The 144,179-nt window shown below is 39.5% G+C and overlaps 2 protein-coding genes and 1 non-coding gene across 5 annotated transcripts; all 3 read left to right on the top strand.

Annotated features, from left to right (window-relative positions):
* The first annotated feature begins 49,466 nt into the window (after positions 1–49,466).
* On the top strand, positions 49,467–67,014 carry CCDC28A (coiled-coil domain containing 28A). 3 transcript variants are annotated; one of them, XM_068551544.1, is made up of 6 exons: positions 49,467–49,708; positions 51,578–51,777; positions 54,995–55,158; positions 59,682–59,836; positions 61,610–61,632; positions 63,972–64,121. In XM_068551544.1, exons 2-6 carry the CDS (start codon positions 51,620–51,622, stop codon positions 64,039–64,041), a joined length of 570 nt encoding a protein of 189 aa, XP_068407645.1. In that variant the 5' UTR covers positions 49,467–49,708; positions 51,578–51,619; the 3' UTR covers positions 64,042–64,121. The 3 variants fall into 3 exon arrangements, with proteins under 3 accessions (XP_068407645.1, XP_068407646.1, XP_068407647.1); XM_068551545.1 differs by lacking the exon at positions 63,972–64,121 and adding an exon at positions 66,449–67,014 and having other exon boundaries at positions 49,477–49,708; XM_068551546.1 differs by lacking the exon at positions 49,467–49,708 and adding an exon at positions 49,825–49,905 and having other exon boundaries at positions 63,972–64,125.
* Positions 67,015–81,837: 14,823 nt separating this feature from the next.
* ECT2L (epithelial cell transforming 2 like) lies at positions 81,838–142,394 on the top strand. The gene is given in 23 exon segments (XM_068550820.1): positions 81,838–81,904; positions 83,059–83,171; positions 100,785–100,835; positions 100,837–100,939; positions 104,438–104,690; positions 105,498–105,666; positions 106,411–106,444; positions 106,447–106,558; positions 108,187–108,315; positions 113,647–113,705; positions 113,707–113,740; positions 115,312–115,494; positions 117,013–117,116; positions 124,689–124,775; positions 127,021–127,235; positions 128,209–128,356; positions 130,048–130,121; positions 130,220–130,317; positions 130,320–130,375; positions 131,071–131,130; positions 132,469–132,557; positions 140,741–140,913; positions 142,267–142,394. Coding segments are annotated over 23 exon segments (2,538 nt in total). The 5' UTR covers position 81,838.
* On the top strand, positions 119,525–119,631 carry LOC137769739 (U6 spliceosomal RNA). Its single transcript, XR_011075056.1, has one exon. It is a non-coding gene; the product is annotated as a U6 spliceosomal RNA (small nuclear RNA).
* Positions 142,395–144,179: the final 1,785 nt, after the last annotated feature.

The raw sequence follows: 144,179 nt of genomic DNA, 5'->3' as shown, positions 1-144,179 counted from the left end.
AAGGAGAAAGCTGACAATATCAGAAAGTGTCCTGATGCTGGAGTTACAACAGTGACTTCTCCTTTAAAAGTTACTGAAATTTTCTGGGCTTCCCTGGTGGCGCAGTGGTTAAGAATCCGCCTGCCACTGCAGGGAACACAGGTTCGAGCCCTGGGAGGATCCCACATGCCGCGGAGCAACTAAGCTGGTGCATCACAACTACTGAGCCTGCGCTCTAGAGCCCATGAGCCACAGCTACTGAAGCCTGTCCACCTAGAGCCCGTGCTCTGCAACAAGAGAAGCCACCACAATGAGAAGCTCACCCATCACAGCGAAGAGTAGCCCCTCTCGCCACAACTAGAGAAAGCCCGCACGCAGCAACGAAGACCCATCGCAGCCAAAAATAAATAAATTTATAAAAAAAAAGTTACTGATATTTTCGAGGCACCTACCATGTGCTGGACATTATGCCAAGGACTGTACAGGCATTATCTCATTTAAATAACTACAAACAGGACTACAAACAGGTTTTAGTAGTACTGTCATTTTACAGATAAGGAAATAGATTTGGTGCATAGCTAGTGCATGAAGGAGAGACTCTGGATTTATATTCAGCCTGATTCAAGAGCTTGGATTTGAAAACTTTATACCAATGTTTCCCAAAGTCTGAAACAGAATCTCTGGCAATCTGTGATAGGATTTTACTTGGTGCACGGATGCTTCATTAAATATTGAGACAGTCATGTTCTTTTGAAGGTCTTTCAATCCTTCCGTTCCTATCAAGGAGAAAGGCTCAGTTTGGTGTTGAATTGTCAACACCTCTCTAACGCTTGCTGGTCTCCTTTTGTAAACAATGAGACCAAGCCACAGGCTCAGCCTTCGGCAGGCAGTGGTATCTAGTTGGAAGTTAACAAGTATTTTCATAGTATTTGTTTTCATATATTTTATATTTATGGAATGTGATATGGGTTTTTCATCATGTAGTAAAACAAACTTTTCCTTTTCAGTAAATTTATTTAAATAGTGAGCATATTTAAAGAAAATATTAAGTAAATGTGGTGATCAGCTTATGGCCAGTCTATCTCCCTAGGTATCCCATCAAACACAATAGGTAGTGCTGTGAAGGTATTTTGTAGATTTGACTAAAGTCCATAATCACTTGATTTTAAGTGAGGGAGATTATCCTGGAGTATCTGAGTGGGCTCAATGTAATCACAAGGGTCCTTAAAGGGAAAGAAGGAGGCAAGAGAGTCAGAGAAGATGTGAGGACAGAAGCAGAGGTCAGAGTGACGCAGCCGCAAGCCAAGGAATGTGGGCAGCTGGTAGAAGGAGAAAAAGGCAAGGGAATGGATTCCCCCCTAGAGCTTCCCTAAAATGCAGCCCTGTGTACACCCTGATCTTAGCACAGTGAAACTGCTTTTGGACTTATGACCTCCAGAACTGTAAGAAGAGTAAATCTGTGTTGTTTTAAGCCACTAAGTTAGTGGTACTTTGTTACAGTGGCAACAGGAAACTAACACATTAGCCTATGACGTTTGCTAGGCCACAAATGACACAGTAAGCCAGATGGTACTAAGTTACAATACCTATCTAGAAACCAAGGGTCAGACTGCTTATTAAACAGTTTAGAGAGAACAGTGCTCTTTTCCCTAAATTTTGAAATGTTAGTTTATGCCTGTTAAAGGTTATTGGTGCATAGTAGGTGCTCAGTGGACATCCAGGGAGTGGATGGATGATGAAAGGTGAGTGAGAAGGAGAGAAATATTTCCCGGTGAACATGCTGTGGGACTTGCTCTCCTCTGCAAGAGCTGTGTCTGCCAAGTGAGGTTGGCCATTTGCCTCAACAAGAAAAGTAAAAAGGCGCCTGGGTCACCATTAGGAAGCAGTCTTAGGACTAAAGGTTTGCTGCCTGTAAATCAACTGCTCCACAGATATCAACTTCCAGGATTTTGACACTATGCTCTTTTTGTGTTGTGAATTTCTTAACCATCTTTAGGTCTGATCACCCAGTGGCTATAACCCTCTGATACAGCATTTGCCTAGAAATTGCTCTCCTTCCTGATTTATGACTTCTCATTTAACCTAAACTTCTCATTTTATCCTAATCTCCGTTTCATTATCTAGCTGCTGGTTTCCTTCTTGTGGACCTTCAATCATTATTTGAACCTTATGGCATTACTCACGTATGAAGTTTAACCCATCTCAAGCATTGACTTCTGGTTTTGCTACATCTTTTTCCTGGGCTTCAACTTCAGAACCAAAGATTTTTCATTTTTTGTTTTTATATAGTATAGACTCAAATTATTTTAATAGTATTTTAAAATAATAGATGCAAATGGGTTTTTTAATTTCATAGTACAAAAAAGTATTGAACCCATCTTGAACCCCAGTTCCCTTGTGAAAGAGAGACAGAGATAGAATTATTCTTCCAGAGAAGTCTGATGCATATGCAAGGCTATATATCTCTATCTGTACTCTTTAACAGCAGTAGCATTCTGTACACTGTTCTCTGTTCTCCACCTTGCTTTTTTTTTAAACTTAAAAGCATATAATAATAATAATAATAATAATTAATAATAATTCTTAGGGTTGCTGTAAGGATTAATCAGTTAATCCTTTGTTCATCCCTGGGCACTAAATAAAACTTTGTTAAATAAAATACATACTCTCTTTAATAACAAAATTTCTAAGACTCTAAAGGATGTTATTTAAAATCAACATACTCCATCATTAATTTTTATTATTTCATATTCTTTTAAAATAATATGTAATAAACATATTTTACACTCCTATAATCAATATAAACTTGCAATCTTGATTGTTTTTTAAAAAATGATTTATGTAGAGCTTGTCATTAATGACTCAGCCTGTAAACTTGTAACTTCATATGTTCTAAAATGCATATAAGTCATAGTTTGTGTAATCTGTCCTCTGATGTTGAGCATTTGTGATACTTATAAACTTTTGCTATAATATATAGCACTACTAAAATAAAAGAAGCTTAAAATGAAGAGGGGGGTCTTAGAAGTCACATTTCCTTAATACAGGTATATCCTATGACAGTCCATATAGCCCAGCTTCCACTGAACACACCTAGTGAAACACACTGCTTCACAGAAGAGCCCATTCCGTTTTTCCATTTGGAACTGTTCTAGTACAAAGTTCTGTATCTTTAACCCCATATCTTGCTCTTATCCAGGCCTAATTCTATCCCATCTTGCATTTCCCCTCTGGCCTCTATATCTGAGGTCAAGACTCATCCTGTGCCCTAACCTATAGGCACCAATGATCCAGCAACAACATGAACTCTTAAAATAAAATTTCCAGTTTTAATGGAACATCCCTTTAAAAGGTTTATAACTTGCTTAGTTTTGATGCTTTTATATTTCTATAAAATGTCAAACAATTAAATTTACTGGCTGAGCAAATGTAAAACAAAGCTATATATTTACTTCTGATAGGTACCATGGGCAAACTGGATAAAAATGTTGCTCAGTATACATTTTCAAATTACATTCACTTATTAGACAAGTACTGAGTAATGCAATTGGCAAACTAATCGTTGTCACTAAGTGAGCTATATCAACCCTTTAGACTGAATTTCTGACATAGTCAGATTAACAAACCATCTGCTAAACAAAGTTCCATAGAGACCTGGAAGCTGTCCACTGATGACTCAGATAAGAACAAATGTGTTACACAGTCACTATAACACACCAGAAAATTGTGAAAACTAGACATTGTTACTGTTTTTCTGATGTTCTTTGTACAAGAACTTTTAACCTTGGAGATTCCAAAGAAGTTTAAATGAACACTGAAATAGCAATTGAACAATTCCAAATTTCAAGAAGGGAATGGAGAAAAGCTGTAAATAATTTCATAAAGCTTTCCTAGGATTTAAAAGGAAAATTTATCTTGGGACAATATAGGCACAATTATAATAAAATGGTGATTGGGAACTGGATGCACTGAATGTGAGATCCCATGGCTAGATGAGAGACTCCATGAGGCCCCACAACTGGTGTTATCTCTGGGACAGCCCTTTCACCCAGCAACAGAGCCTGGCCCATTGTAGGCAGTAAAACAAACAAACAAACAAAATTCCAATTTAAAAATAAGACATTATTATGCTGAAAGATATAAATGTCAACATGAATAAACAGATACTCCACATTCAAGCCTGTAATAAATTATTAACTAATCCTGAGAACAAAGACTAAATCATTTTAACCACAAAGTTCCTATTTTATTGAGACATACAAATGCTGAAAGAATTCATCACCAGCAGACCCATGCTTTAAGAAATATTAAAGGCAAAAGAAAATAGATACCAGATGGAAATATGGATCTAAAAAAGGAATAAAGAGCACTGGAAATAGTAGCTATGTGGGTAAATTATATGATTTTTTTCTCTCATTTAAATATTTTTAAATGCTAATTGAATGTTTAAACAAACATAACAGTGTATTATAGACTTAATAACATGTATACTTAAAATGTATGACAGAAATAAATTTAAACATTGCTAGGGGAAAAAGGTCATTTTTTCATCATAAAATGATGCCATCATAAATGCTTATGCTCTTAATAAGAGAGTTTCAAAATACATGAAACAAAAACTGATAGAACTACATGGAGTAATAGATAAATCTACAGTTATAGTCAGAGATTTCTACTCCCTCTCTCAATAATTAATAATACAAGTAGACAGAAAATTAAGGAAGATATAGAATGGGACAGCACTATCAATTTGATTTAACTGACATTTATAGAATTCTTCAACCGCAGCAGAAAACATAATTTTTTCAGTTGCACATAGAGCATTTACTTAAACAAACCATATTTGTGGCCACAAAAAAGTGTCAATAAATTTTAAAGGATTCAAGTCATAAAAAGTATGTTCTCTGACCACAATAGAATTAAATTAGAAATAAATAGCAGGAAGATCTCTGGAAAATCCTCAAATATTTGGAATAAAAATAACATACTTTTAAATAATCCATAGGTCAAAGAAGAAATCAAAAGGGAAACTTGAAAGTATTTGAAACTGAATGAAAATTAAAACACAATTTAGTGGGAAACTTATAGCACTAAACGCTTACATTAGAAAAAAGAAAAGGTACCAAATCACTGATCCAGCTTCCACCTTAAGGAATTAGAAAAAAGAAAACAAATGAAAACCAGAGTAAGCAGAAGAAAGGAAATAATTAAGATCACAGAGGAAAGAAAGAAATAGAAAACATGAAAACAATAGAGAATATCAATGAAATTCATATACAAAAGTCAATTGTATTTCTGTATATTGGCAATGATCAATTGGATATTGAAATTTAAAAAAAACAATTTACAACAGTGTCAAAAACGTATAAAATACTTTGGGATATATCTTACAAAATATGTGCAAGACTTCTATACTAAAAGCACTATATTGTACATCTGTAATTTATATAATATTGTACAGCAGCTATACTTCAACTTTTAAAGATACACCATTAAACACAAACATATTAAAAAAAAAATGCTAGACAAAAAAATAATAATCTAGTTAAGTAGGCCTCTGTAAAAATAGAACCAAAAATATCAGGACAGCAAAAAGATTTGCTTAAAACCAATCTGTTAAAAAACAAACAAACAAACAAAAACCCTACAAAACACTGCTGAGAGAAGTTAAAGTAAAATAAATGGAGAGATATCTCATCATGGGTCAGAACACTTTACATTGTTAAGATGCCAATTCTCCAAAAATGGAGCTATGAATTCAATGCAGTCCCAATCAAAATTCCAGCAAGTGATACATGCTACAACATGAATGACTCTTGTGCACATTATGCTAAATGAAAGAAGATAGACACAAAAAGGCAAAATATTGTATGATTTCATTTACATGAAATGTCCGTAAGAGGCAAATCCACGGAAACAGAAAACAGATTAGTGGTTACTAGGCGCTGGTGGGAGAGTAATGGGGAGTGATTGCTAATGGATACAAGCTTTCTTTTGGAGGTGATAGAAATGTTCTGGAATTAAATAGTGGTGATGGTTGCACAACTTATACACTTTAGAATGGCTAAAATGGTTCATTTTATGTGATATGAATTTTATCTCAATTTTAAAAAATCTACTTATAATAAAATCCCAGCAGGCATTTTTACAGTAATTGACAAATTGATTCTAAAATTCATATGGAAATGCAAAGGACTTGACATAGCCAAAACAACTTTAAAAAAATAGAACAAAGTTAGAGGGCTAACTCTACCTAATTTCAATGCTTACTATAAAGGTACAGTATTCAAGACAGTGTAGTACTGAAGTATAGACATATAAAGGAATAGAACAGAATAGAGAGTACAGAAATAGATCCACACATAAACGGACAACTGCTTTTCAACAAAGATGCAAAGGCAATTTAGTGAAGAAAGGATTGTCTTTTCAACAAATGGTTGGAATAACCACCTGGAATAATCAGATATCCACATACAATAATAATAATAATAATAAACTTCCATCCATACCTTGCACCGTATACAAAAATTAACTCAAAATTGACCATTGGCCTAAATGTAAAACCTAAAACTACAAAGCTTTCAGAACATAACAGGACAAAATCTTTCTGACCTTGGGTTAGGCAAAGATTTCTTACATACAACACTAAAATGACAACTCATAAAAGAAAAATATTAACAAATTGGACTTAAAATTTAAACTTCTGCTCTTTGAAGGATACCGTTAAGAGAATTAAAAGACAAGCCATGGATGGGAGAAAATATTTGCAAAGCATGTATCTAATAAAGGACTTGTATCTGAATATAAAGAACTTCCAAAGAAAGAAGTTGCCCTGTAGATGAGGACTGAAATTGAGAAGCAAAGGGACTTCCCTGGTGGCACAGTGGTTAAGAATCTGCCTGCCAATGCAGGGGACACAGGGTTCAAGCCCTGGTCTGGGAGGATCCCACATGCCACGGAGCAACGAAGCCCATGTGTCACAACTACTGAGCCTGCGCTCTAGAGCCCGCGAGCCACAACTACTGAGCCCACATGTCACAACTACTGAAGCCCACGTGCCTAGAGGCCGTGCTCTGCAACAAGAGAAACCACCACAATGGGAAGCCGCGCACCACAATGAAGAGTGGCCCCCACTCGCCGCAACTAGAGAAAGCCCACGCACAGCAATGAAGACCCAACGCAGCCAAAAATTAATTTAATTAATTAAAAAAAAACAAACTGAGAAGCAAAATGCATCCTGGCAGTGTTCTGGCCTCAAACGCCCGTTGCCCTGAGATACAATGAGACTGGGGCCTTCCCCACAGTTTGGTTACATGAGTCAATAAGTTACCCTTTCTGTCTAAGTGGGTTTGAGTAAGTTTCTTATTCCTTGCAACCAAAAATGCATCTTTAATATGAGTCATTTAGAGGAATGGAAGTATGAGAGAGAGGAATCGGAAAAAGGAACATAAGAATGATGTTCTGTAAGAACAACTGTCGAGAAACAAAAGATTCAGCGTGATCGCAAGGAACTGGTGGTATACGGCCATGTACTTGGCTATGAGTTCATATTTTACCACCTATCAAAAATTTTAGGGACTTCCCTGGTGGCGCAGTGGTTAAGAATCTGCCTGCCAATGCAGGGAACACGGGTTCAAGCCCTGGTCTGGGAAGATCCCGCATGCTGCGGAGCAACTAAGCCCGTGCGCCACAACTACTGAGCCCGTGTGCCACAGCTGCTGAAGCCTGCGCACCTAGAGTCCGAGCTCCGCAACAAGAGAAGCCACTGCAGTGAGAAGCCCGTGCACCGCAACAAGGAGGAGCCCGCGCTCACTGCAACTAGAGAAAGCCCGCGCGCAGCAATGAAGACCCAACGCAGCCAAAAATAAATAAATTAATTAATTAAAAAAAATTTTTAAAGCACACATATTTCAACTCAAGAAATCAACTGCTAGATATCTATCCTAGAGAAATACGGGGACATATGCACAAGGAGAAATGTATAACGATATTCACCACAACTTCACTGTAATAATCAACAATTACAAACAACTAAATTGTCCCTCAGAAGAATATTAAACAATCCATTGTAGATCCACATCATGGAATACCTGGTAGCAGCTTAAAAGAATAAGATGGATCCACAATGTACTAACATGGAAAAGAGCTCAGAGACAAGTTGTTATGTGACACGAGCAAATGGCATTCTTTAGCACATTTCAGTTTTTAAAAATAAAACGTACAGAGCAAACCTCTACATTTCTATACGTGGACATGCATGTAGGTAAATGTATAGAAGAGAACTGGAAGGTTTCACTGCCAACTGATAACTGAATTCACCTCTAGCGAAGGGATGGAGATTGGGAGGAGTTAAAAGGAGACTTTTAGTTTAGTTTTTTTTTAATAATTCCAGTTTTGTTTAAAAGTATTTATCAGTTTGCCTGTTTTGTTTGAAGTTTTTACACATAAGTAAATTCACTATAACTTGTCTAACTAAAAAAATGAGAGAGTATGAATAATTTTTACTAAGCATAAATAGTGTATTAGCTATTATGTAAAACAGGTAAGGTCCCTACCAAATGGAAAGGGCTAAAGGTACACAATTTTAGGGTCAATATATGAGGGCCCTATGTACATAACTTCCAATAATAAAATGAACAAATAGTACTGCGAAAGATAATTTTTTTAAAAGGTCAATTAGGATAGGATATAAGGAACATAAAATGTTTTATATTTATGAATAGAATATCCAACTTTCTAATGAATTGTTTTTAAGACGTTCACCTACAGGTTTCTTGTTGGAAACTGCATTTTCCCATGGGAGAACGTTTACCGTTTCTAGTTAAGTCACAAAACCTATTGTATCAGTGTTCTTTGATAGGAAGCATCAGAAATACTCTGGAAATGAAGGGGAAAATTTATTGAACACCAGGGAGAGGCTCACAGAATCTAAGGATCCATGAAACTTCAGTCCTCACGAAGAACAAGAACCAAGGCGGCTCTCAGATCTAGGCTACTAATGGACAGCTCAGCCATCTTCCCTGGAAATCAGAATCTTAAATCACATGTTACAAAGACACAAAAGCAATGGCAAGCCCTCAAGTCTGTCTGTTCCAGCCTCCTAGATACCCAACAAGGCCCATTCAGGTCTTGAGAATTTTGAGGTTCTGAAGATTTTCTGAACTGACATTGCAGCTGTTACTTACCAAACATATGACTTTGAACAAGTTATTTAACCATCACTATCTTCATCTGTAAACACAGGGATAAAACTGTACCTAGCTCCTAGAGTTTTTGAGAGGATTAAGTCATATAATGCATCAAAAATTATTAACCTAGAGTATGTATTAAATTAACATTGGCTATTATTATTTCCTATTTATAAACAGAAATATTATCAAAATGTTGTGTTCACAATAGTGGATGTATGAAGTATTCTTCTCTCTTTTTACAAAGTTTCTCTAATGAGAGTGTTTTATTCTAATTGTAAAAAGAAACATTTTTTAATCTGAGTTGCAATAATCTAATGATTAGATTATGATTACAGTAGGATCACAGTAGGATCAGCTATTCAAATTAGATATTTTTATGATCAATAAACATTTAGATGTCTTTAGTAGAGTTTAAGAACTACAGTGTGAAATTTTACCCATGGAAATTAACAAATATTTTTGCCTCCAAAGAAAAAGATAATACAGTTCTTTAACTGGAACTGTCTTAGTTCAACAGACTCAAATGAATTTCTTGTTCATTTGTATATCTCATTGTTTGGCTCTTTTTTCGCATCTTCATTATTCGTGATGGTTCTGTCTTGGTCTTGAACAAATAAACACCAGAATATTTAAAAATACTGAACTGTCTGTCCTGGCAAGAAATACATCCCAAATGACTGAAACCAAAAGGTCACAAGATGTTTCCCTTCATTTTGTCATTTGATCTTAGATATGCTGCTCTCAAAACACAAGCTACAGTAAGTAGCTATTTAGAGACAAGACAGCCCAAATCTATCATTTAAAAGAGGAAGTAAGTGGTGAGGACACTGCATTCTTAAACTAGAACTTCTGAACTGAAAACTTTTTGTTTGCTTAAAATAATTCCACTTGACAAGGAATCAGTGAGAGAACAATCCCAATCAGTGGTGGCAGATATTGTAAGCTGGCTCCCTGACCACCCATTTCACCAGCTTTCCATCCAGCCTCCTCTGCTAGGATGCAGGTTGTAAAGAGAGATACTTGCTTCCCTATACTCGGCCGATAGAAGTTGGGTGGCCCTGTGATCCAGTTCTGGTCAATGCAGTGTAAACAGAAGTCTCTGCCTGAGGTTTCTAAAAAAGTTTTTTTAAAGACTGGACTGGCAACTTCCTTTACACTTTTGCCCTTCCTTTTTTTTTTTTTTTTTGGCTGTGTTGGGTCTTCGTTTCTGTGCAAGGGCTTTCTCTGGTTGCGGCGAGCGGGGGCCACTCTTCATCGCGGTGCGTGGGCCTCTCACTATCGCGGCCTCTCTTGTTGCGGAGCACAGGCTCCAGACGCGCAGGCTCAGCAGTTGTGGCTCACGGGCCCAGTTGCTCCGCGGCATGTGGGATCTTCCCAGACCAGGGCTCGAACCCGTGTCCCCTGCATTGGCAGGCGGATTCTCAACCACTGCGCCACCAGGGAAGCCCTGCCCTTCCTTCTTCCTTCTTCCTCCTTCCTCCTTCTTCCCACTTGTAACTAACATGATGCCTGAAGTGAAGCTATCTTTCAACCATGAAAATGAGAGCCACATGAAGGCACTGCTAAGGCACCATCCCCGCTCTGGAAGCTTGCCCCCAGATATCTCGTTGCTTGAGGCAAGTACATCTCTTACATGTTTAAGCCTCTCTTTCCTGCATTTTCAGCTGCTTGCAGGCAAACACATTTACACCTGATAAAAGTAATACACCAAGGAAAATAGATTACCCTCTGACATTAGTAACTTATTTTTCCTGAGACTATAAAGGACCTAAGAAAGATGTTTTATCAAACTGCACTAGGAATGCCTAAAAAACTTGATTTACGTGATGTGCAATGTGAATTTTGCATTCCTGAGCTTATTAGCAGAATCAACTAAGTGAAAAAAAAAAAGTTAACATTTAAAAAATTTTCATTTTCATGGAGAATTAATATATAAAGAGAATATCAGTGAAAGTATGGCATGTGAATATACAATACAATCAGTCTTTGCAGCTATAGTCTCCTAAAGAAATTAAAAACATTCTTCACTATTAAGTTGAAATATCACAACATAATTACATTACGTTTTTCATTCTGGGGCTGCGGTGGGGTAGGTGAAGTAAGTAAATTGGAGCAACTCTCAGAACCAGATAGAGTTACAAAATAGAGCTTGACCACTCCCTTCCCCAAGCCTCTACCCATGAGATGATGTGAATTTTGGAGACAGCTCTTGGTTATCTGTCTAATTTCTGTAATCAAAATGACATAATTAAACTGGAGAAAATTTCTGCTATCTAGCTTAGGTCAATCTCCTCAAAAGGAAAGAGACTTAGGAGCTATAGGCAAGGTATAGCTGCCATGAAAGTCTCAGGGTCCACCTGTAGGGTGAACACTCGAAGACCTCTGGAGACCTACCAGATTAGAGTTCTCATCCCCCTGGGATTAAGTTTGGGATTGGTCATCACATGTATAATTTAGAGCAGAGAGTTCCATTGGAGTCAGTCAGGGGCAACCTGGAGGGAAAAAATAAACAGAGGAAAAAAAGATCTTGCAAGTCCACCACCCACTCCCTACACCATCTCGCATTTGAGCCAGAACTGCTGTGCTTTACGCACTTCTATTTAAGGGGATTTGGAGTAAGTTTTCATTTGCAGCAAGTTTATATTGCTTTAAAAAAAACAATAATTGGGTTAAGATATATCCTAATGCCAGTTACAAATGCAAATATATTACTTGGGAGAGGTAACATTAATTCATCAGCATCCTCATACACATTAAAATTTAGCTGAGCTAGTGAATTAGAGCAGTGGAGGAGTCTGGAACTATTCATTTGATTCTCAGGTTGCTAATTCTTCAATTACATTAATTAAAAACTAGTTCAATCCATGAACCTATAGTCACATCCCAACAAGTGTTTCATCAATTAGTCACTTAATACTTTCACAAACGTGGGCAAGTTAACTTCTCTAGTCTGTTACAATGGAGCTACCACCTCACCAGGTATTATGAAGATGTGTGAAGAACATAGAAGCACAGAAAACCTCTGATCTCAGGTATCCTGAGCACCTAGTCCTGTCAACTTCTGGAGAAGCGGAATAATAATCAGATATTTTTCCAAATTCTGCCTTTAGCTCTGTTGAAGTCTTCTAGACCTCTCCCAACTCTTACTGCTATACTTAGAACAGCTATTTTAAGGAAAATATTTTTTTTATTCCCAAATCTAAGCCCTTAGCCAGTTTTCATTGCCATCCTGTCTCATCATCGCATAGGGCCTCCAGAGAAATAGGACACAGCTCTTTCGAGGGAAATGCAGACTTGTTACTCCTCTGACTAGAGTTTCTGCCTGAGATTTATCTCGTACTCTGCGAGTTGGGCCAGACAAGATAGAAACCACAAATATGTCTTCCCCTTAGGCCCAGAGCAGAACCAGACCAGCTTTTCTCATAAGCGCGGAGCTCTTTGAGTGAAGTCACGGACCGGGAAGAAAGCAAACGCCCTTAAAGTTCTGCAGGGGGAGAGGGAAGATGACTCAGTACAGGAGAAAGAGTATGTGGTTGCCTTTGTTCCTCCAGAATGGCAGCCCCATCGTGTTCCTCCCATCTTTGATGTGTCCTTTAATGCCAGCCAGAGCCTGATATTAGACTGGGGGGTGAAGGACCTCTGGTCAACAAGCCCTTTTTTTAAAAAATTTTTTAATTTTATTTAGTTATTTATTTTTGGCTGTGTTGGGTCTTCGTTTCTGTGCGAGGGCTTCCTCTAGTTGCGGCAAGCGGGGGCCACTCTTCATCGCGGTGCGCGGGCCTCTCACCATCGCGGCCTCTCTTGTTGCGGAGCACAGGCTCCAGACGCGCAGGCTCAGTAGTTGTGGCTCACGGGCCTAGTTGCTCCGCGGCATGTGAGATCTTCCCAGACCAGGGCTCGAACCCGTGTCCCCTGCATTGGCAGGCAGACTCTCAACCACTGCGCCACCAGGGAAGCCCAACAAGCCCTTTTAAGGCCAGCTCTAGTCTCAGCTCCCTGAGACCCACAGTCCAGGTTCATCCTTCCCTCCTAAGGAAGTCTTATAATGCTTACTATTCTTACCCATAGCTCTCATTTGGCAGCTTTTATTTTTATGTAAACAGCTTTTCTCCTTCGGTAGATTATAAATTCTTTGAGGACAGGATGGAAAGATTAGTAGCAGATTGCAAAGACAACAAACACTAGATAAATGCTGATAATTGATAATCAAGGAAAGAATCCTTTAATTTGGGAAAAGTATTTGATGAAAGAGATACCTCCTGCCGGGATTAGAAGGAATTTGGAAGCCTTCTTCTAAATCAAGAAATGTCAAAATAGAATGTCTGGAGGCTTCACCAGAGTAGGAAAGTGAGTCTAGAAGCACAAGGAAAACAAGGCACCACCAGAGGAAGAAGTGGCTTTGGAGCTGAGGGGTAAGGCCAGCAGTGCAGACACAGCAGGGACAACCACAAGCAGAAATTCCAGCCAGGAGGAATCAACGTGTCAACTCAAGCCCAAGACTGGGGAGCGTCCAGTGGGTAGATTCACATTTGAACCATTCCTTGGGGCCTCTTATGTGGCACTGGGGAATACCCGCTGCAAGACTTTGAACCACTGTGATTTGTCTATTGCAAAACATATGTACATACTTGTTCGTTTATCTCTAAATAAAACTTGGTTTTACTACACTGCAATTATTGAACTTGCAAATGGAGTTCATGCCAGTTTACTACACTATCAAATGGACAGTTTTCTCCGGTTTTAGCTCGTGCCAAAGAACATGATTTTGGAGTCAAAAAACCCTGACATTTAAACTTCTGAACCTAGTTTCCTCTTTTCTGAAACAAGAATATTTCTCATCTCAACAAGTCTTTGCTTCTAGCACCTTACCAGGCATATAGTAGACACTTCATGAATATTAGTTTCCTTCCTTTCTTTATGCCTTAAGTATATCTGGCAAGATGATTATAACTAGAGACATTAGCGCATGTTTAAGCTATAATAAATGTTTCCTGTAAGAAAGCAAAGGAAATAGCCTGAACTCTCAGAATCATTCGGAAAAAAAACCCAAGAAGGTATTTAATTACTTCGGTCTTGCTCTTTTCTTAAGTAGATGACCTATTATAAAAAGCAAACTGTCTTTCAATTAAGTTCATTTTGTTTTATGATGTGTTCAGTTTTCATAAAATCAACTCCAGGAATTAATTTACTTTCTTCTAAGAGGAAATAATCTTTCAAGGAGCACTTATTCTTTTTACTACCTTTCTCATGCATTATGATCCTTTTATATCATGCACAGTTTTAATTTTAAATGCTTTTTTAAAGCAATTTAAAATGGTATTTTCACTGGCTGATATTTACACACTTGAAAATTAGTAGATTTTGCCCTGTATTGGTACATATTTCTAAATATCCATTTAGATATTCTTCTAAGGACTCTTAGCACGTCAAAGGGGTATGCAAATAATTTTTAAAACAAACCTGAGAAAAACCACAACCAACAATTTGTACTAGTCCTGAAAAGAGCAAACACAAACTTATCACCTTTCTACATAGAACATTATAAACACCTTTTTGGTACAGTTAACAGATGGATGAAGTTGGAGGATATTAATTATATATACATTAAAAAAGAAAATGTCTATTCATGTACAAGTTACTACCTAGTGATCAGTAACAATCAGTAAGTAAGAAAGCAAGGTACTTCAAGTAACAAATATTTATCAAGCACACCTTACATGCCCAGCACTATGCTAGGTCCTACAAACCTGGCTGTGAATAAGACCCCTTGTTGTCTTACTAGTTACACTGTATATTTAAGGATACATCAAAAAAATAGAATCATATACATTTTTTACTGCATTAAAACACAAAATTAAATCTTAATATATTCTAAAATATTAATTTTATCATAAAAATAAATCAACAAAGAAGCCAGAAGGTTGAGCCAAAATGGAAACTCAGCTGTAACAGCTACTGGATTTATAGCCATTAAGCTATCTGGAAACTATTCTCTTCCTTTAAAATCCAAAATAGCTATAGAAAGCCCTCTCACTCCCACAGGGCATATTAGCAATAGAAATTGAGATCAGAGGGTTGGAGGAGCAGAGACAGAGTTCATACAAAGCGAAGCCGTATGTACTAGACTGGATTATTGTTCACAATTCTTCCCTCCATCCTTCAGCCATGTAAACCTACAGCACACTAGAGTGGATGGGTGTATTTCCGTACTTCACTGATGTTACACCATGTAACTTGCTCTGGTCAATGGGATGTCAGTGAACATGACATGCACAAAGGACCTACATGTCCTTGCCTTCTTTGACTCAGTCTTTAGCACTCTGTGACTGCCATGAAGAGGCCTGCACCAGCTAGCTGCTGCCCATCAGTACGGGCCCCAGAGTAAGATACGCAGGCAGTCCTACACTTGACCTAAAGCCAAGAGCCAAGACAAGCCAACCTGCAGCCTAAAGCAGAGCTACCCCTGCAAACCTGCAGGCCTGTGAGCAAAAACAGAAATGCTTCCTGTTATAAGCCACAGTGTTTCTGAGATCTTTGCAGGACTTTTGGAGCAATAATACACCATTCCTGGTTAAAACAAGTAGCACAAGTACAGATTATAGTACTCCAACTGAAAAGTAATACGAGGACTTCATGCAATTGTAGACAAAGAGGTTCTAACAAATTGTGCAATTAGTTTAAAACCCCTAACAGAAGTAATAGACCACACCAATGAAGGGAATCATGGGACACAAGTGGGAGTCAATGGAAGGTACAGAAAAAGGGCCACAAACAAATGAAGCAGGTCTAGACATCACAGGCTTGCTTAATTACCAACAGTTGGCATGTCCCAATGGCTGACACAATCACCACAGCTGAATTTGTTTCTTGTTAAAAACACAAAGCTTTATTTTCCATTCATGGTTGAACAATATTTTCACAGATCAAAGACTTTGGCTTAAGTAATTTAATAAAATGAAAGCTTAATTTGATATCAATATAATTTGAAAGGCAAGCACAATGATGTTCTTCTTTGTCTTAGCAGAAGAGGAAACTAAAGAGGCTGACTTACTGTGTAAATTGTACATCTGTACCCAGACGAGACTGAATGCTGTCACAGCAGGCTCTGTGAATGAAAGTTTTGCAATAGTTCAAATAGAGAAAAGCAATGAAGAAATGATTCATTGCACAGCACACACCTTCTGTGTAGGACACAAAGGCACGCAAAACTCCAAACAACCCACAACATATTAGCCAATGCCATATTCACATTGGGAAGTGAAATTTAGTTTCAGTAAAACAACGTCTATAGCATTGTTGATTTGAACTTTTCTGGTTTGGTAATTAAGTTGGCATCTAGTTTAAAATTTTGTTTTTGTTTTGTAGTTCTAATAAATGTCAAGGTGAAAGATTTTGCCTCAGTTAGTATCCTGTTGTTGTGACACAGAACCCAAACTCAAACTCACTTAAATAGGAAAGAAAAATTTATTTATTCATGTAGCCTTGGGGTTGTTTAGTGTCATGAGTAGCTTGATCCAGGGGCTCCAAAAATGTAATCAAAATTCAGTTTCTCTTAAGTTTCTTGGCTCAGCCTTCTGCTGTGTCAGCTTCATTCTTAAGATTCATGTGGTAGCCTCTGGCATCTCCAGGCTTACAGTCATGTCCTTATTGCTACAAGTTTCTGTGGAAAGAGAAAGTAGACCCCATACAACTGTAGTATTCACTCTGGTCGAACCAGTCACTATACCGAAGGCCATATCTCCTGTAGCACAACGTGAAGCAGACAGATAGTTTTCAATGAGAAGGGGAGGTGGGAAAAAGGTTCCCCAAATGACAGTAGGGTCCCATTAGCAAAATGAGGGGTGACTTTGGGTGGACAAAGAACCCAAAGTTCTATAGCAGGAGTTGGCAAACTATGTATGGCCCATGTGCCAAGTATGTCCCATTGCCTGCTTTTATACAGCCACTGGCAAAGAATGGTTTCTATATTTTTAAATAGTTGGAGGAAAAAAATCAAAAGAAGAATATTTCATGACGTGAAAATTATATGAGATTCAAATTTCGTTGTCCCCAAATATTGGGAGACACCACACTCATTCATTTTATGTACTGTCTACAGCTATCTTCATGCTACAATAGTCAGGATAGAAATGATATGGCCCACAAAACCTAAAATATTTACTATCTTAGTCTTTAAGAAAAATTTTGCCAACTCTTGCTCTATAGGTTTATACCCATAGCTTTACTTTAATACATTGTAAGGTGGCATTATTGTTAAAATGACTGAAGTCAAGACTAGGGTTTTCAGCTGTATATGTCCTTTTAAAGTAGATCAGGCTCAAATTTGAGAACTTTAGTTTCATTTATAGGATACTGAATAGCAACAGCGTAATACCAATCGGGATTTCAGTTGAATAGAGGACATTGCAATGGACGTTGCCCAGAAAATGAGGATTCTGATAATGACAAGTAAATTCTGAAATGCTCCTGTGACATCACCTCCAGACGTTTGTCTGATTGGACATAGGCAGTGCTGCGTGGGAGAGTTGAATCACATCAACTGAGACATTTTGTCCATCAGGGAAGACGAGTACCGATGCTTGGTGGCCAAGCATTAAATTGTTTTAGACATGCCAGTTACATGTCTCCTGTGTCCAGTGTCATTTCAAAGGAAATCACCCTTTTCACAGCCCTACTGATGACCCTGCTCTAAACACTTCACCCAGGGGTGGCCAATCCATAGCCCAGCCAATGGCCTAGGACTATTAAAAGCCCTCAGAGATGAGCTGGGGTATTAGTTTCCTGTAATTGCCATAACAAATTACTACAAACTGGATGACTTAAAACAGAAATGTATTCTCTCACAATTCTAGAGGCCAGAAGTCTGAAATCAAGGTGTTGGCAGGGTTGGTTCCTTCTGGAGGCTCCAAGGGAGAACCCATTCCATGCCTCTCTCCTGGCTTCACATGGCTGACAATTCTTGGCATTCCTTTGGCTTTTGGCTACCCTCTAATCTCTGCCTCCATCTTCACATGGCCTTTACCCTCTCTGTGACTCTATTTCTTATCCTTCTTTGTCTCTCATAAGGACACTCATGATTGGATTTAGGGTTCACCTTATTCTAGGATGATCTCATCTTGATATCCATGCCTTAATTACATCTGCAAAAACCCTTATTCCAAATAAGGTCACATTCTGAGGTTCTGAGTGGACATGAATTTGGGAGGACGCTATTCAGCCCACTACAGCTGGGTCAAATAAAATCAGGAATTTGAATATAGATGGGAGAATATAGATGAGGCAACTAATATTGGAAGTTGAAGTTTCAACGATGTCCCAGAAGGAACCAAGGGCAAACCAAACTTATGAGCAAGCTGAAGGCACTAAAATTCAGAAATTATAGATACAGAAAAAGCTATGAGGAAGAGAAAGTGTATAAAATTGACTGTAAGGAAGCCAGGTGGTAGCAGAAAGAGACGCAAAAAGACAGCAAGAGAAGCAGAGATCAAGATTATTAGAGTCATATTAATACCAGGGCACTCATAACCCTGTGTGACCACACATAACTATCCCTGTACTGCCTTGGATATGTTCCAGATTCTGAAGATATCTACTGGTCTTAAGTTCCTTTGAGATTCTATCTCTCTTTTTGCCAATTATATTTTTATAATAATCACCATTACTAAACTTTGCCGAAATATGTCCCTTTTACTTATAACCTAAAGAGCTTAATACCTTGAGTATATTTAAGATAACTGCTGAGTAAAATTTATGTGGTACATGTTCACAGTGAGGTCCCAGTAACTCTAATTAATCTTTTTGCTTTATTTATAAAAATTCCTGAGTTAAAGAACTCCAGGTAATTATAAAAGATATCTGAGTCAGATATACCCAGCTGATAATTGCAGTCAAAACATGATTGTCAGCAGTCATCATGGCATGTGGATTGGCCAACTTTTACTAGGTAAGCTGCAGTAACAACCCCCAAATCACAGTGGCTTAAACAATAAAAGATTATATCTCATTCACATTGCTTATCAGCCATGGGTTGATGGCAATTCTTCTTCTGCCACATGTTTCTTCTTTAACATTCTCATAGTAGAGGGAATACAGAGGGTTGGCAAAAAACACAATAATAATCAACACTTCTATTTAGACATAATGTAAGTCATATCTGCTCACATTGAATTTCAGGGAATTTGAACTTGGAATAGAGAACTTTCGGTTCAGTCTGGTTGCCATATTGAGTAGGGAACACATAAACACAAAAGACAGGGATGGTCATTTCCCACTCACCCAGCATTTGTGAATCAAACAAAGCTATACTGCTGGGAGCTGGAAATGAAGGAGATGTACAGAGAAAAGCAGATATGGAGAGAGTACCTAATGAGATTTTGAGTACTTGATTTCAGATACATTTGATACCAGCTGCATTGTTACTCTTGGGTCCCATAAAGTATATCAACATATGCACTGGAAACCTTTTGTGTACATCTCCCTTTCTCACATCTGATTGAGATACAACTGATTTCACACAGGCTTCCACTCTTTCTTTTACAGCATCTCACCTCGAAAGTGGACCACACACTCTTGATTCCTGTGCGGGGTTTCTCTGGACCAGTGGTATAGGACAATGTGGTAGCTCATTGGTACTGACACAACACACCCAGAAGCACAAACCAGCTGTTGGAGGAAATGCTTCTCATCTTCTCCCTTTGACAGAGGTCTGCAGAAGTTCTCGGCAGGAACAAGCACCAATCAGTCTCCTAATAATGCAGCCCGGTGTTGCCTTCCTCTCCTTCCCTAGTTCAATTTCCTTGGTCCCTCCTTTCTGCTTCCTTGAATCACAGCCCAAATAAACTATTTGCATGTAACCCTAGACCCAGGCTCTGCTTTGGGAGAAACCCAGAATAAACAAGTTGATACCAGAAGTAGCCACAGAAAGAAAACCCTCAAGACAAAATTCTAGGGCTTCCTGGTGGCACAGTGGTTGACAATCTGCCTGCCAGTGCAGGGGACATGGGTTCGAGCCCTGGTCTGGGAAGATCCCACATGCCGCAGAGCAACTAAGCCCATGTGCCACAACTACTAAGCCTGCACTCTAGAGCCCACGAGCCACAACTACTGAAGCCCGCGCGCCTAAAGCCCGTGCTCCGCAACAACAGAAGCCACCGCGATGAGAAGCCCACGCACCGCAACAAAGAGTAGCCCCCTCTCGCCACAACTAGAGAAAGCCCGCGCGCAGCAATGAAGACCCAATGCAGCCAAAAATAAATAAATAAATAAATTTATTTTTTTAAAAAGACAGGATTCTAAACCTGGATCACCCACTGGTCATGCAGCAAAAAGAACCCCATTGTTGGTAGTATGTGAGATGGTTATAATCTCTGATAACAATGGCTTCGCAAATCGCAATCGCCCATGTTGGACTGAAATGTGGTGGCAGTAGAAGGCATAGCACGGTTATGTGGTAATTTGGGACTGGAACAGATGGCAATAGTAATTACAAGAATTATAGAATGGTTTGGCTTCTGTTAACTGCTTTTAAAGTCTTGATAAAAGAAAACATATTCATGTCATTCAACTATAACGCAAAGCCCACTATAAAAATAAAAAGTCTTCCAGGGCTTCCCTGGTGGCGCAGTGGTTGAGAATCTGCCTGCCAATGCAGGGGACACGGGTTCAAGCCCTGGTCTGGGAAGATCCCACATGCCGTGGAGCAGCTGGGCCCATGAGCCACAATTACTGAGCCTGCGCGTCTGGAGCCTGTGCTCCGCAACAAGAGAGGCCGCGATAGTGAGAGGCCCGCGCACCGCGATGAAGATTGGACCCCGCTTACCACAACTAGAGCAAGCCCTCACACAGAAACGAAGACCCAACACAGCCATAAAAAAAAAAAAAAGTCTTCCATGTCAGTGTCTTTTCCATAATTGGTTCTGGATCCACTGGATATCCCTATGGAAAAAGTGAACTTTGACCTCTACTTCACACAATATCCCCAAAGTAATTCTAGGTAGATCATGGACCTAAATGTAAATATTAAAACAATAAAGCTTTTAAGTGCAGGGAACTCAACCCAATACTCTTTAATGACCTATATGGGAAATGAATCTAAAAAAATAGTTGATATATGTATATGTATAACTGATTCACTTTGCTGTACACCTGAAACTAATACAACATTGTAAAACAACTATACTCCAATAAAAATTTTAAAAATTAAAAAAAAAACAATAAAGCTTTTAGAAGAAAATAGAGAACATATTCATGACCTTGGGGTTAAACAGAACATACACAGCACTAACTATAAGAAAAGATAGATAGGACTTCCCTGGTGGTGCAGTGGTTAAGAATCCACCTGCCAATGTAGGGTACACGGGTTCGATTCCTTGTCCGGGAAGATCCCACATGCCGCGGAGCAACTAAGCCTGTGCGCCACAACTACTGAGCCTTCGCTCTAGAGCCCACGAGCCACAACTACTGAATCCGTGTGCCACAACTACTGAAGGCCGCATGACTAGAGCCCATGCTCCACAACAAGAGAAGCCACCGCAATGAGAAGCCCATGCATCGCACCAAAGAGTAGCCCCCGCTCGCCGCAACTAGAGAAAGCCCACACACAGCAACGAAGACCGAACACAGCCAAAAATAAATAAATAAATTAAAAAAAAAAAAAAAAAGATAGATAAATTGGACTTCATTAAAATTAAGAACTTCTGTTCATCGAAAGACACCATTAAGAGAGTTAAAAGGCAAGCCAAGGACTTGGAGCATGTATTCAACGAAGTACTTAGATTCAGAACACATAAAGAATTCTTACAAATCAATAAGAAAAAAAGAAACTCATATAGCTGGATTTTTGAAAACTGCCTCCATGTGGTATATACACAGTGGAATACCACTCAGCCATAAAAAAGAATGAAATAATGCCATTTGCAGCAACATGGATGGACCTAGAGATTATCATGCTAAATTTAAAAAGTCAGAAAGAGAAAGACAAACACCACATGATATCATTTATATGTGGAATCTGAAATATGACACAAATGAACTTATGTACAAAACGGAAACAGACTCACAGACATAGAAAATAAACTTTTGGTTACCACAGGGGAAGGCGGGTGGGGGAAGGCATAAATTAGGAGTTTGGGATTAGCAGATACAAACTACTACATATAAAATAGATAAACAACAAGGTCCTGCTGTATAGTACAGGGAATTAGATTAAATATCCTATAATAAACCATAATGGAAAAGAGTATGAAAAAGAATATGTATATTTATGTATAACCAAATCACTCTGCTGTACACCAGAAACTACAGAAACTAACACAACATTGTAAATCAACTATACTTCAATTACAAAAACAAAAAAGAACTGCCTCCAAAACCCTTTTCACAAGGAGGATAAACAATGGTAAAATGCATATGGAAAGATGATTTAATTTCACTATTCATCAAGGAAATGCACATTAAACCTATAATTTGATACTACTACACTCCCACAAGAATGACTTAAATGAAAAGAACTGTCAGGACAACGTAAATACCTGCTGAGGATGTGGAGCAAATGGAATTTGTTGCTGGTAGGGGAGTTTAAATCAGTACAACAACTTTGGGAAACTGCTTGGCAGTATTTAACTAAAGTTATATGTACATATGGTCAATAACTGAGCAATTCTACTCTGGGAAAATTCTACTTCCCAAAGAAATAAGTGTTTATGTTCACCATGAGTCACATGAAAGAATGTGCATAGCAGTTTTATCATAATAGCACAAACTGGAAATAACCCAAATGTCCATTAATAGGGGAACGGATGAATGAACTATGGTAACGATGGAATGCCAAACAGCAATGAACAAGAGCTACTGCTTCACACGACAACATAATATGTTCACAGACATAATGATGAGCAAGAGTACAAACCACAAACCCATTTTTACAAAGTTAAAGAATAGGAAAGGGCTTCCCTGGTGGCGCAGTGGTTGAGAGTCCGCCTGCCAATGCAGCGGACATGGTCCGGGAAGATCCCACATGCCGCGGAGCAACTACGCCCGTGCGCCACAACTACTGAGCCTGCGCTCTAGAGCCCGTGAGCCACAACTACTGAAGCCCGCGCACCTAGAGCCCGTGCTCCACAACAAGAGAAGCCACCGCAATGAGAAGCCCGTGCACCACAACAAAGAGCAGCCCCTGCTCACCGCAATTACAGAAAGCCCGCGCGCAGCAACGAAGACCCAACACAGCCAAAAATAAATAAATAAATTTATCAAAAAAAAATTACTCTAAAAAGAATAGGAAAAATGCTTTTTTTTTTGGCCATGCTGCACAGCTTGCGGGATCTTAGTTCCCCAACCAGGGATCGAACCCGGGCCCATGGCAGTGGAAGCGCAGAGTCCCAACCGCTGGACCACCAGGGAATTCCCAGGAAAAATGCATTTATGATGAAAGAAATCAAATAGTGACGCCTTTCTGGGGAAAATGTTGATCGGGTGGGGATATGAAGAAGCCTTCTGGAGTGTTGGAAATGGTTTGTATGTTGATTGGGTAGCAGTTATAAGCATGTATACAAATGTAAGCATACACTAAGCTCTACATTTAACATGTATTTACTTTGCTATATGTAAATTATACCTTTATAAAAAAAGGAAATAAAAAGAGAAAGGGGAAAAATAAATAAAATGACCCTCATTTCCTATAGCTGTAGGGCAATATATGCTTAAAAAATTAGGCCTCAGACTTAACTGTAAGAGTGGCAAAACTGCAAAGGAGAGTGAAGACACAACCTCACAAAGTCTTCCGTGCCAAAGTCAGGGCCCTGCTAGGGAAAGCTGTATCATGACATCCGGGATAGTGACATTTGGGTGGATACATCAGAATATCTTGAATCCCCAAATGTCCATGAAACTTCTGCCAGAAGCACCAATCCTTTCCCCCTTACTAGAGAGAGAAATTCACAATGGCTGGAAGCCTTACAAAATCCTCACCTGAGTCAGTCGCTTTGTAAGACAATGTTTTTTCTGTTTAAGAGATGCCACTACAACCCTCACCGCCTCAGGAATAACAAGGGTTTACTGGGCAAAAACATTTCCCACTCTGGGAGGAAATAGCTTATACAATCAAAACAATCACAGGACCAGAATAATAAATGCTGGCAAGAAGTGAAAGAGCACGTGTGGGAGTGTATCCCGAGAGTGCTCAATCGATCGGGGTAGTGGTAAGGGGCAAAGAATATAAATCTGCACAGTGGAGAACTTGCTGACACTGGAGCCCTCTCCTATGACCTGGGGTTACGCCTCCTAGGAAGGAAATCTGGAGTTATCCTAACATGCTGCTGAGATGGGCTCTTGAAGTGTGGCCATCTAGATGTCTTACTGTAAGCAAGGTTGAGATGCCAGAACTACTTTGGCAGAATATTAAGGGGTCATAAAGGTCAGGGAGGTGAAAATGTTAAGATAGATTTATCACACTTCTTACATATGATCTGAGAACGCACTGTCTGACCATATTCCCCGGGAAGCCCTAGAGGACACTGGCTTCACTAAGGGAATGAGAAATGCATCAAGCAGTTTGAATTGGGATCTTGGAGAAACTCAATGACACATATCCTCTATGTGTTGAAGAGCTGCTGCCTTGAAACCAGCGTTTAATAGAGGTGATAAGATTCTAGAACGGCAGAGGCCTAGGAATGGCACCTGACAGAGTCAATATGGACATAACTACCGTAATTGACAGCAAGGCTGGAATGGCAAACACAGTGTCTTTACAGAAAGCTGTGGTAATGGTTACAGATTATGACCTTGCTAGGAGCAAGACAGAGGGATGGATACCCAATCAAGGCGTTACTTATTTGCCTTGGAAAATGAAAAACAAAATAACAAAATAACTGCTGAGAAGACTGACATCAGCTGCAAAATAGAAAAATATTGTGGTCTCTCATTGAGTTTTAAGCCAGTTCATAGACCAGATCCCATGATTAAAGGCGGGTATGGGTCTCCTTGAGGAAGGACTTTATAATACCTCCTCAAGTCTGCACCAAAAAAATTCTTCCAATCTTTCTTTAAAACCTCTTGCAGCCATTTAAAACAGAAACTTTACACTGGAGAAAAGAATCTTCCTAGACTTTTTTTTTAATAGATTTTTTTGATGTGGACCATTTTTTTAAAAAGTCTTTACTGAATTTGTTACAGTATTGCTTCTGTTTTATGTTTTGGTTTTTTGGCCGTGAGGCATGTGGGATCTTAGCTCCCCGACCAGGGATTGAATCCACAACCCCTGCACTGGAAGGTGAAGTCTCAACCACTGGACCATCAGGGAAGTCCCTCTTCCTAGACTTTTTTGAGGACTGTTACATAATAGGGCCTGAACTGACACTGAAACAATCAAACCCAAGATGCCATCATAGACCTCTGGGTAGAGTAAGGACTTATGGATGCCAGGTGATATCTTTGATGCCTGGCACTAGTCCATTGTTACTGTGACCCCCAAAACTCTGCAGAATAGAATAGAATCCTAAAGATAGGAAATAATCTATTCTGTGGTTATTTCCCTAGTTCCCAGGTGTGAAATTTGAATGGACATACTTATCATTTGGCAGAACTTTCACATTCTGTGAACTACTATGTAAAAATTATCATGGTAAGAAGGGCTATAAAGACATCCTTGAAAATGTCCCCCCACTATAGTCAGTCTAAGTGCCAAGATAGTAAACCAAACACATCCCAAGAGGAATTTCAAGAATTCACACAGCTCTCAAATATTTAGAGGATGCAGTGTGTTGGTTTCCCTGTTTAATTCACCTGTATGACCACTGCAAAAACCAGATAGATCATGTGGCTTAACGGTGATATTTTAAACTTAACCACTTGCTAGCTCCAACTGAAACTGATAAGCTGGATGTAGTATGTTTAATAGAAATGATCAACACAAGCTCTAGCATACAGTATATAGTTCTTGCCCCACAATAGAGAGGATCCAAAAAATTTGCCTTTACATGAGGACAGCAGTATATTTTACTGTCCTGACTCAGGGCTTTTAAACTCTTCTGCTTTCTTCATAATATTGTCCTCAAAATTCTTGATCATTTTGATATTCTCCGGAAAATCAAGCTGGTCCACTATGACATCATGCTAAGTAGAATAGAAAGTGACAAGTGAATAGAAAGTGACAAGTACTCTGGATGCCGTAGTAAGAACCCTGCATGCCAGAGGGTGAGAGATAAACACTACCAAGATTCACAGGCCTGCTACTTCAGTGAAACTTTCAGAGGGCCAGTAGCCTGGGATGTCACAGACAGACCACCTAAGGAACAGGACAAGTTGTTGTCCTTGTACCACCACCACCAAGGGGCACAGGGGTTGGGGGGCCTCTTTAGATTTTGGAGGCAGTATATACTAAACTTGGGAATACTGCCCCAACCCATTTATCAAGCAGTTCAGAGGGCTGCCAGCCAGTGGGGCCTGGAGAAAGAGAACATGCATCTGCAATTTTAAGCCACTCAAATCATATGCTAACCGAGAACCAATGATGTTAGAAGTATCCTTGATATTTAAGGATTTAAGGATGTTAAGGATCACTGGAGAACCTCGATAGGAGAGTTGCAACCCAGACCCTAGGATTCTGGTGGAAAGTCATGTCTTTGGCAGCAGAGAACTACTTGTCATTTGAAAAGCAGCTCCTGGTGTACAGTTAGGCCCCAGTAGAGACTGATTTCCTGTCATGAGACATCAAGTGACTGTGTGACCAGAGCTACCTACCCATCATGAATTAGAGATTAGAAGATCCACTAAACCATAAATTCAGATGGGTGTAGCGGTAACCCATCATAAAAGGTAAGTGGTATACACAGGATAAGGTCCCGCATGTCCCCGGGGCTCAAGTAAATTACATAAACAGGTAGTCCAAGCTCCCATATCTCCTACTTTTATTGTACCAATGCCTCACTTTGCACCTATAACCAAATGATGGAGGAAGATAAAACGCAGGCTTGGTCGTCAGACAGTTTCACTCAGTATGTTGGTGTGAGCCAAAAACAGAATGTGGACACACACAACTCCACATAGGAATGGCCCAAAAAGATGCAGGCAGGTAAAGGGAAATCCTCCCAAAGGAAGAGCTAATATATGCTAAATATAGAAATCTAGCGTTTTCTTTCATTAGGTATGTAAACAACAAACCACACTAACGTTGGTAGTATCTGTGACATTGGGATGAACAGAAATCATGTTTTCATTTTTCATTATTATTTATGGCTAGTTATTAGTTATCATATATTTAATTCATTAACAAAGAAGCATACCTTTTGCAATCCCATGTATTTTGTCTTATGCATTTAAAAACATATTTTGAGATGAGTCTACTGGTTTCACCAGCCTGCTACAGAGGTCACAGCACAAAAATGGTTGAGAACACTGTCCTAAAGACATTCACCCAGTGGTGTCTATTGGCATACACAGGGATAGTCAAGCCAACACCATTTAGCACAGATGGGAGCTGGTAGCAAGCTATGTCTTCATCATCAGAAGGGATAAGTTAAATGCTGTAGTTTTATTCAATGGACTACTAAAGCTACATATACTAAAACATGAATTCATCTTAAAATCACAGCTTGAGTGAAAATGAAAAGGGACACAGCAAGATCTATAGCAGAGTATAATTTAGGAAAATTTAAAACAGTTGCACATAAAATAACACTATATATATTTCTCTATCTATATAATTAAACAATGTATACATATTCAAGGACATATATTAATGACATCACACTTTGGCGCAGGAGCCCAGGGCCAGGGGTAGGTAGAACAATAAGACTGGAGACAAAGGATAATGGAAAACAGAAAAAATAAATAATAGCTAACACATGAGAAGAGCCTTAAATGAAACAGTGATAAAGGTGTGCCATGAACCAAGGAGTCTGTACAGTTTCTTCCCCCTGGTTCAAGGTCAAACAAACAAGCAGAAAAACCCCACCATGAACAAAATGCAAAGAAAAGCTAGGGAAAATAATCATTAAAAAAATAAGGCAAAGAGCTAATGTCTTTAATATATAAGAAGCTTTTATCAATCAATAAGGAAAATAGACAGATTTTTTAAATGGACAAAAAAAATCAAATTAGGCAATTAAAAATGACTCACAAATATACAAAAAGGAAATATTTAAACTCACAAATAATGCAAGGTAAAATATCCAGTATTGTCAAGGGAGGGGGAAATCTAACCTTTCAAACACTGCTAGTGGGGAAGAGAAAGGTGGTACAAATTTTCTGAAGGGAAATTTGGCATACGTTTAAAATTCCACGAAAATTTGCTCTAAAAACCTGCAAATCCTTGGCATAGCATTTTCACAGTTAGAAATGTATCTTAAGGAAATAATGAAAGTGCATGCATATTTAGTTACAAAGATGTTTACTGTGGCATTGTTTCTCACAACTGAAATGTGAAAAAAAGGTGATTAGATATCGGCAAAGTAAATTATAATATCTTCATAGGATGATGTCACTGAAGTAGCATCAGTAAGATGGGAATACATTTTAAAAACAGCATAGAAGAAAAACACATAAAATCTATGTAGTATGAACCATCTTGTGATTTAATATTTATATAGCATTTTTCATCATAAAAAGTTTCACATTCATGAAAATAATTTGGAAAACAAAGGTCAAAGAACATAACAATCACCCAAAATTTCACCAACCAGATATATTCACTGTTCATACTTTGATGTATGTTATGTTATGGATAAGAATCCAGTGTAAAGAAATGGAATAAAAACATATTCTTTGGGAACCCAAATGTCAAATTCAATTTCAAATCCAAACATTGACAAGTGAGTAAATCCTGTATGTAAATAGGGTGAATTATGCTATTCCTACCTGAACTTTGAAAAGAGCTAATAACTCAGAAAAGTTAGAGATGCCAACCGGGTATATTTTCCAAATTCTGATCAGGAAACAAATCTGACTGGAAAGAGGTAGGAAAAATGAATAAGGAGCCACCTATAACTAACATTTTTTTTGAACTTTTACCTAAACACCACAGGCCTGAGGTGTGAAGAATTTTATGATAAACTGCTGGGTTTGCACAAGTTAAAATTCAAAGCTTGGGTTCTGGAAACTGGCTGCCTAGGGATGAATCACTGCTCCACTACTTACAAACTCTGTGTAGTTGGGCAACTTAAGGTCTCTGTCCCTCAGTTTCCTCAGAATGGGGGTGATAACCGGCCCCACTTATGGGGCTGTAAGGTGAAATGAGATAATACAATATATGTAAAGCACTTAGAACTGTACCTGGCTCTTAACAAGCACACTGTAAGTATTAACTACCGGCTTCGCAAGCATCAGTGAAGCTATGGAAGTACATTTTTTAAACAGCAATCTGAAGCCCTTCACATCATGTGCATTGAATAAATGACTCACTAGGAAGCTGCACAAGTTACATCCTCCCCTTTCAGTTCGTTCAGGAGAGCTGTTTCATACCAGCATAAATACTTATGGCCCCATCAGAACTAGTAAAGCCGAGAATGATTGTCCTGTGAAAAAAGCCTGTGTGTGTAGATATGACATCTAAAAATCAGTACAGGGTTTCTTAGTGGGTTAACTCTCCCCTCTCTTTCCTGAATTCTCAGTATCGGATTATGACACTGGGCTCAAGACCCTGTTATAATGTTGGCCTATAAAGATATTTGAAGCTTGGTACCCATCTTCTCAGAACTTAAAATCACTTAAGAGGATGATGTCAAAATACCTAAAAAGATAACTAAGTAATCCTAGTAATTAGTTTTCTATTGTTGCTGTAACATATTACCACAAACTTAGTCGTTTAAACAATACAGATTTATCATCTTACAGTCTGGGAGGTCAGAAGTCTGCAACAGATCTTACCGGACTCAAATAAAGGTGTCAGCAGGGCTGCGATCCTCCTAGACGCTCTTGTGGGAGTATCTGTGTCCTTGCCTTTTCCAGCTTCTAGAAGCTACCCACATTCCTTGGCTCATGGCATCCTTCAGAGCCAGCAATGTCAGGCTGAGCCCTCACACTGCATCTTTCTCATTCCCTCTTCTGCCTCTTCCACTTTTAAAGGACTCATGATTACAGCGGGCCCATCTGGCTAATCCAGGATAATCTGCCTACTTTGAGATCTCCTGATTTACAACTTTAGTTCCACCTGCAATCTTAATTCTTCTTTACCGTGTAACCTAACATACTCGTAGGTCCTGGGGATTAGGATGTGGACATCGTTGGGAGGCCATTATTCTGCGTTCTGCGCCCAGTAAATGACAATGACCAAGTGAGGTGAAGAAATGGTACATGATAGGATTTTGGCAGGAGGTTAAAGTCACTGCAGCTGAGGACAGTCAGTGAAAGCTTCAAGAAAAAGGCAGATCTATCCTGATCATTAAAGCACAGTTTTAAAAGTGGAGTGGGAGGGGTCCAGATGAAAGAAGGAATAAGAACAAAGTCTGGAAAATGTAAGAAATGAAATGGAACCAGAGTACAAAGGATAGAATACTTTGGGTAAAGGAAGGTTCACAAAAGGGGAAAGCACAGGGGCTGGGAACCACCATGAGAAGGGCTGAGGAGTTTCATCTTTATCCTTTGTCAAAGCAAACTGACCCCAGAGTGCTTTTTAACGTTACAGTGTCTTCACCGATGACCATCAGCAGTTAAATGCTTTTTAATGTAATAACATCTCAATGTAATACCATCAGAAAATCAGTAGTTACAGTTTCTGCCCAAATTAAAATAGGTGGCCAAAAATGTCCCCTCAGATGAATGATAAGAAATGATCAAAATTGGATTTTTTTCCCATTTTTAACAGATCCACTTATAGAATCAAAACAGTTTATTAAAAACAAATGATACCTAATGTTAAATATCTCTCATGTTATATTTTTACTACACAAAATAACACACAAAAATCTTTTTAAATGTGAAAGGGGCTCTTTTTTTTCCCCATAATGTGGCTGCTTGATGCTAAAGGTAATGTTGCAGGTCAGGTTCTCGTATCAGGTGCTGCATCACGTCTGCTCCTTCATTTTTGTTTTCACAAAACAAAATGACATTTCACAAGGTGCATCATAGCAAAGCAAGCACTGCATATGCTATAATATATGAAATAGGCTCTTCCAAAAATCACTGTATATTTTCAATAGTTCACCTCCAGATTGTTAATTTCAGTTTTTTACTTTTTTGGAAAATGTATTATGTATACTGATTAAAAAAAATTTGTAACTGCACAAAAGGTCAAGAGTGAAAGCCAGTTTCCCTACCTCCTACCCTTGAGCCATATTACTCGCCTCCCCAGAGACAACCACTGCTTGCAATGACTCACGTCCTCGTACAGAGTATCTTTACACCCAAATGGTAGTGAGACAGGAGGGAAGGGGGCAGGGCACAACCTTAAAAGAATGACATAGCCTTTGAGGATACAACACATACTCCTTAGAACTGATTAGGGCCCAGACGGTGGAAGATTCGACTTCCAGGGGACCTTGAGCATCATACGCTCACTGTAATACATTAGCATATGCTAAATGACACGCCTCATCTATGAAATGAGGCTAAATACCTTCAGAAGACGTAAGAAGACTGTGAACATGAAATGACAAGATATGTGTAAAAAGCTGAGAATGGTGCCGGGCATTATCGTGAGTGCTCAGTAACCGAGTGCCCCGTGGGTTAGAGCAGCGGTCTTCCAAGTGGGCTCAGGCTTAACTGGTTCTAGGCACCTGCCAACCCTCCACCCCACCAATGTCATTCCTCAGAATCGCCAGGAATCCTCCTGCCTCAAGTTCACTTGCAGCCTCCTGTGCCTCCCACGCTCTCCCCAGATGTCGGCACAGCTCCCTCCCTCGCTCTTAGCTTCCTGACCACCCAAGACCTCCCCCTGGTCCCTCCTTGTCCTCTGCTTTGTTTTTCTCCACAACACATCTCACCATTCCCCGTCCCCACCTCCCACCCCCGCAATAAAATGTGAGCTCTGTGAGAGCAGATATTTTTTGTTTTGTTCACTGATGTGTACCCAACACCCTGAACAGCACTGGCATACTGCAGGAGCTCAATAAATATTTACTGAATCAATGAACGACTATTTCCCAATATATCCATTCCATTTAGGCACACTGAGACATGAATATTATAATTCTTGCTGTTACAATGTTGCCGTGAACATTTTTTTGTCTATTTCCTTGTGCACATGTGCTTCTACTTAGAAATACTGGATCATGAGTTAAGCACATCTTTACTAGATATTGCCAATCAACTCTCCAGGGTGGTACTTACTCATATTCCCACCTGCAGTGTACGAGAATTCTGTTTCACATTCTTCACAACGCTTGACATTATCAGACTCTTTAGTTTTCTGCCAATCTGAGTACGAAATGGTATTTTTAGTTTTAATTTGCATTCACTCGATCACTAGTGAATTTGAGCATCTTTTCATGTGTTTATTGATCATTTTGATTTTCTCCTTTGTGAATTACTGTTCATGCCTTTTGCTCACTTTATTATACATTCTTTTTATTTTATTTATTTATTTAATTTTGGCCGCGTTGGGTCTTTGTTGCTGAGCGCAGGCTTTCTCTAGTTGTGGCGAGAGGGGGCTACTCTTCGTTGCGGTGCGTGGGCTTCTCATTGTGGTGGCTTCTCTTGTTGCAGAGCACGGGCTCTAGGCACGTGGGTTTCAGTAGTTGTGGCTCGCGGGCTCTAGAGTGCAGGCTCAGTAGTTGTGGCTCAGGGGCTTAGTTGCTCCGCGGCATGTGGGATCTTCCCGGACCAGGGCTCAAACCCGTGTCCCCTGCATTGGCAGGCGGATTCTTAACCACTGCGTCACCAGGTAAGTCCTTTAATATATTCTTGATACCAATCTTTTGTCACTTAAATGTACAGCATGTAACTTCTCCAGTCTCTATTGTCTTTTAACTTTTTAAAAGTGATTTTTGATGTACAGAAGTTGGCATTCCATTTCTTAAAGGCAAATTATTCCACATTAATAATTTCTTAAAGGTGTTTAGAGTTTTTCTTTTTTTTTTTTTAAGATTTATTTATTTATTATTTATTTATTTTTGGCTGTGTCCGGTCTTAGCTGCAGCACGTGGGATCTTTGTTGAGGCAGGCGGGGATCTTTTGTTGTGGTGCAAGGGCTTATCTCTAGTTGTGGCATGCAGGTTTTCTCTCTCTAGTTGTGGCGTGCAGGCTCCAGGGCGCGTGGGCTCTGTAGTTGTGGTGCATGGGCTCCAGAGCTCATGGGCTCTGTAGTTTGCAGCACGCGGGCTCTAGTTGAGGTGCGCGAGCTGAGTAGTTGTGGCACGCAGGCTTAGTTATCCCGTGGCATGTGGGATCTTAGTTCCCTGACCAGGGATTGAACCCGCATCCCCTGCATTGCAAGACAGATTCTCTGCCACTGGACCACCAGGGAAGTCCCTAGAGTTTTTCTTACATACATGGAAGTAAAAACACATTTTTGAATTCTTCTTTCCCACAGGCATCTATTTTTCAGCAAGATCTATTACTATCTTTTAGAATACCAGTGTTCCATGGCACAGATTTGGGGAGATGCTTCTCTAAGAAAGAGGGAAGGACAGGAGGATTTTGAGCAAGATAGAGGCATGATGGGAACATAGTTTAGGAAGAGAGGATACTACTTATTGTTCTCTCATTGTTTCACGTGGGAAAGTTTGCCTCTGCCATCTGAAGTTCAAAGAGTTGTTCAGAAAATCTTGACTGACTTAAACAATGGCTAAATTTATCATTCCATCTGAAAGTCTTGTTTTATGAAAACATTTGAGTAGGCTGACATCATTCTGCATGTTACTCTGTCAAGGAGATTCATAGGCCTTGTGGAACTTCTTTTCTGAAATACTTTACTGGGAATTCTATATACCTAACTTCATATTTGAAAGGTTTAATGTAGCTCTAATATTCTGCTTATTCTAAAAGATTTAACCTTCTGGAATTGAAGTGATGGGATGCAGTCAGATATATTCATTTTAGTTTACCTAAATGCCTGATGATTATCATTTGATCATTAAATGCCTAAACTCCAGCGTGACTGAGGAGACTTTGAGCCCCAAGTTCCTTTCCTCAGATTGTCAAGGAAACATTCTAGAGTCCTTATCAGGTTTGATCCTTTAAAGATAGAAACAGTAAGAGGCTACTTCTTGTAACTCAATTCCGATACCCCTCTTTCTCAATTACAGTCTCAGGTAGACAACGTTGATAATTTAAATGATGTTTAAAGTCTTCATTGTTTCCTATCTCCTATTCTTTTGACTTCTATTCATCTTAACACATTACTAAATTTTAGATTAGGAGTTAATAGTAAGGTTGTCTAGGCACTGTTAGGTGAATAATAAATATAACTTGTAGCAACAAAAACTATGCCATTAAAACATAAACTAATCTAACTTGAATAGAGACTATTACTTTTTCAAATACCATAATTATTAATAATGCTTCAGTGAAAAAAATCACTGAATAATTTTTAAGTAATCAAACCAAGACAATTAGTATGAGAAATTACTAAGGACATGAGAGAAAAAACTAAAGACATAATTTTAAAGCATTTATCCCACATGCCGCGGAGCAACTAAGCCCGTGCACCACAACTACTGAGCCCTCATGCCACAACTACTGAAGCCCGCGCGCCTAGAGCCTGTGCTCCGCAACAAGAGAAGCCACCACAGTGAGAAGCCCACGCACCGCAAGGAAGAGTGGCCCCCGCTTGCTGCAACTAGAGAAAAGCCCATGCGCAGCAACGAAGACCCAAAGGGGCCAAAAATTAAAAAAAAAAAAAATTACGTAATACTACAGCACTTCTTACTCCAGGAACTTGTCTGGGTTTATGAATTTCTCTTATCATGCCCTAATGATGATGGCTCTCTTTTTTATCCTATCTTACAACGTGGGGCCCCGTCTTTGTCAACCTAGATTATAAGAATAGTAAGGGAACTCCCATAACTCAAAAGAGGTTAAGTGACAACTGGGAGGGATGGTGAAGCGGCCTGTAAGGAACATATGGAAATTCTTAGATGTGAGGGATACTCCAACTAGCAGCACCTTGAGGAAATCTCCCACTGAAAATTTTAATAATCTTAGGAGAGTGATGAATCACCATTAGACCTTGAAAACATTTTTCCTTTTTTCAGACCCTACTGAGTCAATCTTGCAAAACTAGAAAACAAAACTAAAAATATTGATGTTTACTATGAAAATACAGATTCCTTTTCTTTTTGTATAGCGTTCCCTTCCAGTAACAAATTGAAACAATGACATTTATCATTATGGTTACATAATACATTTATAAGTGACAGCAAGATTTAGGAAGAACTAAGTATGGGGAAGGGGAGAAAGTCAAGGTTTTATAAGAAAAGGTATAAATAAAATACTGGAGAAGTGTGTAGAAAAAAAGAAGAAGAAAATTTTTGGCAGCTCTTACTGTTAAGTAAGGCCACAAATATAAGATGGTATTGACTGAAAGTTTTTCTTTTTGATCTCGAAATCACAAATATACCTAATTGTTTTAAAAAGCTGTGATATGTAATGCTTTAATAGCATTACAGCTTAAAGGAACTATCAGGTGATACTCCTTTTCAGAGTTGGTAAAATAAATCCCCAGCCATCATGCTTGTTATAAATCATAAATATATCTAATTGTTTTAAAAAGCTGTGATATGTAATGCTTTAATAGCATTACAGCTTAAAGGAACTATCAGGTGATACTCCTTTTCAGAGTTGGTAAAATAAATCCCCAGCCATCATGCTTGAGGAAAATGGCAAGATCCTGTTTACCCTCTTTTGGTGTAGTGTAGATTTCTCTCCTTCCTGGTCTGAAGCTCACACTATTAGAGCCACACCTTTCAATTACATAATGCACACAGGTCATTGGCTCAGAGGATACAACTGCACCCAGGGATGGTGAAAACCCTTTCTCTCCTTAGCATGGATTCTCTTGTCAGATCACATCCCCTATTTTTTTCAGGCAGTAACTCAGACTCTGGATATTGGAAAATGAATAAGATATAGTCTTTTTCCTTTAGGAGCTCATTGTCTGGCAGAAGATAATACACAAATATAATGCAACATGATACATTTTCTACTACAATTGACAGAGGTTGAAAATAATAATAAGAAATAAATATTCTAATATAATAAGTAATAAAGGTTGAAAAGAATAATAATCAGCATTAGCTAGAATGTGAGGAAACAGAGCACTGAAACATGATTGCTAGAAGCTCAAATTAATAATAAGTTTTCTGGAGGGCACTTCAGTATTATGTATCAAAAGCATTTTAAACAACCAACAAAAAGTGAATACAATTTACCTCAGCAGCTCTACAGCTCAGGACTTAACCTAAGGAAATCCTCAGACAAGTTTGCAAAGATGTCTGAACAAATATATAGAGTAGCATTTGTTGCAATAGTGAAAACACTACAGTGTCCAGAAGAGGTGGTTGCTGGGTAAGCGACTTCTGCTGCACCCATACAACAGAATATTATTATCACCATTAAGAAGGCTATAGATTTATATGTAGCGAGTAGAAAATATGCATTTGATACATTTTTTGAGTGAAAAATAGGTTATAAAGCATAATGCAGATATGATGAAAATGGCATATATCCTCCGTGGTCTTCTTCCCCAAACCTATAACCCCAGTCTAATCATGAGAAAAACACTAGACAAATTCCAATAGTGAGGCATCCTACAATATCACTGACCAGTACTTCAAAACTGTCAAGGTCATCCAAACAAGAAAAGTCTGAGAAACTCACAACCAAGAGGAGCCTAAAGAGAAACGAGAAATGAGAGTAATGTGGGGTCCTGGATGGGATCCTACAACAGGAAAGGAAGGACACTAGGTTAAAACTAAAGAAATCTGAATAATCTCTGGACTTTAGTTAATAATAATGTATCAACACTGGCTCATTAACTGTAATAAATGTATCACACTAATACAAGTTGTTAACTATGTAGGAGGTGGATATGAGAACTCTATACTAATGTTGCAATTTTCTGTAAATCTTGAAATATTCTAAAAAATATATTAATAAGAGTCATACATAAACTATTTTAAAAGGTATATATATTTACAATATATATGCATAGGGAAAAGTGTGGAAGGATATACAGGAAAAAGTTAATTATTTTCCAGTCAGGTTTACTGAGGTATAGTTTATATGTACTTTTTTAGTGTACAGTTTTATTAGTTTCGATAAATACATACAGTCGTGTAACTATCACCACAATCAAGGTATAGAACATTTCCATCAGCCCTAATGCCCTTTGTAGCTCAGCCCCTGGCAACCACTGTTTTCTTTCCCTACAGTTTTTGCCTTTTCCAGAATGCCAAATAAATGGAATCATACAGTATGTAGTCTTTTGATTAAAATTGTCCTTTTTCCCCAGAATGTGGGACTATGGATAATAATTACCTTATTCTTGTTATCTTGCTTATCTATAGTTTTGACTTTTCTATAATAGACATTACTTTTGCAATTAAGAAAAATAAAAGTAAAAAGTAATCGTAATGGGTATTACACTAATAAGTGAGGCAATAAAATAATTGGAGTACATATGAGGAAATTTTTGCCTAAGATATTTACATTGCAGGATTATTTTACTAAAGAGTTAATTTTGAGTAGCAACAAAGTTGAGAGGTGGGCTCTAGGATTGGCTAGAGCTAGGTAAATATCCCCGCTGTGCTACTGACTAGTCGTGTGACTTTGGGTAGGCTGTTTAATATCTTTTATCCTCAACATCCTTATTTAAAAAATACGGTAAAGGGCTTCCCTGGTGGCGCAGTGGTTGAGAGTCTGCCTGCCAATGCAGGGGACACGGGTTCGAGCCATGGTCTGGGAAGATCCCACATGCCGCGGAGCAACTAGGCCCGTGAGCCACAACTACTGAGCCTGCGCGTCTGGAGCCTGTGCTCCGCAACAGGAGAGGCCGCGATAGTGAGAGGCACGTGCACCGCGATGAAGAGTGGCCCCCGCTTGCCGCAACTAGAGAAAGCCCTCGCGCAGAAACGAAGACCCAACACAGCCATAAATAATAAAATAAATAAATAAATAAATAGCATTCCCTTTAATAAAAAAAAAAAAAAAATAGGGTTAAAACAGTATCTGTCTCATAAGGTTGTTAAAAGGATTAGATGAGACTGCATGTAAATTTGTGCATAATACATTCTAAAGTTATTTGTATTGTTTGGCTACTGTCATTCTCACAATGATATTATCACTATCACTGTTGTGCTCTTGAGAGGTATTCAGATATGGAAAGGCGTTCCAGGCCAAGGGAACAGAATGTGCAAGAGCAGAGTTATGGAAGTGCCTCCAAGGACAGAGAATGGCAGGCAGGGACAGAGGGAAGGGGTGTGGATATCCTAGAGCCAGGTCAAGAAGGCCCTGCTCGCCCCGGCCGGGGGTCTGTTCCTTATCCTTAGGTCTGTAGACAGAAGCTGTCTTGTTTAGCCACATGTATACGTGTGTGTGTGTGTCTATGAGTATATATATGTTATCATATATATCTTATATGTATTATATATATATTTTAAATAGTTTTTCTTATAGTAGCTTCACCTTTTATGCCAGGTTAGTCACTCCTTTCCCCCCTCTTGCTCCTTTCCCCCCTCCCTCCCCATGCTCCCAAAGCATTCCATTGCTCTCTCTGTTACTGCACTATATATAAAGTGGCACTGTAATCACTTGTTTACAATCCTGCATCTCCAGGTAGACAGGAGCTCCTGCAGACTCTGTCTCCTGACTCACACTGTATTCCAAAGAGGTAGAAAATCCTTAATAAATCTTTAGTGAGTGAATAGCTACACTTCCCCGAGAGGAAGCAATCCAGATATGTTTCTATAAGGAGAAAAAGGAGAAACCAAGAACTGAATGATTAGAAGGAGAAAGGGGATGAAAGGAAAGACAGACCTAAAGCTCTGGCAGATACAGTGGTGGGGGTCTCTCCAGGCAAGATCACCTGACAGTTTTGACTAGAATAACCTGGGTAGCTATCATATTAATCAATCTTAATATACTAGTATATCTAGAAAGTGCAAGCTCTGCATATGTCAATATGGAACAAAATCTAAGATACATTGTTAAGTGAAAAGAGAAAGTGGCAGAACAATGTGCATATCCTAAGCATGTGTGAATACACGTATGTATATATACACATACATTCATATACTGTCCACATGTGAGATGAGACCACTAACCAGGCTGTCTGGAAGAGAGAGTTCCTTTTCATCATAAAACTTTTATTACCTTTTATTAGAATATCACATACATGTATGGCTACACTCAAAATTTATTTTTAAAAGGATCTATAAAGTAAAATTTTAGATTATATTTCTAAGTGAACTTTTAAAAAAGGAAGCCATATACAAGCAAGGGAAAAAGGTCTGGAATGATTTATATGAAAATGTGAATGGCATAGCCATTGTCTGGTATTTCTAATTTTCTCTTTCTTTAGCCTTTTCTGTCTTGATTTCCTAATTTTGCCAGTTCCTCTTTTCCCAAGGCTCAGTCCTTAGGAGTTTTCTCTCTCTGTGTTTGCTTGGTGATCTCATCAGGTCTCACGGCTGTAGATACTAGCTATGTGCTGAACAAATGTATACATCCAGGCTAGATCAGGGCTCCAGACTTAAGCACACAATCGTTTACTCAGCATCTCCACCTGAATGCCTGAAACATCATCTTGAATACAACATATCTCAAAATGAACTTCCTGCCCTCCCTGGCTTCCAACACACAAGTCTTGCCATCTTAGTCTATGGCAAATCCTTCCTTGCAGTTGCTCAGACCAAAAACTTGGGAGTGATTCTTGACTCATCTTCCCACACCCCGTATCCAATCTCTCACCAAACCTTGTTACTTTTACCTTCAAAATGGATCTAGGTTTTGACCACTTCTAACCTCCTTCCCAGCGGCCATCCTGGTCCAGGCACCATCCTCTCTCACGTGGATCACCTCAATGGTCTCCAAATTGGTCTCCCTGCTCCTCCCCTCTACTCCCACAGTCTATTCCCAACAGCAGCCTGAGCTAGTGATCTATCAAAACGGAGGCTTGATCATGTTACTTCTCTGCTCAGAACTCTCCAGATGCTTCCATTTCTCAAAGGGAAAAACACCTAAACCCTAAAAATGGCCCACCAGGCCCCACATAATCTGCCACTTCTTCCCACCCTCCCACCCACACAGCCTTAGCTCTCCCACCTCACCACTCCTTGCCCTTTCCCGTGCTCAACCCTCTCAAGCCAGCTTGACCCCCTTACTGGTCTTTACACACCAAGCATGCTCCCACCTTCTGCCACTGCACTGGTCCTTCCTCTGCTCTTACCCCAGATGTTCCCATGACTCACCAGCTCCCTTTCTTCAAGTCTTTGCTCACAACTCACCTGCTCAATTCGGCCTTCCAGTACACAGCTCCCTATCTAAAACTGCAACGGCCACCCACAACCCTATTCCCCTTTCCCAAGTCTATTTTCCCCATAATACTTATCCTTTCTATTCTACAGAAGTGATTTCATTATTATGGTTATTCGTACAATCTGCCGTGCTTACATTTGAATACCAGCTCCATGAGAATGGGGAGTTTTGTCTGTACTGTTCACTGAACCTAGAAAAATATTTGACACCTAGTAGATGCTCAGTAAACACATGTTGAATGCATAGGCTTGTATTATTTGTGTAATAAGGAATAGTTTAAAAATAAAAGTTACTATAACGAATGAAGGCTACAAGTGTCTACTTATTCATAATCTGAAAGCTTTTTGGAATGTTTATAAACAGTATATTTTGCTTTAGAAAACCTTTCCATTTTTGCTATCTTAGGAAAAAAAATATTTCTGGGTTTCATTTATTTTTTTCCTATTTATCAGGACTGAAGTAGAAAAAGGCTTTATTTTATTTTCACTATAGGGGAGAAAAAATAATCCATTTTATTTCAGTGGTTGCATTTTCTACTGAAGGCAATACTGCAAAGGAAAGAGCAATAGTCATTAGGATTAAATGACAGGGTTTAATCCTATCCCCACCTCTGTACTCACACTCACATGCTTTTGAACAAGGACCTTAACCCCTCTGAGCCTCCTTTTCCACATCTGTAAAATGGGAATGATACCTACCTCATAGAGTTATGAAGATTAAATGGGGTGAGAGCTAATATTTGCTGGGTGCTTACATCACAAGGTGAGTAATATCATGCCTGTTTTCCCAGCTTAGGAAACAGAGGCCAAAGGTTATCCAACTAGCCAGGTAGCAAGGTCAGAAGGCTGTTCCCCAAAGAGTAAGTCCAGGATTCTCTTCCCTCCACCCTCCTACCTCTTATCTCTTTGGGAGAGGGTCAAGGATGGACAGAGTGCCTAAGACGACTAAGTGGGGTTTGGAGTTTGACTCTTCCTTCAGCACGTGAGAGACTGTACCTTGAGCAATGGCCTTCAGGAAATGCACCACTGCCACAACTGGGTCATGCATGAACTACCTCAGGTTATCACAAATCTGAGCGAGTTAGATAGAACTAGCAACAATTTGGGGCAATATCTCTTCCACTTCCCATTTCCTTTTCCTGTAGTTAATTAACAAAGTCAAATTCTTCTCCTTTTGATTTTTCTTTTCAGGTCTCAACTCAGTTATTTCCACCCCAGAAATTTCTTTCTCATACCTACACGCATGTGCCCCTTAATCTTCTTCCACCTTTTATTAACTCTTATCCAGTTACCTCAGGTAAATCTTTCTTCCTCTTTCTGACATTCTTTGTTGCATCTATAAACTCCAAAACAGCTCCATTCTGGTTGGTAAGCACAAAAGGAGCACTCAAAATACACCTAAATTAAGGAAAAGACCAGCCCTTCACTTTGAACTGTTCTAGGCTCAGTGAACAATATGGTGTACTACCCTAGACAGTGGATCAGACGTCCCCTTCGGAATCTTCTCCCACAATTCACTGAACTCTGTATTTACACCAACGCAGCTGTGATGTACAGGGCTTAATGCAGCTGTGGGCGGGCCCACATCCCAGTTCTACTACTTGGTAGCTGCGTGACTTCGGGCAGCTATTTAACCCTTGCCCCGCTTTTGTGGGATCATAACAAAATCTACCTCCTAGGGTTACTATGAGGATTAAATGGGTTAATTCATTTAAATCACTTAGAATGACTTCTGGGACAGAGCAAGAGCCAAAGAGTTACTGAGATTTCCTCAAACACGAATATTCAATGTTTTAAAACCTTTTTTCTTTCTTACTCTTTAAAATACTATTATTATAACCACCTTTTAAAAAACTGTTTTTAATTTAAAATACAGTGGTTCAGTCACATAATTAAATACACTTTTACTAGGTAACCTGAAGAGCTACCATTCATAATATTGTTTCTATGGAAAGCTTTGTTTTGTTTTTTTAAAATATTTATTTATTTACTTTTGGCTGCATCGGGTCTTAGTTGTGGCACACAGGCTCCAGAGCACGTGGGTTCTATAGTTGCGGCGTGCAGGCTTAGTTGCCCCAGGCATGTGGGATCTTAGTTCCCCGACCAGTGATTGAACCCATCCTTGCATTGGAAGGTGGATTCTTAATCACTGGACCACCAGGGAAGTCCCGGGAAAGCTTATTTTAAATTCAGAAATATTTATAAATGACATTATGAAGCACATTTTATCTAGAAGATAGGGAATGCTTATATTAAAAATGCAAATGGGGGCTTCCCTGGTGGCGCAGTGGTTGAGAATCTGCCTGCCAATGCAGGGGATATGGGTTCGAGCCCTGGTCTGGGAAGATCCCACATGCCACGGAGCAGCTGGGCCCGTGAGCCACAACTACTGAGCCTGCGCGTCTGGAGCCTGTGCTCCGCAGCAAGAGAGGCCGCGATAGTGAGAGGCCCGCGCACCGCGATGAAGAGTGGCCCCCGCTTGCCGCAACTAGAGAAAGCCCTCGCACAGAAACTAAGACCCAACACAGCAAAAATAAATAAATTAATTAATTAATTAAAAAAAAATGCAAATGTACATAGAACTATAACATATGATTGAATTTACCAGAAAATTCTTTACTTTCTTGAAATAGGATTTATTTCATAAGCAATTCACCTATTTCTGTTGTCATAGCTGCTATGGATCAGGTACCTCTGAAAAGTATAAATCAGAGGTGACGGGGTCTAGAATCTCATTCATGGTTTGGCTTTTATAAAACACTGTGTTTGTATAAAATCACCACTTTAGGCTATACCATCTGCACTTGCTTGAGAGGTCAGTTTCCTGAAGATAAGTTACTCAGCTGGGGAACTCTGATCTGCATGGGTAGAGTACAAAGAACGGTAAAGTTAGACTTACAGCGAGGAAGCCGACCCTACCAAGCTACTTCCTTTTCATCTCTCCAAATAAGGAAACAGCACTGGGCCCTGCAGACGTGGGAGAGTTCTGCTTATTTTGTAATTAACGACGACAACAAAATGTCGTTGGTAAGATGGCAAGATTTAGCAAAGCAAAATATAGGATGACTAGTTAGATTTGATTTTCAGATAAACAAGTACTTTTTTAGTCCCCAGTATTGCAGTACTTTATATGAATAAAGTATTCTTTATCTAGAATTCAAGTTTAACTGACCATCCTGTATTTAATCTGGTCACCTTGTTTGTTGGTAGATGAATTCTTTCTAGACATATTACTGGCCCCCCCCACACACATTTCCATACTTTAAAGAGATACATGTGTTTTGTAAGCAAAGTACACCAATTTGTATTTACCTTCAAAGTTTTGGAAGGTGCTTGAATTAGAGAATGACCAGTAATTCTCATTTGTGTTGAAACTGGAGAAGAAATCTATAATCTCATGTAAGTACATTTTATTTCTTATTTTTGCTCAGTGCAATTACAGAAATAAGCTACAGAATTGTTTAATTCATTTATGGTAATTTTTTTTCCCCCCTCAAAAGTTAAATGCAATCTGGTCTCAAACAATTTAATATGAGATAATACTGCCACCTGGAGGCCAGAGGTAGGTATGACTAAGAATCCTTGTAATTTCTAATCTGTGAATTAGTCATCTGAGTTATGGTGACACCTGATTAAATTAATAATGCCATTCTGCTACTTGCCATCATATAAGTCTAGTTTTCTCCTGATTTATTCACTCATTTTATGAACATTTTCTAGGTTTTTATTGTATGACAGACACTATGCTAGACCTTGGGAATATAAAGCTGTGTAAGATATAGTTCCTTCCTTCAGGTAGCTAACAGACTAGTGGGAGAGACCAGCAGATTACCAGGTGTCATCCCAGGTACCCTTGCCCTTTAAGGTTAAAATGAAATTAATATAAACGTCCAATCTTCAGATGGTGGAAAATTCATGTCTCTCCCTCTTTCTAAGATTGTAGGGGAAACTGTGGCTTATAATTTTCTCGTTCACCTTGGACTTAGCTCCTGCTTCATCTGACATAGTTTAGTTTATGGATTACTTTACTATTCCATACATATTGCCCTTGTTCTCCAAATCTTCTAAAGATGTAGACTAGAAAACTTTTCCTTTGATTTCCATGACTAATTTACACAAAGCCTTGAGTTTGTAGAGGATTTATTTTGATGTTTGGAAGCATGGAGAACGTGTGTGTGTGTGTGTGTGTGTGTGTGTAATTATAGCCACCCTAACAATTACAGTTGGATAACAGCCCTCATTGCTCTTCTTCTTCCCGCCATTTTGTCCCTCCGTTCTCCCTCTGCTCCCCACTTTTTTGCTATGAGCAACATTTCCCAACCCACACCCTCTGCCACAGAGAACGATTTCCCCCACTTTATCATACAGAACAATTCGCCTTTGTCAACCTCATATCCCCAAACTCAGCCTCCCGTTCACCTGTACGTATCCAATTCTCATTACTGTTATTACGACACACATGGGCCATCTACCTAGAGTCTCATTCCTTTTCCTGCCCCAATGTAAAGATTGATTTCCCCATTGATAGGAATTATGGCAACTCAAAAGACAGAGTGGTAGCAGCTTAGGTTTTAAGTAGCATTTCAAAATTTCTTCGTTAAATAGAGATGTAAATAGTGTTATGGGAGCCATTCCTACTCTTTCCTCCCTCCCACCCTCCCTCCCTCTTCCCTCCCTCCTGCCTCCTTCCTCCTTCCTTCCTTCCCTCCTTCTTGTACTGCTATTCTGTAAGCTACCCCAACAGGTATTTCTTAGCAATCTTGTGATGCTCCACGACAATACTGCTACTTAACTAAAACTCAACAAAAAGAAATAAAACTGATGGAAGGGTTGTCATGCAGTGTAGCTAATTTGCTGGTCCCGGTATCCTTTGTTTTTTGGTTAAGCCTACAGTAAGCCTTCTTCCAAAGGTGGAGTGTCCCTATGACAAGAACTTAGAGAAGGGATGAATTGTCCTCCTATCTTGCTGACAGCCATCCCCTAATCCTGTTAACTACTCCTGCCCTTAAAAAGGAAGTGTGAATACGAAATTATATTAAAACATTAACTTTGTAGAATCATAAACCGAAACTATACCAAATATGAAGTTTTTTAAATAATCACCCGGGCAACAATTTCCCTAAGCTTCAGGATTAGTTCCTTCATGAGATCCCTTGGTATGAAGGCTTGGGAAACAAAACACAAATTGCCCAGCTAAAAAAAAGGGCACTTGCCTGGGGATTAGTGACATCATCTGATTGGCATTTTGACTGGGCCTACATCTATGGACTTTGGGGTTTAAAGAAGAATTATGTGAAACACTTTACTTTCAGAAATAAAATCAAAGAACTTCATTCATTCATAACACATACATTTATTGAGCACCTCCCTTATGTCATGCTCTATGTAATGCACAATACAATGTGCTTAAGATACAAAAATCAAATAAAAAATAATATCTGCCCTCAAGGAACTTAAAGCCTATTGAGGGAGACAGATTAATCAAAGACCATATATGTGAGAATTCTGTAAATGTCTAAGTCTGTAACTTTTCAGGTCAGTTGTTTACCCCCTTGTTTGCATTTCCAAAGCAGTCAGCAGTAAAATACTTACAATTTTAAGGATCCCTGTGTTTATTTTGGGACCCTTCACTAATGCTTAAGATGTATATCTTAGAATAGACCAGAAATCCACACCACCACACTGACTGGCATTCTTTCAGTTCCATGAGTATGGCAAGCTCATTTCTGCTTTAAGGCTTGTTTACTAGCTGTTTCCTGAGTCAGGCATGCAAAGAAGCATTGATTCTGATCTATCTTGGCCTAGGCATTCTAGTATAGGAGGAAAAGGAGATGTAGGAACCCTTGGAAATGATAGATAGGTTTCCAAGTTAAAAAATCAAAACCCAAAATCTCTTCCCTAAAAGAACCACAAGGGACAACAGGGCGTGACACTTTTCCAGGCACTGAGGTAGAATAGCCATTTGCTTTGGGTTGAGATACCTTTCATCTCCTTTAGAGTGTAACCTCCAGGGGAAAGACATTGCCAGTTTGCAGCTCAACAAATGAAGATGTACAACAGTGGCTTCCAAACCCATTCATCACCTAAGGACGGTACAGAAAAATATTCCTGATTTAATAAAATGTAAAAAAATATTATGACACTTAGGATGCTATTGGAAATTTGAACACTGACTGCATATTTGAAAATATTAAGCAATTAGTGTTGTGTTAGGAATAATAGTGATATTATGGTAACGTTTTTAAAAGTCTTTTAGAGATCCATACTGAAATATTATGGATTCAGTGATATCTTGGATTTGCTTCAATGTAAATATTACTGGACAGGAGAAAATGTCAGGGGAGGGGTATAAGTGAAACAAGATTGGCCATGAGTCAACAGCTAGATGATGGATACTCAGGGGTTCATTATATCATTCTGTCTTCTTCAGTATATGTTTGAAACTTTCCATAAGAAATAATATTTTTGAAAATATGCTAGTCTTTTTTTTTTTTTTTTTTTGGCCGTACTGTGTAGCATGTGGTATCTTCCCCGACCAGGGATCCAACCTGTGCCCCCTGCAGTGTAAGCGCAGATTCTTAACCACTGGACTGCCAGGGAAGTCCTGAAAATATGCTACATAGAGTACATTAGTGGGGGGTGAGGGGAGTGGTCTTGTTGATCACAGCTCCTATCCTGGAAATACATATTGTCTTTAGGAAGAAAGTATCTGATTAATTTACACAAGGTGTGCATTTAACAATCCAAAGCAGGGATCTCTGCAGTATAAAGGAAAATCTAGTAAGCCTCAAAGAACAAGATTTCTTTCAAGAACTCTAGATTTCAAATAAAAGTACCTCTATGACTCTATCTCATTACTGTATTATGTTGCAAATGCAAATACCACAGGGCTCAGAGGGATACTAACCGCATTGTGTCTTAGAGAAAAATAGAGATCACCTGAACTGATCTAAAGGAGGCAACTGCTCTTGGGCTTGAACTACTGTTGCCAGTCTACAGTGCAGATCTAGTGTGGTCAGATCTTCCCATTTATTACTGGGATGCCAAATGGATGAGTTGACATCATTTTAAATTCCTTTGCTTTTAACTGTTAGTAACCAACTTGAAAAAAAAAAAAAAAAAGCCTGTGAACCACCAGTTTGCAAGTTCTGCTTATTCAGATGAGACAATTCAGGGATGAGTTAAGAGACACTGCGAAGAGATATTGAGAAGATTGCCCCCTACAGCATTGTTTGTAACGGTGAAAAATGGGAAACAACCTAAACGTCCATCACTATGGGAATTCTCAGATAGTTTGTGGCAAGCCTATTTGACAGAATACTATGTAATTAAGACAAATGAAGTCTAGCCATCTGTATCAATGTGGATAAGTCTCAGAAACATAGAACTGGGTGAGAAGTCAAGTTGTAGATCAATACACAAAATATAAAGCATTCATGTAAAACTTCAAAAGCCCGAAGTCATTCGATATATTGTTTACAAATACATAGTAATAGTGAAAGTATATGAACCTAGATTAGCAAGATGCGTATCAAATTTAAGACCGTAGTTACCCCTCAGAAGGGAAGTAGAGTGGCACTGAGAAAAGGTAGCACCCGCTTTATCTGTAATGGTATATTTCTTCATTTAAAAATGTAAAATGGGGGCTTCCCTGGTGGCACAGTGGTTGAGAATCTGCCTGCCAATGCAGGGGACACGGGTTCGGGCCCTGGTCTGGGAGGATCCCACGTGACGCGGAGCGACTGGGCCCGTGAGCCACAACTACTGAGCCTGCGCATCTGGAGCCTGTGCTCCGCAACAAGAGAGGCCGCGACAGTGAGAGGCCCGCGCACCGCGATGAAGAGTGGCCCCCGCTTGCCCCAACTAGGGAAAGCCCTCGCACAGAAACGAAGACCCAACACAGCCAAAAATAAAGAAATAAATTAATTAATTAATTTAAAAAATATATATATAAAATGATAAAACGTAACATCCGTTAATTCTGGATAGTGGGTGCATGAATGTTTACTGTTTTTCTTTTTAAAACATTTCAGAATTTCAAAAAATGGAGGGGGGTGGCGGTAGAACATCCCATATTAGAAACCAGGATAATTGCATTCGCCTGTGCTCTGTCTCTCGGGCATTGATACGACCTCTAGATACGGTTTCCTTATTAGCAAACGAAGGAGAAGTACGTGGTGCTTTCTAGTCTCTTCAATCTAAAGGTCTATGAACCTAAAATCTCCCACCCCCAACGGGGAAGGCTATCCAGATGAGGGAATACAACATGGATTCTCCCCTCATTTAGGAGAGTTCGATCTCTCTCAATCCTCAACTCCTTCTCCAGAGGGAGTAAAGGTAGGGAGGAACTGTCTTGGCGACAGAGAGACGCAGCATTTCTGAGTGTCAGCTTCCTCATTTCTAAAAGGAGGTTCTAACACCTAATTCATAGATTGCAGTGAGGTTTAGAGATGACGTCTGTCAAGTGCCTGAACAGTAGCTACTTATAGCAACAGTAATAGCATTTCATTCAGGGGCTCAGCCTCGGGGTTGCTAAACAGAATCACGTTTTTTTACGCTGCCTTACAAGCCAACGTTGGTTTACCTTGCGAAGTCCAGGCGAGGCATTGGAAACAATCCGGAACAGTTGCTATGGCGACACTCTGGTTCCGCCTCCACGCTTGCTCGAACAGCATGCTGGGAATTGTAGTGCGTGGGAGATGACACTCACGGAGGGGGCGGGACAGCTTCCGGAAAAGGTACTACATTTCCGGTTTTTGCCACCGCCTCCCCTCCTTACCCTCCCAGCTTCTGGGCCACTGAGCCCCAAATAAAAGCCCACCTCTGGATCCTCCTTTCCATGCCCGTCGAACTTACAGTGAATGCAGGACAGGGGAAGCAATGCGGTGCCAGGGCCGGAGACGGGAGCCGCACAGGTGGAACAGGAAGAGGCGAGGCTCCCGGCCAGTAAGCGGAGGCTCCGCCTCCTTACGTCACTTCCGTAAACAAAGGTCATTGTGGAGGCGAGAGGTCCGGGATGTGACCCCGGCTCAAGCTGCAGCTGTAGCATCGGCGGCTGCAGCTGCGGCGGTGGCTTCAGAGGCCCCGGGGTCCTTGCAGGTTGTGGAAGAGGACCCCGATCCCCTTCTTCCTCAGGTATGAAGTGGAAGCAAAGGCACCCCCTCAATGTCCCCCTGTAGGCCCCTCCCACCACCGGTTCTGGCCGCTACCGGATTCTGGGCGGGGAAGGTTCTCCGTGAAGGCTGATTAGAGAAGGGCAATGAGGTGAAGTCAAGAGGAATTTCTAGTGGTCCTGCTTGGAGGCTGTGGGTTCCTGGCTCTCAAACTAATGTGTGAGTTGGACTACGAGCTGTAGTCTATGAAGGTCTTCTCTGAATGGTTCCTTGCTGCTTGGTATACAAGAAGGGTTTCGGTGCTCTTGTAGTAGTGATGTTATCTAACCAAAAAAGCATAATTTTCGAGCCCTGGCCCCTCAGAACATCTTATCAATAGTTTAGACCACTGTTGGTTTATTTGCATTGTTTCCTGGTTTTTTTTTTTTTATTCTTGTGTCACCAACTGCGTATAAGCATAATTAAATTCGAAAACCAGTGTGTTTATGTGTATCATAAATTTATACAGATCCTTGCCTCTTTGGAGAACTGATATCCCATCTTCTCTATTCAGTTATTTTTTAAACATTTAATTTGTGTTGTTGCATGCTGAAACAACCCCGAAATGTCTGTTCTGTTACTTAAAATGCTTCTTAAAGGAAAAATTGTTAGCCAAGATTTAAGCGGATTTGCGTTCGTTATCTGGGATTAGAGACTGGGCAATAGAGCCTTTCCTTTACAGCCTTTGGTCCTTTGGAGGTTTAGCTCCAGTTATGATTGTCTAGAGTCAGCCTGAGCCAACTGAGCTCAATGGTTTAAATAACAGTGCTAGTAACACGGAGTCCAGACAGTAGCCAAAAAAATCTATTTTCATTAAAATTCTCAAATAATTACTTGAGGAGTGACATCAGTAGATTTGAGTCTTTTTGAATGTTCATAGAATGATTAAATTCAACACAACATACAATAAAAGGCCTAACGGTCCTAGTGCACTTTACAGTCTGATGAGAAGAACAGCCATATAAATTTCTCATCTTATGATACATGAAACAATATAATTAGGAAGAATTTAATATTATGCATAAATAAAAAGGAAATGTGGAAGGATATTTTTAGATGGGTGGCTGTTAGAGAAATAAAGCTGGTTAATACACAAAGGGAAAGTACTGGATAAATAGAAGGTTTTACACATATTCTCTATGGAAGGACTGACTGTAACTTCATAGTGTAACTTTTTTGACATTGACAAAACTAAACATATATAATAAAGTTTCATGTTTCCTTGGAAATAGGTAGAGAAAGTAAATTTAAAATTATGATGGAACAAGTTTAATTTTACAGAACTTCATTTGATCAAGGAACTAGAATCAGTATTAACTCTAGGCAGCAACTGAATTTCTACTTGGTAGTTGAAATAAGGTTTCTAGTTGCTAATTAAAATGCAGGTACCCATGTCAATTATATATCTGTTTGTATCTAGGTGGTTTTTCAAAGAATACGTTTTAGAAGGGAGACCTAAGGGGCACATAAAGCTTGAGTCAGGCTGGATGATTTGTTTAGTGTTTATATGTTGTTCCCCTTCTATAAGAATGTAGGGAACATTGAGGGCAGGGACTTTGTCTTGTTCAGTACTGTCTCTCCAATGCCCCAAATAGTGCCTGACATGTAGAAGAGCGTAAATTTTTGTGGGATGAATTAATAAACAGTGAAAAAATTTTTTGTCTAACAGGCAGTTTTGGTTAGGGCTTCTGTGTACATAATACAGTAAACTAAGCTTAAGAATCCTTGTTCTAACTTTCTTTAATGACCTCTGAAATTCTTGATCCTCTTTCAGCCCATGAAGTGGGTCTTTGAAGCCCTTTCATTTTGGCGTATTATAGCATATGTGTATAATTTTGCTGTATTTCCTTAGGTCATAAGAAGCTGGCCTTGGTGCAGTAAGGAACTTAAAACAATGGAGGAGCGCAAAGTGAAGAGGAGGAGTCCTAAGTCTTTTAGTGCCCACTCTACTCAGGTTGTTAATGCCAAAAAAAATGCCATTCCAGTTAGTAAAAGCACGGGGTTTTCAAATCCTGCATCACAGTCAACTTCACAGCGACCAAAGTTAAAAAGGTGAATTCTTTTCTTTCACATTATCACAGCAAAATGCTATTAAAGTAAATACTAAATCCACTAATTCTTATAACATTTTTTTCCTCTTGGTTTGACTTTTGAGGCACATATTATATGTGATTTAGAAAAAAATTTTTTGAAGGTTACAGTGCATAGAGATTAGAAAATGCAGAATGAATGATTGGCTTTAAGCCTCTTACTTTGTCTCATATTAAAATATACAGAGCAGGGACTTCCCTGGTGGCACAGTGGTTAAGACTCTGCGCTCCCAACGCAGGGGGCCCGGGTTTGATCCCTGGTCCGGGAACTAGATCCCACATGCATGCCGCAACTAAGAGTTCGCATGCCACAACTAAGGATCCGGTGAGCCTCAACTAAGGAGCCCACCCGCCGTAACTAAGGAGCCTGTATACCGCAAGTAAGGAGCCCTCGAGCCACAACTAAGACCCAACGCAACCAAATAAATAAATAAATATTAAAAAAAAAATACAGAGCAAGAAAACCTGCAGACAAAGTTGATGAGCTAGCCAGAAATGGAAAAGACATATCTGGTTGTTGTTTTTTTTAAGCTGAGTGTTTGTGCTTTGGTAGTTTTATTTTTTTTAAAAGAATGAGTTCACTGTTTTAGTAGAAATGATTTGTATTTATTGTAAATATTTAAACACAGGAAAAATTCAAAGAAGAAACAGAAGAATACTAAAATCCTACCACCTAGAAGCAATCATTATTAATATTTAGTGAACATATTAATATTTGCCTTAAGACTTTAAAGGAAACGGGGGACAAGTTTAAATGTTACCTATTATTGCTGCATATATGAGTATTTTGTAGGGTTAGATATTTGGAAAGCAGGATAATATCTTAAGAGAAAAAGCATTTCATAATCTCAATCCTCTAGATAATTATGATTAAATAAGCTTCTAACTGCAAGCTTATCATGAGAGTCAGTTAAGGAAGTAATGCTTGTAGCACTTTGTAGCCACTGGATTAACACAAAAGACAAGATTGCTGGTGATGATCTCACACTGTCCTTGAGGAAACAAAAGGGACATAGCCAGAGACCCTTGGAAAAGAACATTCCAATAAGGAGTTTAATTTAGAATCAGATTTTGAATATGGTTATGGTTGATGAGGAAAGAAAGCCAAGAGATTTGAAAGGGAATCACTCCTTTTTCCAAACTTTTGCATCAGTTTATTTGTATCTCATTGTCATTTTCTACCTTGTACTTTTATTTCTCTCCCCTCTTCTAGAATGTGGGCTTCCTGAGGGCTGGGTCTTGTGTGCCAGACAGTATTTAGAGTGGGGCTTTGCACATAGTATAATTTCAGTGAGTGCTTTTTAATTGAATTATTTTAACATAAAGTGAGACAGTGTGACATGATCAAAAACACCAAAGTAAGAAGAAACAGATTTTTATTTTCCTTTTTGAGAAGGTTGTTAAGTGATGAACTGATGCAAAACACTTACTTGGATAAAGCTTCCAATTTGAAAGAAAAAAAGATTTGCTATACTGAAACCTTATAGTCTATAGTAGTTTATGTCAGATTTTAATGTGAATATGGATCTCCTGGGAATGTTTTTAAAATGTAGATCCTGAATCAGTTAGTTCGGGATGGGGCTTCAGCTAAGCATTTCTGATAAGCTCACAGGTAATACTGATGGTACAGGTCTTGGACAGCACTTTGAGTAGCAAGATACTAGATAGTGATAGTAAATCTAATATCACGTGTGTAAAATTACAAATCTCTCTTTGTGAAGAACTGTTAGTGACCTAGCGTCAACGGCCTATGTGTTCTAAGTTGATTTCTTTTCACGGGAATTAATTAGTCTTGCCACCTTTGCCCGCACACTCAGAGCCCCCCAGTACACCCTATTCGTCTTACCCACATTGTGGCGAGTGCACTTGTGGGGAAGAGGTCTTCATGCTACGTTACGTAGAAATTAACTGAGTCCTGAATATATGTGTTATGTCAGGATCTATAGCACGTGTCAGGGTTATAAAAGTAACACACAACCCCGTCTCCCATTTTTGCCTGGTTCACTCCTAGTCTTTAAGCCTTCACTCACATATCACCTTTAGGACGTTTTCTCTGCTGCCCTTAGGTTGAGTAGACTGTTCTTTCTCTCTGCTCCCGTATCACAGTATGTATAGCACCATCACTCCAGAGTTTGAGAGCCTGGCATATGCTAGACGTGTGTAATGAGAACTAGCCTAGTCTAGGGGTTCGGAAAGGGCCTTCCTGAGCAAATCACATTTAAACTGAGACTTGAAGGATGTGTGGGAGGTAGCCTGGCAAGGATGGCAGTGAGGGGAAGGGTGCTAACGTGGGCAGAGGATTAGCTGCAAGGAGACGAGAGAAGGGATTTCTAGGAAGCAAAAGAGATTCAGAATGTCTAGAGCATTGACATGCAAGAGAGGATAGAATTTCTTCAGGTTATCGGACTACTGAAAGGTTTGCATTAAGTAAATTATATGATCTGACTTTACTTTTTAAAAATTGACTTGGCTGCTCTGTGGGCTCAGAGACAGCACGTAGAGGCCGGGAGACCAGCTGGGAAGCTGCTGGAGTAGCTGGGTCAGGTATAGGACAGTGGCAGTGGAGGAGGAGAGATTAGAGACAGCTCTATGGGTGTGACCAGTAGGACTTCATGACTGCACGTGGGGGCCTTAGGAAGCTGGAGGAGTCAAGGATAACAGGTTCTAGCGCTCCATCACATGTTGGTGGTGAATTTCTGTCTGTCTTTCTCCTTAGACTGGGCATGCTTCAGTGCAGTCACTGATGTCCTGCATGCGTTCATATACTCAGTGTCTGGCACCGTGTCAGCTACAGAGTAGGGGCCCCATAGCCACTTGTTGGACAGCCCATAGTTCAGGGAACAGCTAGGATAAAGTTAGATGGGAAAGCAGAATATGTTTACGGAGAAGTGAAATATGAAACACAGGCTAGTAAAAGTTTTTTTTGCAGTCCAAAGAATTACCATAGAGTAAAAGTACATTACTCAAACTCTTTATATACCTTAGTAGTTATAGTTTATACATTTGTTTGAGATTTCATAGCCTGTTCTTTTGGTTTCTGCCTTGAAATGGCTGCTTTTATTTAGTATTGATTTTATTCGGATGTCTTGTTTTTCCCTTAATCTAGAACAGCCTGAAAAAATATCTCTTTTTAAAGGTAATTATAGGCAATTAAATTTTTTATTGCACCCTTTTTACAGAGTGATGAAAGAAAAGACCAAACCTCAGGGTGGAGAAGGCAAAGGCGCTCAGTCAAGCCCGATCCAGCACTCCTTCCTCACCGATGTCTCTGATGTCCAGGAGATGGAGAGGGGGCTCCTCAGCCTTTTGAATGACTTCCACTCTGGAAAACTCCAAGCATTCGGTAATCCATAGATGTTTCTCTCTACTCTTTTTCTTCTCAAGATGTTTGCATCATATTTTCTGCATATATTTTGCAATTCCTTTTTGAAGTGTCATTTTCTTTTATTTAAAAAAAACAAAACAAAACAACAGTCCAGAGGCATAAAACGCAATCATCCTAGATTTCATTTGTCGTGGGATATAATTTGTCTTGTAAGATTTCAAGAAAAAAGTTTTTTAAAAAGGGAGGGTTAGTTGAATTGTTAAAGTAGAATTGCTGTTGACTAAGTATCTTGAAAGTGTAACAAACGAAAGGGACATTCTCTGTCAACTGAAATACTTTAGATTTAGTGTTTCAGTTTTAGAAAGACTCAAGATCATTTTTCTTTACCCTTTCAAGCCTAAACTTGTTTCTTGCTCACAATACCTGACCTTCGAATATTAAAGAATCTGGCTTGATGAAGACGTAAGAACAGTTAACTGATCGTCCCAATAAAACTCTGAGTAGGTATTTTTGTATGTGAGTTCACAAAGTGTATGGTCAGATTTTTCATGTTCTGCTTCCAACTCACTTTATAAGCTTTTTCTGATTATAAAAATTATTTCCCTGCCTTTTTAAAAAGCAATCTAAAAATTGTTGAGTGCACACGTATGGAATCTCACACAAAAGCATAAATGTCATCAACATAAATATTTTGTTTTTAAGTGCTGTCTTTCCCCTCCCCAGCTCTTTTACTTGGCTTCCCTACCCCTTCCCTTACGCCCTCTACTGCCTCTGCCTCCCCCCAGCCCCAACCAGTTAACTGTGTGACACACACACACACACACACACACACACACACAGATTTTTCTTTTCATTGTTTTCTATAAGTAGTATCTTATATACACTTTTCGGTGTCTTGCTTTGCTCACTAAACAATACCTGATGAAAATCTCTCTGAGTCACCTGGTATAGCTCTAATTCTTTCTTTTTTTTAATGGCTACATAATTTTCAAGTTGTGAATATACCCTGGTTTATTCAGCCATTTCTCTGTTGAAGGGCATTTACTTCGTCTCCAGTTTGGAGCCGCTAAACTCAATGGTGTAGTGAACATCATTTTACATTATCCTTATGTGGCTGTTTTGATTTCTTTGGGATGGATTCCCATGAGTGGGATTACTGGGTCAAAGCATAGAGGTAATTTTGATTTTAATAAAAGTATCCAGATTGCTTTTCAAAAAAGCTATTGCACTTTTAGTTTTCATTAACAATTTATGAAACAACTCTTTTCCCTGAATTCCCACCAGCTAATAGGTATTACCAGCCTTTTCATTTTTGCCAGCCTGTTGCTGTAAAGGGTTTTTTTTATTACTGTTGAATTTGAATAGCCATGAATGTTTGTTAAGCGGTTGGATTGCTCTTTTTTAGGACCTTTACCCAGTTTTTTATTTGGTTATTTATCCTTTTGTTGTTAATTACTAAGAGCCCTTTGCATATTTTAGGTGCTAACCCTCTGACCTATTTTGTTTTTATTTTTTTAAGCAACATTAGTGTGTCTGTGGATTTTATGGTATACATCGCCTTATAAAAGTTTTAAATTTTTGTATACTCAAATATGTCTATCTTTTCTTATAGTTTCTGGGTTTCCAGTCATGGTTATACTATTATTTGAAAAGAAGACATTAAAAACACGTTATTTATTTCACAAAGATGTTTTATGACATCCCTTCCTCCTTGCTTTACTCCATCCTGGTAAGGTGGCATCTTTAGAATACTTTCACTTCCCTCTCCCCTCTCTTCTCTCCCACCCTTGAGATATAATCTCTGGATCACTTTTACTTCTTCACTTTTCTCCCCAACACCCTTCCTGCCCTAACTTTTAAGTGACTTTGTATTCTTGGATTGAAGTCTCTGTTATTCGATGGTTTGCTATATATAAGCATTGCAGATGAGAAGTTGATTGCCAGTTGGATTCTTTCTTTTTTTTTTAAAGATTTATTTATTATTTATTTTTTAATTTTATTTATTTTTGGCTGCGTCGGGTCTTAGTTGCAGCACGCGGCATCTTCAGTTGCAGCACAGGGGCTCTTCGTTGTGGTGCACGGGCTTCTCACTAGTTCTGGCATGAGGGCTTTCTCTCTCTAGTTGTGGCGCACAGGCTCCAGGGCATGTGGGCTCTGTAGTTGTGGCATGCGGGTTCCTGAGGGCATGGGCTCTGTAGTTTTGCAGCACGCAGGCTCTCTAGTTGAGGCATGCAAGCTCAGTAGCTGTGGCGTGTGGGCTTAGCAGCCCCACGACATGTGGGATCTTAGTTCCCTGACCAGGGATCGAACCCGCATCCCCTGCATTGTAAGGTGGAGTCTTTTTTTTTTTTTTTAAACATCTTTATTGGAGTATAATTGCTTTACAGTGGTGTGTTAGTTTCTGCTTTATAACAAAGTGAATCAGTTATACATATACATATGTCCCCATAACTCTTCCCTCTTGCATCTCCCTCCCTCCCACCCTCCCTATCCCACCCCTCTAGGTGGTCACAAAGCACCGAGCTGATCTCCCTGTGCTATGTGGCTGCTTCCCACCAGCTAGCTATTTTACATTTGGTAGTGTATATATGTCCATGCCACTCTCTCACCCTGTCACATCTTACCCCTCCCCCTCCCCATATCCTCAAGTCCATTCTCTAGTAGGTCTGTGTCTTTATTCCCATCTTGTGTAAGGCGGAGTCTTTACCACTGGACCACCAGGGAAGTCCCTGGATTCTTTCTTACCAAGTAATTTTTTTCAGTCTCAATGCTTGAAAGATTTTCTCCTTTATCTTTAAAGTTTAAGCGTTTACCAGAATATGCTTAGGACCGTATCATCCCTGCCTGGAAATCAGTGAGCCCTTCATATCTGCCAACTCATCTTTCATCTCAAGGAACATTTTTTTCTATTGGTCATTTATTTCTCCTCCATCTGTTCCTTTTTATCCTTTTGGAGATTCTATTGTTCTCATGTTAGGTCACCTGGGTCCATCCCCTGAATCTTTTCTCTTGTTCCTTGTGATTTCTACCTCTTTATATATATATATATATATATATATATATATATATATATATATATATATATATATATATATATATATATATATATATATATATTTTTTTTTTTTTTTAAATCTACAGCTACTATCTTTTTTTTTTTTTTTTAAACTTTGGGTTTATTTTTTATTTATTTAAATATTTATGGCTGTATTGGGTCTTCGTTTCTGTGCGAGGGCTTTCTCTAGTTGTGGCAAGTGGGGGCCACTCTTAATCGCGGTGCGCGGGCCTCTCACCATCGCGGCCTCTCTTGTTGCGGAGCACAGGCTCCAGACGCGCAGGCTCAGCAATTGTGGCTCACGGGCCTAATTGCTCCGCGGCATGTGGGATCTTCCCAGACCAGGGCTCGAACCCATGTCCCCTGCATTGGCAGGCAGATTCTCAACCACTGCGCCACCAGGGAAGCCCCTTTATATTTTTATTCTATATTGTTTTCCTCTGTCTATATAATATATGTACATCTTTATATGTATACACATACACACATACATATATATCTCTTGAGGTAGTTCTTCCACTTGACCTTCCAGGTTGCTAACTGTTGAAAAACATCATTAAAATAGAGGAAATATGAGATATTTTACTATGAAGAAAGGATGATTTTGAAAGAGCTGTAACTAGCTTTAAAATTATTAGTAGTCCTTAACATAATGTAATATAGTCAATTTATGAAGATGTTATAAAGCTGGCTAGAGGAAAAAATAGTATAATTTACATTAATTCATATTTATTCAAGATACATACTTCACCTTTAGCTGAGCTATATTATACCTTTGAGAAAAATCAAAGGTTTTGGGAGGGGAAAATGATAGTATCAAGAATTTGCAGAGGCTGTACTGAAACTGAATGAAAATATGTAATATTTCATGTATATACATCAGTTGCTCTGGGCAGATAATGCTACCTCAGAGGACTCTAGTCAATAAACAACGCAAGACCTATCCTTTAGCAATAAGTTGTCTTCCTCTACTGTGTATATATTGTGGTTCTCATGCTTCATTACATTCTTGACACTTTATAAATATTTTCACTTATATTTCTTAAAGGAGGAGTACATGGTTGGTTGGCAGAATGATTCATGGTTGAAGTCCTTATAGGACTCTTAGTTTCACTCAGATCATTATAAAATGTTGGGTTACTCAGTTTTAATGGCAGTTGTCAACTAGGACGTGAATAGATGGTGTTAACACCTCTATATATGATATTACTATTGAAAAAGTTTTTTTTACCTAAAGGGTTCTTTCATTCTTAAATTTTTTTTCTATATCATTTTTTAATGCCCATGATTATTTTTTAGATTGTTGTTGTTTTCCTGGTTGGAGATTTGATTTATAATTTTACACAGAAAATATGCAGTCATTAATGTAATTTACAAAAGAAAGAAAACCAATTTCTTTTAAGCACCTTGACTTTAGAAGTTTCTCCTCAAGACAGTTAGTTTGACCTATCCTAATCTTTATTAATGTTCTGGAATGTTCCCCCAGGAAATGAATGTTCCATTGAACAGATGGAACATGTTCGGGGAATGCAGGAGAAATTAGCTCGCTTGAATTTGGAGCTCTATGGGGAGTTAGAGGAACTTCCTGAGGATAAGAGAAAAGCAGCCAGTGACGCCAATCTGGATAGGCTTCTGTCTGATGTGAGTACAGTCCTCTTTCTTTACTCTTTTCTTAATCAAAATTTTTATTGAGATAAAATTCACCATTTTAACCATTTTAAAGTATAAATTCAGTGATTTTTAGTATATTCACAATGTTGTGCAGACATCACCACATGTAATTTCAGAACATTTTCATCCCTCCAAAAAGAAATCCTCTACCTCTCAGTGCTCCCCTCCCTCTATCCCCCAGCAACCACCAATCTATTTTCAGTCTCTATAGATCTGCCTATTCTGGACATTTCATATAAATGAGAACCATAAAATATGTGGCTTTTTATGTCTGGATTCTTTCACTTAGTGTAATGTTTTCAAGTTTTATCCATGTTGGACTTTATACTCTTTTTTGAAAGCAATATATCCAAAGGATATATTGTGATCCAGTATATCCTTATATTTACATCTAAGCATATTTTCTGGGATATTGGCAAATCTAAAAGGAAAATATTTGCATCTGTACATATAAAAGATCTTAAGATATAGAAGATAGTAGGTCAAAAGATCCTGGTATGATTAATACATTTTGCCTTATTTACTCACGTGGTAGTTACTTACACTATGCTTGGTGTTTATGGTAATTTAGTAGGTTGCCATGTGTATTTGCTTGCAAGGGTTGCCGTAACAAAGTACCACAGACTGGGTGGCTTAAGCAACAGAAATTAATTTTCTCACAATTCTGGAGGCTGAGAGCTGGAGACCAAGGTGTCAGCAGAGTTGGTTTCTTCTGATGTCTCTCTCCTTGGCTTGTTGAAGACCATCTTCATGTTCACATGGCATTCATCCTCTCTGTGTGGGTCCCTATGTCCAAATTTCCTCTTTTTGTAAGGAAAATAGTCATACTGGATTAGGGCCCATCTTAATGACTTCATTTTAACTTAATTCCCTCTTTTAAGAACCTGTCTCCAAATATAGTCACGTTATGAAGTATTAAGGGTTAGGACTAAAACATGAATTTTGGGAGGATACAATTCAACCAGTAACACCATATAGGATTCTTATATACTGAAAAGTGTTAATTAAATTTGCCTCTTTAAATCTTTTTTGGAACAAAAATAAATAAAAATTGAATTCAACATACTTTAGTTTCAGATTCCATATTTACCAGTAACAGAAATGGTTAATTTCTATTGCTTTTCTCTATCTTTTGAATAAGTAAATGTGAGTGAAATTGTATGCCCATAGTTTAAAAATTTCAAACCTATACTTTTAATTGTGATTGTGGTACGTTGAAAACTGAATTTGAAACCAGAAAGCCTTTGTTTAGTCCAGGGTCTACATAGAGCTGTATAACTTTGGGCAATTTAATGTTTTTGTAACTCAGATTTTTCTCTCTGTAAAATAGGGGTGGTTAATTCTACCTCATACTAAAAACTGAATATCACATAAAATCGTTTTTGTAATTCATAAAGTTCTTAAAGATTTTGATCATTAAAATGGCAGCTTTTTAAAAAAAGTCTATTATTAGAGATGATTATAATTAAGCATGGTTTTAAGAATCCTTATAAAACTTCAGTTTTTGTCATATGGTTTTAATTCTCTTATATTCTTATTTCATAAATACTAAAGCTACTTTATTATTATTTTGCATAAGTGAATTTCCCAGTCTGGAAATTTTTAGAAAGTTTTTTCTTTAATACTTTTTTGTTTAAAGAAAGCTTAAATGTGAAATAATGTCTTTAATAATGTATGGTTAACAATTATCTATGATAGTTATCTTATAAAAATAAAAACTAAATTTGTTACTTTGTGTTACAGCTAGAAGAATTGAATTCTTCCATGTATCCTTTGCTTAACATCAACAGTGAAAAGTTCACAGATTATAATTTTTGGTGAATAGTCCCAATCAAGTGAAGAAACCTACTGCTATTTACTGGGGCCATCTTTCTTTCCCTTTAGTTTCTAAATGGAATTTCCCAGTTGTTTTGTATGCTGAAATTGTGTTTTTCTGTGGTTTGTGCTTTGCTTTGTATGGTTTCTGTGTTTTTAAGACAAAATTTTAAAATGTTTTAATCAAGAGAATTAAGAATTAGGGTAGTTGCCATATACATTATTTTGAATCTTAGATTCTTAAGCTAAATGGAAGTGGGATAGCAGACATAATACAGTACTCTAAATTTAGGATTAGAACTAGAATATTTTAGATGCATTAAAAAAGTGTATTATAGGATTAACTTAAATGAAATCACAAAGGCACATGTAAAATATTCATGTTTTGACATTTCAATTTAGAGCAATTATTTCAAGAAATTTTTAAAATGGATTTTTGAACATACTGATAGGCACAATGTGAGATATATAAGAACAAAAAAAAAATGATCCTGCCTGTAAAATAATTTTAGTGGTAAGACATCTCTTTGAACCAAATAATGAGATACTGGAAAGGATACTGGTTGTAGAGTTAAGAGATTTGATTTTCAAAATTTGGTTCCACGTTTTGCTAATGTAAATTTGGGTAGATTGTTTAACATTTCAGAGTATCGTCTTTAATATGGGGTAACTACTACATGTAATCATGTGTATATGAAAATTTCCAAACTATATAGAATATATATTTTTAAAAAATCACTCTTATTGCAATAACATATACTGTTACTAACTGCTGAATTGTGCAGTAAAAACAATGAAGAAATAGGAAGATATATACAAATCCAGTAATAGTAATTAATATCTCACCTTTATTGAATACCTGCTATTTGCCAAGCATTATATGAAGTGTTTTACATGCATTATCTCATTTGATCCTACTCTTGGAAGTAGGTGGTGTTATACTCCCCATTTTACAGATGAAGAAAATACAGTTTTGAGAAGCCACATAAACTGTAGGAGATATTAATGTAAGATACCACTGCCAAGAAAGAGTTTAATATGGGGGTAAGATAGGAGTTAATTAGGAGGCTTTTCTTAGGAGTAGTTCCCGGTTCTTTTTTTTCTTTGTATTTGTTTTACGTTATATTCTATGCTTTATATTCTGTCTCTGCTTATGACACATAACTCCTCTCCTCTTATCTGAGCTTCTGTTAAACATTTAGACTCATTTGTCTCCCGCTTTCCTCACTTCAGCCCCCACGGTTCAGCAGGCCGTGGTGGTAGACTGCAAGCGCATGGCCTTTGGATCGCTTGGTCTCAGGTCTTGGTAAGCAGCTATGTAACCTTGAGCAAAGCCTAGCAACCCTAGTTTCCTCATCTGTAATAAATGTTCTTTCCGTATTCATACTTTCTCCTCCTAATTTTCCTCTCTGTCATCAGTGCCCCTATTATTATTATTTTTTAAACATCTTTATTGGCGTGTAATTGCTTTACAATGTTGTGTTAGTTTCTGCTGTATAACAAAGTGAATCAGCTATACGTATACATATATCCCCATATCTCCTCCCTTTTGTGCCTCCCTACCACTCTCCCTATCCCACCCCTCTAGGTGGACACACAGCACCAAGCTGAGCTCCCCGTGCTATGCAGCTGCTTCCCACTAGCTATCTATTTTACATTTGGTAGGTATATATGTCCATGCCACTCTCTCACTTCGTCCCAGCTTACCCTTGCCCCTCCCCATGTCCTCAAGTCCATTCTCTGCCTCTGCGTCTTTATTCCCCTCCTGCCCCTAGGCTCATCAGAACCGTTTTTTTTTAGACTCCATATGTATGTGTTAGCATACGGTATTTGTTTTTCTCTTTCTGACTTACTTCACTCTGTATTGACAGACTCTAGGTCCATCCACCTCACCACAAATAACTCAATTTCGTTTCTTTTTATGGCCGAGTAATATTCCATTGTATATATGTGTCACATCTTCTTTATCCATTCATCTGTCGATGGACACTTAGGTTGCTTCCATGTCCTGACTATTGTAAATAGTGCTGCAGTGAACATTGTGGTACATGTCTCTTTTTGAATTATGGTTTTCTCAAGTGCCCCTATTATTTTAATCTTCAAGATTGTTTAAAAATCCCTTCTATGACTATAGCAGACATTGCTAATCAGTCATGGCACTATCTGCTGTTTAGCCTGGACAGGGACATGAAATTATTTGCTGTCTCTTAATTACAGTTAGTTGTCAGGTGTTATCAGTTCTGTTTTGTATTCTTCCTTCATTCTCTACCCTCATCACCTGATTCCACAGCCTTTCAAATTTCTGTTCTCTAGAAACTCTAGAGCTGCACTGTCCAATATGGCAGCCACTAGCCAAGTGACTACTGAGCACATGAAGTGTTGGCAACATGGATTGACGTGTGCTTTAAGTAAAACGTGCACACCTGATTTCAAAGATTTAGAATGAAAAGATGTAAACTATCTCAATATTTTTATGATTACATGTTGAAATGATCATTTCCTGATTATGAGTATAAATAAAATATATTTTAAAAACTATGTCTGGGGGCTTCCCTGGTGGCGCAGTGGTTGAGAATCTGCCTGCCAATGCAGGGGACACGGGTTCGAGCCCTGGTCTGGGAAGATCCCACATGCCGCAGAGCAACTAGGCCCGTGAGCCACAACTACTGAGCCTGCGCGTCTGGAGCCTGTGCTCCGCAACAAGAGAGGCCGCAATAGTGAGAGGCCCGCGCACCGCGATGAAGAGTGGCCCCCGCTTGCCGCAACTAGAGAAAGCCCTCGCACAGAAACGAAGACCCAACATAGCCAAAAATAAATAAATAAATAAATTTATTTTAAAAAAAAAATACGATTGATTTAAAAAAAAAAAATCTATGTCTGTGTCTTACATTATATTTCTATTGGACAGTACTGCTGTAGACTTTAGACATTGCCACTGAGTTATTCTTCCTAAAACATCACTTTCATCGTGCCATTCTTGTTTCTTACCAAGTTTTTTACTATGTCAGATTTTTTTTTTTTTTTTTTTTTTTTTTAAATTATTTATTTATTTATTTTATTTATGGCTGGGTTGGGTCTTCGTTTCTGTGCGAGGGCTTTCTCTAGTTGTGGCAAGTGGGGACCACTCTTCATCGCGGTGCGCGGGCCTCTCATTATCGCGGCCTCTCTTGTTGTGGAGCACAGGCTCCAGACGCGCAGGCTCAGTAACTGTGGCTCACAGGCCTAGTTGCTCCGCGGCATGTGGGATCTTCCCAGACCAGGGCTCGAACCTGTGTCCCCTGCATTGGCAGACAGATTCTCAACCACTGCGCCACCAGGGAAGCCCACTATGTCAGATTTTTAAAAGGTTCTCAGTAATTTGATCACGGCATATTCATCCTGTTATAGTTTTCATCATTTTTCATTCCCACCAAGTTGGCTCTCTGGATGCCCAAGTTCATGCTCACCTTAATGCCTTTGTTCAGGTTGTACTTTCTATGTAGAGTTGCTCTGGCCTCCCCCTTCTCCTTATCAAATAACACTCAAGCTGACCACTTCCATAAAGCATTTCGTTTGTACCCCAAACTAGCATTCTGCATTATTTCATTATCTGTTGATATGTGTTAAATCTCATCCTTCCAATTGAACATCTCTGACGGCACAGCTCATGTCTGTACATTTTTGCAAACGTCTGCTGTACACGTATTGCTAGCATTTAGTTGTCCTCAATATATCCAGATCATTGAATTGAGTCTTGAAAAACAGGTGGCAAGTGGATCATATAGATCAAAGAGGAAAATGAAAGGCAGTGATGAGAAGGGAATGGAATAAACTATGCAGGGATTTTATCCTATTTCCAGTTTTCTTGAAGAATAATTCAGAGGATTATAGGAAAGGTTTTAGAGCTATGATGATTTTATTTTATTCTCTTGGGCTTTCACAAAGAAATTATTTTCCCAAGGAAATGAAGTGGTGTCGTTTCAAGTGAATTTTGTTAATCCAGTAAGTTTTCATATTTGCCTCTAATCAGTTTACCATGAAAATGATTCTTGCTGCATTAAAATAATTCTGTGCTCTATTAGAACCTGGAACATAGTCTTTTTTTTTTTTTAAGCCCTATTTTTTATTTTTATTTTTTCTTTTTTTGGCTGCGTTGGGTCTTCGTTGCTGCGCGTGGGCTTTCTCTAGTTGCGGCAAGCAGGGGCTACTCTTCGTTGTGGTGCACGGCCTTCTCATTATGGTGGCTTCTCTTGTTGCGGAGCACGGGCTCTAGGTGCGCGGGCTTCAGTAGTTGCAGCACACAGGCTCAGTAGTTGCGGAGCACAGGCTCTCGGCGTGCGGGCTTCAGTAGCTGCGGTGTGTGAGCTCAGTAGTTGTGGAGCATGGGCTCTAGGCCTGCAAGCTTCAGTAATTGTGGCTTGCGGGCTCTAGAGAGCAGGCTCAGTTGCTCCATGGCATGTGGGATCTTCCCGGGCCAGAGATTGAACCTGTGTCCCCTGCAGTGGCAGGCGGACTTTTAATCAGGGCGCCACCAGGGAAGTCCTGGAACATAGTCTTGAATCAGTGATTTGTTTTTAAATCTTCAAATTCTAGACATAGTAAAATTACTTTGCTCCATTTAAAGATTGTCTTACCACATCCAAGTTTCTGAATAGCAGCATAGGCACTTTCCCTTTAAACATACTTCTTTTTTTAATACCTCTGTCTCTTAGCTCTTGAATGTAATTTCCAGAAATTTAAAAGAAGTACTCATTAGAGAATGAAAATCTTCTTAACTGATGAATCCAGACAGAAACTCCATTTGGCAGATGCACAAGATGTTCCAAATACTTCTGCCGGCTAAAATGAAATGCAGTCGCTTTCTCGTGGTTTGAAGAAAAGCATCATTCTTTACTCTTCTAGCTGAATCCAGTAGCGGAATCATCTTCCACAATAAGGAATTAATTAAAGTGCAAGTGCAGTGACTGCTTTCACATGCTGCTTTCAGTGAACTCGACTTGCTATAATTCACCATAACTGGAGGCCTCGGCCTTGTGGAAGGCGTAATCAGGAAATGTGATACAGAGCTTTTGCTGCTATGCTTTATATTGTTGCCTTACGGGTTATACTTGAAATGCACTGTGCTAAATGTTGTTGATGGGGCTGAAGGATTTATCCTTCCTGAGCTCACCAAACTTATTCCACTGTTGATCATAAGTTGATGACGCCCAGGCTTTTCGTGGGAGCCCAGCTTCAGTTTACGTTAGACAATCAGTACACACGCCCGGTGTGTTTTCCAGTGGCCAGTGACAACAAAATGTTAAATGAGTATTTGTGAAATTTGCTATTTTTAATAAAGTGATTGTTTTAAATTAGTCTCTCTGTCTGTTTTGGAGAAACCTGTAGTCTTCAATCTGGGAATACAAGGGCTCAGCCCTCAAAGGTAAACTGTGTTTAGAAAATTGAGGTTCTGTAACTTTCTTGCAAATCTTGCACCTTATGCACATTTAAATATTGGCATAATGAAAAGAGCATGATCTCTGACCTTACTTAGACCTTGATTTGAATCCGCATTCTGCCCATTAGCTTTGGGTTCATGTGTGTTTACTCAGTTTCTATTTTAATTTTTGTTTTTAATCTAGAAAATGAGGTTAATGACCAGCTTGTAGTGGTTGTTATGAAGAAGTAAAAAAGTACATATAAGATGCTTAGCACAATAGCTGACACCAGTAATGTTCAGCAAACAGTAGCTGAACATTAATATTAGTTTTTAAATAGCTTTATTGAAATAATTCATATGCCATAGAATTTACCTTTTCTAAAGTATATAATTCAGCGGTTTATAGTGGATTCACAGAGTTGTGCATCCATCATCAAAATTTAATTCTAGAACATTTTCATCACCTCAGAAAGAAACTTATTAGCAGTCACTCCCTATCTCCCGAACCCCTCAGCCCTTGGCAACAGTAATCTGTTTTCTGTTTCTACGGATTTGCCAATTCTGAACATTTTCTATCAATGGAATCATACAATACATGGCTTTTGTAACTGGCTTCTTTTACTTAGTATAATGTTTTCAAGGTTTCAAGGTTCATCCATGTTGTAGCATGTTATAAATACTTCTTTTCCTGGCCGAATCACATTCCATTGTATGGATATACGACATTTTGTTTATCCATTTATAGCTCACTTGCCTTCACCTTTTAGAGTAGGTCCATGCTTCTTCCTCCTTGTTTCCAGGCCACAGAAACAAGCACCTAATGGGAGATGGGGAGGGTGGGGACCCATTGAACAATATTTTTTAAAGTCTCAACTTCAGTAGTTTTTGGCATTCTGCGTTCCAAGAGTTTTGATCAGTTTATCTAATCAGTCTTTTTAATACCCCTTTTAAAACAGAAAATCACCAGAACATTAAATGTAACCTTCAAAACTGCTTTGTTGGATTGAGCAAATAGGGATTCCAAGGGAAAAAGCATTCTAGGGTCTGACAGAGCAAAAGGAAACTTTGCCAATTGACGTGTTTTTCTTGGATGGGTCCTGAGATAAAGCAAAAGCTGTTTCCTGTGGCTTAGTGACAGAGCAGCAGATTGACCTTGTTTATTCAGCTGGTTCATTTGTCCTTTGTGTCAGTGAACCCCATGTGGGTCCCAGGTAACAAATTTTTAGTTTATCTAATTTGTATCCTTTCACACAACTAAAACATGTTAAAGGCAACAGGGGGAAAAACTTAGGTGCTTGGATCAGAATAAAATTTATTGTTTATTATACAGATGTTGCATATTTATTGTAGAAATTTTTTTAATTGATTTTTTAAAAGTACTACCAGAGCAAACCACTTAACATTTGTTTACATACTTCCAGACTTCTTAGACAAACGTTTATTTACAAAAATTAGGTAGTACTATTCATATGCTTTTCTAACCTGCTTTTCATGTTGTGAACATCTTTCCTTGGTGGTAACTATTCATCTACATATAAATGAAGAAAACTTCCAGGCTTCACAATAAATACTTAAAGCATTTTGACCAGAACCATTAGAAATTAAGAAGGATGTTGCTTTGGCTTTGGTACCTCCTGTATAATGTGAAAATTGGCAATAAGTATTAAAATATTCTGAGGATTTGCTGAAGATAAGAAACCCCACCTTTTCCATCACACAGCCTTAAAATTGCAGGCTTTCTTTGAGAGCAAGCAAACGTTGGCTTCTGTATCCAAGTCTCCTGTCGGGGTCTGGCCCCACTGCTCCGTGTCTTCAGAGGCTTCTGGAACTACAGTGATGCCCGGGATCCCACCGCAGACTCCCTGAAGGGTGACAAAGAAGCGGGAACGCCGCCCGGGCCGGAATCCCGTGCAGCCCTTAAGGAGGGGGCGTTGGCCGGCAGGGCGCGGGCGCTCGGGTCTTGGTCTGCCCGGCTTCTGGGCCCTCCAGCTGGGAAGGCGGCGTCGGTCACGCGGTCCCTCCAGCCGCTCTGGAACCCTGTGTGGGTGCTGGTGCCGGGAGCTGCCGGCCCGCAGGGGAGGGCGGGGCCGTGTGGTCGGTCTCTACGGAGACGGTGGGCTGCCGACCCCGCCCCTGCCCCCCGGCTACGGCCGGGGTCCTTCTCTCGCAGCTCCACGCGGTCCAAAGAGGAGGCAGCCGCCCGGAGCCGGGACTCTCCGCCACCTCCCGGAGGTAAAGCGCTTGCCTTCTGGGCTGCACAGCTTTTGCTTGGGGCCATGGGGGCCCAGCTCCCGGGCGGTTTAGTTCCCGGTGCAGCCTCGGGAAGACCCAAAGCAGCGCCCTCGCTGGCTCCCCCCTCGGTGACCTTGGAGAACCAGAGCACTGAAGTGGCGCTGGGGAGAAACACCACTGTCCTTGCCTAGGGTCAGGTTTGAATTGGGCTGTGGCCAGTAAACTCTTATCTCCTTCAGAGCACGCATGTGAGTTACAGATGAAGTCAAGTTATTGAGCAGTTTGGAAAACACTGATCTTCATAGGATTCTGAGCTGGCTCACAACGACTCCCTCCCTCCTTCGGGCAGTTCTCACCCTCTTCCTCCTGCCGGAGTCCGAAAAGTGGGGTCACGTGAGGGGGGGGGAGTGAGAGGGATGGGGGGGCAGGTAGTGAAAGAGAAAGACAAAGAATCTACTGCGAATACAGTTCGTGGTTAGAACTGTATAGCTCTGAAAAGTTAATATGCTAAGATTTGATGAATAGGGTTATAGTCATATATAGATCAATAAGATCAAATCTTAGTTAAAATTGTGATACTTATATTTTATCTTTTTAAAAGGACTCATGCTCTGCTTATTAATCAACCTTGCCATGTATCAGAACAGAATATCCTAACAACACACGTATTCAAGTGCAGCACAACCCGTGTAATTGTTTTCAGGCCCATCTTGACATTTGTGCATCATAGGAACCTCAAAAATCGTGCTCTAAAAACCATTATTTACGTGAAAGAAAGTAGGGGTTGGGACTTGGAAGTTTTAGAACAACAATAATTGATTATTCTTCTTGAATGAATTTAAATAGCACTGTCACTTCTTGTTATAGTTTTAATGTTACAGCTTTAAACTTCTATATCTGTGAGCAAATCCAGCATTTGATTGTGTCCAGTTTTGGCTCACAAAACTCCTCCTGTGCCTCAAAACATGCTGTTACTTTCATTATTTATTATTTATTTGTGCATTTAATAAAAATTATATACCAGTTTATGTTCAAAATGGCATGTTTTTACATGCCCTGAATATAGGACATTTTACTTAACTGGAATTATCTTTCATTTCTATTTTTTCACAAATCACACTCACTTTTCCTGTATACCAGTTCTTTTCTGCAATCTTTAGAACCACACAACCGCTGAGGAGGCATATTTAAGGAATTAACTTTTAGAAAATAAATGAATCGTTGTACAACTCGCAATGTGAATTGCCAAAGTACTCAAATGTAGGTACCTCTGTGCCAGGGAACAATGTTTTGTTTCCAGTTTCCACTCCAAGTCAGTGTCTTGCACAGTGGAGTAGGACCCGAGTAATTTACATTCCTCCAGCTGTGTAACCAGTCACCTGTGGAGACATAGTTAGTGACAACACGGTTCTGATTTATGCCAGTGATGATTTAGCTCTCTGTATGGGCTGGCAGCTGTCCAGCCCTCTCACCCCTTAGCCTGGCTTTGGTTGTCACACAACAGGCACCACCCGCCACCCCCCACCTTCCTTTTTCTCCCTAAGCATGGAGGTGCAAGTGTCGATTGCTGAGTTTCTCACTGATATGTCAGTTATAAAGAATAATAAGTCACGGAATAGAAAGTGTATTTCCAAATTAACCCATACCAGTCATACATCCAATTCAAGTTACACTCACATGTTAGGAAAAATCCAGTATAACCTTTAAACTTGATACCAGTTACTACCTGTGTGACCTTGGATGATTTTCTTTACCCTGTTCTTTTCATCTGTAGTCAAACTCCCAGATGAATGTGAGAAATAAATGAGCTCGTGTATGGGAAAGAGACTTACTAGCACTGTGCCAGTCAGAGTAGCTACTCACAAAAATGTAGGATGTTAAATATAGCCTTTATTCCATGACCCCTCCCCACTTTGATTTTGTTACTTAATATGTTTGTTGGATCCAGTAACACATGAGAAGAGCCACAGATTGGGGTCTCCTATTTTATTCCCTTTTTGCACCAAACTTTAGAAATATTTAGAGCCCTTGTTTTACAGAGTGAGGTAAGAAATAGTTCTCCAGTTTGTGTCACCCACGCTGGAGTTTCAATTCAGTGGAAAACTAGGCTGTAAGCAAAGCAGCAGCAGGACATTTCCTCTTCCAAGAATGACATGCTACTTTGTACTAGAACAAGAGAGATCCTAAATGATCAAGCAAGAACTTTGTGGTACAGTATTTTGGCTTTTGGAGAAAGCACATCGAGAAAAGATGAAAAAAATGGATGAGAATTTGATTTTGTACATTTAGGTTTTGAGTCTCTCTTGGTATTAGAAGATACTGTAGCTGTCCTATTGTAAACATAATTCACAATAAATATTCTTGCCCGCAGAGTGAATTCTCATCTCAAATACGTACACTTTCTTCCAATTTGCTGATGTTGTGAAAGAATAATCTGTCCGATCTACATATGAATTCAATTCTAAGCTTATTTTGCCATCTAACTCACTTGACATAATGATGGAAATTACTAATAAGATCACACAAGTTGATAAGTTGTTACAGTTGTGATGCAGTTGTCAAATCCTAATAATCGGTGAAGGAATTTGGCTTTTTCTTGGCTAGCAACTTTTCTTTCAGCCCTTGAATTTAGAAAATTGGTGGATGTGAACAATTATTCATTTACTCACTCAGCAACTACTTGCCAAGTCCCTACCTGTTGGCAGGCACTACGAGGTAGGCAGCTTCTAAAATGACTCCCAACGACCCCAGCTTCCTGGTATTCATGCCCTTTTGAATCTCCTCCCCTCAAGTGGAGGCTAGACTTGTTTCTAATGCAGGGTTTGCCAAACTTTTTCTGTAAAGGGCCAGGTAGGAAATATTTTTTGCTCTGTGAGCCATATGGTTTCTTTCCCAATTACTCAATTCTGCTGTTGTACTGAAAAGCAACCACAGACAATATGTAAATAAATATGATTAGCTGTCTTTCAATAAAACTATTTACAAAAATAGGCAGTGGGCCAAATATGGCCTGCTGACCATGTTTGCTGACCCCTGCTCTGATGAATCAAAAAGCAATGGTGTATCACTTCTGAGATTTTGTTACAGACTCTAGCTTCCATCTTGCCTGCCCTCTCTTGCCCTCTCGCTTGCTTACTTGGGTGGAAGCCAGCTGCCATTTTGTGAGCTAAGCGGTCGAGAAGCCCACCTGGGAGGGGAGCCTCCAGCCTGCAAGGAACTGAGGCCCTTGTTCCTCAGTCTGTGAGGAACTGAATCTTGCTGACAACCCTCTACCCGAGCTTGGAAGTGGATCCTTCCCCAGTTCAGCTTTGGGCTGACAAAAGCCCCAGCTGACACTTGGGTTGTGAGAGACCCTGAACCAAAGGACCTAGTTAAGCCATGCTTGACCCCTGACTCACAGAAACTGTGAGAGAATAAATGCTTTTTTAAAGCAACTACGTTTTGGGACTGTTCGTTACACAGCACTAGATACCCACTCTGATACCCACATTAGACAACTAATACACTTCATGATAGGCTCCTTTAACAATGAACAAGAGATATGCTACATATTACCTCCTTCTCTTGGAGATTGACTGTGAACATCAATATACTAAATTTGCGGAACATCTTACAAAAAAGGAACAGTTTTAATTTTGTTCAATCAATCATTTCCAGGCATATTTAACCACAGATGCTGTTTTTCTGGGAAATACCTATTAATATCTTATGGAGCTACTATTTGGAGAGTTTTGTTTTTGTTTTTTTTTTAAAGAGTTTTGTTTAGAGGCTGAAAGGATTTTTAAAAATTATTTTATTTTTATTTTTATTTTTTAAATTTTTGGCTGCGTTAGGTCTTTGTTGCTGCGCGTGGGCTTTCTCTAGTTGTGGTGAGTGGAGGCTACTCTTCGTTGTGGTGCACGGGCTTCTCACTGTGGTGGCTTCTCTTGTTGAGGAGCACAGGCTCTAGGTGCACGGGCTTCAGTAGTTATGGCTGGCAGGCTCTAGAGCGCAGGCTTAGTAGCTGTGGCACACGGGCTTAGCTGCTCCTCGGCATGTGGGATCTTCCTGGACCAGGGATCGAACCCGTGTCCCCTGCATTGGCAGGCAGATTCTTAACCACTGTGCCACCAAGGAAGTCCCTGGAGAGATTTTAAATGCTGGACTATGAAAAGAAATCATTCCATTTAAAGAAGTAGTGATTGCCAGCATGCTGTCTCTCCCTGGATCAAATAACTAGTCAATAAAGTAAGATATTCATCTAAGAGAATGAATATAATCCTGTGGGAATTTGTATCTGTGTCTATGTTTATATCTATATATGATGTACTGTACTCACATATTGAAGCCCACCAGCAGAGATAGCAACTATTCTTTCTGTAATGTTCCGCTCATTTTGTAACTCAGTAATACCTTACCACAGAGGATAATACCAATTCTGAGAACTTGCTAAATAAAAATCCCTTACGTTGGCTCTTGGAGAGATTTCACATAACAACAGCTGGGCATCTTATGAAACTAAGGATTTGTTTTGATTTAATGTTGATTCAGAGGGAGGTATTTAATTTTCCACATTGCCATGAGGTTTTTATCTGAACATTATTGTACTGTAGTTTGCCAAGACACATCACTGCCTTGCTTCACGCGTGAGGAGACTGAGGCTCAGAGATGAAATTACTTGTAAAGCTTTAATTTTGGGGGGGAGTTTGAGGTTTTTTGTTTGCTTGTTTGTTTTTGGCCGTGCGGCATGTGGGATCTTAGTTCCCAGACCAGGGATCAAACCCATGCCCCCTGCAGTAGAAGTGTGGAGTCTTAACCACTGGACCACCAGCGAAGTCCCTAAGGCTTCAACTTGGGGGGATCAGAGCAGGAATTCAAATTTGGTGTTCACCATGTCATGCTGCCCCTCTGTAATATTTCTAAAACTGTTCCTAATATGGTACATGCCTTTCCAAGATATTCATTTTTAAAATGTGCTTCTGTCTCATTGAAGTGTAATAAGCGTAGAGGCACCACCAGTGTTTGGCTTATTCTCAGATTCTTCTGACTTGCCAATAAAATTTCTTCAGCTACTCCAGGCTGAAGAAATTCACATTGTTCCCTCTCTTCTTGGTATTTATAGCAACAGAGGGTTGCTTAGAAACTTAGACATTTCTGATGCTTGAATCTCAGCTAGAATTTCAGTGGAAGCAGTCATCCAATTTGTGTTTTAACATCTTCTGTAATGGACATAACCTCCCAAGACAGCTAATGCTGCCGAAGTGATTGTTTTCCCACTTAGACTGAGCCAAAATCCATCTCTCTGACCTCATCCATTGTTCTTAATTTTGTCTTCTGGGCACTCACAAGCCATGGGTAATTGATTTTATATATAAAAAGCCTCCAGATATTGATGTGCGTGTGGTACAGTGTGAGAAAGTGGTCCACTTGCTTTTCTCTTTTTTAAATAGATACTCTGTTTTCTATAGATGGAAAAATCTCTCTCTTCCTCTTTGATTTGAAATCTAAGAAGTGCCCATGTATACACGAGTCTATTTTGGACCCTTCTCTTCTGCTCCCCTGATTAGTTGTTTGTCCCCATGCTAATACCATGGCATCTTATTAGTGCAGCTTTATAATAAGTTTTTCTACATTAATTGTTTATTGAAGTATAGTTGATTTACAATATTATATTAGTTTCAGGTATATAGTATAGTGATTCAATAGTTTTACAGATTCTACTCCGTTAAAAGTTATTACAAGGTAATGGCTGTAATTCCCTGTGCTATACAATATATCCCTGTTTTTTTGTTTGTTTTTATTGAAGTACAGTTGATCTACAAAGTTGTGTTAGTTTCAGGTGTATTGCAAAGTGATTCAGTTAATGTGTATATGTTAATCCCAAACTCCCAATTTATCCCTCCTCCCCTATAATAAGTCTTGATATCTAGAAACACATCTCCCTCTCTTGCTCTTCCAGACTGTCTGGACTACTTTAGCCTTGTAAATTTCCATAAATATTTTAGAATCAGCTTTTCAAGTTACACACACACAATATCACTTTGGGATTTTTTTGAGATTGCATTGAATCTGTAGATCAATTTGAGAGAATTAGTCTCTTCATTTTTCTGAATCTCTAATACATATCTCTAAACATCTCTCTCCATTGATTTAGGTCTCTAAAAATTGCTTTTCAGTAAAGTTTTCTATCTTTATAAAGTTGTACTTTTACTTTTTCTAGGTACTTAGTAGTATTTGATGTTGTTTTAAAACTTCTTAATCAAAATAGAAGATATAGAAAAATACGCAAGTTATAAGTGTAATACTCGATGAATGACAAAGTGAACTCACCCAGGCTCCCACCCCTAGATCAATACCAGCACCCCAGAATCCCCTCTCATATCCCTTCTAGTCATTACCTTCTCTTTCCTCCCCAAAGGTAACCACTATCCTGACTTCAACCACTAGAGCGTAGAACTTTGTATAAATAAAACCATGCAAAAGGTATTATTTTGTTTCCAGCTTCCTTTGTTTAATGTCTTAGGTGTGTGACTCATGCATATTGTTGTGTGTAGCAGCAGCCTGTCCATTGACCTGTAGCATGCTATTGCATGAATACATGACAATATATTTATCTATTCAACTGTTGTTGGATGCTTGGGTTGTATCCAGTTTGGAGCTATCCAAAGCAGCTAAGAACATTCTTGTGGATATATTTGGTCCACATGTGCATGTTTTTCTGTTGGGTCAAGTGTATGCATGTGTTCAACTTTAGGAAATAATGCCTGTTTTTCAAAGTACTTATACTAATTTACACTTTGACCAGCTATATATGAGAGTTCTGGATGCTCACCAACACACAACTTAGTCAGTCTGTGCTGGATAACAAACCATCCCCAAATCTGAAACAGGAATCGTTGTTTTTCACAATTCTGTGGGTTCACAGTTCCTCTGGGCAGTTCCACTTGCTGTTGTAGGCTGGGGTCATTCACTTGGTTGCATTTACCCGAGAGCTCAGCTGGAACTGGAATACCCGAGATGGCTTCATTCACACATCTGGTGCTCTGACTGGGGTGGCTGAAATAGTTGGGGGCTGGTTCAACCTCTGTCTTTCCATGTGGTCTCACCTCACTCAGTAATCTAGCCCAAGCTTATTTACCTGGCAGCTAGATCTCAAGAGTGCAAAAAGAGAAACTGCAAGTCTTAAAGCCCAGGACCAGAAGTCATATATCATCACTTCCATAACATCCTATTGGTTATAACAAGGCAGTGCTAGTGCAGATTTGTGGGGAGTAAGGGCAATAAGACTCCACTTCTTGATGGGAGAACTGGATGGGAGCAATCATTCCTGGCCATATGTACAGACAATATACCACGTTGCATCCTCTGGTCACAACAATTCACATGCCTTTCACAAGCAGAATACATTTACCCCATCCCAAGACACCCAAAGTCTCATCCAATTATGGTATCAGTCTAGAAGTCCAGTCTCTTGTGATCTGCATCAGGTCCAATTGCAAGTGAGGCTCCTTGTCTGTCGCTCATCTTGAACTGGAGACCTGTGAATGTAGCTGTCTCCCAGACACCTAGATTACACTAGTGAAACACAAAAAGGGTAACCACAGCAGTCTTTCCTATTCACAAAGGCAGGAAACAGAAGTCACATGGCAGTTGCTGGTACATAGCAATTCTGAAATTCAGCCAGACCAGTTGTCCTGATAATACCTTGATTATGGTCCAGGTCTACTCCCTGGGAGTAGTCTCCTAATCCATTGTTCTCAGCTTCTCTTGGCTCTGCACTACTGACTCTTGGCTCTGTCCTCTGAGTCACCCATCTTTTTCAATAAGAAATTACCTGTGGTTGCAGTTGCAAAGCTTTCTCAGCCTGCTTCTTACCTGTAGAAAGTTGGAGGCTCAGAGACTATTTCAGGCCTTCTCAGTCCCTTTTATTTCAAGCTGGTCATGCTTTCACCAGAACAATCTTCTTGACAATTTTGTGGGCTTTCTGTGTATCTTATTATAATCCATCCTCTTCAACAAAAGCTGCATCCACAAATCCCTTTGAGATAGGCCCCTGGCTGCCTTGGGATATGAATCAGGGTGCTGTGGGACAAAGTCTCTAAGACTTTTAGGAACTCTTTTATTTTCTAAATGAGAGGGTCTATGAGACACACCACCTTAAACCTTTCAAAGACCTTATCAAGGAGGTCTTTGAAATGAAGCCATTTATTACTTTGAGACTTTTTGCTGGCTGGGGATACTGTACTAGATATTCTTTATTTCTGCTATATTCTGCTAAAAAACTAAATAGATTTTCATGTCAGTTCATGTCTCTCTTATTGTGTCATATTCAGCTAAGAAGCCAGTCAGAACTTTCTGTATCCTGCTTGGAATCTCTTTAGCCAGGTCTGCACATTCCTTGATAGATTTCCTATTGTCCACATTAATGCAGGCAACAGTGTTACTAAACATTCCACTGCTACATAACACAGGTGATCCTTTTTCTAGCCTTTCTTAGCAACTTCACTGTTCTTCTAGGCTCCACTGACAGTCTCCTCACCACCCTTCCAATTTCCACTTGCTGCTCTTTTTTGACATCATTGCCATATGCTTTAAGTTATGTTACGGCAATACTCTACTTCCAGGTATGAATTTTTTCTATTAGTTTCCAAAACGCTCCAAAATCTAGTGGCTTAAAACAATCTTTTACTATTATGATTCTGAGGATCAGCTGGGCCCAACGGAATGCAGTGGTTCTACTCCATGTGTTGCTGACTAGAATCTTCCTTTCCTACTATTCTGCAGTGCCACTAGTGTCATAAATCTAGTGAGATATATTTGTGAGTCTGTTTCTGGACTGAAACTGGTTTATTTGTCTATTCTTATGCCAATATCTCATGCTATATTTACACTAACTTTATAGTAAATAAGTCCTGATACCATGTAGAGTAAGTCTTATTACTTTATTCTTTTTAAAGTTGTCTTTGCTGTTCTTGACCCTTTGCATTTCATACACGTTTCATAATTAGTTTGTCAAACACACACACACACACACACACACGTGCACACACACACCCCACCCCACTGCTGGGTTTTGATTAATAGATTAATTTGGTACAACTAACATCTATATAGACGTTACTTTTACTTAGATCTTTAAAAATTTCTCTTGATAAAATTTTTAGTATTCTATGCGGAACATTTGTACCTCTGATTTAAATTGGATTTTTAAAAGTTATTATAAATGACATATTGTTTTTTAATAAAAATTTGTTGTTAGTATACAGAAATACAGATTTTTTTATGTTGACCTTGTGTATAGCAACCTTCCTAAACGTGCATTAAATCTGACAATTTACCTGTAAATTCTTCAGTATTTTCTACATACAATTATGCCACTAATAAATAATGACAGTTTTTTCCTTTTAAATGATTATAATTTAATTTTCTTGCTTTATTACATTGGACAGAACTCCAGAACAATATTGAATAAAGATGGTAGTGGCAAGTATAAGGAAAGTTTCAACATTTTACTATTAAGTTTAATGTTTGCTACTTTCTTATAATATGTCCTAATTTGGATTAGGAAGTTTCTTCTAGTTCTAGGTTGGTAAGATTTTTTTTGTTACGAATGGGTGTTGAATCTTATCAAATGCACTTTTTGTATCTACTGAGATTTTCATGATTTTCTCCTTTGTTTTACTAATGATGAGAATTGCATTGATTTTGTAATATCAAATCAAATTTACATTCCAACTTGCTGGTGATATATTAACATTTTTAATACATTGCTGGGTTTGGTGTTCTAATATTTTGACTAGGATTTTTGGACCTATGTTTATGGTAATAAACCTATAATATTCCTCTCTTATAAGATTCTTGTTGGGTTTTGGTGTTAAGGTTATGCTGACTTCATAGAAGGACCTGGAAATAATTCCCACTTTTTCTATCCTCTGGAATAAGTTTGTTATTTCTTAAATGTTTGGTAGACACAAATATTGGTTCCAGGAGTAGGGTGCTGCCATACCAACATCAATACATTCCAAATTATGTGACATTAACATCCAGTCTGGCAGCATGAAATTGTTATTGGAGACTTGGACAGTCAGCAATCCATGTTACCCAAAAAAATGTATAAAAGTATAGTCTAGAATAGCTTAAAAGGCATATTACGTACCTAATGAGCTTGTACTTTATACAGAGAGGTAGAAAATGACTGTTATTAGAATGTGTTCATTTCTACTGGCTGTATTTGCCAAGTTACTACAAGAATTAAAGGAGCTCAGAAAATATTTGGCTGGTTTGCAAGCAAGAATGAAAAGGAATTCAGAGACAACCAAAAAACTCAGGGTTCTGCAAGCTTGGAAGGTGCAACTGATTCACATGTTCAGCTAGTTAAGAAGCAACAGAGAAGTCCTTTGAGCAAAAAAGTCTGCTTAAAACTGTGCCTAGTGGCAAAGACCAAGTCAAGAAGAGTATGGTTGTCACACCATTGTTAGGATCTCTGAATGGAATAAGGTGGTACCCAGCAAATACTTTCACGCTGGGAAAATATCTCAAAGAGGGGAGACCTAGGGTTTAGCTCTTCCTAAGGAAAGTGTGATAGGCTCAAACTACTTGCAATTAAATTGAGAGAGAGAGAGAGAGACAAGTCTCTAAACAATTGTGGCACATAGCACTGCCTGGAATCAAATAACTTGAGATAGATATTGAGAAAGCCGTGTTGTCAAAGGAGTTACCTACACGGTATAAAAGAGAATGTGATTGTTTGAGACTAAAAATGATAACTGGGTTCCAGCCTTCTACAGCAGGATCTCAGAATTGCTATGGATTGACTCTTTTATATATCGTTCTTCTCCTTTACAAATGGGAATATTTATTGTAGTTATCCTTTTCCTGTTCTACCATTATATATATTGTGTGTAGGGGCTAGTACCAGATAGCTTATCTTTTTAGTTCAGAGTTCTCTAGGTCAAGAGTAGGTATATCTGGGTCCGTAGAGGCTGTTATGAATCATTTCTATCTCCTGGGATCTAAGCTCAAAATATTGATGAGATGGAACTTTGGGGTTGTCTGCTTTAAGACGTGGATGAGTGTGTTCTGCATGTGGGAAAGGAAGGGAACTGATCCAAAGGGTGAACTGTGGTAGATTGTATTACTATCTGCGCTCTTGTATAATCCTCTCCCCTTGAGTGTGGGCCAGACGTAGCGACTTGCTTTTACCTAATAGAACAGAGCAAAAGTGATGGGATACCAATTCTGAGGTTAGGTTACCAAGAGACTGTGGCTTCCCTCTTGTGTGCCCTCTCTTGCTTTTTCATTTGCTTCCTCTGATGGAAGCCAGCTGCCATGTGAACTGGCCTATGGAGAAGACCATGTGGCAAGGAAAGCAAAGGATTCCTCCACCCAAAAGTCCATGAGCAACTGAATCCTGGTCACAGCCACATGAATGAGCTTCAGATCCTTCAGATGAGGCTGGAGTCCTGGCCAACACACTGATTGCAGCCTATGGGAGATTTTGAAGCAGAGGTACCTGGTATGGACTGAATTGTGTCCCTCCTCCCCCAGATCCATATGTTGAAGCCCCAACCCCCGATGTGACTACATTTGGAGATGGAGCCTATAAAGAGGTAATAAAAGTTAAATGAGGTTATAAGGTTGGGGGCCTTAATCCAATAGGACTGGTATCCTTATAAGAAGAAGAAGAAGAGATACCAGAGCGCCTCCCGCACCCCACCCCATGTGTGCTCAGAATGAAGGCCTTGTGAGAACACAGCAGGAAGGCTACTGCCTGCAAGACAGGAAGAGAGGCCTCACCAGAAACAACATGGTGATCTTGGACTTTCGGCCTCCTGAACTGTGAGAAAACAAATTTCTGTTGTTCAGGCTGCCCAGTCTGTGGTTTTTGGTAATGGCAGCCCTAGTAGACTAAAAATACTGTGCCCTACTAGATTGCGCCTGGATTCCTGACCCTCAGGAACTTTCAGATAATAATAAGAGTTTGTTGTTTTGAGCTGTTAAATTTTAAGGTAATTTGCTATGCAGCAATAGATCATTAATATATTAGCCTAACTTTTTCTTCTATATCCTCTTTGACTTGTGTCCTCAAAAGCTAGGCACTGGGTGGGGGGCTGGGGGGCGCCCTCTTTGAGCCCTTCAGATTCTTGCTTTCCAGAGAAAGAAAAAGTCAGTATTTATGGCTGATAAAGAATCATTCCAATTTCTGAGTCATTTTGGCAGCAAAGTAAAAAACAGCTCTGGTTTGGATTCACATTTGGGTGCAAGTAGTTGAGGAGAGAATAATTGCAATGATTTAGAGTTCATGAACTCTGTATATATTTGTATGGATATATATATATGAATTGCTCTAATTGTATCTATATAAACAAATATATGTAAATGAATTGCTGTAATTCTATTATTCCTATATGGACAACATTAATATACTGGATGTTCTAGGTGATCTTAATTAAACCTACAGTTTATGAGATGAACCTACAGTTTCTAGGACCGGACGAAAATAATTTGCTGAGATGTCAGCTGGGAATTCTCCCAGGGAAAGCTTGGAAATGGAGAGCTTCCACACAAGATTCAGTGCCTGGACACCTTTTAGCAACAAGTCATTAAATCGACAGGTGAGTCACATACTCTAGAAAAAGACAAGATTTCTAAGGTGAATTTTACTGTGATATATTGGGTCTCATGTTGCCATATTTAAAATAAAATAAATACTTGTAAAGAACTTAGTTTTTGAGTCACTTTCAACAAAAATAACCCTACCCCAAAGACGGTCTCTCCTCACCCCAGTCCACAACTCCAATCTTATGGGAGGTGCAAGAGCTGCTCCCACTTTTGCCCTGTCAGCACCTCCAGAGAGGAAACAGAAACCTCCAGGACACACCCTGGTTGCTATAAGGGGTAGGAGACAAGAGAAGGTGCTTTGGTGGTATTTTGGTGTGGAGAGTGTTGATAGGTGTGTCTTTAATTCTCTCTTCCCTCTTGTGCCAACTGCGTGGTTCCCTGGGGCCTGGGGATGCCCCTTCTTTGAAAGATAATGCAGGAAGTAGTCACTGGAATGGCCCAGGCAGCTCTGCCAGACCTTCAGGGAAAAGGGGGCTGCCTGGGTCCTCAGAGCTCCTGCGCGGTCCAGGCGCACTCACAAGGGAAGGAGACCAGATGGGCTGGGACCAAAGCCTGACTAGTAATAAAGACAGTGGGTTTATATATGCCCTCTGAGCCAAGCTGGACTGACGTCCTGGTTTGGGGGGACGCTGGTCCTGGTGTATGTCTTTCATGGAGACACTCCTAACAATGGCCCTTCAGCAAAATTTACTAACTTTCCTTTTGGTGGGTGCTATGAAGAGGTAGGACTATGGGTTAGTAAAATCACACCTACTTCACATGGCCCTGTTTTCACAATTAAGCAAGTGGCCAGTATGTGTTTTCAAGATGAAATGTTTGGGATCTGTTTCCCCAGACCACATTAGCTTAGGTGGAAACAATAGTGAGGATACATTACCTCTCTGGGCCCTCCTTGAGCCCTTCTGCAAGTACATCCCTGCCAGCCTTTCCCACCAGCCCACCCAACAAGCCTGGGCTTGCCTGCATCCCCAGATAAAAGGAGTTTAAGCTGAAGGGAGAGACCCTTACTACATACGTGAAAGTGCTTCGTGAACTGTAACGTGCAATGCAAATATTAGCTGTGAGGTTGTTAGGTTGCCTACGGGTTGCTTAGCAACTAAGAACATATCAAACTGTAAAGGAAAATGTCATTTTCTCTCCCTTATAGCTCTTTCAGGAAAGAGTTGCTCTTATAAGTCATTGGTTTGACCTCTGGACTAACAAGCAACATCAAGAATTCTTATTCACGATTTTTTTATGATGCACTAAATCACAATTAAGGTAAATGTAGCCTAATGATGTAATTATCTTAAAGAAAATAAAATATCATAAAATGTTCACATAACTTTTAAGAGTTTCTTTTTTTCCACAGAAAAAAAGCAACTGATATTTTAAGGCTTATAAACAATCTAGAATCTAGTGCTGCTGCTTCTTTGTGGGTAAAATGGAGCCTTGGGGAGTTGAACACCTTCATACCATAGCAGGATGTTTAGTTTTTGCAAAAAGTTGTAACTTCAGCCAATGAATTTTTTTTTAATTAATTAATTTATTTATTTATTTATTTTTGGCTGTGTTGGGTCTTCGTTTCTGTGCGAGGGCTTTCTCTAGTTGCGGCGAGCGGGGGCCACTCTTCATCGCGGTGCGCGGGCCTCTCACTATCGCGGCCTCTCTTGTTGCGGAGCACAGGCTCCAGACGCGCAGGCTCAGTAGTTGTGGCTCACGGGCCTAGTTGCTCCGCGGCATGTGGGATCTTCCCAGACCAGGGCTCGAACCCGTGTCCCCTGCATTGGCAGGCAGATTCTCAACTACTGCGCCACCAGGGAAGCCCCAGCCAATGAATTTTTAACATTGTCTTAGTATATTAAATTCTCCTTGGAACTCTCAGATAAGATATTTGAAGTAGGTACTCCAAAATATTTGTTACATGAATGAATGGATCCAAAAAATATCTGAGAAATGACAGTGGCAGCAACATTTAGGAATATGGACAAGACTTATATGGCAGTGGTCACTGATTGCCGTTAAGTCCTGGTTCTTCTTATTCTTTCCCTTGCATCCTATTATATCTGTAATTTATTTTAAAATACTCCAGCATGACTGGTGTGACATGTGAAAGTGTTAGTTGAAATTACACCCAGGGGCAGCTAGTGTTCTAATCAAGAGTTGGTACTCTAGGGGTGATTAGCTAGCACTGTATTGGAAAGGTCACAGTGTTTTAGTTATTACCAGATACTTTGCTAATTAGCATAGCAAATATTAGATATTAGTTATTATCAGAGCAACTAGTGACTTGTTAACATGCTGGTTGAATGCTAGAAATGGCCTGTCTTTGGTGAAATTAAAGGTATTCAGCTATGTGGACTGACCAAACTATTCTAGAGAGCCCTCCGGCATGCCTGGACCTGGTTGAAGAATCCAGCCAGGCCAGTTGGTGCTTATTAAGGATTGTTTCATCTCCAAAAAATGGCCTTGTCTGACTGGGGGTTTTCTGGTAGCCTGAGGTCAACAAAAAGGATAGTAATAGAATCCTGTTTATGGAACATTGTTCTTTCTCAGTTGAATGAATCTTTCACCCAAAGGGCAGAGAGCTGGGATTTTGTCAGGCCTACAGAGGAGGCTGTATGAAGTGGTTTGGGCTTATTTACTAAAGTTTGTTCAGTGAAACTCCAGGTAGGGCATCATTTGGTGCTGCTTTCACTACAACCTGGTGGTGGGACTTGGGGGACAGGCTAACCCTCAAACTTCTTAGATATTTTTTATTTACCAAAAAGTGTCAGAGTTGTGCAAGACGAAATTGGGTAATTTTAGTTTACAATACCTGCTTCTCTCAGTCTTTCTTACACTTCCCCCTGCCCATCTCTTTTGATCAGTCATTTCATCTCTCCTACCTACAAACGCACCTTCTCCACGGTCAGCTTTCTCTGCATCCGTGGGGCTCCTTGTGGATTATTCCTGATGGAGTCACCAAGTCACTGGAGGGAGACAGCCATCTTCCAGGCTTGTCGAAAGAGGCTGCAAAGACAGGCCACAGACAAAGAGGCTCTTCAGTCAATGCTTAAAAATCAGGAGGAAGGGAGATTTTTATGGTAGTCATTGGGTAGGCTTCCTTTGACTCCAATTTTGCAGCTTTCAAGATAAGAAAATAATAGACCAAACCCTATATCCATAATTGCTTTGTGGGCCATCCTGTTCTAGTCTCATGTATCACAAACCGAGCAATTTTAGTTGTAACCACTGGAGGTCATTAGTGATCTTGTGGTATATTTTGAGGCTCATTAACATTAGGCCTGACGTTTTTTCACTGGAAACTTCATTCACTGTCTGGCACCTGAATTCTTCTTTCTGTGGGAGAAGGATATGGAACTAACCTGTTAAGTGAAATTACTCTGCTTTGTTTGACAGCAGCTGTGTTTCTGCAGAGTTATATGTATTTTGTAGTCCCATGAAGCTGTTATTACATGCTCTGGGCTACTAATTTCGGGGGAAGTTGTATGTCAATTTCTGGTCTCTGGGTTTGGCATCCTGAAACCAGGATCTTTAATTTGTAGTGGTGGTTTTTGTTGTTGAACATCAATCAGGTCATTCCCCACAGTCTGGATGAGGTCTTTCTTACATGACTTCCTGCCATCTCTTTTGGTCAGCCATTTCTTCCCTCTTACTGACAGTTGAAGACACCATGTGCAGATGGTCTAATCCAGTTTGAGCTGTGCTTGATTTTAACCAAATCTAAAAGCCCAACTTATTTTCATTTTTAGCCTAAAGTTAATGCAATAAAATTTTAAAGCATCTTTATTGAGATGTAATTCACATACACAAAATTCATCCATTTAAAGGACACAGTTCAATGGTTTCAGCAGTGGTCCCCAAGCTTTTTGGCACCAGGGACCGGTTTCTTGGAAGACAGTTTTTCCACAGGGGGGTGGGGGTGGGGGATGGCTCAGGTGGTAATGCGAGCGATGGGGAGCGGCAGGTGAAGCTTCTCTCGCTTGCCCGCTGCTCACTTCCTGCTGTGCGGCCCGCTTCCTAACAGGCCGCAGACTGGACCGGTTGATGGCCCAGGGGTTGGGGACCCCTGGTTTTAGTACATTCACAGAGTTGTGCAACCATCACTACAATCTAAGTTTAGAACATTTTCATCACCCACAAAAGAAACCCCCTATCTATTAGCAATCACTCCCCATTCCAATCCCCCTCAATTCGAGCCCTGCACAACCACTAACCTATTTTATTTCTCTATAAATTTGCCTATTCCAGACTTTTCATATAAATGGAATCATACAATATGTGGCCTTTAGTTCACCTGTTTTATAGCATATATCAAGACTTTCCTTTTTATTGCCAAGTAATATTCCATAGTGTGGATATGCCATATTTTATTTATCCACTCATCAGTTGATAGACATTTGGGTGGTTTCCACATTTTGGCTACTGTAAGTAATGCTGCTATGAACAACTGTGTATAAGTCTTTCTATATGGATGCTTTACTTCTTTTAGGTATATAAGTAGAAATGGAATTGCTGGATCAAATGGTAGCACTGCAATCAACTTTTAATTATTAAGTGTTTTTTCTGAATTATATTTACTCCTCTAGCCCCTGTTCCCCCATAACTATGAATAAGCTTGTGAATAAATGAGAGAATTTAGCATTATTCAAATGCCTGAAATCTTTGCATGTAAGCTCAGCTACATTTGTTCAATACCTTGCTTTTCAGACAGAGAAGCCATTGTTTTAGATGCTTTGTTTTATAATTTCTGAATAACTTTGTTTTAATTCAGGCAGTTATAAAGCTTAAACAGGATATTGTAGTACCAGTCAGAAATATGTTGTCACAGTTTTCTTTAAAAGTCTCTTCTTAATCTCTATGAGATATATTCAAATATCTAAGATTTTTCTTTTCTATCCTAATAAATATTCCATATTGTTAAGACTTTGGAAATTTTCTTAAATGGAGTTTTATGATATTTAAGACATTTCTCAAAGGTTCATCTTCTTAAACCTTCCCCCTGGCAAGTTCTCCCTCTCACTTCAACTTAAATGTCACCTCCGCTGGGAAGCCTTTCCTGCTCATCTTTCACCCCCATCATTTTTACAAACCTCTATCGTGGCATTTCCCCTGTACATTATGCTTATCTGTCCACACGTCTGATGGTTTCCAGTGGTGTTGTCCCCCTGCCACTTGAGGAGGCTGACCTTTCCTGTGACTCCTTAAAGGAAACTGGGCTGTTTGTGTCTGTCACACTTGGAGAAACCTATGAGAAGACTGAATCAGTCTCCTAGTCACACTGGTGGGACCGGTTTCAAATTGCTTCTGTTCAGCAAGAGGTAATGCCTCCTACAAAGGCCTTTCATTACGGGGCTGGAGCTGTTCAAACTTGTAGCTTTTCCTGGTGGGTGGGGCAACATTCATGATTCATGTAACTGCAGTCCTAAGACATGGATGGATTGTGTGTGTGTGTGTGTGTGTGTGTGTGTGTGTGTGTGTGTGTGTGTAGGGAGAGGGAGATCACCACCGAACAAGGATTAGTTCTTGTTGCTTGTCTCCATCAGAGTCACCTGGAAAGGGGGTTGGAGGGCAGGAAAACGTACCAACCCACGTATAGTTAAGAGGGAACACCGCCGCCCCGCACTCTCGCCTCAGTACACCCACCCCGTCTTCCCAGGCAGCCCCTGGGAGGGCTCAGTTGAGGATGTTTATCTCGATTGTAATCTGTGAGGAAATCTGGTATATAAATTTTTCGGAGACAACACACTTCCAGATTAACCTTAAATATAGAACCGCTACATCACGCTGAGTTACTGACGTCCATTTGAAAGACGGACATTTCTGTGTGGAGGTGGTGGAGGGGAGAGGGGAGTATTCAGAGACCCATTGTTTTCTAAATATCCAAGACAGGTCTGGAAACGTGGGTCATCCTGACTCTTCCCTCCCCTCAGCCCCGTATTCTGGACATATTTCTGTCCTTTCACATAGATCAGATGGTTGTGGGCAACCACATAAAATATTAGCATTTGTTGTTGGGTGGCTTTTAGGGGTGGATGAAGCTAAGAAAGGAAATCCTGGAGTTTGAAAAGAAGCCAAACCCCGAAGCTGTTTTACTGGGTGGAGGTGGGGACAGAGGGAGAGTGGGTGGTAGGACGGTCACCGGCTTACATTAGGCAAAGCCCCTGCCCTTGAAGTCCTCACTTCCTGTTTTATAAGTGTTGCTACTCTCCCTTTGTAATGTTTCACTTCTCTTTACAGCGTGGTATCTCCACTTGCCATTATGTTATACACCGTAGTACTTGCTTGTTCATTTACCATCTGCCTATTCCACTAGAAGGTAGCTCCATGTGGGTAGGGACTTTTTCTGGTAACTCTTTCTGTCCCTAGCACTTAAAACAATACCAGGTTCATAGTAGCCACTCAATAAATTCTTGTTTGAATGAATGAAGATGTGTAAAACACTCCTAATTACAATGATAACAAAAAGATAATCAGAACAAAGCTTTCCTTTGGTAGTTCTCTCAGAGGAAGGATTTTTTCAAGATATTACAAGTTTTAGAATATAGGATATTACTAATACTTTGCTTCTTTGAAGACTTTTCGTTATTTAATTAATTCAAGACCTCTGTAAAGCAATTCCAAAAGGAATTATGCATAGTAATAATACCCAAGGGTGCCATATCGCACACCTCCAGGGGATGCTATTTCACTCTATCACCTGTGTGAATGGCACCTCCTAAACTTGTTCATTACACAACCTCCCAAATGTAGGAGCCCTGATGATACTACCAGCCATTTATAAAGGACATGATATTAGCTTCCAGATCTACCAAGTATCATTTACCCGCTGCGAAGGGTCAAATCCACAGATCATTCATTGGAAAATGGAGACAAGGTTTTAAGAGACCATTTGTCTCCATTCTGTATTTTTAAATCTCTTTAGGAAATTTTCAGGAGGGTTGAGGCAGAATGAGAGTAGACGTGGCTCCCTGTGAGACCTAAATGGCTAGCAAGTCTTAGAAGTAGAAGGAGGATACTCTTATTACATACATAGTAAGTGTCTGGTGACCGCCTATCATCTTTCCTCCTACCCTCTCTATGTATTCTTTTGATGTCATGGTCAGAATGCTTTCAAGTGCAAATAACAGAAATGGAATTCAAACCAGCCTAAGAAGAAAAGGGAATTTATTGACTTAAGATTTGCCTGCTTTAGGCTGCGCTAGGTCCTTAGATTCCATGCTACCAGGGCTCGCTCACTCTCTCCCTTCTCTCAGCTCTGCTTCCTTATGTGTGTTGCATAAAACTAAAAAGATAAGCGCAAGACCCTTATGAAGGAAATTAGAAATTTGTATTAAAGGGTAGTAGAAAAAAAAACCCTGGGTAAATAGATAGATATGCTATGTTTCAAGATGCCAATTCTCTCCACATTAATCTTTCAATTCAATTCAATCTTGGTACAAATCCCAAAATGGCATTTTCTTATGGACTTTGAGAAACGGATTCTAAAGCTAATCTGGAAAAGAAGATGGACTACAACAGCTACGAAAAATTTAAATATAAAGAAAAAAATTAGTAAGAGTTGTACCACCAGATAGTAAAACCACTTTTATCCATTTATGAAATATCCCCATGTAGTATCTCAAGTGTAAGGGAGCAAGGACTGAGATAAGTAAGTGCTCTGAAGGGAAGGGAAAGGGCAGGCGTCTTTAAGGGTTGGGTAGATCAGAAAGAAGCTTGGACGGCTGGAGATCCTTCCTCTTCTTGCATCAATTCCTGCTTAGCGGGCTAGACACTGTCCATCACACACCCACCCACCCACGCCATTCCCCAATTCCTCTCCATCTTCCTGACAAAGCCCCTTTTCTCCCTCAGGTATCATGTGCTTCAGGGGTGGTGGGTCACACTGACCCCCAAAGAGTGAGTCAGGGTTGGACAGAATCACGGTCATTCCATCCTCTTTGATGTGTCTGGTTTAGGAAAGGGCATGTAGATATTAATTCTGCCCAAGGAAACACAAGAGAGTGGCTGCTAGAGTTTCTGGGAGAGTTTTCTTCACTCTCAAAGGGACCTAAAAAAGGAACTAGAGGAAAGGACATGCCCTCTACTGCCCTATAGCCTGTGATCTCTGTTGTGTGCAGATCTCTGCTCACAACAGTCAGTCATTTGGGAACCACCTCAGGGAACAAGTTGGAGGACCAAAGCAAACTACTGAGCAGGCAAAGTGAAAATATAGAAAATCCTTGGCCATTAATGACACTGAGTTCTTGAATTCACTAACCCTGGAGCTACCCTGATTTCCCTTATTTAAGGAAAGTGAAAGGAAGATAAATAGGTTTAAAAATGGTCCATAATAGTCCATTTATCTAGTTGTCACTTCTCTTGTTATACCAACTCTCCAGAATCCAGCTGAGAACCAGCCAGGTTTGGAAAAACAAAAAGCGTTTAGCAGTCAAACTGATGTCCTTTACACATAGGAGACAGCGCATTAGACCCTCATGCAGAGTCTAAGTATTTAATTAATTCAGGGCTTCAAATAGGATTATACATTCTCCTAAGGACACCATACATGTATTCAACACTTTGTACTTTGGCATCAGAATCAGGATCTGCTAGGCTGCCTCTTCTACCAGCGGGCAGTCAAGTTCACCAATGTTGAGGAGGGTGAACCCGTTAGAGTCACTTGGAGTTTGTTAAAAACATGAACTATGAGCCTCACCCATAGACATTTTGGCTCAAAACACCTGGGATGGAGTTGAGGAAGCTGTTTTTACTAAGTTCCCATGGTGATTTGGTACCCAGCCAAGGGTAAGACACAAGGCCTGGGTGACCTAAAGGCCCAAGGCTTCTTCCACCTTTTCATCTACTCCTTCTTGGAGGCTGGAACACAGATGGTATGAGGTCCCGTCCCTCCTATTCTCTATTGGCAAAACAAAATGATTTGTTCTGTTTCTGTAGATTTTTCATGTTTCACTTGCAATACTTCTTAGTGGTTTTAGAATGTTTCATTGTAAGTAACCTTAAACTTGACACAAATAATAAAAGAAATATTTGACTCTCATGTAATTGGAAAACCCATAGGTAGGTCTGGCTGCAGTTGAAGCTCGATCCAGAGATTCAGCAATTAAACAACTTGTTTCTTTCTGCCCCTCTGCTCTGCCTTCAGCAGTCATGGCTTCATTATTATGGTTCCTCATTTGTGTCCAGAAGAAAAGAATTCTTTGTTTGGTTTCCCTCTGGACTAGTTTGGGTCCATGCCCGCTCCTGCCAGTGGCTGTGGCCACGGGATTGACCCACATGAATTTAATTAGCTTTGACCATGTGCTTTTTGGAGTCAGGGATGAAGTCAGCTCCTGTAGAACCACATGGACAACCAAATAGGAACTGAGGTTATTTTATCTAAAGAAGAGGAAGTAAATGATGGATGACAAAAGCTAAAGTCTATTCATGCAGCATTCAAAAAATATTTACCGAGGGTCTACTGTATATCAAGCATAGTTCTCGGTGCATGGGATTCAACACTAAACAGAGTGTAAAATACTCCTACCCTCTGAAGTTCATATTTTAGTAGACTAAAACTTGGCCTAAAATGGAACAAGAGAGATGTTCATGCACCTCACTGGATATCTGACAGTACAACATAGCACCACCGGAAATAATTGGGGGTGTTTTGCATGTCTCAGAAGTTAGAGCACAGTGGTAGACTGGATAATTGTCTCCAAATATGTCCAGGCCCTAATCCCTGGAACCTATGAGTGTTATCTTGTACAGCAAAGGGAGTTTGCAGATGTGATTAAGAATTTGTGTTGGGGAGATTATCCTGCATCACTGGAGCTCAACATAATCACAATGGCCCTTATAAGGGATGCAAGAGACATCAGAGTCAGAAGAGAAGATGATGTGATGATGGGAGAGACGGAGAGACTTGAAGATCCTGTGCTGCTGGCTTTGAAGATAAAGGGGACCTGAGCCGAGGAATAGAGACAGCTACTAGGCCCTGAAAACGACAAGGAAACAAGTTCTCCCCTTAGAGCTTGCAGAAGAAAACCAGCCCTGCCAACACCCTGACTGTAGCCCAGTGAAACTGATTTCAGACTTGTGATCTCCAAAACTCTGAGAGACTACATTTGTACTGCTTTAAGCCACTAAGTTGGTGGTAATTTGTTATAATGAACAGGAAATTAATACAAGCAGTGATTTTCTCTTCCTGTTTTTCAACTTTTTTTTTTCATTCTTTAGTCTAATTTACACATATCTATTTACCCCCTGCTAAGTTACAAGCACCATACCAGATGCTGGGGACAGAGCAGCAAACAAAACGGCTGCCATACCTTTTGTTTATGGGGCTTCCAGTTCAGTGGAAGAGAAAGACTTTAAATGGTGAATGAGTCCAAAAAAGGACTAAATTTGAGGGTCAGCAAGAAAGGAAACACAAAAATAGTGCTTAGGTTACACTTTAGTGCACACCAAGTGTAAAGGATACAGGTTTCGGCAAAGAATATGAGATGGCGTGAAGTAGGCAGGGCTCAGTGGGCGAGAGTAGCCTCCCACGGGGAAGTGTTTGGGGAGCAGGAACGGTCAGCCTGTTGGGAAGGTGAGAGGATTCTGGCAGTACCCCAGAAATACCACCCCAAAAACCCACTAACATCACCTTATATTGTTACCTACTTTGTTGCAAAAATAGCTTTTTACTAGCCACGTGACTTGGATCTACCATGCTGGTTCCAGAGAAAGTTTCTTACTCCTTCCTCAGGACCATACTGCTTCACTGGCCATAAGTCATATAATAATAAGAGTCACACAAGGGAAGTCATCCTGCACTCATATAGTGATGTCACATCCATGTGCATGCATTATCCTTTATTTTCCACCACCCAAGGGCAGGCATGGCCAACCCAACAGATATCAAAGAAACAGCTACGGTGATGCTAAGTGACAAAGGAAAAGTAACTAGGACCTCACCTAGTCCAGGGGCTCAGGGAAGCCTTCCCTGAGGATTTGACATTGAGGCTGGATTCTGAAGGATGCGTAGGAAATAGACAAGCCAAGACTTGGAGGATGAGTGTTCCACCTGGAAGGGATGACTTGCATGAAAGCCTTGGGCATTTTTTGTCTATTCAGTAGTAAAATCAGGCCTTTGGAGACACATTGGAAAGTTTAAATAAGCAAAAAGAGGAAACTACCAATCACCCATAATTGTACCAACTAAGTGTAACCTAATTTCTTATGCTTTTATGTACCCGTTTAGCTATTTACGAATCAGAATATACAAATTATTATTATTCTTATTTTTAAAATTAATCTAATTTATTTATTTTTGGCTGCACTGGGTCTTTGTTGCTGCACGTGGGCTTTCTCTAGTTGTGGTGAGTGGGGGCTACTCTCCGTTGTGGTGCACATGCCTCTTATTGCAGTGGCTTCTCTTGTTGCGGATCACCAGCTCTAGGTGCACAGGCTTCAGTAGTTGTGGCTTGCAGGCTCTAGAGCGCAGGCTCAGTAGTTGTGGCTCACGGGCTTAGTTGCTCCGTGGCATGTGGGATCTTCCCAGACCAGGGCTCGAACCCGTGTCCCCTGCATTGGTAGGCGGATTCTTAACCACTGCGCCACCAGGGAAGCTCCTACAAATTATTTTTAAATCTTAAAAAAAAAAAAAACCCTTCAGTCACCCTCCTTATTGCTGTACCCACACCCAGCTTTGCTCTCTCACTCACTGGAGAGCTCAGCGCACGGTTCTGCATTTTCTGTGCACCCCAGACCTGGTCGTTATGCTGTGTGACACTGGCTTCCATGTGAAAATCCACCCAACACAGACCCTTACCACGCCATGGAGTGTGTGTCAAGCCACCAGACAAGACAAGGAGGTGCCGCCTGGGCCACTAGAGTGCAGGGACCTCTGCCCACTCGGCCCTCTCCAGGCTGCCTCCCCGACCTGCTCCTCAGCCATTTCATCACAATTCGGGCAGCGTCCTTCTCCTTCTTATCAGAAACTTCAGAGCAGAGACTCAGATTCAAGTCCCATATAGCTAAGCTTATTCGTTTTGCAAAGCACACATTGTGTGTGTAGCAGCACGCTGCGAGGCGCTATCATGAATTATTCCAGTGAAGCTATCTTTGTCACAACAAACGAGCAAAGCACATTTTCTTCATTGTCTCCTCACATGCTGGTATTTCTCTTCACGGAATTCTTACTTTGCAACATTAACTAAAATGCAATGAGCCACAATGTCATTACCGCAAACCACCCTAGTTCTCTGCTCCTCATGTACTGATTTTTTTTTTTTTAATGTGACTGAAGCATTTTCTTTCCTTCTTGCTTAAAATTCATTATACTCGAATGTGTCCTTGCAGCAGCGCAGACTAGGAACAAATATAAAACATGCATGATTAAGGTTTGCTTTAAAAAGCAATTCAGGGTCAATTCTCTTGTGCTTGGCTGGGATGGAACGGTAGATGCTGTGAGGATGGGGACAAATACTCTGAAGATACTGAGACCCGTCTCTGAAAAGGAGGCTGAAAACGTTTCTGTTTTGCATCTTATTTTATTGATCTGTCTTAGAGTTTCAAACGAGAGCAAATTGTCTCTCAAGGGCCAGTGGAATGACCATGAAGCCTACCTCAGACAGTGAGGAGTTAAGGTCACAAATCCACTGGGATTAACTGTCCTTGGTGTGGTCACAAGTCTCATTCAGTTTGAACATTAATCTCTATCAATACTGAGAAGACCCCTCAGGGACACCGCTGCCTGTGAGTACCCTGTGCTGCCAGCACACACACAACTCCCTTCTTTGCCCTCCTGCTTACACCCCGACTCCCACCCTCTCTCCAGACTGCCCTGCCAACAGGTTCATTGTAAGCCACTCTGTTTTGTCTCCAGTTATGACAAAGCTGCATGGACAAGGACCAAGAAAAAGCAGTGACTTAAAGTCAGGGGAGTAGAAACACACAAAAATAACAGGCAATCCTTAAACCTTGGGACTGAAGCAGGTAGCTGCTTCTTAAAAACAAACAAGAGGGGCTTCCCTGGTGGCACAGTGGTTGAGAATCTGCCTGCCAATGCAGGGGACACGGGTTCGAGCCCTGGGCTGGGAAGATCCCACATGCCGCGGAGCAACTGGGCCCGTGAGCCACAATTACTGAGCCTGCGCGTCTGGAGCCTGTGCTCCGCAAGAAGAGAGGCCGCGATAGTGAGAGGCCTGCGCACCGCGATGAAGAGTGGCCCCCGCTTGCCACAACTAGAGAAAACCCTCGCACAGAAATGAAGACCCAACACAGCCATAAATAAATAAAATAAATTAAAAAAAAAAACAACAAAAAACCCCACTTTTTACAATAATGTTTAACTTACAGAAAAGTTGCAAAAATAGTGTAAACAATTCCTCTAAACTTTTCATCTGGATTCCTCAATTGTTAACATTTTACCATTTTTACCTTATTATTTCAAACATTTGAGAGTGAGTTGTAAGCATAATGCCCCACTAACCCTAAGCATTTCAGTATGATTCCTAAAAAACAAGCACACTCTGCTGAAAAATCACAGTACATCCTGCAATATTGGGAAATCAGCATTGATTCAGCACTACTGTCCAATGCACAGACTCCATTCAATATTCCTGATTGTTCCAACAATGTCCTTTATAATCGTCCTTTCCTTCTCAGTCCAAAATCCAATGTAAGGTCATCTGTTGTATTTAGTTTTCATGTCTCTACATCCACCTTCGATGTGGAGCAATTGCTCAGTTTTTCCTCATCTTTTCTTACTTGACACTTTTGAAGAGCATAGATCTGCTACTTTGTTGAATGACCTTCAGTTTGTGGTTGGCTGATATTTCCTCAAGATTACATTGAGGTCATACATTCTTGGCAGGAATAACACAGACTTAATGCTATGTTCTTCTCAGTAGATCATATTGGGGGAATAGCATGTCAATTTGTCCTACTGTTTATGATCTTAACTTTACCACTTGGTTAAGATGGTTAATTATTAAGTATTTTGTATTTATTAATTAATAAGTAACTAAAAAGTATTTGAGTGATTAGTTTTAAATTAATTAAAAAGTATTTGAATCTATGCAAGTATTTTTTTCCTCGTCAAACTTTTACTTACCAGTTTTAGCATACATTGATGATTCTTACCTGAAGCACTTAATACTGTAATAGCTACCAAGTGGTGATCTTTTCATTTCTTAATTCCTTCTACATGTATGAATTGGTGTGGTGTTGCAAGGTAGAACATTTCCTTTCCCAAGACTTGTAAGTGAGGCTCCAGTTAAGCCAACAGTTTGTTAATTCATGGTCAAGACTGTCTCTGGGTCTAATGGATATTCAACAATCTGTTGGTGAGGGTAACTAAGGTCTTTTTTGTACCTAATTGGAGGTGTCATTTTCATTTCACATTGAAACTTTCTGAGGCTTGACCCACTCTATGGGAATTTAGGTCAGAGAAGATCCACTGCAGGATGAAGTCTGTTCAGAGTTAGCACTTTTATTTATTTATTTATTTATTTATTTTTGGCTGTGTTGGGTCTTCGTTTCTGTGCGAGGGCTTTCTCTAGTTGCGGCAAGCGGGGGCCACTCTTCATCGCGGTGCGCGGGCCTCTCACTATCGCGGCCTCTCTTGTTGCGGAGCACAGGCTCCAGACGCGCAGGCTCAGTAGTTGTGGCTCACGGGCCTAGTTGCTCCGCGGCATGTGGGATCTTCCCAGGCCAGGGCTCGAACCCGTGTCCCCTGCACTGGCAGGCAGATTCTCAACCACTGCGCCACCAGGGAAGCCAGAGTTAGCACTTTTCTTTCAGTGAGTTAATCTGAGTCCATTAGGACCCAGTAATTGGGCAGCAGTAGCCACTTAGCAGTGAGAAAAAGTCTTGTATTCCCAGTGGCCTTAGGTAAATGAGTTCTGGTAGGTTTTTATACCAAAGTTTCCAATCAGCTGTGAGACTGGCCACAAATATCTGTAATTCTGCTGAGTTTGGAGGAAATCAGGAGTTTCAGGGAAGAGCTCGATTTCCTCATACCTGGATTGCTATCTGGTGGCTTGGGGCTGTAGCAGATGTTTATTGCTAATACATACAGAGGACAATCAGGTATTAAGTGTCCTTTTTGTGTGTGTAGTTGTTAGCTGCAGGGCCAGCAGTTCATCCTTCATGGGCCATGAAATGTTTCTTTGGCCTAAGATCTATATAGCTTCCAAGATGACCACTTGAGTAGGGGCTTGGATTTTGTATTCATTCAAGATCTATCTGTGCTTAGGTGCCATGCTTGTAAGAAGTTTACTTCTTCTGGAGCCTCACTTACAAGTCTTTCTTGATGGATGTCATATTTAAAAAGTTTTCTTTATGAATGTCATATTAAGAAATTGTTGAATGTTAAGGTATGATGATAGTATTATATGCAGTATATGTTAAAAATTTTTTTATTGTTATTATTTAGCGATAGGGAATTCCCTGGTGGTGCAGTGGTTAGGGCTACACGCTCCAGCTGCCAAGGGCCTGGGTTCTACCCCTGGTCGGGGAACTAAGATCCCATAAGCCGCGAGGTGCAGCCAAAAAAAAAAAAAAACCCAAAAACCAAAAAACAACTTATTATTTAGCGATACAAACGGAAATATTTATGGATGAAATTATATGATGTCTTGGGACTTCCCTGGTGGTGCAGCGGTTAAGAATCCACCTGCCAGTGCAGGGGACTTAGGTTCCATCCCTGGTCTTGGAAGATCCCACATGCCGCGGAGCAACTAAGCCCGTGCGCCACAACTACTGAAGCCCGCGCGCCTAGAGCCCGTGCTCCGCAACAAGAGAATCCACCGCATTGAGAAGCCCGCGCACCGCAACGAAGAGTAGCCCCTGCACGCCGCAACTAGAGAAAGCCCACGCACAGCAACGAAGACCCAATGCAGCCAAAAATAAATAAATAAATAAATAATTTTTAAAAAAGTATAATTTAAAAAAAAGAAATTATATTATGTCTTGGATTTGCTTTACAATAATATGGGCATGAGGGAGGAAGAAGAAAAATACGATGTAACAGAAACCAGATTGGCTACAGGATGATAATTATTTGAATTAATTAATGGGGTTATAATAGTATTACAAATATTAATGTGAGATAAAGACATTTTCAAATAAAAAGAAACTGACAAGATTTGTTGTCAGAAGACCTGCAGTAAAGAAATGCTAAAGGAAGCTCTTCAGGCTAAGGAAATTGATACCAGATGGAAACATGGATTTATAAACAGGAATGAAGAGCACAGGAAATGACAAATGTGTGAGAAGACATAAAATTTTGAAGTTATTTTAGAGACATACGACTATTTAAAGCAAAAGCAATGTATTGTGGGGTTTATAACATAAGTAGATGCAGTAGAGATAACAACAAAATCACAAAGGATGGTGAAAATTATATTGTTGCACTGGTCTTTAATTTTATATGAATATTACCTCTAAGTAGACTACAAAAAATTAAAGATGCATATCATACTTCCTAGCAACAACTTATAAAACTAATGCAAAGATATCCTAAAAAGCTAATAAAGGAATTAAAATGGAATACAAAAATATGTATTAACTCAGACCAAGGCAGGAGAGGAGGAATAAAGGCTCATAAGACAGATGGGACAACCAAACAACAAATAACAAAACTGAGACTTGGGTTCAACTATAACAATAATTATATTAAATATAAGCAGACTAAACCCTCAAATAAAGGCAATGGTTGTCAAATGAGCTAAAAAAACCTCATTGTATACTGACTACGAGGGATACACTTTAAATATAAAGGCACTGATTTGTAAAGTATAAGGATAGGAAAAGATACACCATGCAAATAGTAAGCATATAAAAGTAGGATGGCAATATTAATATCAGACAAAATGGACTTCAAAACAAGGAATATTACCAGAGAGATAGATAGAGATAGACATTTTATAATGAGAAAAGTAACAATTCATCAAGAAGTCATAATAATTATAAATGTTTATGTACCAAATAACAGAGTTTCACATTACATGAAACAAAAACTGACAGAATAGAACTAAAGAAAAAAATCAGTATGAATATAGAAGAACTGAGCAATCTTCTTATCCACCTTGAACTAACATTTATAGAAACTAGACACAACAATTTCCAAATATATGTTCTTTTTATGAGCAAAGTAACATTTATACCTTCATGCATCATTTCCTGGTCCACAAACTAAGACTCAATACATTTCAAAATGGTTGAACTCTTATTAAGTATATTCTTTAACAACAATGCAATAAATTTTGGGATTAATAAAAATAAAACATCTAGAAAATCCCCAAACATTTAGAAATTAACAGCACTTATAAATAACCTATGGTCAAAGAAGAAATCATAAGGGAAATTAGAAAATATTTCAAGTTGAATGACAATGAATATACAACATGGCTAAGCATGTGGTCTGCAGTACAGCTTAGAGGGAAAATAATATAATGTAAATGCTTATGTTAATGAGAAAAAGCATTTAAAATTAATGATCTCAACTTCCCCCTTAAGAAACTAGGGGAGGGACTTCCCTGGTGGCATAGTGGTTAAGAATCCGCTTGCCAGTGCAGGGGACACAGGTTCGATCCCTGGTCTGAGAAGATCCCACGTGCTGTGGAGCAACTAAGCCCGTGCACTGCAACTACTGAGCCCACACACTGCAACTACTGAAGCCCGCGGGCTCTAGGGCCCGTGCTCCGCAACAGAAGCCACCACAAGCCCGCGAAGCGCAACGAAGAGTAGCCCCCGCTCACCGCAACTAGAGAAAGCCTGCGTGCAGTAACAAAGACCCAACACAGTCAAAAATAATTAAATTAAAAAAAAAAAAACTAGGGGAAAACTATAGCAAATTACACCCAAAGTACGTAGAAAGAAAGAAATGATGAAGATAAGAGTGGAAATCAATAAAATAGAAAATGAACAAACAATAGAGAAAATCTATGAAAACAAACGCTGGTTTGTTACAAGTAGTAGTAAAATCAATGAACTCCTAGGAAGAGTAACCAAGGATAAAAGAGAGAAAATGTGAATTAGTAATATCAGGAATGAAAAAGGGGATGTTGCTATAGATTCTATAAACATCTGAAAAAAAAAAAGAAAATTAGCAACAATTTTTTATTAAGTTCAACAATTTGAATAGTTGCTTTATAGATTCCACGTGCATGGTACATGAATTGAGACGGTTTACTGCTCCCTTTCCAATACATATACCTTACATTATTTTTTTCTTTCCTTATTGAACTGGCTAGAACCTCTATTCCATGTTAAAGTAGTGAGTGTAGTCAATCTTGCTTTGTTAGGAGGAAGGCATTTACTATTTCACTACTAAGTGTGATGGAGCTATAGGTTTTTATTCTAATTGCATTGGGAAGTCACTGTAGGGTTTTACTTGCGTGAGTGACATTATCTAATTTACATTTTTAAAAACCACTTGGGCTGCTGTGTGGAGAATGGGTTCTAGAAAGACTGGAGTGGAAGCAGGGAGGCAATCAGGAGGCAGCTGCAACCGCCCAGGAGAGAGGTGGAGGCGCCGTGTCTAGAGTGAAGGCTGGGAGGTGGAGAGAAGTGGCTGGGATGGGGGACATATTTGGGGGATATATATGTATAGAGCCGACAGGACTTGCTGATTTATTGAATTTGGGTAAAGGAAAAAACCCAGATTTATATCTTAAACAACTATGTTTATTTCAGACTTTTTTCCCCTGTGGATTTTAGATATTTTTGTAATTCATCTTCTTCTTTAGAATGGATCATTGAAAGTGGATACTTAAAAATCTAGCCTTATGTTATTTAGGACTTAATTTTTTAATAGGTAGAACACTAGAGAAAGAACAGTGACCAATATTTATACTGGATTTTAATCAATTTTAGATATTAGTGATCTGAACTAAATTTCTGCATTTTTCTTTTTAGGGTTGTCCAAGACTGGTTTTCAGAAAGGATACAAGTGGTCAAAGTGGATTTCTCTACCACGCTTCATTTCTCTATATATCTTTTCCTTTCTGAATCCAAAAGATTTGGGTGCAGCTGCACAAGTCAGCTGGCCCTGGAAATTTTTAACTGAACAGGTTTACCACTTGTCATTTCCTACTAATAGGGCCCAAATGCAACTGTTATCTGTAATGAGGTGATTGGGGTAGCCCCCTTTCCTGAAGATAATAACTGAGGGTATCTGAACCATAATTAACTTACCCTTAAGAGAAAAAATTGGGGCTGAATTAAATACAGTAATTTATTTTATAAGTCAGGGGGTATACACTCTTCTAATAAGTCATGTAATTTTAATAATCTTTAAATACTCAATTTAGTTATTTAGAAACTAATTATCTGGGTTAAGAAGTCCATTTTTTTGTGAAAAATTAAACTTTGGTTTTTACATGATATTGTTTTATTCATGATAACCCACCTCAAAAATTGCTATACAACCACAACTTTAACTGCTCCCTCTTTGGCTAACATCTGTTGAAGAATATAAATCTAGATCTACATCCTCTGCCATTATTTCTGCATTTGGCCTGTTTGTCTCCTCTTTTTCTTTTAAAAGACTTAATGAAATGTAAAGGTAGACATACTTTAAATACAAGTCAATAATTTACTCCTTTAACTTATACGAACTTTCCAGAATGGGCTTATGTTGAGATTCTGATCTTGGAGAATACTTGGCTCTCCATGGAGGGGCCACATGCAAAAGGTAACTGTGAGCCCTGGATTCAGAGCATTTATGAATCCAAGCTTAGTGTTCCTATGGTATATTGTTTCCTCTCTTTTTCCTTTCAACCTTTCTGTGTCCTTATATTTAAGGAACATGTCTTATAAACAGAATATGGTGGTGGTGGTTTTCTTTTAACATGTGACAATCTTTGACTTTTAGCTGGGGTAATTTAGTCTGTTCACATTTATGTAAATACTGATATATTTGGGCTTAAGTCCAACATTTTACTATTTTTATTTATTATTTTATACTTTGTTTTTCTCCTTGTCTCTTTTAGGATTAGCTTAAATATTTTTTAGATTAATTGTAAATTCTTTAGCAGTTCTCTTATGGCTACCATAGAGATTACACCACTTATCCAGGGTTATTTTACCACCTCTGAGGTAATGCAAGGAGCATAGAACTCTTAAACTCCGTTTGTTTCCCTGCTCAGTTTGTATGCTTTTGTTTTCAAATATTTTAGTTTTACTCATACAGACATATATAAAATACACACACATTAAAAATACATATATATTAACCTCACAAGGCTTTACTACTATTGTTTTATATAGTTAATATTTGTTTATGAGTAACCACTTCAAAAAAAAATTTTTTTTTCTAAGTTGCATTGTGGTCAGAATATATACTTTATTTTTTTAAAGTAATTTTATTATTTATTTACTTATTTATTTTTTGGCTGCATTGGGTCTTCATTGCTGCACGTGGGCTTTCTCTCTAGTTGCAGCGAGCAGGGGCTGCTCTTTGTTGTGGTGCACGGGCTTCTCATTGTGGTGGCTTCTCTTGTTGTGGAGCACAGGCTTTAGGCACGCAGGCTTCAGTAGTTGTGGCGTGCGGGCTCAGTTGTGGCTCACAGGCTCTAGGGCGCAGGCTCAGTAGTTGTGGTGCATGGGCTTCAGTGCTCCGTGGCATGTGGGATCTTCCCAGACCAGGGATCAAACCTGTGTTCCCTGCATTGGCAGGCAGATTCTTAACCACTGCACCACCATGGAAGTAACCACTGTTTCTGTTGTTCTTTATACCTTCCTGCATCTCTGATTTTCCTTTTGGGATCAATTTTCTTCTGAATTCTCTTTAATATTTCTTTTAGTGCAGCTTGCTGCTGACAGAGTCTCTTAGTTTTTGTCTGAAAATGTCTTTATTTCACCTTCAAATTTGAAGGATATTTCCACTGGGAATTTGAACTCTAGGTTGGCAGTTAATTTCTTATAGAACTTTGAAAATGTTCCATTGTTCTCTGGCTTTCATGATTTTTTTGGAGAAGTAGGGGGTTTTATTGTTGGTCCTTTAAAGGTAATATTTCTGTTTTCTCTAGCTGCTTTTAAGATCTTTTTCTCTGTCTTTTGTTTTCTGCAGTTTTATTACGATGTACCTGGAGGGGTGTGTGTGTGTGTGTGTGTGTGTGTATTTATCCTGTTTTGTATTTTGCATTGATTTTTTAATTGGGGGTTTTAATGTCTTTTATCAGTTTTGCAAAGTTCTCAGATGCTATTTCTTCATATATTGCTTTTGCTCCACTTTCTCTCTTTTTCTTCTGGGTTTCAATACATTAGATTGATTCACCATGTCCCATAAGTTTCATATTCTCTAATGTGCCTTTTCCATCATTTTGGCCTTCAGTGTTTCAGTCTGGATTTTTCTTCTGGCCTAGCTTTCAGTTTCCTAATTATCTCTTTAGCTGGATTCTAATTTGCTCTTAAACTGGTCCATTGAGTTCTAAATTTGTTATTATATTTTTTAGTTCTAGAGTGTCAATTTGCTTACTTTGCCAAAATTTTCCACCCAGTAATTTAATTTCTTAGGCATAGTAATTGCAGGGCTTTTTTAAAGTTCATGTCTGATAATTACAACTTTTGGACCTTCTGAGGGTCTCTATTTATTAAAAAACAAAAGAAGAAACAAACAATTCTTGTCTTTTTGTGTGTCTGATATTTTTGGTTGAGTACCAAATATTGAATATAAAAAATCGATGCAATAACTTGAGTCGCCGGATGATATTATCTTCCTCCAGAGAGAACTTGCTTTTGCTTCTGGCATTTGGTTAGACTAGGAATAGCCCACTTAAATTCAATCAGAGAATATTTCAAAGCTAGTTTCAGTCTAATTCCTTGTCATCCTTACTGAAAAGGATCTCAACTAAAAGCCTGGTGTCATTACCAGGGCTATTCCCCTTAGTGGGCCCTGAATTTAAATTTGTTTCCTCTCTTCCCTGCGAGAATGCCTAAAATTCTTAACAGCTTCTACGTCTTTCAGTCATAACTTCCTTCTCTGCTTCTCAGCCTTAGTTTTACTTTGGAACTGTCAAGTGCCTTGAAGTGAAAAATGAGGCCAAATCAGGATATTACCTCTCTGGGTTTTCCTCCTCTCTGAGGTCTTGGTTGCACAAGTCCTTATTGAATTGGTAGCTCAGGTCATTGTTTTATAGTATTTTGTCTAGATATTTGATTAGGTGAAACTACATGAAATTTGCAGTTTTCATATCTCAAAACTGGTTGCCTATTGGCAATATCATACGGGTCCCAGTGGGAGGGTTGGTCTGAGACAAACTACTATACCATTGCTAGAAGCAGAATTCTCAAAATCTGGGGTTAAAGTAACCAAATGCTATGAGAGCATTGAATAAGTGTACAAAGATGACTAATACATATATTCATATATAATAAACATGTTCATCAAAGAATATTTTTCCTGTGTAGTAAGGTGTATGCTTCTTATTTCTCAGAGTCAAGTTTAGATGGCAAGTCAACTGCACTAGAAATCTCAATGCAATAAGAAAAAATGATCTGTGTACCTGAAAAGATTATTACTGGGAAATGGTCCTTGTAACTTTTGTTTTTCATTTCTTTTTCTGAAGGATTGCTTATGGATGCCCAAATGCATGAAGTTTGGATGGTTTCTGCCCTATATGCCAACAGATAGTGAGTATGGTGCTTGGAAGCACCATTACATTGTTTGTGTGTCCAGCTTAGATTGGCTAACCCCTAGGGAAGCCGCAGCTCTTTATGGGACCCTGAATGAACCCAAAACAGAAGATGAGCAACTACAGGAGAGGCAAAGAGAAAAGTGCCTAAGGAAAATAATTTGGGAGAAAATTGCACTACGTAAGAGTGAGTGGCATTTTACAACTTTATATCTTAACCAAGTATTGTAGAAACCAATGGATTTACATACAAATTCCCACGGAAGATAGCGAGGTCTTTCTGAAACAGCCTGTAAGTGGCATTCTCTAAAGTATCTCAGGACAAACTCTTTTTTTCTTCACTATTAATTAAGAAAAACAAAAAGATTTCTGATAAAATATGTATGGTCAAATGTCAGTGCCTCTGTGAGACCAAAAATAAGGAGAGAGAAGTACAAATACAGGCAAAAGCAAATAAATAGGATCAGGACAATTCGGAAGAATTAGGATTGGTGAAAACGGAGGAAAAATGAAAATGGAAATGGAAGCAGGAATAATGACTTTTTTTTTTTTAGTGGAAAGGGAATAGGGATGAGATACTCTCTGAGCTAAGCCTTCTGATTTACACGGTGTGTAAAGGTAATGAGCAAACCTGATTAGAGTTCTCCCATCTTTTTTTTCACTGACTCACCCTCTGTGAGATTGTAACAAATGGCAAATTACTTGAAGCCAAGAAGGCCAAAAATGAGGTAAAGCCTACAAACTGATGAACTGGTTTCTACAAGAAAAGAGTTGTTTATTCTCTGAGCTTTGTTTCTTGACCTGAAGTGACTGGTAACTTGCTGCCACAGAGCTGAGAGGATAAGAAAACCAAAGAGTGTGTAAAAAGTGGCTATAATTACTGCCATCTGGAATACTGCCTTGGAACAGCTTTATTTTTATGCCCTTAACTGTGTAGACTTGGCTGGGAGAAACATGAAGTAAACACCCGAGCCTGCTGCTGTTTGTTTTTCAGAGGATTTGCTCAAAGTTCGACCCCCTTGGGTGAATGGAACATGCTGCTCTAGATTGTTCAAATCCAAATGCCAACCACGTCTCTCCCAGACTGTGAGGGATAGAGTGGGATTACACGAAACTTTGGAGAAACAACTTGTTTTGGCATCTTTAGAAGCTTTGCCCAAGCGGTAAGCAAACCTCCATCTACTGAAGGTGGAGGACCATCCTATGACACCAAGAATTCATTCTAGAATAATTCAGCTAACATGCAGGGATCTTGTATAATTATATGGCTCTTATCCTATGAAACAGCAATACAAATAGTTCCTTAATCTTCAAGAACAGTGGTCTTAAACATGCTTCTTGAAGAGGGAGATACATGACATTCAAAATTTACGTTTTAAATATTCTTAACCCCGCAAAGAGGCTATATTGTGGACACAGCATATTTTCTGTATAAAGTTATTGAGCAAAAGTAACATTTTTCCAGAAACTTTTTTGTAGGGAGTAAGCCTATCTGAATGGTGATGGGGGAGGGGTGACTGTGGAGAGAATGGACACTACTCAGAAAATCGTGAGGCCCAGGTGATTAAGGAAATTTAAAATCTCTTGGCTGCTCCTTTTACAAATGTCATTTTGAGCCCTTAAGTATGTCACTACATTGGTTTTAAGTGCCCCACAAAAGTAAGTTCCAAGAGCCCTTTCTGGCGTCCCACGAATGCAGGAGGAGAGGCCCAGAGGGCAGCTTTGGACCCACTCGCCCAGGAGCCCCATTTGCCGCTGTCCCTGAAAACCGCAGGGAGAGACTGAGGCACTGAGGCCGCTTGCCACGTCCAGGATAACTGATGTCCAGAGGACGTACTGGTGCTCACTTGTCAAAGTCAGATTAAGAGGAAATCAAAACGTCACTTATTCTCCCTTTTTCCCTACAGAAGCAATGTTTCTGGATGCCATTCCTACCCTTTATATTATCAAAGAAAAATTGGCATGGAGTTTATAAAAATGACAGCAGCTCTTCCCATGCTCTCCAGCCACACTTCATATTAATATCATCTCGGACTCCTGCATATGAGGTACAGAGTGTGTTAGGAGGCCAGTCCTTTTTTGAATCGGGTCTTTTTTCATCTCCCCTAGAGGACGTATGGCAATCTTTTGGTCACCATGTGTATGAAAATGATTCATCTTCTAAAAGGAAAGCAGTCTGATCTAGGTGGAAATGTACAGACCCAAACAGTTTTAAAAATCAGAAGCAATAAAAATAACCATAAATCAAAATTATTTTTTAAAAAGTATTAAAGACCCAAACTGCCTTGCATTTAGTAGGTGTCCAATACATTTTTACTGAATCGAATTTGTTGCACTTAATCCTTAAAAGAGCAAAGTGACACAAATTATTTTAAATTTTCTTTGGAATGACCAAGGAACTTAATAATATCATGTAACTACCATCTCTCAAAAGAAAAATGTCAGAAATCCTACTTTGTGATCTACTTAACGAGGGTGCCATTAGATGAAAATATGCTTTCTATAATGAAGTTATATATTTTAAATTTCAATATAAGAAAAAGGAAGCACAAAGAAGACATAGGAAGCATGTATTTATATATATGTATGTATATATGTGTATATATACATGCATTAATACACACATAAGCACATATGTAAGGGATGGCATTAGTAGACTACATTCAATGGCTTACCTAGAAAATTTTTGCAAAAATTTCTTATTTGTAACAAAATGGTTGCTTTCAAGGTGTGAAATCACTTTTCTTTTTGGGCATCTAGGAATTGACTTTGATCATTTACAACTGGCTAGCTTAATGGATCCACATGAAAGCAAGATCAGAGTTTTGATCTCCATGTGGGCCATAGATAGTTTCTCTAATGTTTAAAAATGCATAATGCTGGGCACAGAGGATAAATGGTGACAGAGTTAGGGTGAATAAACTGGAATCAAATGAGTCCATTCTCCTATTTGTCTTCTTTACATAAGACTATGCCATAATTACTTACTTGACTATGAATGTAATGGAGGTTTAGGTAAAAACCAAAATGTAACCATGTGGCGGTTCTCTATTCAGTTGAACTGTGACCTCCAGAAAGTGGCATGAAGTTTTGGGAAAAATCAATGGCTTCAATGACTTTCCAACCTGTCTGCTGCCAATGAATTAACTATATCACAATGAAAGGTTTATTTGGTTGTTGAATTAAAAGAACAGTGGTTTTAATATTTATTTAAATGGGAAATATTTATCAATATTGATCATTTGAAAATTCATAATTAAGAAGAAAACAAAATCTTTTTAAGAAGTCCATTACAAAATTGTATGATTTCGATTTTATTATTTTTAAAAGTAGTATATATGTCTCTGTGCATGGGTGTGTACAAAGAAAAAAGCTAGAGGAAAATAATTTGTTAGTATTTCTCTCTGAGTGGTGGAGGTACAAATGCACTTAAATTTCCCCTCTTAGAAAAGAAACAAAATAATTTAAAAAGGAACCAATGAAGGGGAAAGCTTATCTTCCTCCTATAGCTTTTGAAGAAAAACAATAGTCTTTAAAAATCACAGATTACATATTCACTGTTTTTAATTTATTAATAAGTGTTCTAAAGTAATGGGCTTTGGTTCCTACAGCTCTGGTTTTGTTTTCTAGATGGTGGTGAACAGTGTTAGAGCAGATATGACAGTTTGATCTTTCCCCCTCAGGCTATAAAATTGGTATTAAAAATTTACTGAGGCCTGAAGTGAGAGACTTCTGGGAGAAATTAGGAAGCTATGTGGCCCCTGAAGAAGAAGGGGGTCACGTGGACCTCTTTGTACCACTCGGAGCATCAGGTCAGTTTTGAGAGGCAGTGGTCATACCTACTGCGTGATGGTATTTTGTGGATTTATAAAATGCCATCAGTTCAAATGATTCAGTCACATTTATTTTTTATTTCTTTTTCTCTTTATACTTCACAGACTCAGGTATTTAGGGGGAAAGGGCATCAGGGTTAGTGGTCAGAGTAACTGTCCCTAAAGAAATAAAGTCACTAGTGGCAAGAGCCAGCCAGGAAATTTATTTCTGTTTCTTCTGAGTATTAAAAACGGTGAAGTGCCTTGTAAAGATGTGTGGTAGCTGATAATCTTAAGTGCCTACCTGTCTAATATCAGCCATATTTAACAGATATCTGTTAAATAAAAGCTCTGTATTCATGGACTCATGGGCTATGTTTTTTTGTCTGTTTTTTTAATCAAGCAGAGGAGAGGGAGTATGAAATTAAAGTTTCTCAAACTGTTTCTTACTACCCATTCCTTAGGGAACTGTGAGTTTTAAAGTTCTTAATCCTCATATTTCACTGAACTATTCAATACATACAAAGCATGACCCTGGCAGGATTCCACGAGGCAAAGGAAAAAGCAAAAGGATAGGAAGGAGTTTAAAAGAAAACAAAGTATAAATTATTGTAAAAAAAATTTTTTTTACAGTTACTACAATTATATAATCTCAACTATGTAGAAAATAGGCATAGAAAACTCTAGGAGGAAATATAGCAAACTATTAACACCATCTATTTCTGGATGTGTTTTTCAAATTTCCTACTTTTAAAATCAGTTTGAAAAGAGTAAGTTACGAAGTATGTGGAAGGTGTGATCCCAATGCTTAAATCCTGTGTATGTGTCGGGGAGGGGGGTGGTGGTGTGTGTGTATAAAAGGGGTTTGGAAGGATGTATACCAACATGCTAACAATAGTTGGATGAGTGAGTTTTCCTTTCTTTTTTTTTTTTCCTTTTTCTTGTATCTCTTTTATTTGCCTCTATTTTCTGTAGTGAACTAGTATTACTTTTAAAATGAGAGCAAAACAAATTTTCTAAAATTTGTTTTGGAAAAAAAGAAAGGATGAGGGAAAGTAAAGTATTCAAAGGCCGAGAGAATGAGGGTGAAAGGGGAAAAGAATAATAGATCTGGTGACACAAAAATGGTCTCAAGTGAAACTTAATGGTCCTCAAACAATGGATTTCCCATAGCCATTCTGGGCTCCAAAATCATCGCTGAACTTCGTGTCAAATATAATTTCCACCTGGGTGAACCATCGAGCCCCTGGTTCAGTCAGAAGGCCCAGGCTTCTCAGTCACAAATCTCTTTCCCACCACCTCAGGCATCACTCTTGAGCTTGTCCTCCCCGGTAGCTGTATCATCTCTGAAATCTTGATCTCAAGCATCTGTCTCTCCGAGTACCACTTCCAAATCATATACTCAAATATTCCCACTCTATCAGTTCTTCCTCTGAGGACCTCCAATGCACACACTCCCACTTTTTCACTCTCTGTCACCATGCCTTCGACCTTGGTTCCTTCCTCATTAAACTTGGATTTAATGGTTCGTCATTATCATTACTCTCTTGCAAAGAATCTGAACTTCTTTGTTTCTTTTTCTCCTGGCCAAATCCCAGCTCATTTGGCTAAGTCCCAATGCTGGTTAAAACGCAACCATCTGCATAATCTATGCTTGCCTGAACTAAAGCAGCTGAAGACTGTTGGAAAGAGTAATACAACTGTTCTTACTGATCTAACTTTAATGGCATAAATATCAAATGGGATTGCAGCTCTGATAAGCAGTCCTATCACATTTCCTCGGTAAATTCGTTTTCCCACTCTTAAAATGACTATGTTGTCCCTTCTCTCCTTTAGTCAATCTTTCAATAACCCTCTCACTTGATTTCACCTTTTACTTCCCTAAGGAAACTCCTTAATTTACCACCCACCACAGAATCCACCACCTACCCCACCTCTTACCTTCATTCTGTCTTCCCTTCTGTTACGATGGAAGAAGCACCCCTGCTCGAAGCAAACATCAACTACTCCGCTTGGACTCTGTAACACATCGCCTTTCACCTTCCCAAGACATCACTCCTATGCTCAAATCCTCTCCCGCAGCCTCAGTCCTCTTTCTTTATTGGATTATTCCTATCAGATCAAGAACACCTGTAGTAGCTCCTCCCCTCTCGCTCCCCCCCCCCCCAAAGAGAGAGAGACCATAAACTTTGTCTCACCAGTTTTTGAGTGGACTATACCAGTGGTTCTCAAAATTTTCACGTGTATTTGACTCACAGAGGGCTTGTTACAATCCGCAGTGCTGGGTCCCACCCTAGAGTTTCGGATTCAGTAGGTCTGGCACAGGGGCTGAGAATTTGCATTTCTAACAAGTTCCCAGGTGATGCTGACCCTGCTTAACCCGGGGGCCACACCTGGAGAAACACTGGTCTAGCTGACTGCCTCTACCTTCCTCACCTCTCACTCACCCCTCACGCTCCTCCAAGTGGTCTCCTGCTGAAATCACTTTGGGAAAACTATAAGTGACTCTCATGTGCCCAAATCCAATGGTCCCTTCTCCATCCTCACCTGGCCTTGACCTCTCAGCAGCATTCGAGGAGGATGAATACTTCTGGAAACTCTCCTTCTTCCCGTGCTTTCCCTAATACTACCCTCTCCTTGTTTTCCTCCTACCTCAGGGGTCTCTTCCCCTCAGACTCCTTGGCTGGCTCCTCCTCCTCCTTCTCGAGACCCTTAAATGTGTCCCAGGCTTGATCTCGGGCTCGCTTCTTTTCCACGACTACACTCTTCCCCTAGGGAGCCTCATTTATTCCTATGACTCTACATTCAATCTGGATGCTGAAGACTCCCAAACTTATGTCTCCAGCTCTAAAATCTCTCAGCTGCACTCATATCTAGCCTTTGCTCGACATCTTCACGTGGGTGTTTAGTTTGCATGGGTATTTAGTTTGCATGGCTAATAGGCATCTCAAAGTTCACACGCCTACAGCAGACTCTAGATTGCCTCCCAGCACAAACCTCCCCCTCCCCCAGGATTCCTCACTTAAGATGTCATCATTCACCAGTTACTGCGTAAGTCAGACACCTAAAACTCATCTTTCTCGGCATTACTTAAATTGTTTAAACAGATTTATTAAGGTACAATTGATATACAGTATTTCAAGTGTGTAATTTGATAAATTTTTTAAAGTGACTTTTAAATTTTTATTTATTTATTTTTGGCTATGGTGGGTCTTCGTTGCTGCACTCGGGCTTTCTCCATTTGCGGCGAGCAGGGGCTATTCTTCGTTGCGGTGCGCGGGCTTCTCTTGTTCCGGAGCACGGGCTCTAGGCGCGCTTGTTTCAGTAGTTGTGGCTCGTGGGCCCTAGAGTGCAGGCTCAGTAGTTGTGGCGCATGGGCTTAGTTGCTCCTCAGCATGTGGGATCTTCCCGGCCCAGGGATCGAACCTGTGTCCCCCTGCATTGGCAGGCAGATTTTTAACCACTGTGCCACCAGGGAAGTCCCTAATTTGATAAATTTTGACATATGTCTGTCTACGCACTATGTGAAACCATAAACCAATCAAGATAATGAACACATTCATCATCCCCCAAAGTTTCCTCCTGCCACTTTGCAATTTCTCACTCTGCTTCTCCACTCCAACCCAAGGCAACCACTGATTTCACAATATATTAGTTTGCACTTTATAGAATTTTCCATAAATGGAATCATACAGTATGCATGCTTTTTTTGTCAGGCTTCCTTCACTCCAAATAATTATTTTAGATTCATCCACTTCATGCTGTTATCAATTGTTCATTCCTTTTTACTGCTGGGAATGATTATATTGTATAGATATACCACAATTTGTTCCATTCACCTGTTGATAGATATTTGAGTTCTTTCCAGTTTGGGGCTTTTACAAGTAAAGCTGCTGTGAACATATGCTTTCATTTCTCTTGGGAAAATACCTAGGAGTGGAATGAATGGCTCATATGATAGGTGTATGTTTAACTTTAGGAAAAAAGAAAAAAAAGAAAAGCTAAACTGTTTTCCAAAGTGGTTGTGTCATTTTATATTTCCACTCCAGCTGCCCAACACTTGGTAGGGTCAGTCTTCTTAATTTGAAACATTCAAGTGGGTGTGTCATGGTATCTCATTGTGGTTTTAATTTGCATTTTCTCTAATGACTAATGACGCTGAGCATCTTTCCATGTGCTTATTTGCCATTTGTCTTCCTTGGTGAAGTGTCTGTTCAAACCTTTTGCTCATTTTAAAAATTAGGTTTTTTTGTTTTTTACTGAGAGATCTTTGTATATTCTGGAAAAGTTGTTTGCAAATATTTTCTCCCAGTCTATGACTTATCTTTTCCTTCTCTGAACAGTTTGTTTCGAAGACAAGAAATTCTTAATTTTGATAAAGTCAAATTTATCAATCTTTAAGCTTTATAAATCATGCTTTTGATGTCCTATCTAAAAACTCTACCTAACCAAGGTCACTTCTGTGTTTTCTCCTAAACTGTTTATAGTCTTAAGTTTGAAATTTGGGTTTGTGATCCATTTGATTTATGATTTTTCTTTTTTAAAATAGAACACAAGGTATGGATTGAAGTTTTTTTTTTTTTTTTAAACACATGTGGCTATCTATCAAATTATTTCAGCACCATTCCTTGTAAAGACCATCCTTTTCCCAGCGGATTTCATTTGCATCTTTGTTGAAATCAATTGACTATATATGTGTAGGTACACTTATGAATGCTCTTTAATTTCATTGATCTATTTGTCAATGAAAACATTAGACACCAATAAGTGAGAGACACCCCGACCTTTGAGCCACTACCATCTCGTTGCAAACAATTGAAACAAGTTGGAGTAATTATTTACTCCTAGACCACAAAGAATTAAAATATATTACCCTATAGTTTCATTTGAGGTAGTTCAATCTATATGCTGTGTCACCGAAGAAGGGGTAAAATTAATGCTAAAAGTTGACCATTGTATTCCATTATGTGTTTAACAGTTTTAAATCTATCCCCTTACAATGAGACTTCTTTGAATCAGACTATTTTAGAAAATACATGTAGACTTTTCTCTGTCTTTGGCCCGAGAATTCCAAATTTGAAAATAAGCACCAGGTCAAACTTCTTGCCTCTTCCTCCACCCTGTTGTCAGTCCTCCTGAATAAAGTGTCTGGACTTCAGCACTTAGGGGTGAACTGCAAAGTGTTGATGGACTATTCCATGAGGGATTTGAATTGAAGACGAGACCTACAAGTGGCCTTTCTTGGCCAGCTCATTAGCGCTTCTAAGTAATATTTAACTGTTCATGGCAAAACCTGTGAGCAAACTAATGAAAGTAGTTTTGGCTGTGCAGAGGCAGGAACAGAAGTTCTTTCTCAGCTGTCTCAACTGACTGGCACGTTATTGACCGCCCCCCACTGGAATTGCCACCGGCTCGTACCAACACAGTAAGGGAATATGGGCACTGACCACCGTGCCCAATGACACCCACCAACTCCAGGATCACCAAGGACAAAGCACAGCTCATAATCCTGGTTCTGGCGATGGTTCATTCCTCTCTGAAGGAATGCTGTCACTTCCCAAACTAGGTCATTTCTCATCACTCACAAGGGGATTATTATTGCTCAGAAGGGGATTATTACTGCAAATATTTGCTTCAAACCATCACTTGCAAAAACTCCGTTGAAAACACCAGCTTTAACAGCTAAACAAAGATGTATAGCAGCTGATTTAGAGAAATACTAAATACAGAGAACAATTTTTCTTAGTAAAACATTATCAATGTGCTTTCATTTGGAAAAATGAATTGCAGCTATAAAGAGACGGTGAAGGGGCTGGCTCAAGTTTCATTATCAGAGAGGAAGAACAAAGGTGAAATACACGTGAAAGCAAAAGTTCATTTAGATACTAAAGCTGCAACTGTTGGATCAAAATGTAACATAGGCTGACCAACAGAGAGAGTCAGATTGCTTTGCTATAATAATGTTAATCATTTACCCCTTTAAAAATCCCTCGCCTTCTATCAAAGAGGACTCGGAGTGATGTAAAACTATATAAAGTATTGCTTCTCTAATCCTGAACGCTAAGGGCCTTTCAAGACTGAGGAAAGCTGGCATGATTGGGAGACTTGTAAGGGAAAAGTTTCCATATAGATACAACAAAAAGCACATTGACCTAATATAGTTTTGTAGCAGAAGTGTTTGTTAATTTTAGTTTATATAGCACCATCATGCAATGAGAGCATACTTGGCCCCGTGCAGGGAGGAATCAGCCTTGCAGAGACAGCAGGGTGCAGACACTGCTGTTTATAAAACAGGATTTCTTCTTTTTTTCCTCCTCTGTCTCCTCTTCCTCCTTTTCCCACTCTTCTTCTTCTTCTCCTTCTAGAAGAACATGTGACAAATATTTTCACATGTATCAGCAAAAATGTGGGGAGAAGAATCAAACTGTCCATTTAGGACAGAAAATCAAATTTCACTTGGCCCTGTATCATTCAGTCACTGATTTTCAAGGAGAGGAACTTTCTTAAGCACCCAGTACAGTCTTGTAGAGATATTTGTAGAGAGAGAGTAGCTTGACATGATGTAAACAAGATACAGGCTTGGCTACAATGGGGATGACTTTGGATGACACAATGGGGAAACCAGGCAGAGTGGAGTTTTCCTGTATTTTTATTTTTAGGATGTAAACATACAACTGTATATCCTTACTTGGATGTCTATTCTGCTTTCTGATGCAAAAATCCAGCAGCTATTTAATTTTTGATTTCAAATACAGTATAACATGTCAGTCTTATCCATCAAAGAGTAGATAGGCATTTGAAATTATTCATTGCATCCTTTTTGCGTTTCTAATTTTACCTTTGAAAGCAGACTATGGGTGTTTATCTTAGTCTTCTAATGAGAAAGAATAATAAGCCTGATATAAATGCAATTAAGTTTTTTTTCATACTGTATACAAGAAGAATTCTTTCATCTGAGCTTAAGTCTGCGATACTAAAAGGAGAAAATAATGTCAGTTCTTAGTGACTGGCTGGGACGACAGTGGGAAAGGGCGCCCCCTTCCACCTACTTCAGCGAATCAAAGCTGCAGACATGGTCCAGCCTCACCGACTTCCTGGAAGACACCTTGAAATCAGTAAGGAAACAACTAAGTCCTCTCTTCAAGGAGTTGCAGAAGAACATAAGTGGCAGGATGACAGGTAAGAACTCTTGCTACTTCTGTTGCAGCTTAATTTTGAAGCTTGTTACACATCCAGAGTGAATACAAGTGTAGGAATGCACAAGTAAAAGTTGACTCTTACGCATCTTTGGTAAAACTTTATTCCCTTTGTTTTTCATATCTCCTTTCAAAATATCATGAATATCCACTATGAAAAAATATATTCATCTTCAAAATGCTGAAGCTAGTTCCTGGGTTCAAATTTTACCATCTTATTAATTCTGTGTCAGTCAATTGTTTACCTAGGCAAAATTCACTGTTTGCTAAGCCAGAGAGTTCGGTCCTTTTCCCTCTACAATTTGCTCTAAAAGTTAATTGCCAACATCCCAATTAAGCATCTCTTAGACCACAGCACCCATGACTTAAATTGTTCTATAATTAAGTTCTACTTATTTTCTATCTAAAATATTTAATTTGGTGATGGGCTCCATGGACAAGCCTATTGGACATCACTGAATGTGTTTTCTCATTTACACATCATACGCATGATCCAATTATCACAATAAAGTCTTCTGGAAACAATTTCCTGTCTCAACTTTATATCTTCATCTAAACTAGTCAGTTTTTTAAAATGAAGTATTTAAAAACAAACAAACAAACAAAGCCCACCTATTTAAATAGGTTTCTCCTGCATCTTTAACTGCCTACTCATTTTTCCCTAACTCTTCACATGTCACTGAAGCACTGTACCAATCAAGTCATATGCCTTACTTCTTCCCTTCCCCTGCCCTGCTCCTTATTTGACATCTGTTAACATAATTACTGTCTACACAAGAGCTGTAACACACAAATATGCATGCGGATATTTTATCTGTCAACATATGCCTACATCTCTTTACACAAAGGTCTCCAAAGCAGGGATTTGTCTTCTTGGTTTTAACTCTACCACATCTAGTAGATGTTCAACCAATATTTTAAAAGTTATGAGGCTATAAATAAGGAGAAATTATTTTTCCTGATTCTTTCACAGATATTAAGGACTAGAAAGAAAAGTGGAAAGATGAATGATAGAAGTATGTCATGTATGTCATAAGCAATGAAAAGTCAAATGGAAAAAGGTTGTTTTTCAAATAAATGCAAGTTTTTCAAAATATTTTTAAAATGTAGAAGATGTCTGTGTATGTATGTTTGTATGTTATTTCCTATGGACTTAAAATATTTACGGATTTGAGCACAAAGTTAATGCAGAATATGGAAGAGTTTTTGGTGGAATTGAGAATCTAAACTTTATAAGGTTTATTTTCACATGTTCTTTCCTTGTCCAATTTATAGATTTCATTCAATATCAGCTTTGTCAGGGTGGGTACTTTCTATATGCTACACATTTAGATGCTTTTGCTCATTTTCTATTTTATCATGGCAGATAACATGGCATAGTAGAATTTTTATTCTTAGTCTGCATTTTTATCCACTAACAAGCAACTGTGAGGACTGAGTTTTCTTCTTGATCATATCTCTTACATATTTTAATTACAGGCCTATCACCTTATATTTTCAGGGCAATTTGTATCTGACACCATGAGTATGGCTAACATTCTGAATAACCAAGAAATTATACAAGCTCTGGCAGAGGGATTGATAGAACTTTCAAAAGAAAATTCTGTAAGTGTTGCTTTGAATAAAACAAACTACAAAACCCCAAACTTAAATAAATTTTTAGTTTGCATTTATTGTTTTTTACCAGTTTATCCCTCTGGGACACAATTCCTCAGAGAAAGTGCATCAGTTTATGAAAAAAAGCCACTGAGAGATTCTGAACCCAAGATGTATTAGCTGCATAAAATAGACATATAGGAAAAATCTCGATAATTTAAAGTTGATCACATGACGCATTGTTTTCTGTCTTGTGGTTAATTTCAGTCAGAAGTGGCTTTAAAAAACACGTTTAGTGGCTTATATTTCACATAAACATTATTCAACAGTGAAAGCAATTATGGCAGAAAACCTGAGAAAGTGTGAAATCAGATGTAAAAAGATGAAGGGCAAGGAAGGCTAGATAAGAGAGGAAGGGAAAGAGAACACAAAAGAACAGAAATAAGCAAATCAGTAACTTGGTTGGGCATAAGCATGGGGGAAAGCCTGAAGAAGCATTTTCATCAGAAACAAATCTTGAACGCTTTTCTAAAAAAGTCAGTCCACATACCAGGACACAGTGAGTAGAGGCAGTGTACAGAACACACTCTGCCCCAAGACCATGGCAAGGTTATAGGAAAATAAAATAAGTCAGCCATACGTATCCGTGGATTCTGCACCTATGGGTCCTGCATCCTAGGACAACTAAGCACATGTTGAAAATACAGGGGAAAAAAATTCCAGAAAGTTCCAAAAAGCAAAACTTGAATTGGGCTGTGCACTGACAACTATTAACATTGTACTAGGTATTAAGTAATAGATGATTTAAAGTATATGGGAGGATGTCCTAGGTTACATGCAAGTACTACACCATTTTACATAAGAGACTTGAGTACCCGAGAATTTTGGTATCTGCGGGGATCCTGGAGCCAATCCCCGCGGATACGGAGGGACAGTTGTATGCAGTGCTCAGTTCAGGGGCAGTTGAGAATAGGACAGGAGTAGGGGCGATATTAACATACCTGATGCTGTATAAGCTCTCTAGTTTTCCAAGGAAAACTTCTCAAATCCTTCCCTCTCACTGTAGTAATTCCACTTTGTGGGTGCTTTAACAACATCTTTGGACACTCTCTCCTTATCTATCGTGGTTTCAACTTGGCTTCCTGGGTAAGCACCAGACATCTCCTGGGTACGCTGTCCAGTGAGAAGCCTGAGGAGTTGCCGTTAGCCATGATTTTCTTCCCTGAAGACTCAGCTCCCCACCGCACTAGCCAATCCTCGGGTAGCTCAGTGGTAAAGGCCCTGGAAACCTTTGCTGATAATATGATCAGAGATGTTCACAGGGATGATCCTGAGGCCCTGAAATTCTCCGCACTGTCCCCAAACACCAATGAATTATTCAACATGTTTGGTGTAGGTTCATGGTACTTATTACCATCAAATTATTTTAAAATAACCTTGTATGATATAATTTTGGTGGTGCTCAAACCTACAGTCAGAGAGGCAACCAAATTTGGGAGTCTCACAGGGTGTTTTCCCCGGGAATTCTGCTGCTGGAGCCTCTCCCCCAGACCTTCTTTTGCCGTAAGACACGAGAGTTGTCCTGTCCCCTTTCCTCATCTGGCTAAAAAGTGTGGGCCACTTTGGTTCTGAAGATCTTGAGACCCTCCCACAAGACCTTGGCATCCTAACTGAACTGAGACCATAAGCTGAGAACCAAGATTAACTGGAAAGCTCCATTTACTGACTCTAATTGAATAACAGTTACTTTGTTTTCTGGACTTGCAAATTAATTAGGTAGAGAGATGAAAACTCTACTTAAAAAATGTGTTTTCTGCTGCACTTTTGTTGACCTGTATTTGAAATAGAAATTTTCTTGGGGGGCGGATTTTTCAGGACAACCTCTGGAATTTTTGTCATATTTTCTGCTGAAGAAATGTAGTAAAAAGAGCAAAGACTTTGAAGGAAATGTTATTCCGACAAAATGTGGCCCAAAGGCAACATGCAATTTACTCATGAAGGTAAAGTTGCTGCTGCATTTTTATGCCATTGCTTCACTGTACAGTTAGACACATGTGCTTAAGAAATTCATAAACAAAAATGATAATTCTACCTGGAAAGCTTTCACCTTGTCATTTCTCCTAAGAACTTCCTTTTCATGGATTATTATTGAAAAAGTGTGCTTTGTAGTTTCATAATGTGAGTAACATCTAAGCCACTTACAAGCATACGTGGCATCACACTGACGGGAATAAAACTAGTTGGCTTTTGGGGGAAGAACTGGATACTCGCATTCTGCCCAACATAACCTAAAGAATTTTTTTTTTTCATCTGTGGCCCAGGATACTTTTTTGGTGAAACTAAAAATGGTTCTTCTTCTTTTTTTTTTTTTTTTTTAAGTTGAGATTCAAATTCATAAAAGTAAAAAAGTGGGTTTGCTGCTCGCTTCAGCAGCACATATACTAAAATTGGAACGATACAGAGAAGATTAGCATGGCCCCTGTGCAAGGATGACACGCAAATTCGTGAAGCGTTCCATATTTTTAGAACCTAGTGGCAAGATGGGAATAAAGACACAGACCTACTAGAGAATGGACTTGAGGGTATGGGGAGGGGGAGGGGTAAGATGTGACAGGGTGAGAGAGTGGCATAGACAAATATACACTACCAAATGTAAAATAGATAGCTAGTGGGAAGCAGCTGCATAGCACAGGGAGATCAGCTCGGTGCTTTGTGACCACCTAGAGGGGTGGGAAAGGGAGGGAGGGAGGGAGGGAGATGCAAGAGGGAAGAGATATGGGAACATATGTATATGTATAACTGATTCACTTTGTTATAAAGCAGAAACTAACACACCATTGTAAAGCAATTATACTCCAATAAAGATGTTTAAAAAAAAAAAGAAGTGGGTTTGAAGCTAGTTCTTTAGTCAAGAAAAAATAATTTTGCCAGTACTATATTCAGAATCCGTACATTCTTGGTTAAGTGAAATAATCTGGATTCAGGAAACACTGAAAATTGCATCGTCATTCAGAGAGCTGATTTCTGTGAAAATGTCATTTCATGCCCATTGAAAAAGCACCTATCTGTGATGACTGAAGGCTTGGATGCCACCCCCAACACAAAGTCACCGTGGACAGTGTTAGGAGGAAGAGACTTGTGAGTCCCCCACAGCAGGCAAATCGTCTGTTGCCCCATCAACCTGATATTCTGGAAGTCTTTGTCCACCTGGCTTTAGAGGACAGCACAGTGCAGGGAGGGGCAAACCGGGTGGACCGCTGGAGGCAGCATCCCCTCCTCCAGACTTGCTCAGCAGAACGAAAGGCCTGCAGTTATTCAGCCCCCGCCCTCTGTCATTAGCAGACTGTGCCCCTTAGCGGCCCCTCCTCCCCATGAAGTGGCTTATTCTTCCCAACCACAAGCATCCTCTCCAAGAGGAGTCTTAATAAACACATTCGCAGGGACATCTAAGCCCTTTAGAGGTCAGAGCCCTGCTTCCCTGTTGCCCCACCCCTAAATCTCTCTCTTCAGGAAACGCTCATGGACCATGTATTCATCAGGGTTCTCCAGAGAAGCAGAGCCAATAGGATGTGAGTGTATATATAGAGAAAGAGATTTGTTATAAGGAATTGGCTCATGCAGTTATGGAGGCTGCCAAGTTCTAAGACCTGCAGGGTGAGTCAGTGAGCTGGAGACTAGGAGAGCTAACGGAGTAGCTCCAGTCCAAAGGCAGGGCAGGCTAGAGACCCAGGAAGAGCTGATGTTTCAGTTAAAATACAAAGGCAGGGAAAAGCCAATGTCCCAGTCTGAAGGCTGTCAGGTAGGAGGAATTTTCTCTTACTTGCAAGAGGGTCAGCCTTTTTGTTCCACTCAGGCCTTCAACTGATTGGATGAGGCCCACCCACGTTAGAGAGAACAATCTGCTTTAGTCAGTCTCCTGATTTAAATGTTAATCTCATCCAAAAACATCCTAGCAGACATACCCAGGATAATGTTTGGCCAACATTTGGGCACTCTGTGGCCTGGTCAAGTTGGCATATAAAATTAACCATCACAAACCACTTCTCAGGCAGAGGTCAAGTCCCCAGCTTCTCAGTTCAGTTCCCTAAATACTTACAGGAACCAACCATGTGCTAGGCACTGTGCTAGCCCTGGGGATTGACATAAAAAAAGACACAGCCTCTGCCTTTGAGGTGGATAAGACTGACACATACATAGATGATGCGGCATGATTAATGCCTGTTAGCAGAATGCACAGGAGGGGGTGGGGCACAAGGGCAGGCATTTAATCGAGATTCTCTTTCTGCTTCTCAGAGTCCTTTTGCCTTGTTATGGTGGCCACTATCTCTTTGAGAATTCTGGGGACTATTCTCCCAAAAAGGTGGATGTAGTCTCCATCCCTCCTTCAGCCTGTGAAAACCTTTGAAAGATAGCACCCAGGGCTCCAGGACCACTCATTTCCCCTTGGTTCACTAAAGGGAATAATCAACATGTAACCACATTACACAGGTTCCAAATTCTTCCAAAGTCCTTACAACATCTGGGTCATTCCTGACTCCCTGGAGACCTTACTGAAGTTCTTCCATCAACCTTTATTCCTAAGAATGAAGCTGTCACCCTCAACCGTGGACATACAGGCCCCAGAAATTACCCTCTTTGGAGCTGGATAGCTTGAAGAAAGCAATAGGGACAAAACTATAAGTGCTTCTTCTTGTGAAGTGTTCATTTTACATCTGAAAGACTTTACTATTGTTGAGAACAACTTCTGGAATCTCTGGCCCCTAAAAGAATGGTCACCTAGAGCATTTCCTCTCAAAGATACTTTCATTCTTTCCACTGCCAAATAAAATCCACACTGAATTAAGTCTTTTCAACCTAATCATCTAATCACTTTAATAAAATGATGCAGAAAGTTTGGGCTTAAAGTTGCCTCCATGCTGGAAATCAGGCCTGCTCTTGTTACATCGTCTGCCTGTAATAAAACTACAGAAATGTGAAACACCTTAATGCCTAGGAATGTCTTTGATATCTCCCTTTTTCAAAATCAAATCAGAAAAAATAGGTGTTAGATTCTTATTCGGTTCTCTGTTATACACTTGAGAGCTTGTGCCTGATGCCCATGAAACAAATTTGGGGACCCTAGGAAGGAAAACCACAGCTTAACGTAGGTGCTGAATTCAGATAAAATAGAGAAGCTGAGTATCTCCACACCTTGGGGTTTATTTTTAAAAGTGTAGATACTCGTCCAGAAGAGCACACAAACTCTCAGCCATGGGAGTGGAAAGTAATGCCTTCTTCTGAGATAATTGTTTTAAAGACCCTTCCACAGGGGCTTGTGTAAGAGGGCTTGTCTGCCAAATCCAGGACCAAATACACACACACACACACACGTATATACATATAGATAGACTGAGACATATATAGCTCACTCACTCTATCTATCTATCTATCTATCTATCTATCTATCTATCTATCTATCTATCTATCTATCTATCTATCTATCTATCTATCGATCTTGCTGCCCAGTCAGTAGTAACTCCTGGCCTTGATATGCCTATAGTGTTTACACTGATACTATACAACCACAGTGATGAGTCACAGCCAGAATCATAGTTGTTCTTGACAATGACATATGACATAGTTGTACCTGTCATTTTCACAGGTCATTTTCATGGTCCCTAATTCAGGCAGCCAAGTGTTTTCTAGGAGAAGCACCAGCAATAACTAGGGTGTTAGCAATAACTAAGATCCTAGAGGAAAATTCCTAACATGTGATCCAAGGTCTCCCTTACGGGTCACGGACAGAGCCAAGGCAAAGGCCCAGCAACTCCAAATAATTGTTTTCTTAAAAATGTGCAAAGTTTGCTGCCCCTGTTACTTCATCCAAATTCATCCCTAAAAACGAAGAGGGGATGGTATCTTAACCAAAAAATAGGCTCTAAAAATCCTAATAATTAGACGGCTAATATAAAATGAGAGAACTCACTGTTTTTAGGTTCAAACACAATTACTGTGTCAAATCGATTTCCTAGCCACAGAGAAAAATTTACATTTAAAAAATAGCTGTTGCTGGGAATTCCCTGGCGGTCCAGTGGTTAAGACAGTGCACTGCCACTGCAGGAGGCCCAGGTTCAATCCCTGGTCAGGAAACTAAGATCCTGCCAGCCACTCAGCATGGCCAAAAAGTAAATAAATAAAAAATTTTAAAAGCTGTTGCTGAGCCAGAGGTGAAACAAAGCCCCAGCATGAGCAAGCAGGTTCTAGGATAGCCAGGGGGGTCTAGGAGTCCACTCCTGAAGTTTAATGCCTGAGCACTCATGGGAGCCTGTACAAAAACATGATATCCCAGGTAAGGGGGCCTCCCTCATCTGTGGGATCCACAGTCCGATCTGTACCGCTTGGGTTCTCTTAACCTCGGCCGGGCAGGTTGAGTTTCATTTTCATTTTACGCCTGCAGCCACGTCTACCTACACAACTACGGGTGTCACCACTGACTGGGTGAAGTTATCATTTCCCCATAGAAATTATCAGCACTATAATTTATTTTGAAAGAAGAGAATGTTCCACACATAGAAATTATTGTGTCAAAATGCAAAGTAGATTTAAGTATAAATACATGCCAGGCCGCTATGGGTCAGCCCCGAACAGGGAAGACAAAGGACATGGCAGAAAGGCTCCGTGGAGCAGCTGTGAAGCGCTCAGGCTCAGGCGCTGGCTGGCTGCGTGCAGTTCCAGGACCAGGGCTCCTATACAAAGGCTTCAGGCAGCCATAAGGGATGGCTGCAGGTACAAAATAAAAACTTGTTTTTGCCTGAGTAGAGTAAGGCAAAAGGAGTCTTGCTTACACATTGGTGTTTTTCTTTCAGTCTCCCTCCTACATATCAAGGGGTTGCTATAGGTAGTTTTATCTTTGACTAGGAAGGGCAGCAGTAGTGGCCATTAATTATCATACGCCTCAGCACAAACATGGGACCATTGTTCCATTGCTGGGGTGGACCCTGGGAGGCTGCAGGCCGAAGGGGGGGGCTTTTTTTTTTTAATGTGCTAAATTATGTGGAAACCACAAGAACAATTAACAAGGCAAAGTGAAGAAAGAATAAGCCATATTTAATGTGGAAACAGATCTAGAAATGGCATGTGAATTACTTCTGACACTTTTTCACTAGGTGAACAAAGAGGTGAATTTTATAAAGTACTGTGAGCTTTTGCTTCTGGCAACTTAAAAGCAAGATAACTTGTTTGCACTCTGCTGCCTGGTGACAGAGCAGAGCTGAGGCAGAGGCCTGGTCCCAGGCACCTGGCAGGAGCTGCTCAAGAGCAGGGTCCCTCTCCTGCCTCCAGGGGAACCGGGAGCTGCACTGAATTTAGTTTCTCAAGTATGATGCAGTTCCTAGGAAGCAAAAGGTTATTATTTTTTTTAACGTAAAATTTAACTTAAGAGAGGCATCACATTTGTCGAGTGCTTAATTCATTGTGTCTCAGGGCCACTATGGTTATGGCTGAAGGGCAGAGCTTCTGAACCCTCAGGGGGTTTAGCGCTGACTGGGCAGTTAGACATCCCAGGGCCCGCCCCAAATAACCAAGTCTGCATTTAATCCTCAGGAAAGAAATGTTATAGAAGATAATCCTCAGGACACAAAATCAAGTCTCAGCAAAAACGGTCCAAATTTTGAGTTGCTGGTTGAGTTGGTAAGCCAATTATCACATAATAAGAATTTTCTATTTGTTTTGCTCCTGACCCCCCCAAAAAAAAAAAAAAAAAAAACTAGGGGAAATCCAGCCAGTAGATTTTTCTTTTGAATAAATCCTGGTCTAAAAAGAAGTTGATAACACACCATTATAAAGCAATTATACTCCAATAAAGATGTTAAAAAAGTAAAAAATAAAAAAAAATAAAAAGAAGTTGAGCCAAGAGGATGGACGTGTAACATCTCGGCAGCAAGAGCCATCTCTGTGCTACTCCTTGCTTTTCTGATAGACACTAGGGCAGCATTTAAAGGAATGGTACATGGACATGAAGGTGCACAGCGTTTAACCGACCCATCAGCTATGGTCTGACTTCAAACGCTGAGTATAATCAATATAACTTTTAGGGCTCTGTCCTTCCGTTTAGAAAGGGTAGTAGTGGGTGAAGCAGGTGCAGACAGGCAGAGGCTTGGTCCTGTGCGACAGTAACACACAGTGCATGCGTGCCGTCTAGCATTTCTGCAGCGCACAGCCACATTTATTTTCATGTTTCAACCTCAGAATCCTGTAAGTCAGGTGTTAGAACCCACATTTTGTAGAGGAAGAATTAAAGTCAGAAAACTTAAAGGATTTCCCTGAGGTTAGGCAACAGGCAAAGAGAGAATCTTGAATCCTGCAGCACGGAGCTCAGCCCCAAGGCTCTTTCCTAGTCACACAACACCCAGGGCCGGTTCGCCTACAGTGGACAGTGCCGCCATGGACCTCGCCGGCCCCGCGCTCACCCATCCCCAAACCCATCCCCAGGAACCACCAAGGAGGAGGGCATTTACATAGTGCAGTCATTACGATAGAATCTCATCCGACTATTGGTAATAATACCTGACAATGGTTTTAAGACAACAACAGAAGTTCTGACAACTGAAACCTTAAGTCAAAATGATGATAAATATTAGATAACTCCAGTATTTTAAAAATATGTAAATACACATAAAATATAATGTGGGCTGTAAGCCAACTGCCAAGTGGGATATAGATGTATTTTTTAACTCATTAGATATGTCTAAATAGGCATTATATACAGACCATGTGTTTGAAAGATAAAACTTAACCAAGAACAGTGCTTATAGTATTTCAAACAGAATGAGTTTTCTGATTTTTCTCTTAAGTTACTTTTACATTTTAATTTTAGTTCATGAAATTATGGTTGACGTTTCAGGTGAAGATCACATGGCATTACACGTTAGTATTGTCATATTTTATTTGGGGCAGTGTGGGGCAGACCTAGGGCTGGGGGGAAAGAGGAAATTGTGTTCTAGGAGTTTTAATCGTTCTAGGCTCAAATATTACAAGGCCATTAGATTTTTTAAAAATTGAATACTGTAATTGTTTTCTATTGTAAAGATACTAATTTTACAACTTTTCAAAAGTACAAATATAAGGAAAAGAATTACCTAGTCCCAGTAAGGAAAATTAATTTCTCCATACATAAACATAGCACAGTTAATATCAGGATGTGGGATTTCTTTACACCAGTGTATGGCTTTTCCCTCTGCATTATAAAATAAAACAGGACTTTGATATATAGAAAATATAGACCACCTGGCAACCTAATTACCCAGGAGTGGCGGGTTCACAGGTACTTTTCCCTCAGCACGGAAAGAAGAGCCTGAGTTTCGGTATTTCATAATACTCAGTGAGAAGTAACTATTGAATTAGTTGATGATGAGAGGCCTAGCTCATGTCAGTTCTTCTGTCTACAGGATAATCAATAAAATGCTGATGGGAAAAAGAAATAGGAAAACAAAGAGTGGGCAACCCAAAGGCTTTCTCATGAGACCATCACCTCCGTAAAGGCAGTACTCTGTCTTATCATTGCAGAGCCAGCAGCTAGCACATGACACAGAATACATATTCGGATGGATAGATGGATAAAATTAAAGTCTCAATCTGCCCTCCTCAAGATCCAAGAGTTCAAAGCCCCATCCCTACTACAGCATTAAGCTGGCCAATGTGAGGGACTGTTTGGTGATGATGGGGACAAGCAATGGTCAGCAGGGTCCTCCATTGTACCCTATCAAGGTTCCCTTCAACCCTGCATATCACAAACCAGAAAGGGGCACTCAGAGTGACTGCCTGACTGCTCAGTACTTTCATTTCTCTGTCTCCTTTGACCGTCAGGCTTTTTGAGGCTGTAAACCTGAAAAGAGTCATTATGCTTTCCCTCTGAGTTCCTAACGCTTTTCTACAGGAGAGAAAGCTGCAGCTGGACTCAGCCGAAAAGCGGACCAGCGTCATCAGGGAACTCTTATAGAGTGAGAGAAAATACATGCAAATGCTGGAAATTGTGAGAGATATTCACATACGGCCACTTAGAGCAGCACTGTCATCAAATAGAGCAATTCTGAGCGCGGCAGATATCCAGATCATTTTCTCTGATATTCTGCTGATTTTATGTCTCAGCAGGTGAACTCTGAATAGGTATATTTTGAAATAATCATTGTGCAGTGGGAGGAACCCACACTTAATTGTTTCAGAAAGCTATGCAGAGGCCCAGTCGTTCTCTGCCCTTCTTGGGGACCTTGCCTGATCATCTCACAGAAGACAGAGGATTCTTGACACTGGACTGAGACCAGTAGTGATGACTCCCAGGGGAGAATCCCTGCCTGGACTCAGAGCCACAGCACAAGGAGTGGAGTTCAGTGCCTGGGGATTCGATATTCAATATGCTGTTCACGCAAAAGACAATGCGAAGGGGAGCCACGCGGAGCTGTTCATAGTCAGCAGTGTTTGGTTGCACAGTGGGAAAGGAACGGGAGGCTATAGTGGCACTAAGTCACTAGGATACTTTGCTTAGAGAACCAGAGGCTGGGGGTTAGTGTAGTAACGGTATATGTTTTGAGTGTGGAACAGTTGAGAGAGAAAAGTGATCATTTGCCTTGGTGATAAAGACAAACTGAGCTTGTGCTTCTCTGTCAGTAACTCTCTAGGTCACTTAGAACAAGTTCCTTAGCTCAGGGGGCCCAGATCCTATAAAAGGAACTAGGCCTCTTCCAGTTTTCAAGGCCTATGACGGCTGAATGAGGGATAACCTTCGACCCCTGGGAAATGGGCTGAGTTGGGGTGATGGCATTCAGCCACTGAAGTGAGTTGAGCGCTCTCCTCTGAGCACTGCAAGAAACTGTCCCCAGGGGAGGGGGGTGGGGGACAGTCAGGGACAGCCTCTGGAGGCCAGTCTGGGGTCCTGACTCTTCCACCTGACTCAACCTGCTTCCTCACTTCCCATCTCCTCCTTTCCTGTCAAATCTGAACCGCTCAGTGTCAAGACAAAAGGATTTGACAAAAGCCCTGCCCTAAACGACTGACCACGAATTTATTTTTTAAGTTTATAGGTTGTCACTGGCCAATATTTCATGGCCACGCTTTCCTCATATTGCAGGTGGTTTCTAGATGACTTGAGAGACAGACTACAGGAATGGGGCCCAGCTCACTGCGTGGGAGAAATATTCATAAAGTTTGGAAGCCAGTTGAACAGATACACCAATTTCTTTAACAATTACCCTGTTGTTTTGAAAACTACGGAGAAGGTAAAAGATTCAGTGACCATCCAGGCACTTATTAGCCCTTCTGAGCTTGGGAGGAAGTTTCATGTGTAACCCGAAGGACTAGAATTACCAGGAAAGACTTCTTCTCTACTCTTGGCTTCCAGATCCTCTCTGGTTTACTGTGAGCTCCTTGAGGACGGGGACCCTGACTTACCTAATTTTCTGTTGCTACGGGCTGGCACAGTGCTTGACCCAGCAGTGCCCTGGAACTGGTTGTGGGACTGAACTAATCCTCATGCAAATTGCCAGACTCCCATCTGTCCCAGTTACCCTGGGGCTCGGTTACAGGAACAGGCTTCACAATGAGGCAGAAGCAGGACTGTTAACCCTGATTCCATGCTGCCACTACAGCCCTGGGCGGCCTTGGCGAGTCCAGCTCTCTCATGGAGAAAAGGAATTCATAATCCACACACTGGAATAAAAACACTCAATGTGTGAAATCTCACGATGAAGTAAGGAGTTCCTTTGTCTTACATTCCCGAGCGAGTGCGTTATAAACAGCTGTCCCTGTCGTGACTCCTGCCATACCCAGCCTGAGCGGGAATATGCAGCTCCCGTCTGTGCCCCTTGCTGCTCCTGTTGGGATCTCCTCTGATGGCAATAGGATACCTCTCTTCCCTCCTCAGTTTACATCAAAAGGGTAGCAGGAGAGGCACCCTGTGACGTGGTGGTGCGCTCTGCCACTGTCCCCATGTCCACTGTGGCCGTGTCCACATGTCTGCACTGAGGCCCTGAAGGGAAAGCCCGGGGCTGGGAGGTCTCTGGACGATTCCTGACCTCAGACATTGCCCTTGGCTGTCCTCTTCCTGCCCCACTTGGGGAGTTTAAACACTGCAGGACAACTCGATTATGTGAAAGTTGCATGAATAAAGCAATTTCATAGAACTGACTTTTAGGACAAGAGTTGGAACAAAGCATCACATATTATCACAGGCAAATTTGTGCCAACGTTTTTTATAGTTATGGATAATAATGTATCTGTTTCACTAGCATGGGGGTGCATATAAGGAAGCACGGAATAAATGTTAGCTCTTAACATTTCTGAAATAGTGACTATTTGACTTCTAGAAATTAGCATTACTGCCATCTGAGAAAAATGAGGTAAGTTCCTGGGGGCTGTAATGGTGATGAATAATACATTTTAAAACAGATATTAAGTACAGTGGAGCACCTTTTTAATGTTGCTGTGGAAAACATGCTTAACAGCAGTATTACAGGTGAACCCATTAATAGTCTCTTACTATTAGGAAATAACCTTTATTGTGTGACAGGCACTTTATGGATAGGATTCGTCCCCTCCCCACTCACTGCAAGGGTTAGATATGATATCCATGAGAAAACTGAGGCTCAGAGAAGTTAAGTAACTTGACAAAGTCACATAGAATTAGATAGAATTAAATTAGAATTCTAATTCTAATCCAGGCCTACCTGCACGCAAAGCCCATTTTCAGTTTTCTATACTTATTAAGTTCAATGAATAGGGTTAGGTTTATGGTATAATTAAAACACTATACTTAGGATATCAGTAAGCACCTATAGTGTTAATAATACTGTGATTAGATGTAGATGTTGCCTTTTTGCTTTTGAGGGCTTCACAGATGGTGCTTGCCTGGTGGAATAGAATGCTTTAAAACTGTCTTATAGAGTTTTGACAATATAATGCTCACCTTTAGTGCAGAGAAATGATACCAGCATTCCGAGCTTTCCTGAAGAGGCATGATAAGACCATTGTTACAAAGATGCTGAGGTAAGCTCTGAGGGAGAGCACAGCCGGGGCACCCCAAGTATGGGCATTCTCTGGCCGTCAGAAAGAGACCAGGGCTCCCTTGTCTGTGCCTCATACAGCCTTCCGGAGCTGCTTTTGTACCCATCCCGAAGGTCTGAAGAATATATTCATCTTCTCTATGCTCTGAGGCTTCACACTCCTGCAGAACATGTTGACCATGGGACTTGACCACTGCAATTGAAGTAATCAAAAAATACAAAGGTTACATAGATCAGGTTGGCTGCTGATAAGAGCCTGTGTCCTTTAAAAATGTTACAGTGCTTTTGTGTACTCTAACTCAAAGATCCTGAAATACCTTATCCTCCTGGGGTATTCTTTACTTCAAAGTCTTTCATCCTTTTAATGTGAAATCATTGTATTCAGTGATTTTGAGCACGGGAGGGCACCTATTCTAAACCAAATCACATGAGACAATATTTTCAGATACCTGTAGAAGTACAATAAAATCTTTATTAATATAAAAGTTTAAAAAAATGGAGTATTTGGGTGATTTTCCTAGATAACTAAAAGAAAAGAAAAAGAGTAAAACCCTTTGTTCCTGAAAGTACTTCTTCATGTATTAATTAACTTTCCTGCCTAAGTAAGTACAGCAATCACAACTATATTCTGCAGGAATTCAGCATCTTGGAGTACAGTACTCTCATTCTGAAAATATCCCTGCGATGTGCACACTGCATGGGAGCCTGGGCTGAATGTAAATGACAGCGCATTATGCCCAGAAGAAAATTTTGAATACAGTGTTGTCGCTAGCCTCATTGTTTTAAAACATATTGGGTACAGGAAATGGAGATTCTTATAATAGTTTATGAAAATACCGTGCCCTTATCGAGTGCCATAAAATATTTTAATCTATTTTTTATGTATAAAAATATCACAATTTCAGTTTCCCTAAAATCACTTTGTTTTCTAGATGAAGCAGAACATCAATATGAAAGATCAGCTGTCAGACATAATCATCTGTGGGTGCCCGGTATGTATTCTGATGCACTTGCTACATCTCATGCTCATGAATTATAACCTCAAGTCACCGGCAAAAAGGAGACATAGAGATTTTGATTCAGCTAACATCCATTGAGTGCCTGCTGTGTGCCAGGGGCTGCCAAGCTCTCATATTCCACATCCCTGTTATCGGCAAGGATGCTAGATGAGAAGAGGCACAAGTGGTCTTGACCCCATCCCATAACTTCTCTGCAGTCTTAGCACCTTTCTTGGGACTACTGTGATCATGACCCCCTTTGAGGAATGGGGCCGTGTCTTTACTGTTTTATATCTCCCTGCACATAGTATCTGGTGCAGGATTCTGCCCACTGAGGACATCGGCGGGAATCCTACAAGTCCTCTGCTGGCTATCTGTTACCTATGGAATATCATCTGGTCCCATTCTACCTTCCTTCTCACTGCCTTGCCTACCACCTTATGATCAAACCACACAAATCTACTCACAGTTCTCTAATAATGTGAGCCTCTCTTCACACATTTGTGCTTTGCCCATGCTCTTCCTTCTCGGAAATTGCCTTCTTTTTCTACCCCACTGGATAAACTCCTATTCATCCTTTTAAGATCCATTTCAATCTTCGTCTGCCTTGTAAAGTATCCCGCAACATCTCCAGTGTGAGTTGCCCCTTCCCAGGTATTCTGCAGCACCCTGAAGGTCTCTGCCACGTTTTCCTTCAGTCCTTTATTCACAAGATTGGGAGCTCCATCTGGTATGAACTATGATTTACTTGTCTTCTAGTGTTCAGCATATACTAGGAGTTCAATATATGAATTATATTGAATTAAAATATCAATTGGAAGTGTTATTGTTATTTGCTCAAACTGGGGAAGCAAGATGGAGTTGTTTGGGCCTAATTTAGATCTGCACATTTTGATAGGGAAAGAGGTGGAGATGATTGGATTACAGAAAATCCAAAATCTTGGAACTCACAGAGCCCACAGAACTTTATCTTTGGATCACTATACACATCAAGTGATCATCTCCATGGCTAGATCAGTAAAAGGGCCTGACTTCTTAATTTGTAACATTTCATTCACCTCCTTTTCTCCATAGATCCCTTCTGACTCACCCTGACCCTCACTTTATTTTTGATACTAGGAAAGCATTTATAATAAAACAATGTTTTCAATAGTTTAAAAATTAGACTACACCCTCAAATATAGTTTTCACTGTTTCACAAACAATGCTTTTTCATAAATGAACTGAGTTCTACTCAACACTTACATCTTCTGGAATATAAAATGGTGCTTCAGTAGTGGAAGTTATTTTCTAAAAATTTATATATTTCTAATTTTGGTTTCTTTTTCATAGACTCTATCAGAAGTAAACAGATATCTGATTAGGGTCCAAGATGTAGCCCAACTTCACTGCTGTGATGAGGAACTAAGTTTCTCTTTAAGGTAAATATTTAACTATCCTATGGCTGTGACTGTGTCATATTTATCTTGTACCCAGAATCCAGTACAATGACTGTCATATTGTAAATTTACGATAAATCTTTGTGTTGAACTAAAAAGTTACACACACACCCCCCTCTGAGACGACGTAAGGTGTTTTATCACCTTACTCGCATACCAGGTGGCTACTGGGTAGAATGGAAGAAACTAAATTGTCACTGCCGGGACCACTAACTCCACTGAAAGAGGAATTCTGAAGTTTGGTCACTTTCCTACTGAGAGGAGAGCCGAGTGTTGCGGAGTATCACATGGATGATCTGCTCAACTCTGAGAAAGAGAAGACCAGTTGATTATCCGCAGTTAGTTACTGAGGTCAGTATTCAGAAGGTCTTACCCTAAGACCACCATGGTATTGAGGTCTCACATATCTAGTTTGTACAGTGCTCACAGTATAAGAACTATTGTGACGAGAGGGTGTTAGCATTCCCTTTCCTCCTTTAGAACAAGGATGGGCAAACTTTTTCTGTAAAGGGGCAGATGGTAAGTATTCTAGGTCTTTCTTGCTGAATGATCTCTGTGGCAACTACCTAACTTTGCTGTTGTAGCACAAAAGCAGCTACATAAATACAATACATAATGAATAATACAATCTTCAAAAACAATACAATACCTAAGTGAATGAGTGTAGCTGTGTTCCAATAAAACTTTATTTACAGAAGACAAGGGGTGGGGCCATAGTTTTTCAATTCCTGCTTTAGAAAATTGTTTGCCAATCTATGTTTTCAGTATTAACGGCAAAGATGATAACTCAACAAAGAGCAACCAAATGGAGAGGAATTAACTGCAATAAAAGAAAGGAAAATTGGTTTGCCTGTTATTTCAATGAATATTTCAGTGAATGTTTCCCAAAGGCCCAGGGCAGGGTGGTGGCAGTGGCGGGGGTGGGGGGAGGTTGGAAGAAACCAGTCCCTTCACCTCGATCCCCACCTGGAGTGGATATTAAATGAAAATCAAATCACACAGTTGTGTCACTTTTCTCATTGTCACGGTGTTTTTGTTTTGTTTTTGGTCAGTAGCAATAGAAATGAGCTACAATGGTAGAAGGAAACTAGCTGTCAAGCCAGCAATTCTAAACGCACTGGTGTAGTAGGAGACATGCTAGGGATTATTTCAGTTTTTTATTATTAGAATTTATTTTACCTTCATATATTCATTCTCACTCTTCCTTTATGTAAGTCCAAGTTTCTGACTTATATAATTTACCTTTTCTCTGAATAACTTCTTTTAACATTTCTTGCTAGGTAGGTAGATCTGTTGGCAATGAATTCCCTCAATGTTTGTTTGTCTGAGAATGTCTTTATTTCTCCTTCACTTCTCTTTTTAGATTTTTTTTTTTTAATGTGGACCATTTTTAAAGTCTTTATTGAATTTGTTACAATACTGCTTATGTTTTATGGGTTTTTTTGTTTTTAGTTTTTGTTGTGAGGCATGTGGGATCTTAGCTCCCCAACCAGGGATCAAACCCGCACCCCCTGCATTGGAAGGCGAAGTCTTAACCACTGGACCGCCAGGAGGAAGTCCCTCTCCTTCACTTTTTAAAAAAAAATTAATTAATTAATTTTTGGCTGCGTTGAGTCTTCGTTGCTGGGTGCGGGCTCTCTCTAGTTGCGGCGAGTGGAGGCTACTCTTTGTTGCAGTGCGCGGGCTTCTCACCGCGGTGGCTTCTCTTGTTGTGGAGCATGGGCTCTAGGCACGTGGGCTTCAGTAGTTGTGGTGCGTGGGCTCAGTAGCTGTGGCTCGCGGGCTCTAGAGTGCAGGCTCAGTAGTTGCGGCACACAGGCTTAGTTGCTCTGCGGCATGTGGGATCTTCCCAGACCAGGGCTCCAACCCGTGTCTCCTGCATTGGCAGGCGGATTCTTAACCACTGCGCCACCAGGGAAGTCCCCTCTCCTTCACTTTTGAAGGATACTTTTTCTGGCTACAGAATTCTAGTTTGGTGGATTTTTTTCTTTCAACACTTATTTCACTCCCCCCTCTTCTTGCTTGCATGGTTGCCAAAGAGACATCCAGTGTAATCATTACCTTTGTTCCTCTATAAGAAAGATGTTGCATTTTGTTTTTTCATTGTTGTCTCTAGATACTTTCAAGATTTTATCTTTCTCTTTGATTTTCTCAAATTTGTATTTGATATGAATAGATTTGGGGGGATTTATCCTTCTTGGTATTCTCTAAGCTTCCTGGACCTATGGTTTAGTGCTTGTCAATAATTTTGGAAAATTCTCAGCCATTATTACTTCAACTATTTCTTCTGTTTCATCCTTTTTCTTCTCCACCTGATATTCCCATTAGACATTTATACACCCATTGTAATTGTCCCACAGCTTTTGGATATTCTGTTCCCTTCTTTTTTACTCTTTCGTTTTCTATTGATGTATTTCAGGCTCACTGATTCCCTCCTTGGCTCTGTCCAGTCTGCTGATGAGCCCATCAAAGGCATTATTCGTTTCTATTATGGTGTTTTTGACTTCTAGAATTTCTTTTTAATTCTTTCTTGGAATTTCCATCTCTCTGTTTATATTACCCATCTATACTTACATGTTGTCCACTTTTTCCATTAGAGTTCTTAACTTAGCTTATCTTAGTTATTTTAAACTCCCTGGTCTGATAATTCTAACAACATTTCTACCATATCCGAGTCTGGTTCTGATGCTTGCCATGTCTTATCAGACTGTGTTTTCCTGCCTTTTAGCATGCCTTATAATTTTTTTGTTGAAAGCTAGACATGATGTATTGGATAAAAGGAAACGAAGTCAATAGGTCTTTAGTATGAGGTTTTACATTCATCTGGCTAAATGTTAGCCTGTATTTACCGTTTGTTGTAGCTGTGGTGTCAGAGGCTAAAATTTTCATTTTTGTCTCCCCTGTTGTCTTTGGGTTTTCCTAGATATTCCTTAAATAGAATTTGAACCTCGCAGTCCTTTTCAGCTATAATACCTTGTTATTATAAGGAGTCCTGTTGATGTGGTAGGAAGATGTGAGGGGAAGGGAAGAGTTGTATGTCCTATCATTAGGTCTCAGGTTTTTAGTGAGGCTGTACCCCTGGGCTATGACCTTTACAAGTGTCTATCAGCTTTTTTACTTTTACTTTATTATATTATTATTATTATTGTTAGTCACCTCTAAGATGAGACAGGAAGGTTAGAGGTAGCTGTGCGGTTGGGTATTTCCCTTTCCTCATGTTGGTTAGATTCTGGTAAAATTGTTTCCCTTGAAGGCAGGCCTTTGCTAAGAGAATAGAACAGAACTCTGTGGGCATGTTTCACATGGTTACTTTCGCCCTCCCCATGGGAAGAATGGGTATTTTTCTGAGTTTCACAGTGAGAACCTGGTGAGGCTCCTGGAGGTAAAACTCCTGCAAGTTTTAAACTCGTGCAAGGGTGCAGGGGTGTGGCGTGGGCCAATGCTAGGCCTCCAGGAATTCGTAATCTCTTGAACTAGTTCACACTCAGGCTCTAGCAATTAGTCAACTTCCCTTTAATATTCTTACCCGATGCTGGCTCCAGCAGGCAGTTTCTGCTTCCAGTAAGCTGTGATTCTACGTATCAGCTTGTCTCTTCAGCTTTTGGGTGGTAATCTACTTTATAACGTCACTTCTTCGATGGATCTAAGAAGAATTGTTGATTCTGAGTTTTCAGCTTCCTTTTTGTCGTGCGATGGAAGTGATGACTTCCAAGCTCTTTACACGTCCAACCAGAAGTCTCAAATATTAGAATTTAGACTTCTGCTTTAGTATTTGGACAACAGTACATTTGAGAGTTTCAGGAAAACAGGGGAATACTACATTATTTTACACTCTAAGTACGAGGTACATTTATGTTTCAGTAGGCACTATCTCAGTGATTTTCCAAGCAATAAATACAAATGTAATTTTACATTAATATTTAAATTAAGTAAATGCAAAAAAGGTTCATATTCCAAAAGTCATCACAGAACATTTAGGCTGAAACCTTGTTTTCTGTCCTTTTAGGAAGTCATATGAAACCCAAGAAATGACATTCCCACGATTTCTATCAGGGATTTCTACTTAGAGGAAAGTCTGCTTATATTTATGCACACGGTGCCAACTCATGAGTCTAAAGCTTTATAGTTTACCACATATTTTCACTTCTCTCATTTGATATACTCTTTACAATCATTTGGTGAGGAAGGTAGGAATGGAACCATGTTATGCGTGGGGAATCTGGACTTGAGTAAGTTGTCTGAGGTCACATTACTAATAAGTGCTTGTTTAGAATTCAAAACCAGGTCTCAGTGTTCTATCCACTAATTAGACCAGCAGGTGGCAAGATGAACTGAGACTTCCTCATAATAAACTCACCAACATAGCAACAAGTACTAAACAAATTACCAATAAACAAGAGCGGTGACACAAAAAGAACAAGTAAATATTTGTACTATAAATGAAAAAATTTGCTCTGGGGTAGAGATGAAGTCACAGTCATTTTAGAGTTAGGAAATCTGGAGGCATTTGTCCCTCTCTGGATATGGCCCTCAGAGTTCTGGGTTTGTTAAGCTTTTATAATACATTATGTACCTTGGAATTTTTATATTATTGTTTGTTCAGAAACACCAATTTTCATCTATGTGACTTTAAGCTTGCTGATTTTTAGCATTTTTGTTTATTTTTGTTCTCCTTCTAATGGGGGGTGTCGCCAAAGATGCAAAAGTGGAGCCCTCTAAGACTGGTGAATACAGGCACGGCTTTCAATCATCAAATAGAGCCATCCATTTCTCAGACCCCAGAGTCCTCTTGAGGAAAAACACTACTACACTACCGAGCATGCATACTGTTAACAATCCTTTTAGCTTACCCAAAGGGACCTACAGTCATTTGCCAGGGCAACTAGGCACTGGGGAAGGAGAAATACCCAGACTTCTCAGGGATACTGGACTCTGGCTCTGAATTGACTTTTATCCTGGCAACCCAAAAAGCCACAACGATCCACCACTCAGAGTTTTTTGGCTCAGGTCAGCTCACAGAACCAATGACCTACTGTTGTCTGTTCATGCCAAAGATTGTGCTCTGAAAATTACTTTCGAAGTTTTATGTATTTATGGAAGTTGGGTACTTTAGTCTCTTGGTCTGGCTAATGTAGTAATTAAACAACAAAACACTTCTCGAATGGTGTTAAGAATTTAAACTATGGTTGGCTGAGTCATTGAGCCTATTTGTGAATTAGCAAAGAAATCCTATCCAAGTTCAAGGAAAGAACTCTAACCCTGGAGTTGGTTCTTTTGAATGCGAGCAGAAGCAGCTTTATGAAACCCTAGTAGGATCCAGAGTTTCCATTTCAGTTGCTCCATTATGTCAGTATGAAGGGCAAAATTATTTGTTTTTACATGTGCATTAGAATTAAGTTTTTTAAATTACCGGAGATATTGGGGGGTGTAAATGGCTTTCGGAAAGGTTTACTGTAGGTAAAATTCATTTATATATAATTTAAATAGCACTTTCCTAATCAGATTAAAATAATAAAAACCTCTTTGTGAGTTTATCTTTCCCTTCTCATGTCCTCAGGTTACAAGTGGCCTCAACTCCAAGCTCAAGTTAATATGCCTGCTCCTTCCCTCCTCTGGGCCATCCACCCATCCAGTCCAAGTGGGTCACAAAACTAGAATTGTCCTTCATTTACCTCTTTCAATGCTGTCCCTTCCAAAGGAAAAAATCAAACATCTGTTTACCAAGCAAACACCCCTTTCAAAGCTACTTCTTCAAAACACTCTCGTAGGCACATTCCCTGGTCATTCAGATAGAACAGCAAAGTTTTATTATAGCTTTAAACATTTTTCTAAACTGGTATGATGATTCTTATCAGTAGTAGGGTAAAAATATTGCCAAAAAAGGGTCGAGAATATGGGTGAAGTTCTTTTGCCTATTTAAAGTGGCCATTAACCATATACAGCCCACCACACACCGATTTAAACGCACCCCATCTTTCTTGCTTCCCCTCTCCCTCATCCCTAGCTCTATGTGCTCCATTATTCTCAGAATAACCTATCAAATTGATCTAGAACATTATTTCTTATAAACTATGAGTAAATATGAAGCATCCCACTCCTTCCAGCCCAAATCATAATCACAGAGGTGGGAAGGAAATGTTTGAAAAAGGAAGTTAGCTCCAGTGGTTGGATGACCACTGCATTTCTATCTATCCACACACCTAACGTGACATGTATCTCCTAACACTCTCCAAACAGCTGAACCTGAAGTATAGCACTCCTTAAAAATGTTTAACTCCCGATCTAGTCCTTTGCCTACCTCACACGCATGACTGTAATAAATAAACAACTTAAGTGCCTCACTAGTCAAAGTGTGGTTGGCATATCAGCATCACCCAGGAGCTGTTAGAAATGCAGAATCTCAGGCTAGTCTAGCTCTACCGAATCAGAATTTGCATTTTAATAAAATCTCTGGGTAATTCAGATGCACATTTAAGTTTGTACTATGTATGTCAGAGCCATTATAATATAAAGTGGATTCTAAATGTGAATTATAGCAGCTTTTATTGAGAACAATCTGGAAATCTTTGATAAAAATATATATGCCATTTGGTCAGTCAGTCCTACCCTTGGGAATCCTGATAGAAATAACAGCACATGTAAGGAATTTGTTTATATGTAAGGAATCGATTTATCCCAACATTGCTCACAGTGGCAATAAAGAAAGAACAAATGAAAGGAGGAAGAGAGAGAGGGAGGGAAGGGGGGAAGAAAGAGACCTGAGCTTGTCAACAAAGCAAATGCCCATCAAACGGGGAAGAGTTGGATAAATGATGGTTCATCCACACTATTAAGTATCACTTAGTCATTAAAAAGAACTTGAAGTGATCTCCATTGATGAGAAAATCAAGAAAAAATTCTGGAATAATACTTGAAATAATGGCACCCTACCTGTAAATAAATGTACATACAGGTACCTATGTGAGTGACTACCCGGGCAGGTTAAAGAAAAGTGGAAAGATATGCACTAGTTTGGTAACTTGGGTGACCTGAGTGGAGGGAGGAGTGAGCCAAGCAAAAAGACAAAGTGAAACAAAAGAACGGTACACTAAAAAAGCTGATAGTATATACTGATGTTACTTTAGCATTTCTGTAAAACTTTATGTGGCTCTAAATCAACAACTTAAAAATTAAACAAAGATGATGAAGATAAAAAATGAGAGAATTCCTCTGAATAAGCCAGTAAATTGACTCACTTCCTCAGAGTAACTTCCTGCGGACTGCTTGATGCTTCTTAGCAAAACATATTTTTTTTCAGTCATCCTCCATCAAAATAATGAGCTTGCTGCACTTGGCCATTCCTGGTGGGGGTGGAGATGGGGGGGGGCCTTGGTGGGGCTCCCCCAAGCTCCTCCCTAGCACATCACTTCATGCTCCATTGAGTACTGACATGAGATAACCCAGACCAGAATACAGTAAAACCTACTGAACACTGTGACCTGGGTCCACCAACAGAAGATACTAGATGGAGGTTGGGGACACCATATTTTGCCTGCTGATAAACATGCCTACTGTTGACCATGGTAGCAACCCCTGTGGAAATGAAGAGCTACTTAATTCCAGCTTTTCATACTTACCAATTTTCCTCCAATCAAAATTAGAAAAATCCCTATTTCCTACTTAGTGAATGCTTTTCTTTTCCCTGCTTCCTACTTATGACACCTTGCACCTTACTGATTCTTGTGCTATTTTCTAACCCAACGTGTTACCCTTAAAGATGAAACCAAACCAAATGAAAACGTATTTTCCCCAGGTTGCCTAAATACATCAAACACGAAATACCAACCTTTTGACAAAAGTTTAAAAACACAGCTTTAACCTGATTCATGTCATAAAGTTGGGAAAGGGCAGTGTTCATTTTTCCTGCATTGATTAGATACTTGTCCAATGGATAAGCTCAAACCATTTCACCAGGAACCTTGAGGCCCACCCACACGACTGGTCTGAGAGACAGAGGGACTATTCACACCGGGAGAAAAACACACAGAGAACTTCAATAAGCCATTCAAAAGGTCTGAGGTAGGGAAGAACCTTGACTAGCGGCTTATCAATGTAAAGATGGTGAACTGTGTAACAAAACACGTATGTAAAACTTCTAAAACTGCTCCTTCCCTTTTTTAACCCAGGCTCTATGAACATACCCGTGATCTCAGTCTTTTCCTCTTCAACGATGCACTGCTTGTTTCTAGTCGGGGCACGTCTCATACTCCGTTTGAAAGGACTTCAAAATCAACCTACCAGTTCCTTGCATCAGTGGCCCTTCAGAGACTACTCATAGAAGATATTCCAGATTCCAAATGTAGGTATTCTTTTCCTCCTAAGAGTTAAATACCTTTAGAAAGCTATATTATATAAAACATATTAACTATTAAAATAGAAAAGCAGGACAAGAACTGGAATTTGAGAGTTTGCAAATAATTTCCCAAATACTTTTAGGGTCTCATTAATGTAAACTTTCACCTACCTCTAAAATAGCAAAAGAAAGGAATGCTGGCATTGTCAGACACACACCCTAGACATTAAGAAAACAGCTTCCAAAAATCATAAAGGGAGACACAACCCTACATCATTGTGAAGGATTCTTTGAAGTAGTCTGACAGGAGAGCTGGAGTCCTTAACCATTACTCTATTTTGCTTGAGGATGTTACAATTTTAGGTTTTTATCTACTACTTTTCCATTCTACTAGGACTAAGTGATTTTTGCAGATTTGACTGTACCTTTTCTTCCGTAAGTTCATATTTAAGAGTTCTTCTATAAAGGATCGATTTGCAAAGGGTGTTTAATAACAAACATTTCATTCGTAATAATCTCAACAGAAATATCACTCGTTACAAAAAGAAATCCTACGTAAACCTACTGTACCTATTTTTAGTTTTTATCTTACATGCTACTTCCCAGTCTTAAAAGGATCTGTATCTCTTTCCTATATTTCTGTTAGGCCAGGCAATCTGAATATAACACCTCTCATTCCAATATTCTTCACTGCATGTGAAGGTAGGACTTAAGGTTAAAGCCAGAACCAAGATCTTAGAGAAGGAACTTATCTAAAAAGGTCTGCTTCCCATTAGCTGCAGCCCCATTTAAAATCTGAGGATGAGAAAAAATCAACACTAAATGTGGGAATAAATATTTCACCTAGAAGACAAACTCAGCTAAGGTTAGTTACCCATAACATGTATGACATGTCTCCTTTCACCTCCCCTTAATCAGTTATGCTCTATGTCAGAACATCATAATGTTAGCTAAAAGTGGGCATTCAGCTAAGTCGCTGGCTTAATTCTGTCCTGGCCTCATACCAAGGTGGCCTAGGTCGAGCTCTCAGCATTTCTTATCCGCAGTAACTCTTAGTAAAGACCTTTACTGGTTCCAGTACCTTCTGGAATTAAAGAACATTACATCGTCTATCACTTAGTCTTTAAAAATAATTGCTAATTATAATTAAACAATTATAATGTAAAGACAAGATTATTTTAGACTATATTTGAATAATTCAGTAATTTAGGAAGTTATTTTCTAAACTGGATTTGTATTTGTTTGAATCTCTTTTTAATTTTCAAAAAATTCTTCAAGATGACTTGAATTTTAAAACATTTTCTCCTTTTGATTTTTACCTGCAAAGACTAATTAGTGTACCTCAAACATTTTTTACAGATATCAAGAATGCATTTATTCTTCAAGGTCCAAAACATGAATGGATTTGTGCTACAGAAGTTGAGGATTATAAATTCCTGTGGTTGTCAGTACTCCAAAACGCCATCGAAAGTAGTATGGAAAAGTGAGACTGGACTTAAAACACCAGGAGTTCCAATCTGCCCTGGCAAAGACAGACAGCATGTTACTTTCTGTTCCAGAAGATCCAGTAAGGAGCAGAATGATTATTTGTCATGGATGATGGGAGGATGAACTAGGATGACCCACGAAGCTCTTCCTCGCTTTTAAACTTTATCATCTATGCTCAATTATGTGAAATGGACAGTAAGAAAAATGTGGGTATGATATTTTGAACCACTTCTTTTGGTAGTTACTTTTCATGAACAGTATTATTTAGAGTAATCTGACTGACAGAACCTAAGACTGAATAAGGATATTGGGTATTTACAGTTTTGTTTTCTGATCTAATGAAAAATGAAGTCATAATGAAAAGTGTTTCTTAAATGGTCAGTCTAGAGAAATGTCTTTACCTGTTGGTGATTTACCAATTATCTTTAACATTTTCATGAAATGGTTATGGATTTAAAAAATATGTATAAGAAACATAACTGGTACTTTATTTAAAAACTTGTCACATATATCCTTAATACGAATGTACTCCTCCAGAGAGCATTAAAAATATACCACTATAAAGTACTAAAAATTTTTCTGTAATTTTTAAGTGGTCTTTTGTTGCAAAATTAAATTCTTAGACCTTCCAAATAAAAAGATTTAAAAATTTGTTACACTGTTAAATTAGAAGGCTGTTTGGCAGGGGGTGGGGAGAGGTAACTTTTAAAAAACAAAACTTGCCTGTAATGGAATTTTGCTGAGTAAAAAAATGAAGAAATTAAGACAACTGTTTCAAAACAGAGAAAAATAAAAATAGGTATTGAGTAGTTTCCTGGGCGCTTAAAGCCTTCATTTAATTATTTAATAAACTGAAGCTATAACCTGTTAGCCACTTTGAAACTTTAGCTGATATATGCAGTAGTAAAAATATTTTTACTTAGTTAATAATGGTAGATAAAGTTGTATTAATCTTGGAAGCTTTTGGTTGTCAGTCTCCTTTTTGCTTCAAATTCTCCTTTAAGGGAATGAAATTTACTAGTACAGTCTAGGATTGTGAACTAGGCTATTTTAAACATTTTCTTCTTTCAACAACAAAAATACAAATTCCTTCTAATTCTTAAAAATTTCAATTCTTGTTAAAAAAATGTACAAAAGTTAAAATACTGTTTTTATTAGTGTAAAATCACACTTTTGATTCTTTTATGATATATCCATGCAGCTTAACATCTATGATGCCACAGAGAGAAGAAAACGTTAAAGGAGTATCTGCTGTTAGTCAGCAATAAATGCAAACTTACAAATGTGATCAGAATGAAAATATCATCTAATACAAAACAAATCCTGAGACACTACATTATCCTGAATAGGACAAAGTTCAGAAACCCTTTGTTAACAGGAAAAACCTCTCTCTATGGCCAAAGAATGAGTAACAAGATAGCTCAAGATAAACTAGAAATCTTAAGGAGTTTCCATTTATTCTGTGAATAATTAAGGTCCTCAGAAATTTTAAAACATATTACTTGAAAAAACGTGTAGAGACTGATGAGCATAAGCTTCTAATTGAGAGTTAAGTACATAAATCATGCAAAAAGTGGTGATGTTTGCAAGTGGACAGTACTTACGTTGTTTGTGGTGTCAACACTTTCCCTTTGCTTCTACGGGACAATTTAAAAAGGTCTGTCTTCACAGTTAATTCGTAAGTTTACATGACTGCTGTGGAATTAAAATCTCACACACAAGCAAGTTTAAGTCACAGGTGAAACCGATCAAATTTTCACAAGGCAAACATAAAATCTGCCCCC

The sequence above is a fragment of the Eschrichtius robustus genome, chromosome 9 (genome assembly GCF_028021215.1).
Source record: "Eschrichtius robustus isolate mEscRob2 chromosome 9, mEscRob2.pri, whole genome shotgun sequence".
Lineage (NCBI taxonomy): Eukaryota > Metazoa > Chordata > Mammalia > Artiodactyla > Eschrichtiidae > Eschrichtius > Eschrichtius robustus.
Note: the sequence above shows the minus strand (reverse complement) of the source record. Positions and strands in the feature narration are given on the sequence as shown.

Coding starts and splice junctions, on each gene's coding strand:
- CCDC28A (XM_068551546.1), top strand. CDS start 51,620: ATGGAGGAGCGCAAAGTGAAGAGGAGGAGTCCTAAGTCTTTTAGTGCC. Junction 51,778..54,994: donor CAGCGACCAAAGTTAAAAAG/GTGAATTCTTTT, acceptor CCCTTTTTACAG/AGTGATGAAAGAAAAGACCA. Junction 59,837..61,609: donor TGGATAGGCTTCTGTCTGAT/GTGAGTACAGTC, acceptor TTTGTGTTACAG/CTAGAAGAATTGAATTCTTC.